A 144179-nucleotide genomic window follows, 5' to 3' on the forward strand; every position below is an offset into this window, starting at 1 on the left:
GGAGTCCACACCATGCCTTGCACCACCATGTTACTACAGGAGCCTAGAACGGACAAACCAAACATGGGCTCTAGATGGTAAGAAACCTCCTCAGCAATGACAACTGAAGGAATTCTAACTGGGACAATCTTGCCAACTTTACCTTGAACGTGAAACTTCATAACCTCTGTAAGCAAATTATTTTTCTTACAATTGAAAATTGAATTTAATGGCAATTTATTACAATTCACAAAGTTTTTGCTGCTACTGCCTAATTTGATTTGATATGACATGTGCCTTGTCACGGTCCCCAGAGGACGAATCTTAACGACTTTGGTGATCCCGACTTTTCTTTTAGCACTACGATGAGGTCAAAATTTGGGAGATCTTAGCACATTTATACCCCCTTTTCATCAAAATGAGTGCATGCATGCAGGTTTTTTTAAACAAGGGTAAACTCACTAAATATAAGCTACAGACTACTTTCCCATTGCCAGTAGAGTGGAGCTGTGTACATGGCTCTGCAGCACACAGGTATGCCTCTCTGGGTGTGTGTTTTTCTTTAGTGTTTCCATCTGAAATCACTGAAAGGCCAGAGCAGGTTAGTAAACAGTAGAAAGCAGCGTGGTCTGTGAAAACTTTGCAATGGTAACGGTTAAGGAGCTAAAATTAGCGCGTTTACCCGGGTGTTGTATTTCCATCAATGCTAATTGTAGCCATAGGCGATAAATACCTGAGTCATGCAGAGAGAGTTGACCCGAGTGTGAATGCTGATTGTACACTTTCTTATTGCATTAAAAAGGCATATGTTCGTGGGTGTTAGGTGTTTCTTTTTGAGGGGGGGCAGCATGGGAGAATTGCCTTTTAAGCATTTGACTTTAAGTGTCTCCATGTCTACAGCCTAACAACTCCACTAGTTAACAGATTATACAGTCTTTTAATACAATTTAGGCACACATTACTAGACTGAATATAGAATTGAGAAGATTTTTGATGGACTTGCTCACTGTTATAGAGTGCAGTGCAATAACAGAGCACTGTTAACCAGCATGTTTCTAAATGTCAGGCCAGTATTAACAGCCTCTGGTGATAGCAAATGAGATGCAGACCAGCAGTGCTCCCAGCCACTTACCGGACTGCCGGTCCCCCCCGGTATTTTTCCCAGAAGGCAACCGGCTGAGCTCATCTGCGACACAACACAGAGGAGGTGGGGAGGAGGGGGAGGAGGAAAAGGGGGCGCAGGCGCGTGGTATTACGCACGCCCTTGTACTGAATACAAGATTATAATGCTGGAGTGTGTTGATGGTGAGAGGAACAGTAAGAGGGGTTCAAGGCTGGCAGCGCAAATACACACCAGTAAATCACATTCACCGCGAGCCTAGGTGGGACTTTGAGAGGCAGATGAAAGCGCGTGGATAATTGAGCTTGAGTGCGCGAGCGTGTGTGTGTGTGTGTGTGTGTGTGTGTGTGTGTGTGTGTGTGTGTGCGTGTGTTTGTGTGTGTTTGCGCGAGAGAAAGAGAACAAGTGGATTAGTGAAGACAAGAACAATGGCTGGGACTTGATCCTCAAAGCCAACTACAACACCTCGTGCATGCGCAATCAACACACGCACGCGCCCACCTCAAATTGGACGCGAGGAAAATGGGGAGCGGGAGGGGAGGAGTGGGGGAGGCGGGGAGTCAGACAGAAACAGTGATGAGCGTCAAAGCAGTGCGCTGCTGGAGAACAGAGGGGAATATTTTATAACAGGATGAGACTACAGCCAGAGGTTTGGCAGAGGTGATGCAGTGGCAGCAGAGGAGCGCGAGGCACTAATGACGCATCTGTTTAAAATTAACCGGGTTTAAGAGGCAGCCAGGCCACATAAATAAACGCAAATAAATAAATAAATCTATCCTATAGCGTCATCCGCATTGAGGAGCCTCACTCCTCTCTCTCCTTGCACCACCTTTAGGCTGAGGAACCAACAGCAAGACTGTCGGAGTGAGATAAGTCAGCTTCCGGGCGCAGATGTCAAAATAAAAGCTTAATTCATGCTCCTGCATTTACATTTTCTCAAAGGAGCAGGTAAACTGTGGCGTCCACCAATCCTGAGATGGGTGTCTAGTTTGAATATAAAAATAATGTTATATGGTACAACTTCCTTATTTTCAAAAGGTTGATCAAATCGTGTTTTTTTGACATTTTTATTTATTTTTTATTTTTAGCAAATCTAAAAATAAAGAGAAATATGTGCAAATTAATGCAAATTCAGCATATGGAGAACATAACAAATTCCCTCATTCTTTCTCCGCTGATGTCCACCGGCTCTTGGCAGATGACCTTGACCTCTTTTCAGTCAATACTCAAGGAAGCATTTGTTCAAAGTTTATATAATATAATTTATTTGTAACAAATCTTACTTTGTCTTTACCTGACCCTTCAAAAGAAGACCTCCAGGTGTAGCTGTTTTGTCGTCGAAAGACTGCTGAATCTGCCTTGCAATCTTTTCTGTCTGAATTTAGAGATCAGCATTTTGATACATCTTGCTGTCTTTTACTGCCGAGACGCTGACTTCTGACATTTTTAAAAAGATTGGAGTTCTGACTTTCTACTCCTTTCTTTGATGTCTGCCTGCAAGCCAGCACCTCACATCAAAAGATGTCTTTCCTTCAGCTCTTATGAAATCATCTGATATCAATAAAACCTAAAACTGCAGACCCACATTTACCCTGTCCTTGGATATTTTAAGTTTACAGTGCTGGCTTACATGTTGTTTTCCTACATTTAGCCCGTTTTAAAAATTCACATTCACTGTCAGTAGAAATAAGTTTACAGCACCCGAGTTGTATTTGCACAAATAGACTGAATATATGTTAAAGGGAAAGATACAATCTGTAATTCAGGCTAACAGACAAATGTTTGAGACCCTTATCTATTTTATCTATCCCCTTTAGGTCTGTATGATGCTGAATTACCAACTGGGAGATGTGTCCAACTACCAGCCCTCAAAGCCCAATGTTCACTGTACAGCTATTGGTAAGTTTTCTTTATTGTAACTTTCTTTAGGAATATTGTAATTACTAAGGCAAAATATCAACTGCCCAAACGACAGCCTTCACATTAGTCTGTGAGCTAGTTTTCAACCCCAGTCTCATAGAAATATGTGGAAAGTCTTAACAATGCATTATATGGTGGTTATGAAATTTGTTAAAATTATGTTCTGGCAACACAAAGGCAATGCCAATGCAAAGTCAATGAGCATCTAGTTGTGGACGCACAAATTAAGTGTAGGCCTATAGAGTAAGAAAGTCTGCAAATCGTGGGGAAAGCAGGAATGGTCAAACATACATGACCTTTCAGCTTTCAACAAGACAACGACACAAAGCTGGGGTAGGTGGACACCAGGAACAGGAGGGAAACACAGGGACTGGTTAACAAATGAAGGTGTGGCTGGAAACACGAGATTGGAACAATCACGACTAAAACCAAACAGATGTGCAGGAAAGACTAACAGGGAAGGACAGACCAGACTGATAAAAGACAGGTGAACCAAATCAGGGAAACACAGAGACAGGAAGTAAAACCACACATGGGGATATAAACTACAAAATTAAACATGAAACCAAACACAAGTAACATGAAAACATAACAGCACCCCAAAACAAAGTCCACAATGTAACTTAATACCCATGACAATGTGATACCAAAAATCACCTCAGATATGTGGACATTACGTAACTACATAAAGTACTTTATGGAGGTACTTCACATAGCTACACAACGCACTTAAGCTTATGTCACTTACCCCCTGTACATAGTTATTTTAACATAAACCACAATCTTTTCCTAAACTTAACCAACATTTTTTTGTTCTTTAAACTAAACCAAACTGCAACCATTTCATAACACAATTGCGACCGATTGTAATGGCATGCCACCAGTACATTTTAACACATTTCGTGCCCGCCACCACATAATGTGTTGCTAAGAGGTTGTGTCCATTTCACATTGACCAAGAGAAAAATGATTCCTGAAGCACTTTATAGCAAACAGAGGGAGGAGAACAGGGATTATTTGGGACCCAGTAGCTCATTCGTGCCCCAGGTTACTCTGGAAACAAGTCAATTTCCATAAACCAACACACAGTTTTGTTTTCGCTCCCTGTCTCATTTTATTTTGAAAGCCGCTGTGCATCATTTCCTGTGTATTCCTTCCTCACCTCGTGCTCCTTGACGCAGCTGGCTGAGGCGCTGTAGGACGACCGGATAACGGGAACCGAGAAGGGGGACAGGAGCAAAACGCGTCAGTCTGACAGACATAGACGGGGTGCTATTGTATAACACGGGCCTTCGGTGTTTTTTTCACTCCAGGCTTGCAGGAGGAACGGCTGCTTTCTGCTCTTTTTTCCCGGTTTTCTTTTTCCTCGCTCACCGCGGAGGTAGAGACAGCAGCGGGGCTCGGTGTTGCATCGGCCGCTGGCGGAGGACCTGCACATGTCGGCGCGGTGAGGGAGCGTTTGTTTCCCCACCCTGAAACGGTCGGAGGACGGCAGGAGGAGGTGGAGGTTGTGTGGAGGGCTTTTAAACCGCGACGAGAACAACATTATCCACCTCTGAGAGAGAGAAAAATAATTAAATAACAGCAAGCAGGTGCGGCCGTTTGAGCGGTCGAAAGAGGATCCGTTGAAAACGAGCGAGAAGGACAACAGTGATGCGGCAGCCGAGGTGGGCCCAGATTGATGATTTTATGATATCATCATCCACCGCCAGGACCGATCACTGATTTTATTGATAAGGAGCATCATCGAGGAGAATAAACCGACCTGGGGTTGTTTGTTTTTGAGCTGGACAAACACGAGGAGGTTAATCGGTGCTTGATTACAGTGATTTATCTACACAAGGAGCTGTGTGATCAGTCATAGAAATAAATATCCAAATTTAGGCCGATGACTTAGTGTGTGTCTGACGCCAATACAGCAGTAGAGAGGCGTGTGTGCGCGAGGAGACGCGCCTGTCTGAGCATCATCTGGTAGCTGCACGGGCTACTCCTCCACGGGGATGATACACATGCGATTTTTCATCTGTGCGTGAAAAAGAGAAGAATCAGGGATGCTGCTGATGCTGCTGCCATTTCCAGTCCGGCTCTGATAGAGACAGCGAGGCGCACAGCACGGGACTGGACATCCAGAAAATATCTCTCCTCACCTCTCCTCCGCCTCTGCACCTTCTCCCCCCTTTATCTCCCCCCTCCTCCCTCTTCCTCCTCCACCCCGGAGCGTCTATTCACTCTGATCAATTGATAATCCATCTGTGATTTAGAAAGCCACCCACTCCTCCATCCTTACCTCCATCCTCCATTCACCCATACATCCTCAGTCTCCTCTTTACGCACTCCTCACACGCGCAAAGGCACGCGCGCACGCAAACACCACCGCCATCTACAGCCATCATGGAGACGACCAAGCTGCCTCCGTCCAGCCCGTCCTCGCCGACCACCAGCTTCTCGGTGCCGTCCGCGGAGAAGGTGGACGGCTTCCCGCGGAGGTCGATGCGCAGAGCCCGGCAGAGGAGGTCCCACAGCTCATCCCAGTTCCGCTACCAGAGCTCCCAGGTGGAGCTCACCCCACTGCCCCTGCTCAAAGGTGAGACATTGCTTCACTGTTGCACTCATGGGTCAACATATCATAGTGACAGGGGAAGAAGAACAAGGTCACCATAAACTCACTGTTCACACTTCATATGTGTCTTCTTCACTGTTTTAACACCTTTAGATAAAAGAGAATGCCATTTTTTTACTTTAGAGGCACCCTTTGATCAGAGCTGTAGAGAAGGTCTATTGATGTATTGTATATTTTATTGATAGGTGTCCAGGGATACATATTGTCCTCTCTGTCCTTGTCTGTCTAACTGACAGAGGTGATAGCGATGGCTTTGATTTATTGTCTGATAGGAGTCAGGCTGGTTTTGGATTCATTTAAAGGCTGATAGTTCAAATAATCTGTTTTAGGACTGCAACTATCAATTATTTCATGAATAATTAACGATTTTGACAATTAAATTACAGAAAAGAGTGACAGATTTCCATTCCGGTTTCCCAAAGTCCAGGCGGACATCTTTAGATATCTTGTTCTGTCTGGCCAACAGTCCAAGAAGAGAAATTAAGTTAACAATGATTTAAAACAGAGAACAGCTGTTTATCCTTAACATTAAGATGCTGAAATGAGTGATTATTTGGCATTTTGAGGATTTCTGTCACTAATTGATTGAGTTATTTCAGTTCTATTCTGCACCTTTAAATCTTTAGGTGATATCGTGATTTGATTATTACTGAAGCAGATAAAGATCAAGGGGAATATAGCTACAATTGTTCTGTAGGAGGGATATTAGTTTTATTAGTAAGAAATTGCATGTTTTTCCTCCAATTTTCCTCAATTTTAGCAACAATCATCAACTCTATCACAACTTTGCATTGTGATTTAGTTCATTACAAAAGTTAGTGTGTCTTTTTGGGGAAAAAATGCTATAAAATGTGGCTAAGGATGAGTTTGTCCAAATGTTCAAGTTCAAATTCATGCATGCAGAGTCACTGAGCTTAATGTGCACCACTTACACACTCATTAAAACACAATATCAGCTTGTCTCCTTGATTGGTTGACGAGGAAATGAGAGCAGCATCTCCCCGTAACGAGGCCTCTCCCCCTGAAAGACCACTGATGCTTTAATTGCCTCATTATAGACAGACCTCAAACAAAAATACACAGAATACTCAACATATTTGTACACAATGCGGCTATGTAAAGATCTTGACATCCATAATACAGGCAGTCAAAGCTGCACTATTTGCAGGTCTGTTGTTGCCATAGCTGTAATCCCAGAGCTGCTGTTACTACACAGAGACCACTTTGATCTATTTGAGCTTGTTCAATATCCTCTCCGAATGAAAGAATGAGGCTGGAAAGACATGGAACTTATTGGCTTTATTTTTCAAATATACTGTAGTATTTTTCTGTAGATGCACCTGCTCTACCCACAGACAGGTCTGGATGGGGTTTGATGTGATACAGTTTGAAAAAAAGGACATTCACAGAAAAGCAGGATGCTGTAATCGACAGCAATTTCAGTAATCAAGTTAGGGCAATTCATTAGGCAAATATGCCAAACATTTTATGATTCTAGCTCCTTAAATGTGATGTAGTCTCTGTGTAATGTGATTTTGAATGGAATATCTTAGGGTTTTTGGATGGTTGGTCGCCAAACAAGAAATCTTAAGACATCACCTTGGACTCTGGGTACTTGCGTTGAGCAATTTCCACCCTTTTCTGACTTATACACCAATCCTGGAACCCACTGGCTAATGGTCAGATGACGATAAGTCTCTAGGGACTACGGCCAATATTTTGGGGATTCGGGTACAGCAAGCAGATATTTGGGCCAAGATTTAATCTTCCATGCACCTGTTGTTCTATCAACAGATATCTGCATAAGAATGCAGATAAATATTTTTTTTAAAAAGCAAATAAAAAGCTAAATCATTGTACGATGATAGCCAATGGGTTCCAAGATTGCATTTTGGAAAAGGGGCCCCCAATAGCTACTTATATTGGCAAATTTTGCAATGATAAGGCACAATGTAATATAATGCTGCTGCCGCCATAAAAAGCCAAAGTGAGTCACCCTCTGGCTACCGCATTACGGCTGGATACCATTAGTTGGACAGTCAACTAGCTACCTGTAACTGTCACATTAAGTGAACTTGTCAGCACAATTAAACAAGCACACTTTTCTTATTACCAGAAATGAAGCAAAAAACAAAAGGAGAGGGAAAAACGACCCCAGGGGGTGTTGTGGGGCCTTGATGGGCTTCTCTGCCCAGGTACTCCTAAAGTCTAGGACTGCCACTGTTTGCTCTTCACACGGACTGTTTACCTGCCTCTCAAAGGTGGTCATTACTCGGATTACAGACTTTAAACAAAAACAAGAACGCTTTGGATACCAAATATTGTTCTTTTGCCAATAAATTCGGCAAACATATACAGATATCTGTTTATGGAGATTAATGAAACAATCAATTCTTCAATTAATTATTAATCAATGAATTAGAAAAACAAACCCTGACATATGAATGCATAATCGAGATAGATGTGCAAAAAATGACAGACATATCCTGAAAAGGTATTAATTGCTGATAAAATTACCCTAAGAAGTAGAAAGATGTTTCAATTTCATACTCAAGAGCATCACTATGTTTTTTTTGAATGAAGAAAAGACACATTCTTTCTCTTATAAAGGAAAAGTTTAATAAGGAATAAAAGCCAACCTTACTTACTAACTTGCGATGTGCCTGGAGGTTTTGCTGCGACAGCCTTACTCGGTTTTGGTATGACCAGAAGCATTTTGCCGCTAATGTTAGCAAGCTTCAGCTTGATGCTGTTGTTTAACTCGCAGTAATGAATCATTATAGCACTTCTATTCATGTGCTACTGTTATGCTGTGTTTTAACGTCTACCACACTGTCGCTTTAACCCCTAAAAGACGTTTTCTTTACAGTTTTTGTGTTTAGAGAGATGTCCAAATCAATATTTTTGTCCATTTTCTTTTCACACATTATATTAGACCTATCTCTTCATGTTCCTTCCCCTTTCTTATGTATGCTTTCTCAAGCATAGCTATCTGTTTCTCTACGCCTCTTCCTTTGTAACCTGTGTGTGCAGTACAAGGGCACACTGTAAGCCCTCATATATGCCTCTGACCCCTCTTTATAAGGTTACTCCCTCTTTCATGTAGCCTGCAATCTCTTCCCATTAACCCTCCACGAAGAGAAGACCTCTCTGCTTTTAGACAGCGTACGAGGTGTGTGCGGCTGTGTGTATGTTTTTACACCTCATTTCACCAGCTTCGACTTCCTCTCAGGCCCCGTGAGTGAGGGGCGTGCGCAGCATGATGATGGAAGGTTTTCATTGCATTTTTACAGCACCTTCAGTTCAGAGCTCTCTGTGCATATGTGCTGCAAGACTTCATAGACAGAAGTCCCAGTTATCACATGAGTGCTGCACTGCTGCGGCACTGTTTCTGGATCCCCAGGAGGAACTGATAGTAAGATCCTGCAGCACCAGCGCAGGAGAAAAGCCTGGTGTGGGGAAGTCTGTAGCGGGCAGTATGTAGGCCAAGTGTAGACAGACTTGTGGGTGTTTCGCCCTCCAGGGAATCACATTCCCATTGTTAATTTGAACTACTCCTCCTGTTAACAACGACACATCTACTCCCTTCAAGCTCTGAGCAAAGCTTCATTTCTGCTCACAGTTTTAGAATATGAAACAGGAAATACACAGAAATACATGGAATATAACAGTGAAGAGGATGAAACAAAAGCGAAAGGTGGTAAGCACCATTAAAGGTAAAATTAATCCTGAAACACTGTCAAAAAACAGCTACCAGTGACGAACGTTACCTTCTCATGGGGCGTTTTTGTTGTTTGATCCTCGGCTGCAATGCTTTGACAGCAGGTAATGCTTGAAATTACCGACAGAGATCATCAAGTTTAATATCTCATTCTCAGGGAGAGCACAAGCCTTAATGTTTGGGACATACTTCATATGTCAAAACAGAAAGAAATCCATCTTAGAAGAGTCAGACATACTGATTCCTAGTCTTGATCAGTCAGAATGCAAGGCAGTCACAGCTTGCATCTTGCAGATCTGTCATCAGCAGTGTGTGAAACGAATCACTCTACCAAAATCAAAGAACTAGTGCCTGCGAGGGCCAACGTGTCGCCTGTCTCTTAGCCATAAAAGGTTACGCTTCAGCACACCGCAAAGACCACAGCCAACAGCCGGCAGTCACATAGCATGTATGTTTTGCACCTGCATCAGAGGATATATTTCCCCAAACCAGCAGTCATTCATCGTTCAAAAGTGAAACTGGTAGACCAGTAGGACGGATTTTAGATTGCAGTTTGCCAATTAGCACATTGAAAACACAACCTGATGTTGAAAAGTGATTTATTGAACTATAACACAAATAATTACAAACCCTTTCTCCTAAAGACCTCAATGGCTAAAAAATAATCTTACCTCATATGACAAGTTTGCTTTAATCTCTCCTTTACGTGACTTAAGTCTTTCTGTTTTGCTTCCCTTAATTCCATTTGTCTTCTTGTGCTCTGAGATAAACTGCCAATCAGAGTGATTTCAATCGCCAACAGTCGCCGTTTCAACATGCTGAATCAGCTGAAAAAATGCTGCTGAGGGCTGACTGTTGCCAACAATACAGGACACATCACAAAAACGACGGCGATGGACGCTCATAGATGGCCAAACATTTACCAACAGCCACTGGCTTTTCTGGACTTGAAAACCATGCCATGGAAAATATAGGGAGTTATGTACGTGGTGTGGTATCATGTAAATATTTCAATATAGTTATCTAGCCATCGCCACATCTACAAAATACTAATTTCTCCATTATCAGTAGCCTTTTGCATGTTGTTATGTTTGCAGATCTGTCATCAATAGTGTGTGAAATATATTAGCCTTTTAAAATAACTTTTTTGGTAACAGAACAACAAGCAAAGGCACGAGGGACATTTGTTAGTACACTCATTAGTTTGAGTACATGAGGCAGGTTGATTTAAGTTTGTAAGAATAAAAACAAGTCGATTCATTGGTTAGTCTCTCTGCTAAATGCAGCTGGATCACTGATCTGACCAATAAAAGAGCAGCTCTGATGGTCAAGGCAGCCAGTTAATCCGCAGATGAAGGGTGAAGGATACAGGGTCCCTGTAATCCTTTTTACACTGTATTCATGTTTGGCCTCAGGCCTGCAGCAAACTCATGCACCGGCATTTCACCTCTCTCTGTACACTGTGTTCTTGGACCAGTGCTGGGCTTATACTGCAGTGGACACTTAATGTCTCCACCAAAGGATATACTTGTTTTAATCATGGAGCTTAACGTGAGTTTTTCTTTCAAGGTTTGTTTCACAAAAACACAGCGATCATCTGGTAAAAGTCGACCCTGCCTCATCTCTCAGTTGGCATTTGTGTTGTTTATTCTCGAGAGATTGATCACTCCCTTTGCCCGCTATTAGCACTCGCTCCATTTCAAGCGGTTTCTCTTTTTTTTTCTCCACTGTGGAAACGTTCTAAACGTCTAAATGGAGCTTTAATGTAAGTACTGCTGAAGATTTTCAGACAGGGCCCCAAATGAGATGATGATTAAGTCACACCGAGGCACCAGGGCTCGATAAACTTTGTGTTTCTCTGGGACCATGGCAAATTAAAATATTTAATTTTTTTTGCTATCACACAGTTACAGAGCCACCAGCTGAGTAATAGAAATGTTTTTGAAAGCAATGATTTTCTCTTCTATCTCTCCACACTAATTGTCACATTAAATAATAATAAAATACTTTTGAAGACGGTGTCCAGGAAAGATGGTGCTGGGAGTTAATGGTTCTGGAAACTGGCCCAGCAGAGCCGACTGGCTGTCTTTAGAAGAAGTCAGTTTTATTTTGTAAAACCAGTGTTGATGATGATGTCAGTGCTTTGATAATGGCATGAATTTGCCAAACTGATGTCAATTGATTATGCCTCATAGCTAATCATATGAGATGTTTGTTGCAGTTTTATCAGAGCTGATTATTGAGTTGGTCCTTGGCTTTCTCCCGGCTGTCCTCCTCCATGTCTTCAGTTACACTGCAGCTCTCTGTCTAACCAGACAACAGGCTGTTAGCTCAGTGCTCCTCCCCAGCTGTGATGCTCTCCCCTGGGGCTATAGGCACCAGTCAGGCTTCCCAGTCACGGATGTTGTGCTGTCGCTGGCAGGCTAACCAGACTAAGGTCACATTCCTGTCCAATATCCACTCAGCAGATAAACAGACTTATGATTAACATTTATGCCTTGTTAGCACACAGAAAAGAGTTTGAACAAGTGTCGTTCGGGGTGATTTTTAAATTAATTTAAACACACCAAGATCGAACCAAGTGTCTTGAGGATCCTGCAACCAACAAGTCATCACTTGCTTTTGACCTTGAGATATACTCAGTTTCAAATCCTTCTGTAGTTAATTTGTTGACTTTTCCACCTCCTCCTCCGCTGCCCTCTTGCTATACTGTGTGTTAAAATGCAAATCACATCTTATCTGTATAATGGAAACGCATGTTAATACACAAAATATATGCACTCCTGCAATCACAATGCGATCTGCTTTGCCAGACCACTCAGCTTGCATTTCGGTGTGACTTACTCACAGTATGTATGAGTCATCCAGGTGAAAGTATGTTCTCCACAGTGTGACTGTATCTGTGAAACAGTGCACACTTGAGGGATTGAACATGTCATCAGCAAAGTAACAACTACATAATTGCCACAGGCAGAAATATCATCATAGCATGTTAATGCCTCAACGACAAGTAGAAACATTGTTACCATAGAAACTTCATAGTAGACGCATGATCACTGTGTATAGAAATAGCATGTAAAAATCATTGCAGATAGAAACATTGTCACTGTGAGTAAAAACACATTTTCCTCAGGAATGACCTTCCTTGGCAAAAAGTAATTGGAAGCTGATGTTACTGTCATTTCACCTGTATTTGTGCTTTATGATAGCTTAGCTTAAAATGGAGCAGTATCATCTGCAATGGTTGAGGCAGTGAAGCATAGTTCAAGTGAGATATGACCGTAGGAGATGAAAAAACATTTCACAAAAAAATTCAGTTCAAGTTACATTATTACAACCTCGTCCACCATCACCTTGATTGTTGTTTTGTAAAACGTTTGACTCCACCCTCTAGTGCCATCTATTGGCTGCATCTATGCAATCATAAAGGAGGCATGGATGTTTTACGGCAGCGATGCTGGCAACATTTGAGATGGACGTATAGACTTTTGTAAATAAAGGGAGAGTAAATGAGACTTTATGCATCCATTGGTACCAATGGATGAAAAACAGCATTGCCTCTTGGAAAGGTGGTTAAATAACACTCCAAATTTAGGATACATTTTGGCGAGGAATGAAATGGAATAGCCATTTTCAAAGGGCTCCCTTGAATTCTCAGCTCAAGATATAGGATTGAAAATGGGTTTTATGGGTACCCACAAGTCTCCCCTAAACTTGAGAAGTCTTGTTGTCAGTAAATGTTTCCTTATTTTAATTTCAGTCAATTCAAATCAAAGGACAACAAGCCTATCTGAGGAACAATAAACCACCTATACGCCTAAATAATTCAGTTACAGCTTTTGGTTTTGGTGTGCCACCCCAAGATTTTCACTGGCCCCATCTGGCCACCCCTTTGAAAAACGTCTGGGCGCACCCCTGGTAGAAACATAATCACTGTACATAGAAATGTAATTAGTGATAGAAATGTGATCTGGATAGCATATTACCATGGCAAGGGATGTAAGTTAGGAAGAGGTTTGACATTTGTGGTTGCAGTAGGTCAGAAATTCTATTCTGAGCCGAGTGAAGATAAAGTCTTACAGAGGCACAAGTCAAGTCCTGTGCTTGTGACTGTGTAGAGCATGTATGTATGCAGGGTGATCATGGGACAATTTCGAGTCTATCTTGAGATCTTGAGTTAGAGTGTTGCTGCCAGCAGCTACCTCAGCAGGAGCTCAGAGAGAAAGCACACAAAACAGACTCTCTGCTCATCTCAGCCCAGCGGCACATTTTACCAGCTATGCTACTGAACAGTTTTACTGAGCTCACATTGCTTTGAATACAGTAAATGGTATAGACTTAAATGATCCCAGTATGTTAGAAAGGTCACTGTTTGCCTGAAACCTCCATAAAGTGCCTCATTTTCTGTATTTAAAATGAGGGCGTGAGCAAACGTATCTGTATTTGGAAGTCACAAGATGATCATGCTTAAACTATTCCTGTAAACTGTGTGTCACGGGAGACTCTAGTTATGTCGTCCTAGTTAAAAGAAAAACTAAATTTTGTCAGGCGCATCATCTCATCTTGAAAACAGCAGCAGATGAAACAATTTTTTTTTTTTTTTTTTTTACCACAGATGTTTCTTATAGTCATCTGCGGTGTTGGATATCTTCTCATCAAAAATTAATACCTCGTTGTTTATTATTATCTCCCAAACCAATGTGAAAGAAGGGGAGCAGCAGGGCCTAATTGCTGTTTTGAAAATGAATCAACACGCCTGGCTCCAGTGCGCTCATCTGGGTGCTGAATCCTCAAAACAGCTCAACAGAAAAATCATTAATAGGAAAGCACTCCCATCAAGTAATTGATAGAGAGAGGGTTCATGCAAACGCCCTTTGGCGTCAAAACTAGCACAAGCATTTCTAATTGCTATTTCAACCATGCAAAAGAAGTATCCATATAACAAAATAGCCACGCATGATAGTGTCTGTCTTTGACGTTTCCATCGGCCAGCAGAAGGATGTTGTGTGAGCTTAGGGAGTGTTAAATCTCCCGTACCTGCAGGAAACCCATCCTGCTGGTTGGCGTTAGCATTAAAGCATCTCTAAAAGCCATAAAACACCCTGCAGATTTAAGACGAGCACTGCAGACAGTGTAACTGAATCAGGGTTTGTTGCACACAATAACAGATGGTGAGTTGAACTAGAGTGAGATAAAAGGAAGAATTAAATGTTGTCAGTGGTGAAATAAGTATGCAGGTGCTTTACTTAAGTGAAAGTATTAATACCACTCTGTGCAAATACCCGTTTACAAGTAAAAATCCTGCACTCAAAATGTTACTTAAGTAAAAGCGATTATAATCTGGAAAATATACTTAAGTGTAGAGTAAGTAATAAGTAATAGTACCCAATGCAGTAAAATCTTTAAAAAAAAAAACAGCCCTTAATGTGTTGTTCTTAAAAATCTTACATACACAAATCTTAATGTGTAAAGTAACTTAAATGCTCACAAAATGCTGTGAGGTTCAAAGTACAATATTTCCCTCTGAAATTTAGTGGGGTAAAAGTTAAAATTGCATTAAAAGAACATACTCAAGTGACCTGCAAGTATCTCAGATTTGTACTTTAGTACAGTAACTGTACTGAGTTACATTCCCCTACTGAATGTTGAACATTTTGGGAAAAGTAGCAATGTGAAATGTCAGTCTGTTTGCTCATACCCTCTGTTAAAGAAAGAATGATCTCTGCTGCAGACCAGCAAGTTGTCAATATTTCTGCATCTTAACATTTGTCTGATGATGCCATCAGCCCACTGGATGCTGTTTAACAGGTCAGAATGTGCTTTCGCAAGCCTTCTGTTTCTATGGACTAATAGGAAATGCATTTAAAACGCTCCCACTCTGGTGTCTGTGAAAGAACAAAAATACACTGCCGCTTGTGTTTCGTAATCTACTCGAAAATGGGCCATTTTCACTGCTAACAATGAAGGGATTAGGAGCAAAACATGCCGTCAGACGTGCCCGTTATGAAATCTTAAAGACCATCTCATCAAATATCGCAGAGTGAGGAGGGAATATCATTTTAAGGATATGATGCACTAGCATTCTCAAGGTGCAAAATGCTGAAAAGAGAGCTTTAAATGTAAAATCTAGTGTTTGAAGTGACAAAAACAAGGTTGCAATGATGTCTAGCAACTTCACACATTCCTCCTTGAACTGTTATTAAACTGAATAAGACAATTTTTTCAATTTTTACAATGAATCCCATTAAGTTTTCACTTTGCTCTCCCTGCTCACACAGAGAGCAAAATGTAGCCTTAAAATATATGAGGGAATGTGGAGCTGAAAATAGTAGAAGCACTTGTATACTAACTAATGTAACTAATGATGCCTGTAGTCCTGTCACCAAGCTTTTAGATTGAAAAAATAATGTACAAAGCTACTGTGATGTCACCTTTTGGTTTGCAGACTCCCGTTTTGAAGCTGTGTTATCAATTTTGGCCATGGTTAATATTTGGGAGAGAGGTTTGTGCTATGGAGGAGTGAGGGGAGGATCTGACTGAGAACTGATGGACGTCATTGGAAAGCCTGTGCATAACTTTATCCTTAATGGAGTGTAAACAGATGAGTTACATAAACATCCACCCCCGTATGTGTCATAAATGGGGAAATTAGCTATAGACCAAAACCACTCTTTTTGTCCAAGGCTGTAAACGTGTTTTTTTCTGCTGTAAAGTCGGGCATTTTAACATGGAGTTGAATGGAGATTGACTTGCTTTTGGAGTCAGCCTTCAGTGGCCTTACAAAGAACTGCAGTTTTTGACACTTAAGTGTTAATTCCTCATGCTTCATTTTCAGCCCTTGAGGTTGCTGCTTGGTAAAACCACATTATATGCGAGAATGCAACAAAGAATTTAGTCGTACCACTTTCTTGTATGTTCAGACTTTAGTTTTAGGGGAAAAAAATAGATTTAATAGTGCTTCAGTCTGTTGTGCTACAGTAACCTGATGGTTAAAGTGGATTTTGGTAAGAAAAAAAGCACAGACTCAAGTGTATGGGATAGTGATAAAGGGAGTGTATCCATGTTCCCAGGATGCTCTGCTTCTTGGGTCCTTTGTTCTCCAGCTCAGTATCCTCTTAATGTGACACAAGACCTTTCAAAGGATTTTGTGTTCTCAGCAATGTTTTTCCCCGAGGTCAAATGTTCAGTGTGTGTTTTCTTGGGTGAATATGTTAAATCCCCCGCCTCAGCTAAAATTATACTTCTTGAAACATTTGTCCTCAAATTTTCGGTGAAGTCTGTTTTCTTGACTTCAGACATTGATACACCTCCAAAGTGACTGAACGGATCTTCACCATTGAAACTGCGTTTGAAACATCCGTGTTGCTTCATTCTTTGTATGACAGAAAAAACATAAAGTCAATAAAATGATTCAGCAACGTCATTAAATAGCAACATGTTTTCAGACATTAGCCTCCATATATTACTGGCCATATTAGACCATATAAAGTTGTAGCAGTAAAACTTTAGTGCGTGAAACAGTGAATGGTAGGCTTGGTTTTATGTCTCATGAAATAGACTTTTCATTTTCGAGAGGAAGGCGGTATTATTTCTTCTTTTTAAATTTACGCAGTCTCACTTTAAATCTAAAACCTCCACACTTCGAACAGTGTGTAACTAATGTAGTATATTGTGTGTTGCAACAGAGGACTACTGTAGACTAAGTGATATATTTGGTGCAAATAGTAGCTGCTTCTGACAAACATCTCATTGTTTTTGAGGTTTATTTCCCTGCTTAGATGTAGTTTCTGATGTTTCTTCAGTCCATGAAGACTTGACTTTACTTCTCAAAAATCACATATTGCTTACGCAACATAATCTCATCTCGCAAGATTATGATCACATATTAGTCAGCTTGAGAGGATAAGTTTCCCTTTTGTTTGTCCAGCATGTGTGTTATAATAACCAATGTACGTCAGGCTCTGTTTTAAATGCGCTGTTTACTGTAAAACAGTCACCTTCTCACACAGATTGTATGTGGGAGATTGGATGACTCTGTGTGTGTGTGTGTGTGTGTGTGTGTGTGTGTGTGTGTGTGTGTAAGGAAGGGGCCAGTTGGCTGGGCCTGGTATTGGGTTACAGAAGGCCTGAAGTAGTTTTGCCTCTATGAAGGCCCCAGAACAATTAAGGGGGGGGGGGGGGGAAAAAGGGGGGGGGGGGCGCGATGAAAGAAATGGAGTGGATGAGGAAAGAGGAAATGACTGAACATTAAGTTGACAGGTGGAGGAGGAACAGTAGGAGGAGGAGAGAAAGCGAGATAAAAAATAAAAGAAAGGCAGAGGATATTGCACGGGAGAGGATATAATGAAACAGCTAGCGATGCAATAACCACAACCACTGCTGTGTCACCGAGGAAAGAGTTGATTCTTAAAGGAATACGCTCATGCTTGAGCAAATAAGTGCTTTGATTGAGTAACCACCAGCTTCACCTTGGTGGGTGTTCGCTATTCAATATGCCGCTAAGTAAACAAAGAAAATCAAATACTGGACATGCAGAGGTGACGTGCTGTGAATCAGTGAAGGGAAAAAAAGATTTTAGATACAATAATACATTTAAAGAAATTTTTGTTTGTAAAATCACGCTCGGACATAATCAAGTACAGGGAAGTGTTAGATTTATTTTTTCTTTGCCGTAGTGTGGAAAACACTGTGCCTGATGCACAGCAACACATTATTATTCCACAAGTGAGGGTTGCAAAGCTGCTAATCAAATGTTAAGGAAGTCTCCAGCCAGGATAACTGTCTCCGTATTTGTTTATGAACTGTCTCCAATTTGTTTTTACAGTTTGCATAGCAAATACTCCTTTCGGAGGAGAATTCCAGTATCTTAAATTTCTGAAAGTCATTTCGCCTTCAAGGACAAATTGGACTTTAAGAAAGTCCAATTTGTTCAAAGACCTGTAAAACAAAAAAGTCTTGTTTTCTTGATACTCATTGAAATCTATTTACTTCTAGTGATTCAGGTAATTATAGGGACAGTAATAGGACAAAAAAATTACACACAACAGAGCACACAGATATAAACCACAGCCTGTAACACCCAGCTAGTCTCTGTTCATTATGCTGTGTGGTGGAAATGTGTATTATTAGTATCATTGGATTATTTAAAGATGGGCTTAGCACGCCACTTAATCTTTTGCCATGACTTAGCCTCCTCTCAGTGCCTTTGTTAAAGAGAGAATGGGACTTTGCTGTCTCTGCGTCCCTTAAATGCAGCACATAAAGACTTTCTGCCGGGTTTTGAAATCCCCTGCTATTATATTACAATGGCGTTTTTAGGCAAAGGTCTTCAGACACATTGGCTGTCACTTTCACTGTTAATCAGTGACGAGTTTCACATCAATCATTGATGTTTTTCAGAAGGTAGCCGTCTTAATTTGGAATAAAACTCTGGAGACTGTCATTATAATTATGTCTTGATTTATGCTCAGAGTCTCACAGATGTGCTTTGGCCGAAGTGTTTCCATTACTGATTAAAGGTATCTTCACAACCATTTGTTATCATGTGACAGACTTTCCATACATACGTCACTAAGGACAACTGATCCAACTTCAGTTTGCTGATGAAGACTGTTGAGATGCCAGAAAAGTAGTGAGTGAAGAAGCTAGTAAGTGGACCTTGAGTTTAAACAGCATTTATTTATTTATTTAGCTGCTTTGTGGCAGTAGAACACCCTTATTAGGTTGTTCAGTGGCCCCAAATTCTGATGCCCTGTTAGTCTGAAAAATGTCCCTTTGGACTGAAAGTCCATTTCAATCAGCTCATTTTCCCAAAAACTAGCGGCCATTGCTCCAACATCCCATTTCTGTCCTGCAGTTGGTTGTAGTTTCCCGGCCGCATTTGAGACACTGATCCTGGGTGTTTTTCATCCACCCAACCCATTTCCAGCGACTTTTGTGCCACCCAAAACATGTTTTTTGTGCCTAAACATAACCACACATTCACCACAGTGTTGTTGATAGATGTAACATATCTGTGGTTTACGCAAACCTACAATGAAAACATTTTTTTCTGACAATTGTCTAACTGTAAGGAGTGTGTGTTTTCTTAGAAACTAGAATTCCGAACAATGTCCTTTTGTTTTTCGGGACAACAGGCTGTCGGAAAAATGGGCTTTCTGTCCAGTAGGTCATTTTTTTGACTGACAGGACATAGGAATTTTGGTTCCATTGGAACAATTGCAGCCCCATTTTATAGCTAACACGTTAGCAAGTAGTTTCATTTCTAGTCACATTTCTATTCATCTCGCAAGTGTTAGCCCAATATCCATTCTTCTTTTAGCTCTATTTTGGTCTCATCCAACTCCTGGGGGAAATATGAGGCTCTTTAGCTGTTTAACTGCTCTGTTATGTTCACCAGTCATTTGCTAACTTTGTCTGTCTGCTGTTTGGTGCTTAGCAGGTAGAGTGCAGTTGGTTTTCAAAGCATTTTCACTAAAAACAGCTTGCTGCAGTAGGAAACAAGGTTGTGGATACACTTTTTTTTTTTTTTTTACCAGATTAGCTCTGGTTTTTGAACCAGTTGTCTTCAGTGTCCTTGGAACCTTAGTGCCATCTAGCAAAGTGGTCCATTTTCTGCCAGTTTTGTGCAGAACGATTTTATATAAGGAGCCATTGCACCATACACAGTGGAAGTAAACAGTTGTAGCAAAATTGCATATTACATTAATTGCACCTGCAAACGTTTTTGTTTTTACGGATATTTGTTCTTACCCCAAAACATGCATGGACCTGCTATTAATGAGACCACTGCACGCTCTTTTTTACTCATTCTTACTTCATTGTTGCCTCCTCTATTCTCTTTTTCCATCCTGTAGAATATGATACAGTCCACGGATGTTTCACTGTTCACACTTTGGTTAAGAAAAACCTGCTATTTTTTTGTTACAACTGAGAAAAAACTTTCTGGGCTCTGAACCAATTATTATTATTAGCATTTTTGAAATGCTCTAAATGGTTCAAAATAAGTGAGGGACCTGGAACGGAACCGGTTCCATGTTAGTAGAAAAGGGGTAAGAGAGCACTGAGACTAAACCAAAACATTAAAGCTGTGAACTGTGAAACCAGAACAAAAAGCTGAAAGACACTGAAGCTCTCCGTAGTGTTGAGGCTGCAGAGTTGTTGATAGTCTTTTGGGTTTTCACTGCGAATGGCACCCCGAGAAAGAAAAGATATCACTTTAACACACATAATACACCATAATTTTTCATTTTAGATGAGATTTATTTTTTTTGACCCATAAAGCATTCCATTGCAATAGGAAACCAGTTTATATTTTTTCTTATTTTAGTAAGTGGAATCAAAATTCCAGGTCCAAATAAAAATTTCAATGTACTAAATTGTTTCTTGGCCCAAGACCAGTGTGTCCACCAAATGCAATGAAAATCTGTTCATATTTTGGTGAGATCTCCTGCTGGCAGACAGACAGACATAAAACATAATGTCCTCAGCCGAGAACATAAACATGTCAAATCTCTGTCAGCAGGTTTGGCTTGATTACCATTAACAGACTGTAAATAAACTCTATTTACACGTTAAATGCGAACACCCAGCCGGTCTTATTACCAGTTCTCAGTACCATCACCAAGTGACGACTTCCAAGTACTTCCTCCTCTAATTCAAAGCAGCAGGATGATTTGTCCTGTTCTTTCTCCTCGGCAGGTAAATTGCTGTTTAGTCTTCAATCTGCTTGAAAACCTGAAAAGGGGCGATGGGAGGGGGGTGTAGACAATCAAACGTGATAACGGATCTCCTCATTTTCCCTTTCTAATCAGGCTGTTTATGAGCACGATAATGTGTTGTACGTTTCCTAGAAGGTTTGTGATGTCGTGGATGTGTTATAAGGAGGATTAGATTAGTTAGAGATCGACTTAAAGCGTCACTTAAACCCCTTAAGGTGATATTTATACTGCCCCGTCTTCCACACTGTATGGTGCCTAATTTGTGATCGCTGCTGATGCTCCCCTCTACTATTTATACCTGCCTTTCCCTTGCTTTCTCTTTTTATCTGCCTCTATCCCCTTATATATCTTTCTCCCCCCTCCCTCCCCATCCTGTCTTCCTCTCTGCGTCACTATCTGTGAATTGAGCATGACTCTGTGTGTGTGTGTGTGTGTGTGTGTGTGTGTGTGTGTGTGTGCTTAATGACAGAGGTGCAGAGGCGGCTTGGATGGTGGCTAAAACAGAAGCTGTCCTCCTCTTTTTCTGTCTCTCTCTCTCTGTCACAAACACACACATGCGGCCCCAAACAGAATAACTGTTATTTAAAGACTAGAGCTGTACTCGCTCATTTGAGATTTAAAAAAAAAAGCCTTGCGGAGATGGATGGGTGGTGTAGACGAAGGGAAAGATGGAGGGAGTGAAGGAGAGGGAGGAAAAGAAGGGAGGTACCCTACTGATGGAGAGATGAGAGAGAAGCAGGAGGGACGACGAAAGGGGATGATGTCATCTTTTAACCCTATACTGCTCCCCTCTTCTCCCTCCCTGTTTCCTCCCCAGATTCTTCCTCCTCTCCACTCTGTGTGTGTGTGTGTGTGTGTGTGTGTGTGTGTGTGTGTGTGTGTGTGCGTGCGTGCGTGTGTGTGTGTGTGTGTGTGTCTCTGGCAGGACTATATTTAGATTTGTGCAGCTGTGTCTGTATGTGTGTTTTGATGCTGCTGCAAGGCACTTGGCACTGCTCATTCTTATATGTTACTGCTCCTTTTACCAAACCCACCCACCTCTCTCCCTGCTCTCGCACTCACCATCTTTTCTACGTCACACTCTGTTGTTTTAGGTCGTCTTTTTTTTGTCAGCCTCTTCTTCCTCTGTGTATGTAAAGGATAAGTTTGGTAATATGCATTCATTTTCTTATTGTCAAGAGAGCCCATAAAAAGAACAAAAGCAACAATGAGTTGATGCTGCGAACATAGCCAAATCTTTTTTTTTTTTATCAACTCTGTTAGTGTCCAAAAATAAGTAAAATACACATCAATGAGCCACACCGTTGCACTGGCTGACCTGTTTCTTCATTACAGTGAACCTTGGTGCTGTATATCATTTCAATCTCACTCACTCTGTCCCGCTGCTGCAAATGATTGCTTGTGTTCCAAATGTGTACTAATCTGCCACTGAAAATAGTCCCCAACAAGTGCCCTATCTACCCCTGCTTAACCCTGTGAAACCTGGGTGAACATCCATTTTCTTGTGCTGTACTGAGATGCCATTCACAAGCTAAAACCAAATTTATTTGATTTCTTTTCGAAAACAGAAAATGTTACAGAAAAAAAATTATACATACATTTCAGCACCTGGGTGAACATGCAAATTTTACCCCCCTTACCACTGAGATGCAATGACGCACCAACACAAAATACCATCTGACTCTGTTCAAGTGGCGCTCAAACGTTGATACAAATTAGTCTGCACCAAGTTTGACAGAGAGACTGAATAAGTGACAGATATGTTAAAAGAGGTACCCGCCAAGTTTTAACTGGCCTCCAGGCTGCTTTCTACTGTTTACTCAACGGTTTTCTTTCCTATCTATGATGTTAAACGTTCATTTTGTGCTGAAAGCTTAAAGAATATGCAAAGGCCCGGGGTTATGGGTTTTTGGCTGAAAGGAGACACAGAGAGGCAGAATAATCACAACTGAGGCAGATATTGTGACAAGTGGAGAGCATTTCTCATTAGCCTCCACTAAATGTCTGGCAATTTAATGCTCCTTGTTTAATGGCCAATAATATCAAGCAGAATTATTCTGTATCTGTGCAATTTTAAGTGATCCAGTATCTTTGTAGACTAGAATGGGAAGAATAGCTATGGGACTTGTGTCAGATTTATTTATTTTTGGCCTTGTTGTCGTATGTCTCAGTTCGACTGTTGGATTTCTGTTATTGCAGCTTTCTCTTCATTTTTTTGTAATTGCTTTTTTACCACCTACAGCTTCCATTGCACCCGCAGCCATCCGTGGAGAGGGAATCTCTCATCGAGTTGCCTCTCCAGAGGTTTTGCACATAATTTTTTCCTCGTACCATGGATTTTTTTTTTTTTTTTTTTACTATTCTCAGACAGCTACAGGGCTGGCTTAGGAAACCTTGTTGAGACATTGTATCTGCACGATTTTTGGCTTTGCAAATAAACATGACTTGGCATGCAGGATGGACTTTTGCTGACAGCTAAGAACTCTTTAATGTCTTTGGCCTTCAATGAGTGAAACACCCAATGATTCACAGCATATTCCTTAAGTGAAGACATGACTGCTTTCCAATGTACTCTAATCTGATATAAATGGCTGACACTTATTTACTATAAAGTTTAGTATACTTAATTAAAGACAGACATGGAAGTATGAAGTTAGTCATTTTACAGTCATTTTTTTTTGCCTTTTGGAGGCACTGGTACAAGCTGTGACATGTCATTGACATGTGACCACCCTCTAAAGCTAAACGATGGTCATAATTCCCAGTGTATTTGCCACTATAAGTGACCTCTTTCACATCACTCAGCCATTAGGTATATTGCTCATATAAAAGTATCGATTGCTGTAGCATTAAAAAAGAAATAGGTGGGGCTGTATGTTCTCCAGATAATGACCGAAGGGGAAATGAATAATTCCCTGTGCATGTGCACTTTGGAGAGATCCTTTATCTGCACAGTCACATGAAGAAAAACAGAGGATTAAAGAAGAGTACAAAGCTTGAAGCACTTTGTATTTGCACAGATAGCTTACCCTTTATAAAAAAATAAATGCAGAGTGTAATTGCAGTCTCACTGGCTGTTTTAACATGCTTTTAAAATAGTGGTAATGTAACTTTGGCAATGGTGTGCCATGTAGACGATATCAGATTTAATCTCAAGGGACTCTTCGAGTTAATAAAAATGAAATAAAGCAAGAATTAAAATTTAACTACATGCATTTAATGTTTTGGATTTTATAGCCACAGCTAGGCTTGTTACCCATTCAAAACACCAATTTGGATTGTCAGAAGCATGAAAATAGCTCAGTCATAAATGACTCACTTGCTGTGATTAAGATGGGAGTTAATATTCTAATCATTGCACTGACATGATATAAAAAGCAGCTTTGAATGAATGGGTCTGGGGCGACCTACGTTGACCTAATAATAGCGCAGCCAAGAGGAAAACTAAATTTCACCTCGGTATTACCTGGTTTCTCTGCTGCCTCATTGTGCACTAAGTTGGTTTTCTGAAATTTTTCTGCCAAATGTAAGCATTTTCTACCTGTACCAGACAGACATGATAAAATACAGTGAAATAATACTGGTGCCGTATTTAGCCAACACAGACAACCAAAGACCAGTTTTAGCCTTTTTGCATTGCCTAAAATATGTACAGTTGCTCTGTCTGTGCCCGTCATCCTCCGACACTCTTTTTTTCTCTGTCATTTTCTCTTCCTTTGCTCTCTCCCACACTTGCTCTCACATGACCCACCAAGTCTCTTTATCTTCCCTCTCTTTTTCTCACCTCCCGTCTCACTCTCTGTCTCCCAAACACGCATACATGCATTTTCCTTTCCCTTCGTCTTTTCACCTCGCTCTGTTCTTTTTTCTTCTCAGTCCCAGCACGGCACATCTTCATACAATTACTCTCCATTAAAAATGGATTAGATTTCACCTTCACAGTGCGTCTACAGAGGGAGAACAGGAGGAAGGGAGGGGTGTGGGCAGCAAAAAGGGGGGCTATGAGAAATCCAGGGAGAGAAGCATGATAAGATTGGTAGAAAAGGACAGGTGAGAAAGGGAAGGAAAATAGAGGTGGAGAGAGAACTGAAATTATGGTAGAGCCAGTGATGAAGGGGCAGGAGGATGAAAAGACTCAAAAGAGCCAAGAGCCACAAATACAGAGGTGGTCGCATTGCAAATTCAGACTCTTATTTGTTCTCAAAGCAAAGTTTGAAGAAATAGTCCACCCTCTTAAACTTTTCACACTTGTTTTTCGCGACAAATAGTCCAAAAACTGTGCGATCTTGTCTGTCACACGTTTGTCCAGTCACTGAGAAATGGCTGCACTTCAAGAACAAATTGACCGCTCAGTACATCTCAATTAGCATAGATGGCAACACTAGATGTAGAATGGGCAAAAGGGAGGATTAAAGAAAAGTCACGGAGAAAGTTTATTCATGTCACATCACGGAGGTTGAATGGACAAAAACAAAACCATAAATAGCCCTGTTGTTGTTTACTAAGCTAATACACAAGAGCAACACACAATTCCTCACAATTCCTTGTATATAACAAGTCAAAGTTTAGAGAAATTTGATGAAATAGAAGACGATCTTGTTGTAAATTTAGCATAAATTTTAACTTTGAATATACAAAGTTACAAACTCCACAAAACTGGATTGTAATCTTGCCAGGATTTCTATATCACCTGGAACTTTCTCAATATTGACTTTCTTTATGTATTAGACTCTCACATCACCATCCGAAGTATGGAGGAAACAGTTGGTCGTAATTGATAGAATAAAAGGCCTCTTGAGTGTGTGCTTCGACACATCAAGCAAAGGGCAGTCCTTGTCTTTGGTGCAGCTTTGTGCCAAAGGGAGCAGATGGTCACGGTGTGCCCTCAAGAGGTGAGGGGTCTGGAGCTGGAAGAGCTCCAGTCAGTACCCCTAACCCCTCCTGTGTTTCCCACCTGGGGGTTAAGAAGGGTTAAATCTAATCCGCTCCTGCTGCGTGTGTATGTGTGTGTGAGTCTTGGATCATCCTCTTTCCAACTGCACAGTTAGTCTAGACTGTTTTCCAGCCATTGGTAAAGCTGTATTGTTGTTCTCGTACAGAGAGAGATTTATTTAAGACTATAAGTACACTGAGTAACCAGTAAACCCAGTACACCTGAATGATGTAATACATTCATGTAAAGTTTATGATGTTGAGTTTTTGTTGAATGTTGCAGTTGTGTGTTGTCAAGTTATCCCCGTTGCAGAGCTTTTCTCTGTCCTTATACTTTTGAATCCCACCTCTATCTTGTTTTTTTTTTAAATCAAGAAGAATTGCATCCAGCGCAACAAGTAACACATTCAAACAATTTGCATCAGGCTGACACCACTTTTCTCTGTGCTGTGTGGTGGCCAAGATGCTGCTGCTTTCCATTTTCTTTCGAAATCATAAATCGGAGCTAGAAATCACGTCACACCTGAATTGATCGTTTTCCATGTCGTCAATACCAGTCGAAGCCAATGCATTATGTTTGTATTTGTGCATACAAACATCGTAGCAATATGTCCATGCATAGAAGTTGAAATGTACAGTGTGTAAGACTTTCTTAATGAGACAAAAAAAGACGAAAGTGCTAATAAACAGGATATTAGTACAGCTGTTATTACTGTTGATGCCTGAAACAGCCATATTGGATTTTGAGGCCTTGGTTGCTGAGATTACTCTGATTTTCCCAGAGTCGGAAATCTGACTTAAGGGGGCATTCTAGTTAAAATTTTGCAACAGGAAACTCAAAAGTTCCAATATTCCTTTTCAAATGTAATACACGGGGAGTCTATAGTGGCCATGGCAACCATTTACCACTCCATAAGTCCGCCAGTGCAGCCCAACACACATTAGCCAGTCAGGTCTAGTCAGGGTCAGATGGATGGAGAAATCAAGCTATAGATCCAGTTATGCTAATGAGTTCCTTCAGGGCCAGTCATACATTTACATTACATTTAGGTTGTTTACCACACAAACTATAAAGGATTCTTAGTTTTCAACATTCAAAAGAGCTGATCTTTCGGTTATATCTTTCCAGCTCACCTTCTCTTTCTTTTCATTTATGAAAAAACAGGTCATGTGTCATAAATATACATGTACAGTCTGTATGGTCTGCAACATTCTGCTGCAGATCCCTCAAAAGTCTTTACAAAGGGAATCATTCTTCGTGTATATTGTGTATTTTTATATAATTTATCTCAATGTAAATCATAGCATTATTGTTCAGACGAAACCTCACATGCCTCTCACTTATATTGGAATCTAAACTCTGAATATTTCGCTGCTATATTTAGCTATTGAGTCATCAATCATTTGGTTATTCAGAAAAAAACCCAAGGATTCCCATTTGGCTGCTGTCAAAGCCCGAAGCTCTCCTCTTTGGTGTTTGCTTCATTTTTTAATTTCTTGCATGATGCTTTACAGGCTGAGCTGCTAAGTTTCACACCCCCTCAGGCCCATGGAATCAATTTAAAACTCACTGCATGTGTTCAGTAATCCATGGGTATCAGCTACTTTCTCTACATCTGCGAAAAAGTGTTTTTCTTTTGGAGGTACAAGGTTTTAATCTGACGGCCGGCAGCAGGTTGTTTCATTGTGACGAACAGGCCTGGAGAACGAATCTGACAGGTAATAGGACTGAGATACAACACAGCCCTCTGGAGGAAGGTGTGTGTGGACATGCGTGTGTGTGTGTGTATGGATGCAAGTCCCTGTGTGTGTGGGTGTGTACAAATGTGTTTGTAGAGTAATAGTCTGCTCGCTTTCCCTCATTACCTTTGAGAGAAGATTTGGCCTGTAGAAGACATCTGTATACTCCAACACTCTAAACACCTTTCAGGAATGCCATCGGATCTGGCTGAGCTGCATCGCCTTTTTTTGTGTCCTTTAACCTATTAATCTGAAATGTCTCTTTCTCTCTCTCTTTTTATTCCTTCCCACTTCTCAATCATCCAGACGCCCCGGTGGCAGAGTTACACGACCTGTTCTGCAAGAAGCTGCAGCAGTGCTGCGTGCTGTTTGATTTCCTGGACTGTGTGGCTGACCTGAAGGGGAAGGAGATCAAACGTGCGGCGCTCAATGAGCTGGTGGAGAGCGTGGCCACTAGCAGAGGAGTCCTCATAGAGCCTCTGTACCCGGAGGCCATAAAGATGGTAGGAGGGGAGGAGGAGAGGCGAGGTTTGGGTTGGAAGTGATGGACTAGTGCAAGGTTACTTAATTTGCCTGGCTTGGGGGCCACGTTTGCAAAATGACAGGAGGCCAGGGGCCAATCGCAGCAGCCTCATACATGTTTCTAGGATTTAGGAAATTTCTTGGATTAAAGAACATTTCTAGGATTTAAGGACATATGTAGGATTTCAAGACAGTTCAAGGCTTTGAGGACATTTTTAGGGTTTTATGATGTTTCTAGGATTTTAGGACATACGCATCTTATATTTTAGGACATTTCTAGGATTCTAGGACAATTCTAGGATTTTAGGATATATCTAGAATTTCCAGACATTTCAAGGATTTCTTGGATATTACAACATTTCTTGGATTTAAGACATTAGGGGCTTAGCTAGGACCTCTGGCACAGCTGCGGGGAATCCTCTGCACTTTTTTTTAAGTAAACAAGCTCTATTTTAATTCCTTTTTTGTGTACACTGGCACCTTATGTATACTAAAACTACAAAAATAATCCCCAGTGTGATTCACTTTTTATTTTACCTTGGGGGTACCCAGCACCCTTTCAGGGACCAGAATTGGCCCGCAGACCTGAGTTGAGTATCACTGGACTCGTGGATGCATAGATGAATGGATAGAGATGGAGGACACATGAGTAAATGCTGAGTAAAACATTTGAGCGCAGGCCGTGACAAACAGTGGTCAGTGTGGATGAACAAATAAAACGAAAGCCAGAACAAAATTCATAACACCTGGAAACTCGAAGGCATTAGATAACGAAAGAAGAATGAATGGATGGATGAAGGAGAACAGTGTGATATCCAGCAGAGGCGGTAAATAAAGATGGTGAGAAAGAGGAGAGGGATGGATGGATGGAAGAGAGAAGATTTGCAAAGGGTGCTAAACAGCAATAGGCTGCACAGATGGTGAGAAAGAGAGGGATGAACAGGAAAGATGGAGTGTGGTAGAAAATGTGTGGACACCAACATAAAGCACCAGAGGTCCCAGAGGATATAAAGAAGAGGAAAGGAAAGAGGGATTGAGGAAAGAAGGTGAAGCGAGCTGAGGATATAGCTTATGTTATGGAGGATGTGAAAACGCTGATAGGACAGAGGACGGGATGAAAGGAAAGTGTGCACTGGCTTTAATGTGTGGCCATGAGGTATAAAAAAGCTTAATATTTAAAAATAGAAGTTGTTAATAAGTGCATAGGTTCGAGCACAAGTGCAGGGCAATGAAATAAATGTAACACAGGGAGAAGAGAGTTACAATATCATGATGATGTTTCTCAAATTTAGAAATGTTGTGAAATTTTAGTCCAGTTTTTAAATAAGATTTTCCTGCTGTATCCTCCTGCAGTGAGAGGATTTACTAATGCAAACAAATGTGTGGAGAGAGGCGAGGAACGGAGAAGAAAATAATGCTGAATTGGGGCGTTGGGATTTACCACATTTGCTTTTTGCAATGTAGTTTATGCACTAAATGGAGAGGGGAAATACATTTGTTGAATAAATCATGACTTTGCAAGCAGCCAGGTTGCGTGGCTTACCAGCTCTTCTCCGACATAGTCAGGAAGCAGCAGCAAACATGGCTGACAATAGCTGAAGTTATTTTATTTGCTTGATGTAGCTGATGCACCTATTTCTCGATTTAATGTACAGGGTTCTCAAATATTTGTAACAAAGAATTTTCATAACTTTTCCATCATTTTTTACCCCCATTTTCATTACTTGGTCTTATAAAATAGGTAGGACAATCATAAAGCGCAACAGTGGGGCTTTTAATGCAGCATACTCCATGACAGGCATTGTAACAGAGATGGATTGCAAGTATGGAATATGCATGTAGCCAAAATTAAATATTTTGGTGAAGAGCCTTTATCCAGCACAGATAGTAGCTTCCTCTCTCTACCCAAGTATTATATTTGTGGTTCAAAATATTATTAAAGACACACTGTCCTGCGGATAAGTAATCTGATTGCAACCGCTAATTTCTTTTAAACACTATATTTTAAATTAGTCATACAAGAAACATTTGTCCTGTAACAAACATTTTTCTGAACATATTTTAGACCATAGCCAAAAACATGTATAACATAAACATTCTGTTACTTCCAAACCATTTCCAAGCCTGGAAAACAGTTTACAGATAAGTGGCATTAGTCTATATCACCAGCTATTCATCCCAGATCTATCCTTAAAATTATTTGGTGTAGAGACACAAATCAATGGCTTGCATCATGTTGAAATATCATATGGAGTTTATAAATGAGTCAAAGGATGTTTTTGTCAGAGTTGTTGTTCAATCAAAGACTCATTACTATTTTTTTGAATATAGCCATCATATACCTATTTTTCTTCTCAATCCTGAGATTATGTGAGATATCCATACCATGAACAGGAATGAGCTGTATGTCATTGTACTATTTCTAATCTTCCTTTCCACCTCTCTACCTCATTTCCTCTTTGCTCCACTTTTCCCTCATCTCCTCTTATCCCTTTCCTCTGTTCATATCTCTCCTCACCTCTCATCTTTTCCTCTTCTCATTATCTTCCTCACACTCCTCCTCCCGTTCCCATCACTCTTTTCCTCCTCCTCCTACTTTGTGGTTTTCCAGATCTCGGTAAATATCTTCCGGACTCTCCCGCCCAGCGAGAATCCAGAGTTTGACCCCGAGGAAGATGAGCCAACACTCGAAGCCTCCTGGCCACATCTGCAGGTACTCCACTTACATAATTAAAAGATTTATGCCTGCGGAGGTAAAGGACAGTTTCTCTTGGAAAACATTATGTTCAGCAAAACATGTTGACTTTGGTATTTTTTGGCCCCCCCAAAAAAACAGTTTGGAAATTAATGTGATGTACTTGCTTTTGTTTTTTTTAAGTGAAACAAGATGCAGTGTCAGTGAGTGCCATGAAAAATGGGCCCTTCTATATATTATGTACTATATTTGGGAGGATGGACAATGCCATGATGCTCAAGACTCCCACCAGGTGTTGCTTTGAATGCAGCGTTCAGCATTTATCAGCACATAAACATACTGTACCTGAGCCTGAGGTCCTTTAGATCAGTAAATCTGCTGTTTAAAGCAACATTTTGTGCCCAGATCTAACTGTTTTATAAGCCAGAGTCACAAGATTTAGTTCTAGCAAAGATGAACGTCACATCTCCTAAAAATACTTGAGATGTTTGCCCAGATGACATTTGGTTGTGGTTTACAGTCACTTCTGCACCTTCAGGAAGAGATGAGTCAAAAAACAAAAGCGTGAAGTCCAAACTGTTTCAGAAACAAAATCTTTGTTTCTCTTCAGTTGGTATCTTTTTGTGTAAAACATTACTGTTTTGTAAAGTTAAGCACACAGTCAGAAAATGAAGGTTTCTGATGTCACATTTTGAGATTTCTGAGGTTTTTACTCAATCTTTTTTTTTTTTTTTTAAAAGAAATCACCTTTTGCTGCCATTTGGAGCAATCGTCATCGTATGTTGCCTAGAACAGCTTTTTAAAAATAGTTTGCCGTTTTGAAAAATACACAAATTCTCTGTCTTGCTGACAGTTAGATGAGAAGATTGACACCATGTTAACAACTCAGTATGAAGCCACAGCCTGTAACCTGTTATCTTAGTTTAGCATTAAGACTGGGAACAGAGAAAAAAGCTAACTTTGCTCTGTTTTAAGATTAAAAAATGCTTACCAGCACCTCTACAGTTCACTAATTCATGTTTTATATCTTTCTTGTGCCATCCTGTAATTGACATGAAGTCTTTGTGCTAAACTAAGCTAACAGCAGCAGGCTTTAGCTCCATAGTTAGCACACAGACATGGGAGTGGTATCGATCTTCTCTTCTAACTCTCGCTTAGAAAATGAATAATTCCTAAAAATGTAATATTATTGATGCAAAATGATGTCTAATGGCTTGCTGTTTGTGTCTCTGTTAGCTGGTGTACGAGTTCTTTCTGCGTTTCCTGGAGAGCCCGGACTTCCAGCCCTCCATGGCCAAACGCTACGTCGACCAGAAGTTTGTGCTGCAGGTAACTCTCTCTCTCTCTCTCTCTCTCCTCGCACTTTGTCAAATCCGAAGCCCTAAGATGTTTCTAAAATCCTGATAAATGGCATGGTATAAATAAATGAAGCTCTTCTTTGAAACTGCAGCCATCGCCGGACCTAGTAATATCCCTGCTGGAGTGCTCTCAAATTTTGTTATCTGAGTTGGTGCACATATAAAAAACTTACTAAAGGACTCCATGGTTCTTTTTGTACAACTTTTATGTTGAAAATACTGCTTTGTTTTAGAAATGGATGGGGGGAAAAACCGTGAATGTAATATTAATGTTGCTTGGTGGGTGGTAAAATGCTGCCATTGAAACTTTTGAAACACAAGAGAAAGAAATGCATTACGCCAGAGATTATTTTGATGCTCTTTATCTTCTGGAGGAGCAGTTTTGGTTGGAGATTAGTTTTATATTTAAAGTTAAAATGACTTTAAGGTTAGGATATGGTTGTCAGAATGAGGAGGTTAGTTAATGACATAAATAAAATGTCCCCACAAGTCAACAATCGTACTGCATTTGTGTCTCTAATTATCTTGTGTGTGCGTGTGTGTAGCTCCTGGAGCTGTTTGACAGCGAGGACCCCAGGGAGAGGGAGTACCTAAAGACCATCCTGCACCGTGTCTATGGAAAACTACTGGGCCTCCGAGCCTACATCCGCAAACAGATCAACAACATCTTCCTCAGGTACACGCTGCCTTCCACCAATGCAATGCACAGGATTAAATGGTGCTATTTATGGCCTTTTAGCATCAATAAATCAAACATTAGCCAAGAGAGCAGGAAGAAAAGCTGTGTTAATGAGCGCTGTAATGCACGTTGTCTAGCTTGGTGCATCATGATTTTAAAACACAAAACAGGAACATTTTTTCAGCGTTTACAATCTGAGCTATCGGTGTGGAAAGAGAGTAAAAACCTAAAATTATTCGATTATTTTCTGCCAGTCTTGAAGTCACACAAGATGCATGGAAATTCAGGCTAAATTAGCATTTTTTCTTGCTACACATTTGGAGTTACCAGGAGAAACCAGTGGTAATATGTTTACATCCATTTGGTCATTAATTTTTTCCAGTTCTTTCACTTACACATATTGTTTTGTTTTGGTGTAAGTTGCTGAGTGATGGAAATATTGGCTGTAGAGATGTCTGCCTTCTCTCCAGTGCAGTGAAACTAGATTGCATTCTGCTTGTGGTGCTCAAAGCGCCAAAAAACAACAAAAAAAATCTCCCAAAACTCAACAGCATGGTCTCTTTCCATAAATCAAACCCAGTTACCCAAGATAATCCACAGACCTTGTTGTGAGCATTTTCATGTAGGAACTATTTTCTTTTTACTGAACTACACCTGTCAACCATATTACCGCACAGAAGGAAGTGTGCATCTACTCACAGACCAGAGACTTCTGACTGCACGAGATGTCTTAATCTGAGCTGTGATGTTAGCTAGCTCAGTGGTGCTAGGTGAGCTCCTTTCTGTGCGTTGATTCAGTTGGCGGGTGTAGTTTGGTAGACAGAAAATAGTTCCAACAAAACTGCTCACCAAAAGGTTTATTATTATTATAGTAATTAGGTCATGATTTGTGGAGAGAGACATCGCTGTTTAGTTTTTCAGATATCATTTTTTGGCACTTTGAGCACCACAAGCTGAATGCCACCTAGTTCCATTATATTTGAGGGAGGGCAGCCATCTCTATGGCCGATATTTCCAACACAATCTAGATTGATAAATACAGTAGCACTACAGGAAGGAGAATAATGTGTGTTTTTGATTTGGTGGTTAACTTTCCTTTCAACAGTTTTCCCACACAGCTGCTTGTTAATATTGTCTGCATTTTGACACGTCGTCAACATTTTTGAGAAGCGCAAAGTGCTACATGCAGTATCTTCTGGCTCAGATACAGTAGCACTCATCCACACATGCACACAAACAGGCACAGGACGTGCACAAACGTGACCATGCACATTTGCAGTCATAGCACTGTCTGGATCAGCGATGCATCTCCATCCTGCATCTATCCTGAGTGTTAAATCATCATGTGGTGACACAAATCTTGTCAAATAATTGGTTAAACGGCTCTGAGTAACAAGAGTGCTATGATGTGCACTCATGTTTCATCGTGTTCCTTCCCTGAGTGTGGCTGAACTGGTGTGTTTGCAACATAATTCAAGCACAGGAGAGCTGCAGCACGCTCTGTTTCTGTCACAGTTAACTGGTTTCAGTGTCATTGTTTGTTCTGTACACTTTGACAGGTAAAAGATGCAGCATAAATATAAATCTTCATAACTGTTAGTATAATTTCTTCCTTTATAGGAAGTTAACCAAACATGTTATACTATTTAAAAACTGTGATTCTTTAAGCTGATTTTGCTTTTTACTTAACCTTTTGATGTCTACATTGACATCATTTTTCTTGTACTGCTTTCCTTTGCCTTCACAAGTATTTAAACTTTCAAACCCTCAGCAAATTTGTTTGGAAAAAAGGCTATGAGCAACTTGGCAAGAATTGTTTGCAAACTGCAGGAAATTAATAGATTAAGGGAAAAAGATTAAGCCAGGGAATAATGTTCAAAAACTATATTAATAATTATCAGAATTTTATATTTAAATTTATTTGACATAATTATAATTTTATGCACATTTTTTCAGGTCATTTCATGGTTTATTTGTTTGTTTGTTTTTTAATTGTTTATTTATTTATTTTCTAAATTTCTGGTTATTTTCTTGTTCTTTTTTTTCTAATTTTGGGGGTAATTTAATTTCTCTTAAAGTTTCTTATTGCCTTATCTCCTTGTCTCCATGTTGGTAATTGTTATAATTTTATCTTCTTCTAAATTTCAGGTTATTTTCTTGTTCTTTTTTTCCTCTACTTTTGGGGGTAATTTCTCCTTAAGCTTCTTATTGCCTTATCTCCTTGTCTCCATGTTATTAATTGTTCTATTTTTTAATTTTTTTTTCTAAATTTCTTTCCCATTTTATAGGGAAAAAAAGCTGATTTACTCAGGTTTCAAAGGGTTAAGTAGAACAGTTACTTGACCTATAGATGCATCATTGTAACATATCACTCTGTATTGTGTCTGATCTTCAGGTTCATATATGAAACTGAGCACTTCAACGGAGTCGCGGAGCTTCTGGAAATCCTCGGCAGGTTCGTGTCTACACACCTTTGGAGAATCCTCTGCTGCACTGGAGGACAGCATATTTTGTAGTATATCATGACTGAATGAATGCATTTGGAGTTGAGTCTAACCACACACACATTTCCCTACACACACACTGTACTTGGCCAGCTGCTGCTATTCATGAGACAGCTGGTAACCCAATGAATTAAGTAACTCCGAAAAATGGCGACAAAGCACAAGCACCACTGAAACTGCTCAACACAAAAAACAATATGCATTTATTCTGGATTTATTATCATGATTCCCTCTTATCAGCTAAACACAACAGTGGGTGAAAAGCCCGACGGAGTGAGAAATGAGCTACAAGGCACGGGGGGAAATGAGCAAATGGTGGGAGGTGGCAGGGAGAAGAGACAGAAAACGAGAGGGGGGTTAAAGACACAAATGAGAAATGACTCAGGTTTGTATAGTTTGTTGCTTTGTCTCTGAGGCCAGTGAGAGAAATATGAGCGGGTAGAAATGAGGAAAGAGCAAGGATGGAGGCTAAACTGATAAACAAACACGTCTTGCTCTCCGCTTGCGTCGCAAAAATCAATGGGAACAAGAGCAGAAAGATGAGTGAAGAGAAAGAAAGGGAGGGAGAGAAAATGGAAGATGAATACACTGGTGATCTTATCTAGTTTGTTTTCACTCCCTCTGTGTGCAGAGTGACATTAAAGGGATAGTACAACATATAAAAGATTTGGTTTCTTTGTGACTAAACTGGAGTCAAGGTGTGTCTAGTTTATCTTAGACTGGAATAAGGGGAACCAGCTAGCCTAGCTCTGTCTAAAGCGTTAAATTATGACTACCCCAGAGAGATTGAAAACACATTTTAGCCACTTGAAAGAAGGCCTACCTAAATATCATAATCAGTCTAAGTGGATGCTATATTTAGAGTATTTTCCCTGTTTTATCTCGCCGTCACACAGCCTTGCCCCTTGGCACTACATTTATCATCCGTCGCTGGTCAGCTGTTCGGGTCAGAAAGTGCCGTTACTGGTTGTTACGCAATCCGACTAAACCTCTAAATGACTTGTATCCTGTTGCTACTCATAGTGTGAACGGAGCTTTAGAGTGAAGATCAAGGTTTAGCTAGCCACCGTTTGGCTAGCATGACTACAAATTAATTGACTTTCTCTGAAAAAGAAATGTCATTAAAACTTCATCTCACTTTGGTGTTAAGTAATTCAAGTTACATGATAACCTAGCTACTAAGTCTAAGAAGGTAGGTAGTGGCCTTTTTATGCTACACTTGGATAAAAGGAGAGGGTGGTTACAGTTTCTTTTTTGGATAGAAAGCAGATGAAAGTATGTAAGGTGTAGACACTACAGAGCCCTATCACTCCAAACCAACAATTAGTTTGTTAAGTTGACATACTGCTGTTTCATAAACAGACATGTTGATAGTGCTGGAAGATTGAAACAACAGAGAGCTGGAGAGACAGACAATAAACAAGATGACAGAAGATGAGAAATCCGAAAGGGAACAAACAAATCAGTATAAGAGTCAATAAATATTAATTTCTCTCAAGGGCGTTCTGGTGGCTGACTCAAGCCTGAGCCCTCTTTCTTTGTCTTCATTATTCGACACTAATATAAAAGTGCCTTCAGATGATCTTTATTGATGTTAAACATAGAAGAAAGTAAAGAGAGTAAAAAAGAGGGAAGGATTTATTTCCGGACACTGAGTTTAAATGTTGGTTAAGTGCAAAAGTTGGAGAAAAAAAAAGTCAGAAATGGACGCTGACTTTCAACTTGATTTAGAGCAAAGAAGAGAGGGAGTTAGCAGAGAGGAGGACTCCAAGGTGAGAAAACAAGAGGAAGGAATGGAGGGATGAGAGATGGAGAGAGGACGAGTGAGTTAACAGTGAGTCAGAAGTGGAGGAAGGAGGAGGGAGAAGCAGCAGAGGAGAGAGAGGTTTGTATTCATGTTGGTGGTAACAGGGGTATTTATAGCTCCTCCCACACACGGAGAGAGGGAGAGAAAGATGGGCGAGCGAGGATGCATGGTACAGAAAGAGAAAGAGAGAGGAAGACAGGAGGAAGAAAGAGAGATTAGAGGAACAGCAGGAGGGAGATATTATTGAAGAAATGAAACAAAGATGCTATGAGAGAATGACGGCAGACAGACAGGTAGACTGATGCGGAGACAAACATAAATAAAGTGCGGCTAAATACGAGTCATACTTTCCGAGTTTAGTTCCCATTCTGCCGCTGCTCGTGCTGAACTACCGCCGTGTCAGTCAGTGTGGCGGTGAACAGAGCAGACCACGCATTTGTCCAGTCACTTGGAAATGGACACAGTACAAGAATAGCCTCCACCGCACAGACGAGCACACATGTGTGACATTTTTATGTAAATACATGCAGCTTCTTGCAATTTAAACCTTTTTCGCCTCTTCTTGCATTGTTGGCTGCTGCTTTACAAATGCATTGTTTTGCACGGTTTCCTGTTGTCAAATTATTCATCTGTAGTTTGGGGTGAAGATGCTTTACAAAATGAAATCCACCACAGACTGATGACTGATGTCACTGTGAAGTTGACGGTGGTGTCCTACAACGTGCTTCAAACTCTGATTGGCTCCATTTCTCGCCTCACTTGGGGGTTGCATCATAGTTTGTTAACATATCTCGACCTCAACAAGTTGGCGGCATGGTCACTCTTTCTATAAAGCACAGTGTAAAGCTGTGACGCAGGAACAGGACAGCACCTCACATTGCCACCGTCACACCAGTCCTTTTTCAACATGAAGCGCTCGCCTCTTTCTCCGTGTCTCTCCCCAGAGTCCCCTGTTCTGTCATATCAGCATATAGACAAAGAGTCACCTGCTTGAACGGCGTTGTTTAGGATTTAGCGAAGTTCCGGTAACACGCATTTACTTACTCTCCTTTTCTCTCCACCAGCATCATAAATGGCTTCGCCCTGCCCCTGAAGGCTGAACACAAGCAGTTCCTGGTTCGGGTTCTCATCCCGCTCCACACGGCAAAGTCCCTTTCCATCTTCCACGCACAGGTCAGTGACATTTTCCTGCACACTCTAGTATTTAAAAGTCTTTGTTTGTACACTATGCCACTTCATAATTGCTAGTACCCTCTGACGTTAAAAACTTTCGAAACCCATTTGTGTTTTATGTAACACCCCAAATGCATTCGCACAGTATCAAAATGTGTTTAATGCAATTTACAGCCGCGTGGGGGAGATGGCTGTTAATATGAAAGTCTGCCGTGCTTCACAATTGCTTCTTCTTGTGTGTGGTTTCTGAAAGCCATCCTGATGCGGTTTACTAGTATGTGGTACCAGTATTTTGGACATTCATTTCACCATTTTTAAGCAAAGCCACAAACTGAATTATGTTTTTGCCCAGGTGTAAAGGCCACTGAATCTGTATTTAGATCTACAACTATCATATGGTTTTGCAGTTCTTCTCCTGACAAAGGCGTGCTTTTAGAAACCCTACTCCTCCAACTATCACAGAATCAAACTGAGGTGTAGGTTTTTTTTGGCTTCTCTGCTAAGAAGAGATTCAGGGTCCTTATTACAGAAGAATATCCTATCTGCTTGTCTTATCTTAAGTTTCAGTGATCTTCCTATCACTGAAACAATTCCCAAACTCGCGGTTGCCCTCTCCCATCTCAGACCTCCTGTTTTATCTTAACTATAGATATCCCAACTGTAACTGAAATTTTGAGACATGTCCTGTCCTCCTTGAATCTATGTTTATGATGTACATGAGACATCCTGTACCAGGATTTCGCTCTCATTTGCTTGTTATTAGCTATCTTGCTATCATTTAAAAACAAATAAGATGGGTGCTTAATTTTAGCTCCAAGGAGCTGGGGGCACTAATCATGTCTGTGGAGAATAGGAAAGTCCACCTTTTTGTGATGTTTTCTTCTCAGTCTTTTAAATCAATTTTGAATCTAATTGACTCAAATTAATTATCGAAATTTAAAGACTCATCATACAGTTTGAGCAGCCTTTTAATCATTATATTTTGGATTTCATTTCTTCATTGTAATTGACATACAGACACATTTATGTCTATGCCATCCAAATAAAGGATTTATAACTTTGGAAATTCCAAAGTTAGGAAGGTTCCAAAGCAAAATCCCTATCCTATAATATGAGAATTCTTTTTGCTAAATGCAGTTAGTTGCATGTGTGTTTTGTTATTATATGTGTGTTTTGCGTGTTAGTTCTCGTATTACAGAAACATATATCTGTAATTATGAAGATTTGAAATGCAGAAGGAGATGGCTTCTGCAATGAGATTGTACATTGACAAATCAGCCACACATGAATGCCTCTCAAATTTAAAAAAATCCTGTAATGTATAAAATGTACCACTAGGAGGCAGAGTTGGGTCACACATAATACTGCAGAGAGATGCGCTCACCTTTGAATTCCACTCAGTGTGTGTGCCTTTGGGGTTTTTTTTCCTTTTTTTTGGTGTGTGTGTTTATGTGTGAGTATGTGTGTTTGGGTTATCATAATATTTGACAACACAGATGGCAGCCGGTCTATTGTTTGTGTATGTGTGTTTATGTGTGTGTGTGTGTGTGCATTTGTTTGTGCCACACATTATTTGACTATGCAGAAGGTGCAGTTTGTATAGAGGCATGTTTGTGTGTGCATGTGTGTGTGCGCGTGTGTGTATTCTGGTCTCAGCATCACCGTGCCCTACATTTCTCCTCCCCTTCTCCCTCCCTGTGGTTCACACACATACATTATTCACACACTCAAACACACACACTCAGTTTGACAGGGTCACGGGGGACACATGCAAGTGGACAGCAGTTTTCAGTAGGTGTGGCTGTGCGGGAGTGACCCAGTTTTGTGTCTAAATATCAAAATAAAACATCACAGCTGCACCTTTTATCCATCTGAAAGGTTTTTTCAGCACTTTAAATATGTTTGCATCATTCTCTCTGTAGTGTGTGAAGGCTTTTCTCATTTCTGTTCATTTTACTGAATTGTAGTTACAGCCATTAAAGCTATGCTGTTCAACCACAACATGGCTACACATCATGGTTCCAAACATCTCATATCATACTCTCTTATTTTAACCCTTTAAAACCTGCATACTGGCTTGATGTCTTTAAAAAAACATGGACAGAAGTTATGAGCAACCCAAGAAGCAATGTTTCAAAAATAAGCAAGAAAATTAACTAAAAATTAGTTTAAGCTTTAGCTATGATAATAATAAATGAAGTTTTTCCCCTCGCTTTTTTCTTTATTCCCTAGACATTTTCCCTTCCTTTTTTAAAAATAAATTTGTGTCACTCAACAGCTGCCATTGGGACGCCCACCCAGAGACCTGAAGCCTTGATGGTGTTTACACAAAAATGGTTTTATCCTTGTTTGAAAAATTGAAAAAAAATGTGCAGAATAGAAACTAGCCATACACCAAACAATTCAAATTTGTGATGGACTTTAAACTAAGTGACACTTAGAGTACATCGGCATGATTCACAGATTGCAAATATTCACATTTATGTTGGACAGGGTGACTGAAAGTAGTTTAAAAGCATGTAAAGGCTACATTAATGTCCAGGTCATAACAAATTTACAACCAAGAAGCCAACAGTGGAGCTCTCTGGAATGATTTCATGCTCAAATATAAACCCTAATTTGACCTGTCACCTTATCAAATCAATATTGATAAAAATATCAGCCTAAAAAAACTACAGTGTCCATAATCCTTAGCCTAACAACGGCCTCCTGCACTCACAAAGCCCGTCCTGACAACAGAATCCAACATCAAATTTACCCGAGCGCTCTCTCTAAAGCCTCGCTAATACTTTAAATAGTTTGACCGATCAGCACCTTTATTTTAATCCTCCTCTTTTTCCTACTCTCCTTTTATTTCTAACTTGACATCCCTGCTTTCACCGGCCCCTTTTTCTTTTTGCCTCCGCTCCCTATTTCCCTCTGTAACCATGTTGTGGTGCAAGGAGTGAGGGACGGGAAAGTTAGGGACGGAGCGAGCCGAGAAGACAAACAAGAAAGGTGCACCGTAAAAAGGAAAGGGGATTAGACGGGAAAAAAAGATGAAAGCTGTGGAAGATGTGAAAGCCAGACAGACAGAGAGACAGCCGGTGGAGCTACAGGTCAGGAAAGAGACAAAGACAGAGACAACAAAAAACAAGAAAGTAAAAAGTGATTGTCCCACAAGAAAATAGAGAAGAACCATCAATAATCTGACAGAACACAACCTCTACTGTCTGCAACTGTACAGTTGGACACTTTTTTATATTGATGACACCTGAACTTACTTATCTGACAGTGGTAAAACAGACCGGTACAGTAATCATTTCAACAAGGCAAAGGTATAAATAGGATAGAGGCGGAAAGACAGAAAGGCAGAGACAAGAGGTCTAAACTCTATCTCACATTGCCCTTAAGGGACTTTGCGTGTGTGACATCACTCCTTCCGAAGTAAACACACGCACACACAGTCTCCGTCGCCACGGTGCCCACTCGCCACAGCAACCGGCCTGGGCGGAGGGGGCAACCGCAAAACACACACGCACACATGTGTGCACACACACTCGCTGAATAATAGGAAATGATTGCAGATCATATAAGAGGAGACAAGATGTAGAAGTAGACACACACACACACACACACACACACACACTTGTGACACACATCTCTCCTTGGAAAACTTGTCTTTCCGATCTTTAGCAGTGTGTAATCCTGAGGGATAAGTGCTGAGATCCCTCTTGTCTCCTTGACAGCTTCAGGGGATGTGTTTGTGTTTTTCGTGTGTGTGTGTGCGTGCATGCATGCGTGCATGTGTGTGTTTGTGTTCTAACCTCTTCTCCTCTGTTCTTACAGCTGGCCTACTGTGTGGTGCAGTTTATGGAGAAAGATGCTACAGTGACTGAATATGTAAGACTGCTTCTCATTTCATTTCATTATCGTACTTACACTTATACTACACTTTACAATCAATTATCAAGGCTAATTGAGTTCATATTTTTGTGGTTTTCGCCCCTGATTCTATCTTCCAAGTGCTGTGACATTGAAACTTTGCTAAAGAGGATGTCAGATGTGGAAAGAAACAATTATAAGTTTAAAGCTGCACAAATTTTTGCTTAAACAATGACTCACATGTGGCGATCTTTAGCTCACCTGCTAGCGTGTGTGCCAGTCCCAACCTGTGGCCCTGTGGCATGTCATTCCCATTCTCTCGCCCACCTTTCCTGTCCATCTACAGCTGTCCTATCAATAATGGCAAACATGGCCATGAAAATAATCTTTAAAAAAAGGCTCACATGTCTGCATGTAAGGTGAAGGTGTCTCATGTGGAGACAAACCTGCAGAGGTTCATGGTGCATTCCATTTGCTCAGAAAAGTTGGAATTTCCGAATTCCCGGTTGGACATGCAAAGTCAGAGAAACCTCACTAACCCTGACCTCATAATCCAATATGGCTGCTTTGCACATCAACAGAAGTGAAAGCTGTCATAATACACTGTTTATTAGCACTTCTGTGGACATGTTGATACAGTGTTTGTTTGCACAAAATACAGCCTAAAGGCACGTGCACATGCCGGGTTTTCAAATACATTGTTTTCAAATACATTGTTTTCAAATACATTGTTCTCAAATACATTGTTTTTAATGGACGCATGGAAGGCATTTTCAAAAGCAAGTGCAACGACGTGCAAGCGTTCCTGAGCACCTCTTTTTAGGGACGCGATGGCTACGCTGAGATAAGTTCAGCTTTGAAACACAACAGTATGCGATACATGTAATATGAAAGGACCAACCAATCACAATCAGCAGATGTCTTTTCCCTCTTCCATAAGTAATAGTCTGTGATACACATGGAGAACAACTTGATCATTTTTATGTACTCAGAGCTTCACATGTGTCTCACGGACAGTATTTTAGGACTAATACACACTTACAACAACAACAAAGCTTGGAAGATACGGTGCTGGTTATGGTCGCTTAGCAACCTCAGATGCAACCTGCCTCCGCACTCTTGAAAGTTGGCAGTGAGAGGGCATGGTATTGTTAGAATGACGAACCTGGTTTGAACTGGTAATGCAACTTGTTAAAGTTTGCTTGTTTTACCGGAAATATGATCAACGGTAAGACATGATCAACTCGGGTATGACGTCATTCCCACCTCTGACAAAACAAAGGTTGAACCGTAACCATTTACCCGAACTGTCTGTTGCAACATGCCACACAGTTAAATGATTCAACTTTGATCTACTGTATATAATTTTCCTGTGCAATGAGGGGTTATTACCGAAATTCTCGAATCTGAGCATTTACCTCAGTGAGTTTCATGTTATCATAACTGACAGAAATGACGGCCAAAACTCCGAAACAAGTGCTCAGGACAAAGTTAATGACATATTTCTTAATGCATTAGACAGAGTATGAATATGAGTTAATGAAGATGGCGCAGATGGACGTCAGCCAGCCACCCTGCTGAGCAAATGGCTCCAGTGTTTATTCATATTAATGCGCTTCATATTTTTTTGTCCTGCAGATCATCAGAGGGCTGCTCAAATACTGGCCAAAAACCTGCACGCAGAAAGAGGTGAGACAGCAGATAATAAAAATATGCTGATGTTTCTCAGCGTCTCCTGTTAGTCACTGACCAAAAACAGCTGTAACATTTTCTCATGTGATACTCTGATTTCCTTCATTTTTTTTATTGTAGTACAGTATTATGAAGTATTCCTGTTTTGGGAGTCATGCAGATGTCTTTTCTGTCCTTTATGTTTCAATTAAAAAAAATATGCGTCTGTATTCAGGTGATGTTCCTGGGGGAGATTGAGGAGATCCTGGACGTGATTGAGCCGTCTCAGTTCATCCGGGTCCAGGAGCCGCTCTTCAAACAGATCGCAGCCTGTATCTCCAGCCCTCATTTCCAGGTAAACAACACACCTGCTTGCATTCAAACCATGTTGGAGTGTTTGAAAGTAATAATCTAAAACCATATATTGAAAAACATGGAAATAGTTTTTGAAGTTATAAGCCTGATAACATCGATCTAAGCCTATAAGATTTAATATATCATTATAGAAAACAAAAACAATCCACTGAAGAAGACAATAGCAAAAAGTCAATTGCTTGGATAACGTCAAAAACTGCGGGCACAAACGACTCTGACAAAGTCACTTCTTCTGTCTTTGTGTTTGTTTCAGGTAGCGGAGCGGGCTCTTTACTTCTGGAACAACGAATACATCCTCAGTCTGATAGAGGAGAACTGTCAAGTCATCCTGCCGCTGGTTTTCGCCACCCTCTACAGAGTCTCCAAGGAGCACTGGAACCAGTCAGTGGCTCACACAAAAACGCACACATACAAGTCACAACTCATAACTCTTGATTTAAGATTAGAGTTTGCATGCTGGAAGAAGTATTCAGGTCCTTTTTTTACATAAAACTAATAATTCTAGCATGTAAAAATACTGCATTGTAGTAAAGTTTTTCTTGGGTAAACAGAAATTTTAACAGCAAATACACTTGGTTATTAAAAGTGCTTCCTTATATACTATATTATTGAATTATACTAGATTTACATGTCAGCAGCATTTTTATGTCAACATTTCATCATATTTTATGAACTGAGTTCCTATAGAATTTTTCTATTTACAAATTAAACCGTTATTAATAGCCATTGAATATATGTAGTGAATTAATAGATACACGTTTTTCTTCTGAAACGTGAGGTATAATTATAAAGTAACACAAATTAACAGTAAGAGTACCTCAAAGTTGCATTTAAAGGAGCAGTGTGTAACTTTTAGTGGCATCTGGTAGTGAGTTTGAACATTGCAACCAACTGAACAGGTATGCCCTCACCCCTCCCTCTCCAAGCGTGCAGAGAACCTACGGTGGCCTTCAGGTAAAGTCAAAATGGAAAATGCTCTCTCTAGAGCCAGAGTTTGGTTTGTCCATTCTGGGCTTCTATAGAAACATGGCCGTGAAACATGACAGGCTCTGTGGATGGGGACCCGCTCCTAATGTAGACATGAAGGGCTCATTCTAAGGTTACGAAAACACAACAGTTGTTGGTTTCAGGTGATTATACACAAATGAAAAGCTAAGAATATTTCTGCCATTTCTGCCAATAGATGCCCCTAAAACCCACACACTGGACCTTTTAGTAAAAGCACCTACTTTACATCACTGCTAACACATAAGAACAGCATTTAGCATGTACAAGCCTCCTATGATCTAACATTGTTTGCTGAAAAATTAGTATTAGAGCTAATAGTCTACCGGGGACACATGAATGACCCACATATTACTATCCAGGCAACACATATGGTTGCTAGTGGGCTAGTCTCCTCAAAACAAAAGGCTTTTTCTGACCTCTGTCTCCTGACCCATAATGCCAGGGGACTGCTAAGCGATCAGGTTCATTAATCTTCTCGCTCCGCGTCTTTAGGACCATCGTGTCTCTGATCTATAACGTGCTGAAGACCTTCATGGAGATGAACAGCAAGTTGTTTGATGACCTCACTGCCTCCTACAAAGTGGAGAAACAGAAGTGAGTATGACTCACTCTCTTTGTGTGTATGTGCGCGCGCGTGTGTATGTGCGTATGTTTGTGTCACTGGATACAACACAACAAGAGGAAGTAATAGAAGGCTCTTAAGTCATGTTTTAGACGGTATTTGTTCCATTATCCATCACATTATATTTCACAATGTGAGTTTGTATCGCTTAGGTCATCTTACAACATGGATCACATCATGATTCCACTCATTCATTACCCTGTTTAAACTCAGGATAGTGGATACTATTGGGAAATAAAATTTAAAGGAGTAGTTCAACATTTTTGCTTTCTTTCTGGGAGTGCCAATATCGATTTCTTTCGTACATTTGTGTGTTCAGTAACAGTCAAGGTGTGGTGATGTTTAGCATAAAGACAGGGGATGACAAGGGAAACAGCTAGCCTTAATTTATTCAAAGTTATGCTTACCAACAGCGCTTTCTCCTAAATTGCATTGTTTCAGAGACACTCATATATTAACCCATCAACTGCCAAACTTGATTTAACAGATGTTTTTTGCCACGACTGCATTTCATCATCTGCATTAAATGCCATAGGATGTCATTCAGCTGAGTCTGTCTACTCTTGTGCTCCTGAGAAATAACTTTCGTAATTTTAAATGTGCTTAAGTGAATTTTTTTTTTGTCAGGCGTAAGCATGAAGGGGATCATGCATTCAGTCATGTGCGTATGTGTGTCTTTCTGTCCGCAGCTAGTCTCACATCCTACTGGACCCATAAACCTAGCATTTATATGCACACTCATGGCTGTATGGCCAAGCTGCTTTGGTTGCGGGTTAGGAGTTTCAAAATTCATAATTTTTTGAAAAACCTTTTTATTGATAAATCTGTTTTATACCACCATATCTGCTGACTCCTCACTCTTCTTAATGGGCCACTAATGATGGAGCAAAAAGCATTTCCGGTTATCAGCGAGGCTAAAATCAAACATTACCTAATATATTGCAGACCAGATTTTTGCCTTTGTTGTGGCTCAAAAACTGTAACTTAAGTTTCATTTTGACCCAGATTATGTGCAGAGTAGGTATTTCATTTCTGTGAAGATCTTATCTTTAATATTCTAATTATTATATATATACTATAGATATAAACTTTAAAAAAGTCTTACAGGATAAGGGCACGGTAAAAAACCCAAACACAAGTTCTGTTTACAGAGCCTTCACCCTCTTCTAAACAGCCTCTTCCTGCATTAGAAAACTTTGCAAGTAAACAGCCAAAGAGGTAAAAGAACACTTGACAGATGTCAGGGAGAAGAAAACACTGAATTTGTCAAAAAAAATAAGCCTATTAAATATGACCGATTGATTTATAAATATAAGACAAAAAAAAATAAAAGGGAAAGATAAGAAAAAATAAGAAAAAAAAGATTTCTGATGTAATTTTCACTGGAAATCATCTTAAAATTCAAAATCGCTGGTTTTACACAAACTTACTGCAGTTATTGTGTTCATTATTTGGGTTTAATTGCACAGTTTATCAATTGATCTGTAAGTGTTGTGTGCATTAAATATCATATGAAATATAAATGAAATATGTCACTTAGGGGTCCCTTAAGGAAAAGGGTTGAGAACCACTGATGACTCTATTTTTAACCACTAATTGGATTTTTTCATTTAGTTTGCCTTATTTCTTAAATAATTAACAACATTCTCAAAGTCTTTCTTTGGTATATAAGAAAACGTATTTCAAAACTGGGCCTCTTAAAACTTTCTTACTTCTAATGTGAGATTATGATCTGACATGTCTGTTATTAGATAATTTGATCAACAGTCTGCTTATTTATGAACATTCAAACCAGCAAAGTTTGAGGGAATGTCATCATTCATGCTGCACTTTATCATTTCTGTCAAGTGAAAACTATGGTCTTGTCATTTTTTTCTATGTGTTTTGTCTAACTAATTAAGACCAAAATTGCTCATTAAGAATTGAATTACGTCCATTAATACATCCCACGATGTCATATTAATCAGAGAACACATCCTTTGCAGTTGATGGTCTATTAAAACTACAAAAAAAGGACATTCGAGGAAAAAGTGTGACGACTCCAACATATCTCCTTCAGTTTGTTAACACTTCCTGTTATCAGCTGCTCAGGTTGTTCAGTCTTTAAGATTCAAGATTCAATTCAAGATTCAAAAAGCTTTATAGTCTATCATATATTGACAGAAAATTGCCTTTGATTAGGGGCCCAAACAACATGAAAAAAAAGCATTCAAACTCACAAGACTCACATAAAATCCCACAACAATCTATAGATCAATAAAAATATGTAGCAAAGCTATTCACCAAAGATCCCCTTAGGCTTTACTTTCAGGTCCCAGAGTACTTTGGCATTTTTTAACCGCTTTCTTTTCTCTCCATCCTCCTTCATCCCTGTCTTTGTCTCTTTCTCACTTCGTGCTGCCTCTCCAGGGAGCTGAAGCGTGAGCGGGAGCGTGCAGATCTCTGGCGAGGCCTGGAGGAGCACCAGGAGCGCCGGATGCAGATGCTCACCGAGGCGGCCAGGAACCAGCGCAACCTACAGGAGCGAGGCGAGAGAGGGGACCCTCCGACCCCTTCATCCCCGCAGACGGCTCACTCCGACCAGCCCGAGCCCAAGCCCAGCGGGGCCTCCTCTGGAGCCGGGGAGAGCGCCACCTAGGTGCTGCTCCACAAAGTTTGGATAGCACGGGGGGTCAGGTGACAGGGAGAAGACACGAGGCTGATGGTGAAAGTGTTTGGGAGAGAAAAGGTACAAAACAAACCCACTGTTCTTTTTATCTTGTATCATCGAGGGTGTGGCTTTTTGTAAAAAAAAGCTCACCAACTCAGTGATCCGAGGTAAAGGCTGCACCTTTTTTTCTGACAGAGTTGTGTGAAACTGGTTCACTTTTTTTTGCTGTACACACATTATGTTGCAGATCAGAAGATGAATATCATCCAAAAGTGCAGACCGTCATTTTTAATTAGTGGCTGCTTTGTTAAACTGCAGGTCAGTATCCGCAAATGGTAGCTGGCCTGCTCCGAATCAGCCTCAAAATAAAGAGATGAAACTTCTCTTCTGGTGCAACACTAACCAAGTTTAACACTTGTCTAACTCGTCTTGATATTTTACCAACCGAGTCTGTACTGTGGCCTCGTATTTATCTTTTGGTCAGATGTTTTATGCGTGGATAGCACAATACATCAATAATCAACAGAAGCAATTTCACACAAACGTCCCAAAACTTATGCAGACACATGAACCCTCACACACACACACACACACACACACACACACAGATGCAGGTACATATTTACTGTAAATATGAGATGACAGAGCTTCAAAGAAAAAGTGTATCCAGGTCAAACAAATCTCACACACCAACACACGATTGACGCACCAAAATATTTCAAACATTTTTTTTTTGTTTTTTTCTGTTTTTTTTTGACACAAAAACACACATACACACAGCTGGTTCTGGCGCTAACTCCTCTCCCATTCTGTCGGGTTCCACCAAAGGACGAGCCTAAAGTCCCTCAAGGTTAATAACCACTGAAGATGACGATAATGATATAAAGTACAATACTGTTCCTTCTTCTTACTTGTTACTCTACTACTACTACTCTACTCTACTCTAAGTACTACTGATGATGATGATGATGATGATGACGCTGATGATGTTTTTATATATATACATATGTCTCTGGATATTTCTGTAGTGTATTATGGGAGAAACACTAGTGTAGCAGATACCATGAAGGGGAAGGCCGACTTGAATTCTGGATTCACATCACATGTTAACAGTACGAGGCCATAACGTGAGTGCTGAAATTCAGCGGAATTCCCCTTTAACAGACCTTAAAGAGGGGAGGAATAAACTGGATTGGCACCGGCTGTTTTTCTTTTATTTTGAAATTTGGGGTGTTTGTGGTGCGATAGGTGAATTTTAAAAGGGTATTTCATTAAAAATCCAAAAACATTCCACAGTAAATTTCTTTTTTTTTGTTTGTTTAAAGGTGCCCTGTGGAGTTTTTTTTGTCAAAAAAGTAATGTTTACATTCAGTGTTATGCCAGGTTCACACTGGACGCAGAAGCGCGCTGATATGTTATTTGTAGTGCAGCCTCCCCTCAGCTGCTGCCTGGCCGTTCACACCATAAGCGCATTTCTCTGTGCTGGCCAGCTCTGGAGCTCTGTCCCTCGCTCTCTGTCCCTGCTTGCTTGTGTGTCTCTGACTGTGTGTCTGTGTGTGTGAGAGTGTATGTGGCTCTCTGTGCTTGTCTCTCTCCCTCTGTTTAGACACAACTGAAAAGCATTGTGGAGGCACTGGATGCATATTTTATCATTTATCATGACCAGATCATGTGTGTCATAACTTATATATCCTTTATATCGTTCATAGTATTCAGAGTATTTAGTGCGTCTTCCTGCCACATTCACTCGCAGAAAAAATAGACCAGACGCTGGAACTGTCACTGTTGATTGTGAGCATGCTGCGAAGCTCGGGGCCGTGGCGCATCCAGTGTGAATGGTGTGGCTGCTCAACATGGGCACCGAAAGCAAGTGGCCGGCACTCCATGGAAAATCGCACGCTTCACGGCCGTTTCATGTCCAGTGTGAACATGGTGTTACTTATCAAAACGCATTGTGTGTACATGCATTTCCTTCCCCGTAAAACCCCTGTTCAGTCAATTTTTTAAATTATTACCTCTCGCATTGTTTACATTCATGTTTACTTGCTTGCAATCTTCTTCTTCCCTGACTTTGTTGGCTTCAGTTTGTTTGCACATTACCACCACCAACTGTTGATCACTGGAATAGAGTTAATCTGGAATCATGATGTCAGTGTAACCATGTGCATGCATAAAATGCGAAAACTTCTGCGCAGTGCAAACATAATGGGGAACATTGCTCTATAGCGACACAGGGCTCCTTTAATTTTGAAAAAGCGGCACAGCGCAATGATTTTTTTTTTTTTTTGGTTAAGTTTTACAAATGTACTCATTTTTCCTTGGTTACATTTTAAAAAGTTTAAAACCACCAATTTTCTAACCAAAAATGTATCCAAGCAGTTCAATAAAGCCCACCCGAACCCAGAGGTTCCTGGAGGACAAAGAAAGCGCACCACAATTGCTTCAGAACAAAAGAAAAACACAGTCATCCAGTTGGATTTCTGAGCCCGGAGTGTCTGTTCCTTTAGGCTCAGCAGACCTGACGCTGCTAGATGGCGACCATGACGATGACAACTTTTTTCGGTGTGAACCAAGAAAAATCTGTTTATTCTTGTCTGATCATTACGATAGTGTGATGGGATAAAGAGTGGGGGGCGGGCGGGGGGGATAAAACAGAAAAAAATTATTTTAGCAATATTTTCATTCTTTCAGGATAATCTGTGTGTTTTTTAGGGGGTCAAACAGGAAGTGGGTGTCACACTCAGATGTTTACCCCCCCCACTCTTGTTTTTACTCCTGTTGCGTCCTTGATATTCACATTGTCTTAAAGGTACTTTCTGTGTAAATTTATTTGATGAGAAATGATTTTGCTTTGTAATTATGTTGTTTGGTTTTTTTTCTTGGTTTTTGTATGATCTTGTTCATTTTGTGGAAAACTGATACTGATGCTATTTATTTTCTATTTGATCAGGAAATGTAACCTTATTTGAAGATGGTCAGGGTGTGTGTGTGCGTGTGCATGTGTGCGTGTGTGTTGGTGTGTATCCAGTGAGTGAATCAGTGAGCAGGAGATGTGCGTAGACAGAGCGATAGAGAACGAGAGAAGGCAGTTCTCTCTTGGTTTCTTTTTCTCTCTCTCTCCTTCTCTCCTTCCTGAGGGACAGGGTTTGAATCCGAATGTATCGTAAAACAAATCGATTGATTGTTTTTTTTTACGCTTAAGACGCAAAAGCTACCTGTTGGCTGCTTCGTAACCAAACATTCAGAAACCCTTCAGACCAGCAGTTTTTCAAAACACTCACTTCCAATCATGCCTGAGTCAACAAGGTTTTGAAATCCGCTCGACTTGCAGCTCTAGCATCGGCATTTCAAGTTTTATTTAGCTGTTGATGACTAATTTAGCATTTCAAACAGTCATGAATCTGCAAACTGCCCAGTTTTCCAGGATTTTTCAGAAGTTCGCTTTGAGTTTTGCTGACTTGTGATGCTTTCAGGGTGCGGCCACGCCTAATCTTCCATTGCTTCTTATTGAAAAATAGATTTTTGGCTTTCAAATGATGACACTGCAGCCCTGCGCTTTATTTCATTTGCAGGTGTTGCATCCAACATCCAGATCAAAACTTCCAATTCAATGTCAGTCAAACAAAACATGGTCAAAGTTGTGTGTGAAAGTTGGTTGTTAAGCTTGGAAATAGTTGTTTGACATAAAAAATGTCAAACGTCCTTCAGCTTGCCACATGTCATCAGGAGGTGGAGTTGCTCGGTTGTCCTGGAGATGTCTCAGTAGTTGTTATGTAATCTCTTCAAATAGAGATCTGCATATGAATGCACAGAATCTGTTGGCAACAGGACAAGATCTCCCTAAACCGTTTTGATTATGGGGTTTTCAGAGGTCTCCAGGTGTAAAAGTATCCAGTATTTCCCAAGAAAACAGCAAATCTTATAAATAAATAAATTATCAAGTGTGCATTCCAATATAGTGTTCATCTAAAACAAATACAAATCACTGAAAGACCAAGAGGAAAATCTTTGAAAAAAAAAAAGAAAAAAAAAAGGCAATTCTTTTTTGTGTGTAAAAATGTTTTTTATTTTGTTTTCTTGTCTTTTATTTAACTTTAACCATCTGATTTATCTCAGGACACCTTAAAGGGCCCAAACCTCAAAGTTGGGAACCACTGACATACACCCATCTTCTGTAAGTACTACAATGCTGTATATTTTTCTTCCTTCCTTTTCTTCCAAGAAGACACTTTTTTTTGGGTGTTTCCTTCTGTTTTTGTACACGATGGGTGTGTGGACTTAAAGCAAACAGATGTATATGGGCTGTGCTCTTTGACAGCCACAGAAATGCACTGATAGGTTAGGTGAAAAAGCTTCATAACAGGAAACACCTCAAAACTTTCACCTGCAAACACCACCTGGCTGGCACTCTGGGCACAAAAAAACATTAGACAATTTCTGGTTGGATTTCAGACGTTGTGATTCAGGCAAAAACACTCAAAGAAACACAACTGAAAAGAGACAAAACTTGACCTCGCTGTCATAAAACTGCTTACTTTCTGATTTTTGTTTTGGCTAGCTTACACACAAACCCTCTTGATTGTTATTGTCAGTCGGTCAGCTGACTCGGGGGGGAGGGGGACGGACCCCCAGCTCCCACTGTTCTAGATTTCTCACTTGTATTGATCAGCAGTAATATTCCTCTTTCTAGAATTCTGTCGTACATTCTAGAACTGCTCCAGAACAGGAAGTGAGAGAAGAGAGAGTGTTCGTAGAGAGATCGGGTATCGCCTCACAGACAGACATCGAACGCTGGTTTCATTCTCGGTCACATTTCCTCTCTATGGCCATTTTCATGTGGCCAAATGTAAACACATGCTTTAAATTAGAGGGGTGGTGTGATTGGATTCAATGAAAGCAGCCGGTAAAGATTAAAAAATAAAAAATAAAAGAGGAGGAGAAAGACAGAGGAAAGAAAAGACTAGAGTTAGAAACGATAGAATGGCAATAAGTCAGAGCAACAGTAACAGAATGAGAATATAATGTTACCGAAACCTACAACTGCATTACGTAGCAATTTCACTGAATTTCTAGATTTGCACTGTCTGCCCAATGGTCTGTGTTTGTTGTGTTGAAGAAAAACCTTAGAGAAGATGATTAAGACGATGCAGAAGAGAAAGAAGATGTATATTTTGGGGACCAACACAGCGGTGGGGGGGTTTGAATGTAGAGAGGCTTACTACTGTACGTAACATTACAGGGGGGTGTAGAATGGAGAAAAAAAACTATGTGCTAAAAATGAAACTTCACTTTGAGAAAACACTCTGGGAGTCTGCGCTGTTTTGTGTGTCACCTATTTTGTCTCTTCAGTAATACTAATATATTGAAATTCAAAAATATTTATTCCACTTTCTTTTTTTGATATTTGGATCAACAGCCGCACGTTACTTACAGCTAAACCGATTTACAGTCTCGTGTAATGTGACAGGGGTGGCTTGTGTTACAAACTGACATTGTTCGAATTTTCAACTCTTCTCGCCTTTTTTAGCGTATTGTTTTGATTTGTGGATCTACAAGCTCCATTTCTTTTGAGTTAGTCGAGATTAAAGCAGTGCTACAAGGAGAATACATGTTTGAATAACATTCATCTGGCAACAAAACCCAACTTCATATGAATACTATTGTTGCTTTGTGTCTCCCGCATCAAATTATATCAGCCCATTAAATGGCTGTTATCAGGTGTCTTTGCAAACATAGATTTGAGGTAGTATGACCCTATTCTACCTCCTATATTTACCTTTAATGTTAGGCTCAACCTTTAGAAGATGTATGACGGGAGCAAAGGTGGAAGTCAGGTGACATAGTATAAAGAGTGACAAAGTCTGCGTAAGAATGCAGTCAGGTGATGGGTCAAACAAACATGAGACTTTCAGCTAGGAGGCCACTGTTTGTGTCATGCATGAAACTGAAAGTCAGCATTAATTTATGCTAATTGATGTACATAAGTTAACTTACTTAACGTGTGCTAACATGTTAACATTTGTACGTAGCTTAAGTCATTATTTTAACCCAAACCACAATCTTTCCCTTAACCTAACCAAGTATTTTTGTTGCCTAAACCAAATGAAACTGCAACTCTTTCATAATGTTGGATATTCACCTTCTGGCCTACTGGTAGGTGCAGTTTTCCTCACTTTAAGCATTATATTGGTAGTGATAACATATTATATAGGCCATTTAATGGGCTGATAACATCCAAAGAACGTGTTTGTGTCCGCTGAATGTGTAAATAACCACAGTTTACGAATACATTAGCTGTAGTGTCATAATATGGCACTGTGTTTTTGACAGAAAATTGAATTACAAGAAGGTTTTAGGTTTTTCATTTTTGCTAACCATTTTTTAATGCAAGCTACACCGTATTGATGTATTTTTCTCAACAGTTTCATGTAACCATAAATTTCCACTTATTACCATATGCTGTAAAGAATCAACTGTGTACTTTCAATGCCTAATTCACAACTAAAGATCAAATGTGCATTTAAAAACATACACCCAAATATCGAAAGACGCATGGTTTACAGAATGATTAGCTGTGAAGAAAAAGTGTTGAAACATGCAAAAACACTGGTAAGGTTTGGAATTTTAACAGCAGAGGAGACAATTACTCTAAGTTCACATGATCTGGTTTAATCCCGTAACTTTGACTTTGAAAGAGCTTTTTAAAGCAGTGTATCTAATTACATGGTGTCAAAGGTTTTAAATTACCCAGAAAGACCCTAAAAATTCTGTGCCTTTTGTATTCCTATGACCGATCCTTTGTCACAGGAAGTGTCAAGTTGAGCACTGACAATCCTCGCATCACTGAGAGCAGACCAGCGTTGGATAAAGAACTGCACACACACTCACTCAGAGAGATACAGGCTGAGGTTAAGAAAACATAGACAAGCATCAGTATTTTCCAGGGAGTCTCCATTATTTCTGGCTTGGGGTCTCTAATGGTATTTCATTGTAATTGCTATGATGTCAGAGTGTCCGTCCGCCCTAATGGCCTTCTAAAAACAACAACAAGGACAGATTGGTTCCATTCACTGGTTTGTTGTCCGGGCAGAGAGACACCAGAGTCCAGCAGCTCACATCTTTGCAAGATCTTCAGCTAAAAAAGGTGAGAAGCAATTTTTTTTAAACATCAATTATGTAAGTCAGGGCAGATATGTAGCATTTAGTTTATTAATAATTAATTTTACAGAGACTCTAAAGTGCTTTAAGGACAAAAAATGTGCATAATTATGTTAGCAGGCTATGTTACACCCCAGTGTAGCGTTATAGCCTATGTGCAGTTATTGTACTCAGTGACGACAGTGTGGTGTTAGTGGTCTCAGTGCCTATAAAAGTATTCACATCATTCCGTTCATGCAGAAAGTATTTTTATTTCAGTGTCACATTTCTTAATATAAGTGAAGCATTCTGCAGTCTGGCCGGGTTGAGATGAGTCCAGTTGTTTAAATACAGCTTAAGTGGTTTTCTTGAAGATAAATTAAGCAGATGTCTCCAGTAACATTAAAGGAATGCCTTTGAATTTTGATTTAAACAAGTAAAGGAAAACTTTAAGTTTTAAGTGCAATAAAGTGAAATATGTCAACTTATTTTACATTTGTCACTTAAAATGTTTTATGTTTATTTTTAGTTTGCAAGTTTAGCTTGAGTTTCTAATTGCTCATTGAAATATAGATTTTTTACAGTGTATACAGTAGGTCACTGGTACTATTGGCTGCAATAGCCATAATAAACACTGGAGGGGGTCGTGAGTCGCGCTTTATGTCAGCGTACTGCTCTGAAAGTCTACCAGCTTCTGTGGATCATTTTCCCTTTGAGATGTAAAATATTGGCAATAAAACCTTAATGAATTCATTATCTATATTATATAAGAGGCCAAATAGATTTTTTTTTAGTCTGTAAACATGATTTAAAAAAGTGGCATCTTTATTTTGAGATGAACTGTATTCCACCCAGGTACAGAGAGAGGAATAATGGTTAAAAATACTTAAATAACCCCTTAATCAAATATTTTTACTCTTTTCTCTCTCTCTAGCCATCATTCCCAGCATGCATCTCCATCCTGTATCCCTTCCTGTCCTCCTCGTCCTGCTGGCTGGAGCAGCAGTGGTGTGTGTTGCAGTGACAAACACACTTCACGGTTTCCGAGGCTGTGCTGTGCGCGAGTTTTCCTTTGTAGCCCAGAAGCCGGGCTGCAAGGGACTGCGCATCACCACTGAGGCCTGCTGGGGGCGTTGTCACACCTGGGAGGTAACACACACACACACACACACACACACACACACACACACAGAGTAAAGTGACTGAATAGCTGTCATTTAGCCAACATAGAAGTCATACTCATTCCTGTTGCTATTTCTGAAAGCTTCCACAATACTGGATTTGTGAAACATCAAATGAATGATTAATGACCCAGGACTCAACCCAAACCATAAGAAGGCCGATGACCAATTCTCGGCTCTGACCAATACATCATTGTCGTAAGAAGTGCTCAACTCCCTCCAAGCACTGAACTTTTACTGAAGTCATTTCAGTTTGCAGGGATTCAAATTTCACCTCGGAGTTAATTGAAAAACCAAGTTTTGGGGCAGTCGGTCAAATTCAAAGTCTTTAGAGGAGAAAGAGCTCTGAATCAGCAGCAACAGAGCTGACGCAGTCACATGGCAGAAAGTCAATATTAGATTAGGTTAAAAAGATCTTAAGTCAAAGTCCACTTAGTAGCTTTTCCTAGGACTTTCAACAGCATCTCATGGTCCTTCTCAGCAGATAGAGGTTGCTTATTTGAGAAAAAAATAGTCTAAACTCAAGGTCCACTCGCTAACTTTCTCTAGTAAGTGGAGATTTCAGCTACATCCACATACTTCCATCCACAGAGGACAATGAGATATAGCTGAAAGCTCGGGGAAGAGCTAAGAATTGAACCTTGAGTTCATACTTTTTTTGGTCAAACCAAATATCTATTTATGGAGGGAAAGTAACCTAAGTGTGTTTTTTAACCTTGTAGAAACCTGTCCCGGATCCTCCCTACATCCACCGACACCACCGGGTGTGTACGTACAGTCGTACCCGCCACATGACTGCCCGCCTGCCGGGCTGCCAGCCCAACGTCTCGCCCCTTTACCACTACCCCATGGCTCTGCAGTGCCACTGTGCCGTGTGCTCCACGCTGGACACGGAGTGTGAGACCTTCTGATGGGCAGGACGCTGCTTTTAGCACACACTGTAATCAACAGTTGTACTGATATGAATGACTCTGATTAAAATTCTAACGTCGAGACATTTGAGTGAGTGTGATACTTGATATTTAGCAATCTAAAAATGAGTCTCTGTGGACTGAAAACCATCTGTGTATATATATATGTGTGTGTGTGTGTGTATCTATATATGTAAGGCAGGAGACATAAGAGAGCAAGCATTACATTTTAAAATAAGAGTTCTGTAATACCGTATGTTCTTAAATTTAATACTGTCAAAGAATCACCGAACTCTTATTTTGAAATATAATAAACTAGTGGGAGTTTAGCATTACATACAGTCTCTGTTCCAGCTGTTGTACTGTATCTGTATACAGGTCAAAGCTGTGGGTTTATTTTGTCTATAATTCACAGTAATTAGATAAAATGCAATTGAGTGTTAGGTTATGAACTGCTAATTAAAATCTCAATTGAGATTAAAATGAAAAGCTCTTTTAACTTTGCCCTGTATTTATCTCTCTCAATATATGTATGTATATATTTGCTTAAAATATATTTTACAGTTAATTATTTAAGTTTATATGTGCTCACATATTCCTACAAGAATATAAATCTGCATAAATAAAGGAAATTACATTTTCAGCACACACTAGTATACTCAGGTTGACACTTATTTACTGCTTACATCCAAAACAGTTAAAGGAGTAAACTAAGTGTTTCACATACTGCTCCATCAGATTTGGTCTGTGTATAAGTATTTAAATCTGTTTTCTACTATCTAGTTATCTAGGTGACATACAGACTGTGCAGAGAGACTGTGGTGATGAAGCGGTCAGGGGCCCACAGTCACATTGTTGGGACTCACCTTTCTTATGGGGACAAAATTCACAAAAGTCCCCTCAACTTATATCATTAAATTTAAAGCTCAAGATTTGATTTAGGTTAAGATAAAGTCAGCTATAATAGGTAAGGGTTTGGCAAGTAGTGGTCATAGTTAAGATTAGGGTATGTAACAAGTGATTACAACAAGTTTATGCATGTGTACAATAGGTTATAAAGTGAGAAAAAATCAAATCTCTGCAGACAGACACCGTTTTACGTTGCAGAATAGAAATTTATTGAAATACAATTTCATCACAAACTATACAGTGCATTCTTTCTCTTTTCATTTCATTGACATTGCAAACATTCTTTGGTTTCATATTATTTACAAAATGTCCTTTAGTTCAAATTCATAAATATAAATAATTTTTGTACATTCTTTGGTCTCTTGTCTGTGTTTAGTGGTTATTGCAAAGAATGAAACTTCTTGTTTGTTGACCTTTATGTTGATTCCAAAGATTGACTGTTTAAAAAAGAAGTCAATGAAGGGATGACCTGTTCTCATTTCTTGAAGATGAGGTAAAATCAGTCTTTTTTGGTTAGTGAGTTTGATTGATTGTAATCCTGAAGTCAGAATGGTTTTTACAGCCTTTAACACAAATGTGCATCAATCAAGTGTAGAAAAATCTTGCTTACATTATGTTTTACACAAGTGCGCGCGCACACACACACACACATACACACACACACACACACACACACAAACACACTTGCACAAATCTTTAGAAACATCAAAAATTGTGACCTTCCCATTTTAAACTCAATCTTTAAGTACCTCCCCTTTCCAAAGTTATCAGCCCATTAAATGGCCCTTATGAGTTGTTATCACAACCATTTAATGCTTCAGATGGGACAAATTACACCTACCAGCAGGCCAGAAGGTAAATAGCCAACATTTCGGAACAGTTGTAGTTTAGGTAGACTTAAGAAAAGTTTTGGTTAAAATAAGTACCCTTGTTACATATGTAAGTTAACTTACGATAGCCCCTTTACATGATGTAAGTTATGTACGTTATGCAAGTTAACTTGTGTATGATAATTCAAGTCAAAATAGGTCAATGTTGACTTGGTTTCACACAGGACACAAACGGGGATCTCCTTGGTGAAAGTCCTTTGTTTGTTTGACCTAATCGGATCTTTTCCCTACATGGAATTATTTGCTCTTTATACGAGATCATATGATTTCTGTCTTTGCCTCCATCATAATAATACTGCCACTATAGATCACCACCTAACAGTAAACGTCAATATAGGTTGTAGAGTAGGGCCATACTAGCTCAGATCTGTGCTCCTGATGACAACTGATAACAACCATTTAATGGGTTGAAAACATCACTCTGCCGGAATGGATTTCACTTGATTTTAGGAGTAAATTTAAGAGACAGGGTCTTGATAGATCTGCAAAGTCATTTCCATCTTTTGATTCTTTTCCATCTACTTTACATTCATTCTTTGAGAACACAAATGAGGGAAGCTCTTGTTTTGACAGTAACTTGACGGAAAGCCGATTCCTTGTCAATAGAATAAGTTAGAGTGAATTTTCTTCAACATTCAAAAAAGGTTGACGTACATGAAAAGAAGGGACAGTTACTGGTGCATCACTAAAACTTTTGCATTTCAAGCGTTTACCAGAGCTCGTACCGCTTAGCCGACTAAACTTGGTTTTGATCCTGGTGTACATTTGTTATGCAGCATATTTTCTTGATGTGTTAGTAGCGGGACTTGCGGCACATGTCGCAGCGACACACCTTCGCCGTCAGGATCTCGATCTCGTCATGGTGACGACCACGAGGGCAGTCCAGGCGAACTTTGACCTGAGGTGAGAAAAGCCATAGGACATGAACAATTGGCAAAAATGATCAAAAAAATCACTTAACCCCTCTTTTCATATCCCCTCACCTTAGCTTCCTTGCTGATGGTGCAGCACCTTGAAGCAGACGTGATGTTGTGGGTGAAGTTGGAGGCCACCAGCACAGAGTATCTGGATGGGAAGGCGCTGGACTCGCAGTAGCCCACGCAGGCGTACACCAGGTGGGTGCCCTTACAGGTGCCACGGCGGTCACTGCGGATGGTCACGTTGAAGGCTGGAGGGGAGAGAGAAGATGGAGGGATAAGCGAGGGTTAAGGGAATCAAGTACTGATGCTGTTGTTAAATGTATTGTGTCCATGGGTGGATTAATACATACAGTAATTATTACATTCTACTTATTAATTATTATTTCATCATTGATAGCATTCAAACTATTATTTAATTGATATATCTTCACGCGTACCTTTAAGTTGCTATTTTATGTCCCCTTAGACTCAAGTGAGCGTAAGAGTAACTTTAGTTCCTACTTGCCGTTGTTTCCGGGGGACAGGTGTGAGTGTAACAAATTTGCATGTGCTGTAGAGAAAACAGAGAAGCTGGATGTCTGCTGTCTTGCTGTACTTTAGTTTTAATTAAAGTATATATTAAATGAGAAAATGTAGCCTGCTTTTCGCCCACAGGTCAAAGGAACTGGAGAACGCTACAGAACAAGAAAGTAAGGATACGGTAGTTTTGCATATATTTGCATTTGTCATTGGTTTTGTTGTTATTTTGTGTCTCATTTTGCAGTTCTTTTGCATTTCTTTTTGGTGTTTTTGTGTTTCTTTGTGATCATTTTGATTATGTTCCTGTGCAGTACAATTGATTGACTAACATTTTGCCAGGGGGGTCTCTGGTCACTTTGAGTCCCTGGGCCTGTGCCTCATTTGTGACATTAGCTCTTTCTACACAGAGGGCACGCCATACTGGCACTATGAAGGCCCTTCTTTATGCTGTCTTTGCATTTTTGCGCAGAGCCAAACAACAGGGACATCATGTCACTCCAGTGTGTGATTTTAGACAGCATGCCGGCAGTGCAGATTTAAAAGAGGTGTGACAGGCGTGACTTTTAACACAACAGCGTCTTCCTCTAGTATGACTTAAAACATGCATTGGCAGCGCTTTAAAATCAATAAAAAAGGTTGTTATATGGCTGCTGATCTGGTCCTCTTCTCAAAGGCTAAGAAGCTCACAAATCTCATTAAACCCTGTTACTTCCTGAAAACTGCACAATAATGGAAACCGTTTTAAGGAGAAACTGAGTGTATTTTTGTGTTACTTACGGTGCAGGTGACACCCCGGGGTGAGGCCATCATGGCTCCAGCCAATAGGAGAGAAGAGCAGCAGCAGTGACATCACTGGTAGGACCAGCAGGCAGAAATGTGAGGTCATGCACAGCGACATCTGGATGGCAGCCTGGAGAGTCCAAACAGAACACCAAAGCATGTAAGAGCTTTTTTTCTGACCTTCTCTCAAATCTTTATAAAAATGAGCACTTTTCTGATTGTTCTGCTCACATTTCATGTTTAATCTGTGATGAGGTCATGAGTATACTTGGCTATAAAGTGTCACAAATCAAAAAAAGTTTGGAAACCAGTGATCCAGGCTACATAAATCATCTTAATTAAGTCTCTGAGCCAAAGAGAGTAAAGAAGCACTCAACCTGAGGTGATCTCCTCCTGCTGAACTTTACACTTGAATCAAAGCGTTGCCCAGAGCTCCCTCCGTTATCTACCGAGGTGATTTCCCATCCTGCCTGTGTGTCACTCAGCTGAGTAACAGCTAATGTGCATAAAAACAATGCCGCCTTCATCTTTTCAGTGTGCCTCATTAAACAGCTACCTGCTGACACACGTACGCACACGGCTCACACCGACTCATGCTAACGTACACGTAGCAGCACATCAGAAACTATACATGAACTGAAATCTTTAAAATAGAGAAAAGGTGAAGGATCGCATGTGTTTTTCCACGATAACACACACGATTATATTATATGTGTGCACATGCATGATCTTGAGTGTCCGATGCATGCACGTGCTCATGTCCCCCCGCACACACACTCAAACACGTGTGTAAACAATAAAGTCATGTTTTCCCGGGAATTTGGTGATCCTGACCCTTGCCCTCTAAACTGGCAGCTCTTTCCAGCTCCGACTTGGGAATCGCCTCGGTGGGGATGGTGGAGCGACCCTGGGGATGCCATTAACGCTGCTGGTACGGACAAATTAACAGGTCAGGACTGTGTGGTGTGTGTGAGTGTGTGTGAGGCCATTAACCCTGTGTCAGCCGGCGGGGCAGGGGGAAGTGCTCGGCTTTTTCCTCTTATGTGGGGTTTCCACGCCCGAAGGTTTGGTTTGGTTGTAATACGCTATCCTGCGCTCTGGGAAGTGATAGTGGGAGGGCTTTATTATCAGTTTCCAAGACCACCAATACAGCTTAAAAAATATATACCCCAGAAAAGACCATTTATGTGCTTTTAAAAATAATCCATTACCACAAAAAACTAAATCATTTTAGCATATTACATCTTTCAGCTTATTGATTCTCATATTGTGTAAGCGCGCTGCCTCTTCTTTTTTTTCCTTTTCTTCTTTTTTTCCCAGTCTTTTAATGGCGTGGCTTTTGCGCTTGCTTCTTGAGAAAATTTGAATGAAATAAAAAAGTAAAAATATGAATAAAAAAAGGAATGACGCATCGCTCATCCTCAGATCTGCTCAGAAAAACACTAAACTTTTTTCTTTAAAACTACCGTAAGAGCTGAAAAAAAAATTGAAAAATTTTAATTGCTTTCCTGGAAAAGCAGTCAAAAGTATACAGAAAATTGGCAAGAAAGAGTTGGAAATATTGCAAGTTCTCCCCTCTTTTATTAAGTTTAATTTACATTGTCTGAACAATTTAGTTTAGACCAGATGCTGATCTAGAGGTTGTGGCAGACAGTTTTATTTTATATAAAAAAAATGGCTTGTTTTATAGATGCAGTTTGGACTTTTGGATACAAATACTAAATACTAGTGCAATCTGTTTTTTTGCATTGCCAAAAACTTGAAACCTCTACTTTTTATTCTTAATACTGAACAATGCCAATTTATGTTTTACTTCTTTTTAAAATTTTTTTTTGTACATTAGTCTGTCTGTGTTGAGGTAAAAGGTTTTCAGAAAAATACAGTCTAAAAATATACACACCAAAGAATTTTCATTTTGTCTCATCTGTCATTAATTTTCCCATATATAATGAATTTTTAAAAAAAAGAATAATCTTTGGTTCATCATCTGGATAACAATAATGCTTAGGTTTACAAATACGCATATTGTCATGAAAGTAAAAGTCAGCTGAATGGTGAGGAATTTCAATATAAAACTCTCTGAACATGGCAAAACATTTGCATCTTTCAAGCAGGCAAGTGTTCTTAACACGGGCGATTTGCACATTTGTTAAATATGGTTATATTATTATTAATATAAATATAAAGGCAAAAGGTCTGCAGAATAAAAAAGTACGTTTTTAAAAGGAGATAAGAGGGTTAAAGGTGTATTTCGCTCTGATTTACGACCTTTGACTTACAGTATAGATTTCTCCTCATATTTAAGAGATTCTATAATCCATAAGAAAGGCACACACTCGGGACCACAAACCTAAATGTGACAGAACATTCAAAGGTCTATTTCACCGTCATGTAGACTGATGCATTAAACTGAAAAAGGAGCTCAGACTTACCTGAAGACGTAGAGCCGAGAGAGGAGTGCAGAGCAGGTGTGTCCACTGACAGGTGTGTGTGAGTGTGTCTGTTCTGAGCCTCATGCAGGGATATAAGTAACACAGGTAAGAGCGAAGGCACTTATAGCTCTGGACACACCCACAATTAGAGAGCTGAGTGTGTGAACCTTTCTTTCTGTCTTTTTTTCCCCCGCAAGTCCCTCTTTCTTAACTCTATCTACCTGTACAAAAAAAGTGAAATTATCTAAATAGAAAAAATTAAATTCACCCCGAACTTTCTTTCTGTAACGTCTTTCTCCCTGAGTGTGTTAGCGTCTCTGTGTCCCTCCGCCCTCCCCCTCCTCGCTCTCTGTTTTTCGAACCTTTAGGGGGACCGCTGCTGTGACACAGAGGAAAACTAGATAGGTTTTCCATCAACGCACCGCCACAATAGTAAGAACACACACAGCTTCACCACACGCGTGTGCATAGAGACGCGCACACAAACGCACACTTGTCACATGTGTGCAAAATCACACAAAAAAATAATAGTCTAGGCCTCAGCTGCCAGTTGATACAGTGAACTAACACATAAACTGAATGGGAGACCTCACACACAAATACACACACACACACACACACACATTAAGTCGGCCTGGGTTTTCCATTTGTGGCTGCAGGAGGAAGGGCAGGGTCAGGTCAGAAGATATTGTTGGTTTGGGTCAGCTCTGTGTGTGTGTGTGTGTGTATGTGTGCGTGTGTGTGTGTGTGTGTGTGTGTGTGTGTGTGTGTGTGTGTGTGTGTGTGGCACATGATGGGTATATTGTGGTGAACGCCTGCCTGGCTCTGCTTCTCGTCTTTTTTGTCTTGAATGAAGGAAGTCATCTTAGCAACCACCCCGTCCAAACTCCAGCGGCTAAAGACATTCCTTTAATAAATTATTTGTTGGACATTCGCAGCCATTTCAGGACACTTTGGTGACATGTCACAAAGGTCACAAACTGCCAGATCAGACCACAGACGACTTTTAAAAGTGTTGCCAAAGACCCAAAGTGGATGTCCTTTGTTCTTGTTGTGGCGAGTGTCCACAAGAAAGTGGGTTAAGGGTGAAGGAACCATTGTTTTACTTACTGGAAGAGCAACAATCAGAAACTTTACTTTTTGGTTTTTCAATGAGTATTTCCATGTCTCTCGAGAGAATTCGGGAATCATTGTGGTTTTGTAAAGCCCACTGACACACTATAGCCCACTGATATTGGGCTATAAAAATGAATGACTTGTCTTTAAAATAACTATCGTTGTCTTAGAGCTTGTGAAGCTGCCAGGAGAATCAATTCAAGGGGTCAAGGATCTCATTTTATGATCAAATCAGTCAGAAAACAGTCAAGGGAGGCTAACCAGTGCATCACTTTTACTTTTAACTTCTTATACTTACGCTGGATACCATGCAATAATCTTCATTGTTTCACTGTATGTTTTTCAGCTGCAGCAGCAGCTCCAAATGTGTTTTATATCCTCAATGCAAACTGCAGATGCTCATTATGACCTCTGATCAACTGCAATGACAAAAAGCCCAACCTTTCAAACCATTCCCAGAAGAACAGCACTGTAATAAGTAATTCTTTCAGGAAACATGATGATGCCTTTAAGCTTATTTATATACTGCAAAAAACAAAAAACAGAAAATTTATAAATAAATAAATAATAATAATATCAGTCAACATTTCAGTAAAAAAAATCTCATTTCTTCCTCATTTTTACAGGATTTTCCTTAAAAAAGTTTAGATTCATACAGAAGTAATCCCTCCCAGTCATCGCTAAAGACACACTAGAAATGTATCATTTATTTTCACTTCTCAGACAGTACAGCAGAACTATACTACCTTGTGGTTAATTACAGCTTCAGGATAGATGCTGAATGAAGCTTCCAGTGCTGCGCACGCACGCACACACACACACACACACACACACACACACACATACACACACACATTCCCACTCTCACACACTCGCACACCTTCTAAGGAAAACACAATTATCATCTTATGGCCCCTCTATCCCAAACATTCCCAATCTAGTTATGTCAATGGAAAACGGAATGTGTGACATCATCACCTAAACCCCCCCACCTACACACACACAAACACACAAAACTATTAGTGTGTTGACTGTAAGTTGCAGTGTGTGTTTCTTCTGATTCCATGCCAACCAGAGAGAGAGAGAGAGAGAGACTATAAATGTGAATGGCCCGCAGCACCTCATCAGGAGAGAATTAGATGTGAATGAACTTTGTTAAACTGGAGACTCTCTCGCAGTTGAAACGCGCACACACACACACACACACACACACACACACACACACACACACACACACACACACACACACACACATTTCTCCAGTGTGCTCAGCGGGGTGACTGATGTTTGTATCGCTCAGTGGCCCCGTCGTTCTCGGCTGCCGTGGAAACCGTGGCGTCTTGAATAACTATAATATCATTAATGTGTCCGCTTCCACTTCTGCCCTGTTATTTTAATCTGTGTGTGTGTGTGTGTGTGTGTGTGTGTGTGTGTGTGTGTGTGTGTGTGTGTGTAAATGAAAGTATATGATGTATGTATGAACTTTATGTGTGTGTATGATTATGTCTGACAGGATATTGTGTGTGTGTGTGTTTGTGTGTGGTCAAAGGGTGTGAGTAGATGTGAGCGTAGGATTATGTGTGTGTTATTTTGGGCTCTATGACAATATAACGAGAGGATTAGACAAACTTTTCCTGTTTCTAAGATGATGTTTTAGCCCAGTTGACCCGTTTACCTTCATATATAAACACACACATGCAAGCATGTACATGGGGATGCATGCATGCAGGCACACATTCAAGCACTGTCCCTCTCACGAAGTTCATTAATAGACAGATTTTTTTAAAATGATTTTGTATTGTTTTTACTTTTGCGACAGGTCACAAACCATCAGCTCGATGCAAATGTTTGCGTGCGTGCATGTAAGTCTCAAGTCATCTAAGGATATTTCAGTTTGTAAGACATAACACACACACACACACACACACACACACACACACACACACACACAGAACACTTAAGTAATTTCGATTGACAGAAGGAAAGTTTCCGCAAGGTGATTCTGAAGCTCATGGTGGGCACTTAATAGGACACACACACACACACACACACACACACACGCACACACACTCAAGCACTCAAACGTGAGTGGAAATTTTAAAAAAGAGCCGGCATTGTCTACCACATCTACCAGAACAAAAGCCTTGGAATGTGTTACTGTGACTTTGTTCGACAGTCTGCACACTGAGGAAAGATGTAACTATTTGGATTTAACTGCACTTATTCACATTTTACACACCGAATCCAAAAACTGCATTAAATCTCAAGAAAAACTTTAATTTAAAGAAAGAAATCGAATGCAAATGGGGTCACAGATCGTGACAGAAAAGTTCATGTAGCAGAGTTTTTCGATTGGGAAACTGAGACAAGAAAGACACATTACTGTTTGGTTGGATTTGGAGGGGGATAAAAGCTCATGAAAGTACAAAAAATTAAAAATAAAACGATATGTATAAAGTCACAAGATGCAGGTACTGATTCTGTGGTAAAAAGAAAGGAACCACACACTCAGAAAAAAAAAATCACTTATTGCAGGTGATACTGTGACAACAATAATAATAATAGACTCTTTTCATAAGGGAGCATTATAAAACGACACGGAATCACAAAAACAACCAATGACAAAGAAGCAACATCATTTATTTGCTTATGGTTTCAATAAAGAACTTCGACAAAAACGGATACAAAATAATAATGCCTCGGTGGGAAATGTTTATATTTTAATGTAATGGAACATTTTATATAAGTGAACAACAGGATTAATCTAATCAAACAGAAAAAATCACCAGTGACACTAATATAAAAGAGGTTAGAGGTAGAGATAGAGGTTGAAGGGAAAAGAAAATAATCAGGTGAACAAAATACTTTTTTCTGAAAACCAACAAACACTTTTTTGTTTGCACTGCAGAACTTTAACCAAACAAACTCTGGTAAGTTTCCTCTACTGGAACCAGTAACACCACCTGTCTCCTCCTGTCTCTCCCACAGCACTCAGGCATCTCTGAGGAACAAGGAGAAGGGGAAGACATGGCTGCAAAGAAAGAGAGAAAAAGAAAATTAAACTGCACGTGTTTAATGCAACTGTGGACTCATCTCATAATGCTGCTACTGCACATCATTATTACCATAAAAAGACTACGTATATCAGATTGTTTGGCGTGCTCTGTCAGCGTGGAGATACTTTTGTCAGCCGTATATGTGCCTAAGGACATCTGGCGTCTCAGCTTGTCCCAACAGAAAGAGGAATATTGTAATTTCTGAGCTTATAATAACTGGATTTCCCCAATCTGTTTTAATCTTTGTCAACTTTATTCTTTCAGATGTACAGCACACCAATTAGCTCCCGGCTCTCCTGTGGGTGCAGAAGTCAATCACATCGACGAGTTAGACAGTGACATCACCATCATCTCCGCAGGTATGAATCCTCCTCTTACTCTGTGCCGAGGTAATGATCTGATGTTGGGTTCATTTGTCATACAAACCTGGCCAGCCGAGTCAGAATCCCAGGCCTCACAGGTGTCCCAGGGACAGAATCTGCATCTTCCTCCTCATCACCCTCCTCCTCCTCTCCCATGTCCTGTATTATCCCAGAATGCACTTCACCTGAAGTCCCACTTTCAGTGAGTGTGTTGACCCCTGATTCCTGCTCAGGTTTGTCAAACACCTTGGAGCCGTCCTACGGGAGAGGATTAGTAGAAATAACATAATAGTAAAAATAGAGCACAATATGTGTCTTTTTTAAAAATAATTTTACAGTATTGCAAATCTAATTGTATTAACCATTGGCTAACCCCTCAGAATATTAGCACGTCCAGCTAACTTAGTAATTTAGCCTCACTTTAAACAGTTTGAATATGATTTGCTGGCTCCATTATGTGGAGTCAAAGGGTACATTTGAAAAAAAAAATTGTTGTTTTGCAACCAATGAAGCCACATTTTTTTAAAATACTATATATAAATATTAGGCAAAAATATTATTATTAGGGTAAAAAAATAAACTATTTGTTTTAACTTAAAAAAAGTTATTTTTAAATTGAAAATCCGGACAGGCTGCCTTCAATTTTTAAGCTGACCGAACTTGAGAAGACAAGTTGGATGATTACAAAATAACCTCAACTTGTCTTCTCAAATTCAGTCAACTTTAAATTTTAAGGCAGCCCAGACACATTCTTTTTGAAGTTAAAACAAATAGTTTCTTCTCACAGTGTACTAAAGAAATGCCGCTCCTTTATTCCAGTGTCTTCATCACGGATCATAAACTGGTGTGGACTGGCTGTCTTCTTACATAAAACCAGTTAGCTTTGGTGTTGATTTTCTTGGCATTATTACACAGCATTAAGCTGTTCATTCATTGCACGTTTCTTGAGATTCCAGAGATTTCAATTGACTTATAGAGGTAGAGTTAAATTAGTGAACTATTTTGTAAAAGTTGTCATTTCAGCCAGTTAAGTTGATGCTCACTGACTGCAAGCCTGTTTTAGTCTGGAGGCTAGCTTGAATTTGAGTCATAAATCTGCCAGTAACTGAGTTTTCATCCAAAAATTTTGCAAATCTAAATGGAATTTTATGAAAATTTGAAAAAAAAGAGGATATTTATGCACTTCTCCATGCAGATATTGGGAGTTGGTTCATTAAGGTCACACTAAGTCAGATGCCACTGCAAAAGAGGGTGCAATGAGATGACATATTTACAGTAAAAGAGTATTACTCAAACCTCAAATGAAACAATGATTGTATAATAATAGAGACCACACTGGTCATTTAAAGAAGAGTTTTGAAAAATAAATATTAAAGCTATGTGCTAAGACTTATGATAACAGGCTTGTGTGCTATTATAAGAGTGTTAAAAGCCACCCAGAGACAACAAAGAGAGCGAGCGTAAAAAAAAAAACTTAAACATTTAGAGATTTGTAAAATTTTTGGCTCAGGTTTCTTTATGCGCATATTTGAAAAGGTTCATAAAAACTGCATAGAATAGAAAGCTTGACAGGCGTAGCAACAGTAACTTGCCTACGAGGTGGTGGCACTAAGCAAACTGTCGATTGGATTTTTCCATTTCAAATGAAATAAATGTACTTTGGATAACCTAATATTTTTTCATGGTCTTTTGACAAAACCTCTCTTGAATTTGTTTTTGCCATCAGAACATAATGATAACCTTCATTGTTCAAACTTAAGCCCACTCAAGCTTGAGGACTTGTAGGCACTTCTTTATCCCCCCAAAAATGGGCTGACATAATGAGTTTAAATCATTTTTTCCACTTGAAACAAATGTGAAGGGGAAAAGACTGGACACGTGTAAAAAAAAAAAAAAAAAAAAAAAAAGATGAAATGAAAAGCCGTGAATGAGAAGGGAGCGGGGGTGAAGGGTAATTTTGGGACTTTGTTGCTAATCAATCTGAATCACATTTACAGAAACACACACACTCTCACATACACACAATTACACAGAGAAGCGTACACTCTGTGTCCTGATGTAATGCTATTATTAACCTAATCACACTTGTTATCCTACCTGTCTGCGCTAACGTTAGCCTCGGGCTACAACACAGACAAAATGCTACAAGTGTGTGTGTTTACATATGTGGTAGAGAGGAAACGAACAGATATAATGAGACTGAAATTGAAAGACGAATTGTTGCAATCAATTAATTCTGAAGTGTGGGCTCAAATTACAGACTCATCCACTTGACATTTAAGAGACTGACATCAGCTAACCAGTTAAATGTGATGAATGAAAAACTGATCTGATTGAATTAATGAAAAGAATCACCTCGTCAGCATGTCCTGGATCTTCTTGGAGCCCGCTGAAAGATGGACACAAACAAGTTTATTCTTACAATAACAGAACAGATTTTTTTTTTTTTTTTTTGCATGTTATTCCCCACATTTCGATTTTATTCTCATTTTTTTTTTTTTTAATAATCATACTTTATTTTATTTTCAGAATTGTAACTCAACAATGCAACCATACATCATCCGACATTGGTCTGAGCTAGGAGAGAAGACTTAAATAAAGTAGAAAGAGAACGAGAGAAAAGATAAAAAACAATGAAATAAACAATAGTAATAATAAAAACTTATATAGAGTAATATTAATAAAAAAAAATAATAATAATAAAAAGAAAAAGAGATCAACAACTTATCAGCAAAAATGAAAATACGTGTGTCCCTGTACCTGTTAATGAGTATTTCTTATTTCTGAAACAGATAGTGTTTTAATGCAATTTAACCCTCTGAAAACTGAGCAAATTGGTTTGATTTCTTCAAAAACATGGGGGGAAGGCGACGAGCATTTTAAAAAGACATGACACAAATATTAGCAAAAAACTGTTTAAAAAATGCCTGAAAATAAGCACACAAAAAACTAACAAGATAACTACCTAGAAAAAGTGCTAAAAAACAAACAAAAAAGAATTATATTTATAACTGGGTGTCTAGTTTATGTGGCAATCATTAACCCTTTGAAACCTAAATCAGTTTTCTTATCAGATGCCTTTCGCAAACTATTTTGCCACTTTTAGAACTAAGCAATTTTTTTTTAAATTTCTTGCAGTTTGTTGGACATTTCTCAGCAAGTTACTCATTGCCTTTTTTTCCCTGAAGGTTTCAAAAGAAATAAAAAAAAAATTGCTTAGTTCTAAAAGTCGGCAAAATAGTTTGCGAAAGGCATCTGATAAGAAAACTGATTTAGGTTTCAAAGGGTTAATGATTGCCACATAAACTAGACACCCCTTTATACAAGTCAAATATATGAGGAACTTCCCTTTTTACTTTTAAATAAGGGCTAATCTAAATGTAGTCAATCTCAATTTCTGACATTTAGGGGATAGTTGAGTGTTTGTAAGTGTGGTTCTATGAGGTAGGCTACCTATCCATAGTCAGTGTATTACATACTGTAGATGTCAGTCAGCCCAGCCCCAGTTTGGAGAAGCACACTTGAGTACAACCAAAAAATCTAAGCAATGTACTGCTGTGGATAGTGCACAGTAGCAAAACATATTTTTGCATCCTAAAAAAGTCAATAATAGTTTTATTATTAGTATTTACACAGCAGAAACTGCTTAGCTTCTGTGACAGTTTTCCTGCCTGCTTCTCCAAACTGGGGCCTGCTGACCGCCATCTACTGTATGTAATACACTGACTATGGAAAAGTACCTCATGCAACCCTACTTCAAATAATAGGAACTATCCCTTTAAAGTTTGTCTCTGAATTCATCTGGCATTTAATTTATAACAGAACGTTAAAAAATAAACACAATTTGTTTGTCAGAACAAGAGTCTAAAAATATTATATAACAGAAAAAGGTCCAAATGAAGGAAAAAATGCCATTCATTGACAACCACTGCTTATCTGTTAACGTCTGTTTTTTATTTAAACTGATGGATGTCATGCCTTATGGTGCATGGCCTCCAAAGGCCTTAAGTTACATGTTGGTAAATTAAAAAGCCAAATTTTGCAGCCAACACCAACAATTTTCAAGTGTCAACGTTCACTGACAAACGTATTCTTTCCTGTTCCCTTTTTTTCCAGGAGGTTTAACATAAAAACAAACCATCTGTCTCTCCGGGGCATCACGTAGACACACTCGTACACACACCGATGACACAAGTGAAGCAGTATGTAGAAATTATTCGTGTGCCATTCTTAGTTTTTGAACTTGTACGTGTGTGTGTTCATGCGCTGCACCTTTGTAGGGACATGTAAGTGTAATGGTCAATGTGGTGAATATAATTCATTGGGAATTGCTTAATGAAACTTGATTTCCTGTGAACTGGTAGTGATGCTTGAGGCCGTGCTGTTTGCAGGATGTTTACACAGTTTGTGCATCTAAGTGTGTTTCTCAGGTTTAAAACTATGAGATAATTCTGTTTATATAAGTTCAACACCAATTGTGTGTGTGAGTGCATTTTCGCCCCACTGATCTGACTGTCAGTGTGATTGAGGTGGCGCCCCTTCGCCTCTTGTCTGTTTCATAACTGCAAGAATCACTGGAGCGTGTGTGTGTGTGTGTGTGTGTGCATGCGTGCACGTCAAACAGGGCTGTTGTCAGAGTGGATGTCTTAGCGTTTTTATGAATAAGAACATTTGTTTTCATCTCGCACACTGAATGTGTGTGTGGATGTGTGTAATGGTAGAGTGAACAAGCTTCCTTTTACTGCTCCCATCATCCGACACATTATCCACATCATCACACTCACAACAATACACACTTGACTACTTTTCTAAATATAAATGACAGCGCACTGTAATGCATCATGAAGGCAATAGTGCTTGCTGTATTTCTGCTGTCACAAATGTAGGTTGCTTAAATGGCATACGTGTTCATCCCAAACCCTCATACACAGAATTATAAACAAAAAACGGACAATTACTACAATAAGTATTAGCTTATGGTCAAATATTCACCACACATAGCCATACACACACACTCTTAAACTACATATTTACAAAGTTTATTCACACGGGAGCCCATGTGATCATTTTTGGTCAGTACGTACGTTTATTCGCAAAGATTTTCTCGACATTTAGTCGCTGTTCCTTGGAAGGTTAAATGTGACAAATACAGAGTAAATTAAGCCGTAGCCTAAAGGGTAAGCTCAGTGTTCTGCACTTAGATCCTATTTTCCCATGTTTTTGTGTCTAAGAAATGAAGAAAAGCGTTTTATGTCCGTCCAGCACTGAGTGAGAAGAAACAGGTCACAATGTCAACCACTCTGGGCATTTGTGCAACTTAAAAGTGCTTGTTTTTGCCACTGAAAGGCTCAGATTTTTACTCTGCTATCAGTGTATGATGACACTATAGAACCAGGTCCAGATAGACCTGTTTGTCTGAGAGTAAGATCCTTAAAAAAACAATACAAACTCCATTTGAAAAACATGTATTTGCGTGATATTAGTGTGTATAGCGACAGCATATTTTGTCATGTAACTGAGTGAATTAAAGGTTTATTTCAACTAAACCAGAGATGATGACTATTGGAACAGTAAAAAAAAAGATGGCTTTTATGAGTTTTATTTTTTTTCTGTCAACTTTGAATGAAGTTTGTTTTAAAATAAAATTTTAAAAAAATAATACGATAAAATAACTGTTTATTTAAATGGAGTCTGAGGGTTTGGCTATGCATTGCATTTTTGGAGCCATGGATCTTACTCTTTAACAAATGGTCTTTCTCTGTAGGGATATTTTCTATAACTTGTCAGACATGTAAAATAGCAATGTGAACATGTCAGTAGCAAAAACAAGCACTTTTAGTGAATGTATATTGACATTGCAGCCTGTATTGCTGCAGCCCTCAAACTCAGTACCAGACTGTATTCAAAAACTGTTGTTTCCATTAGTCTCTTCGACACAAAACATGGGAAAATAGAGTCTATATTGAATAATAGAGAATGTACCCTTTCAGGTTTCAGATAACCTCTGCAGTAGTATAAAGGACACTCACCCAACCACAGAAACCTTTCTTTCAGCCTCCATGTCCTTTAACAAGTCCTTTAGTATGGCCTCCTCTAGTGGTGAATCTGTTCGACGGCACTTTTTTGGGGGCTCAGAAACAGAGGGGAACTGCTGTGCAACCTCTTTCTCCTAGAAAACACACAGTAGTGTACTAATTATACATGGCATGATACTATATCATGTGTACAAAACTGTAGGTGTACAATATGAACTCACCTTTGAACCACAAGCAAATCGGTGTGAAAAAATATACTTATAATGATCATAATTACATATTTGAATTGATGTTAAAGTATAAAATTATGTTACCAAGTTATTAGATTTTTTAAGCAATTTTTGGAAGTTCATTTCTTTTTCCTCAAACTGCCTTTTTTTTTTTAACTAATTTTCAGATAATTTTCTTGTATTTTATTTTAATTTTATTTATTTATTTATTTTGCTAATTTCTTGTTAATTTTTGCATCATTTCATCTTACTTTGCTCATACCATCTTCCCATGTTTTTTTTTTTTTTTTAAATCAAGCCAATTTGCTAAGGTTTTAAGGGGTTAAACAATACAAAATAATAACATAGCAATGAATTGCATCTTTGTGAAGTTGGTAAAGTTCACTTGTTATTGACACTGTCACAGAGCTGTTGATTCAGCTCTATGGTAATAATTTGCAAAAACAGGTATATGTAATGAATTGCTTTCACTCTGCTGAGATTTATGTTATTGTGTCTACACCTAGAATATTCAAGTGCAGGAAAAAAAGTACTGGCAACTGTTTTTTTTCTTCCAGAGACAATAACCTATCAGACAAGACAGATTGATGGCAAAACCAGAGCACTCAAGCCTTCTTCTCACTGTGTTTTATGTAAGTAACAGAACAACAACTCACCGGGCTCAGCTTGTCCGCTTGTTTTTCTGAAAAAGATAAATACATGTGACATCAGCATGACTGAATAGTACCCTCTGTTTGTGTACTGTACTGAGATTCACAATAATATCTGTCTTTTATCACATAGCCAGTGCTGCTAACAGGACTATTCATGCTTGTTTACTCTTTTACACAGAAAAACACACTAGATGAGCTTATCCTATTGTATGACCACTCGACCTAATATGCCGTCAAGGATTAGGTGTACCTGATAACTCTGTGGCTCTGTCTGTTCTCAGAGAACACAGTTTTAAATCTATTAACTTAAAGGGCGGGTCCGTCTGTTCTTTCCTTGGGTTTTTTTAATTGGAAACAGTCACTCAGATGTTAGCAAACAGTAGTGACAAAGATGAGAGCACTCATAATACTAATAATAACAGAAAGGACAACCTAAAAAAAATCAATATTAGTTTAAGTGTTTGCCATATTTAGATTTTTCACCACTTTTCCATGTTGTCAAACAGCCCCCTTTCTGACGGGGAACTGAAGCTGTTACATTGCTCTCTTAAAAGCAACCAGACTTGTTTTAAAACAATAATTTTACCTTATAGAACATGGGAGTTGCTGGTCTACCATTGCCCCAATTGGTTAGTTTTTTTGTATTATATTTTGTGATTTTCTGATCCGAACTAAGGTGGCGTCCAAAGCAGTGTAGTACTTTGCCTCCATACTAGTTAGGTGGTTAGAGGAATATATATACATATATATACAGAGGGGGAATTTTGATGCTAAAACATGTGTACTTTGACCAAAGTTTGAATGTTTGCATTTGAATACACTACTGGGAATAAGATTATTTTAAAAAAAGAATAAAAAATAATAATAATAAACAATAAACCTGTCCTTTAATGACTGCAGGCTGTGTTCATTAACGGATGTGCATATCTTTGTACTGACATGTAATGCAAGTACAGGGTGTATTTTGTGGCTGTGAGTTTTTGTGTTCATCCTCACCAGTCTGCACATTTTTCTCCAGGTAGAGGATCAGATTAAACGGGTAAGCTTTCAACCTCCTCCCACCATGTTTGCGCATCGCCTTAGACCGCTTCTTATCTGGTAGTTACATTTAACAAAATACAGTGTTCTTGTATTGAATAAGCATCATAATGATGTGCACTCTGTGATCTATATTTAGCAGGACAGCAATTTTAAGATCACCCCCTCTCCCCCCCTCTCTTATCCCTTCTCAACACTATATTAACCTTTTGAAACCTGGAGCGACATCACTTTTCTTTTGCTGCTTTCAGACGCTTTTCACAAGTTTTTATACCACTGAACCTTAAGCAAAGTGTTGTGATTTCTTTCAACAACATGGGGAAAAATGCAATGAGTAAGTTGGCAAGAAGTGTTCCACAAATTGTGAGAAATGAGTAGATTTAGAAAATTATTTTTAAATAGTTAGGGAAAAGTGTTGTGGGGAAAAAAGAAAAAAAAAAAGCTGGGAAAAAAAAATATTTGTAGTGTTACAGAATTATTATAAACTTTTAAGCACTTTTTCCACTTCATTTTTGTTTTTACCTTCTTATTCATTGTTTTGTTTGTTTGTTGTTTTTATTTTTTACCTGACTAATTTTAAGGGCTTTTTTTTGGTACTTTTTACAAGTTTCTTACTATTTTATTTTATTTTTTTTAAATTAAGCCACTTTTCTCAGGTTTCAAATGGTTAATTGTGACTTTCTTACTTTTGGATCTTATCCCTTGTTACTGCAACCAAAATCTCACACAGGATATAAAAGTACTGTTGGTGAAAACTGCAGTAACTTGATGCCCATTGGATAGTCTGATAGGTAGGAAACTAATAGTGGAAATGCTGATGGCTGAATAAACAGAAGTAAAGGATACAGGGGTACACATTAAAGTGGGCACTAGAGAATGGTTGGAGATTGTCCAGGTTGCCGAGAACCGTTCTGATAATTTCCTGAAAACAGAGAACAAGAGTAAGAGAGGGAATTTAGGAAAGAAAAAAACAATGCCAATAAATAATGAGAGGTAAGAATGAATCACTAAGCCTATCCATAATTACCTCCATTTCTTGATTGAGGCAGTTTTCTTCCATAACTCCCTCTCCTCTGGTAAAATATATATATTACACATGATTATATGTTCACAACACATTTGTAACAGTTCAAGTTTTGGTAACTTTTTCAAATAATGGTAAAGCCAATAACAGAGATCATCATGGAGTGCCTTTTAAAAAAAGCGTTTGACTGTTGAGCACAGATTTCAAACGGTATGAAAATATAGCTGAAATGCTGTCGAGCCTTGGGTGTCCAAAATATTAGGCACAGTAAAAATAAAAAGAGTCTTCTTCAGCTTTAAAGCACTCCAGGATCAGATCTTCTATTGTGATGTTATTCCTAAACAAAAGCAGACAGATTCTGTGGTGGCCTGTTTTCAAACTAAGACAAACTTAGGTCACACACACCAGAACATGTGACAGTGGCCATTATAGGCTGTAGTGTTAGGAGAATAAAGTGAAAAATGCAGAAAAAAAAAGATCTGCGTTTTCTTCTCTTGCCTGAAGCTCAGTCATCTTCCCAACTGTTTTTTCAAAAGAGCATTTTGCAGTGCCTTGCAGAAATTAATCTTCAAGAGAAAAAGTGAAGGGAAGCATGGAAGGAGCCGGTATTGATCAATGGTCTTTCTCTTTCTTGTTTGGCTTATGGATTCTGAGCTTGTGCTGTTTTGCTGTGCTTTTAAAAAATAGAATTACTGAAGTCAGTAGTTGCTGTAATCCAGCGCCTACTTCAAGTTTCCCTTTTCTCAAGCTATTTTAGGTTTTGTAGGATTTGCACTTGTCTCAGGCTTGGCCACAGGTAAAATGAAATAATTTCATTTCTGGTTATAAAACTAACTTCCAGTGATGCATTGAAGTATGCTCATCCCAAGTTGTTGAAACATGCAAGATGTGCAACTATAGCTATAAAATGTAATTACTAGTTTAGTAGTTCCGCTAAATCCCATCTCAAGATTGGTTTTGGCTCGGTACTCTATTTATTCTGTTGCAGTCTTCTTTTTTTTTAGCTCCCCTTCAGGCTATGCCTTGAGTTAAACAGCTAGACTGTGCTGTCCTGGGATTTGTCAGTGGTCTTGTAGTTCTCTCATCAAAAGGGAGAACACTGAGGGAAGGAAGAAAAGATCTGATGTATAAAGATGAGGCCGTGAAGATGTAAAGAATAACGTCTGTCTTGCCTGAAGCTGCTTCCTCCTCTGAACTTGAACTTGTAGATCAAACTTTCAGCTTTGAAATATCGAGTTTGAGGGAAAGTGAGGGAGAAGGCCTGCAGCATGGCTGACCTATTATGGTTTGGGTAACATCAGAAAATATGAATTTATGGATTAATGGACAGGGGCAAAAATGCAAAATACAGAATACAGAAAATAACATCACTGAAAACGTTTTTGTGCTTACTAAAATTGATTTAGCTAGCTAGCTAGGACTCATTTCAAATATCTATAGTGCTGTAACTATCTTTACACAGGTAAAAACATCAAAACTGTTAAAAATTTTAATTCTGTCTCTCGTTTGAAATTACCGTAATGTCTAAAGCAAATGCCGAGCACAAACCTGGCAAGTCGTACAGCAAGATAACGTCACTCTCCTCCAGGACGTCAACAGTTAAATGCGGAAACGTCAATCAAACGCCAACTCGTCTCCGGATTCGCTGGACAGCCCGAATTTCCGCCTTTCGGTCGCTTGGCCTTCTTTTATTGGCTACATCTTCTTCCAATCAGCAGCGTCAGAAAAAGTGTCACTATGGTGACGGTGAAAACCGCCCCAACTGTCACATGACTGTCAGCTGACCATGTGTAGCCGGAAAGTGAAGTTGTAAACATTTCTTGACTGAGAGAAATTAGTAGGTTACGTTTGCCTTTTGTACGCGACATTTCACTTTATTAACACTTTCTTTTAATTACGTGAAGAGGCGACACGACTTTGCCTATTTATGTACCCCTCCCTTAAAAGAATTGAGCCAAAAGGTGAGTTGAAAATATCACTTTAATAGCATCAATGGTGGCGTTTAATAGCATTCCTACCAGTTCGCTGCACTTTAATGTAACAACTGTGACGTTTTTACGTCTAAATGAATACTGAAACTTCATATGTGGTATTCCAATGCTCCAACAGTAGAGTATATTGCCGTATCACTGTTTCTTCTCATATGTTGTAATTCACTTAACCCTTTGAAAACTGGATCAGCATCAGTTTTCTTGTGCTGCGTTTAGACGCTTTTCACAAGCATTTAAACCTTTGAAACCTGATCAAAGTGGTTTAATATCTTTAAAATATCTGGAGGGAAAAAAAGGCAATCAGCAGCTTGGCAAGTGATGCCAGCAAACTGCAAGAAATTATAAAAAAAGTGACAAAAAAATGACTCGAAAATAAATTTAGTATATATATATAATATAATATATATATATATATATATATATATATATAATATATATATGTGTGTGTGTGTGTATATAATATATATATATATATAATTAGAAAATTTCATAAGAGGGAAAATCTCAAGAAAACTCTTTATAGTTATTAAAAGTATATTATTATTATTATTATTATTGTTATTTACTATGACCACGAATAATAACCTATCAAAATTACTTTTTCTTTTTTTTATCTTCAGAACATTTTTTTGTGTCTTAATAATTTCTTGCTTATTCTGGGTAATTTTTCTGTTAAGTTGCTCATTGCCCTCTTTCCCCCATGTTTTCTCACTCAACTCCCCTCTCTTTTACAGTATTAGAACAAATAGTTCAACCAAGCTTCAAAGAAGATAAGTGCCTTCAGATCAGATGTCCTCCTCCTCCACTACCCCATCTGTCCTCCTAAATAATGGAGTTTCAGATGCCCATCCTGGGTTTGGGGACCTACAGCTGGTGGGTTCTGGAAATATCTACCAGGCTGTGGACGCAGCACTGGCTGCAGGTTATCGGTCCTATTGACAGTGCAGCCGTTTACCGGAATGAAGCTGACCTGGGCCGTGCCCTGAAGGAGCTCCTGCCCAAACATGGCTTAAAACCCGAGAGGATGTATTCATCACCAGGTGATATATATGTTGTTCCCACATGGTTTAATGCATTTATTGTAAGTCATTTTGGATTAAAAGCGTCAGATAAATAAATGTTAGCTGATGTCATGTAATGTAACACAGCATTTTAGCATCTAAATGTCCTTTATGGTATAATCATACATAAAACAGAGGCTTTGTGTCCCAGCAATTTTATAAACCTGCATCTTGAGTGCAACCGGAATATTTGTTATGTGATGTCAAACTAGGTATTGTCTTTGTAATTTACTTAAAATGTTTTCTTTAGTTGATTGTTGTAGCTGAGTCAAATGAAAAGTACATGCCTATACTGGCTTTGCCATCTACATCCCATAGTTTTATGGACCTTATGGAGCCAACCTACTAAGCTAAGTACTAATACTGTGCTCCGTCAAAGTCAGAGGTCATTATTCCCAGTTGAAACTTCCAACCTCTGACTTCCAAGTGTTCCAGGTGCACAACACCAAATTAAAAAAAACCCCAAACAAAACAAGACAGTGATGAACCGTATTTCTGTAGCCATTCTACTTTTATTTTTTGACATTTTTAATTTTTTCACTGCTTTACAGATTAACTTTTGTGCAGAGAAGATCAAGTTCAGAGATTGATATATTTTGACATCAATTTACATGAAAAAACAGGTTTAATCATATGATAGTAGATGTATTTTGAAAAATTAAATACATGAAAATATCCTTTACATTGCCTTTTAGTTGATTTCTTGCCATTTTCTCTTACCAATGTGCGCCTCCATGGCTTCCATGGATGCTGCCATTGTTTTATGTGACGTCAGCCCCGCCGAAGTCAGGGGAACATGGATTTCACTGAGTTCAGAAGTAGGACCTCCTACTTTGAGTGGCGATCCATTGTACTTTTTCTAGTAGGAGGTCAGAATATCTCAACTTCCAAGAACGCAGCATAGGCTCAGTCATGTTTAACTCTCAGAGGCCCACATTTCTTAATACCGCTCCCTCTCTTCTCCCTGCAGTAAGCTGGGCCCGAAGGATCAGGGAGAGAGAGCCATGGGAAGGAGTCCCTCCACAGCCTGTCTCAGCTGGACTTGGGTTACATTGACCTCTACCTGATCCACTGGCCTGGCACACAAGGTCTGATAGTAGCTGACCAACGCAACCCAGGTAAAGAAGTCAGATTAAGTCGGTGTTTTCCTTCATGTACCAAAATATAACTGAAAACATAACAGTATAACCTTGATGTGAAATACAAATGCAAAGCATTTCCACTCTGCTTTAGCCATGTGGATCAAGTGTTTAATAAATAAAAGCTCCACTAATAAAGAGATAACATTCAAGCTGTCTTCTTCTTCTTCTTCTTCTCCTCCTCCATAATGGAGTTGTAGTTGAGTGACACTGATGATGAGGTGCTAATAAATATTTGATCCCAGGCAACCGAGCTCAGAGTTGGGCCGCACTGGAGGAGCTGCATGCCCAGGGAAGCTGAAGGCCATAGGAGTGTCCAACTACACACCAGCACACATGAGAGAACTGATGCAGAGCTGCAAAATCACTCCTGCGGTGAACCAGGTATACTGCAACAGAGTGAAGGAGGATGAATAATATTCATAATGTACATAAATGTAAGATAAAAAGAGCAAAAACAACTGAATGCACTCAGTTTTTGTCTTCAGGTCGAGTTTCACCCAAAGCTGTGCCAGAAAGAGCTGAGGAGAGTGTGTGAGGAGCATGGAGTGTGTCTCCAAGCGTATTCTTCCTTAGGACAAGGAGACCTGGTCACTGATCCTGTGGTCATAGAGGGTGGCAAAGAAATATGAACATACACCTGCACAGGTAAACACTCACACACACACACACACAAAGCATCTTACCATCTTTTCTGGGCCAGCCTCATCCACTCAGTTTTCAATAAATGCTTAAACACTTGAAAAACGTTTTAGGTCTTTTTTGTCCCTCCAGGTCCTGTTGCGCTGGGCTGTGCAGCAGGGCGTCCCAGTGCTGCCTAAGTCGTCAAATCCAGACAGAATAAAGGACAATGCCAGGCTTTTTGACTTCACACTGAGTGGACACAGACATGGACAGACTGTCAGCTTTGGACTGTGGACACAAGTATTGCTGGGATCCATCAGAAGTGGCCTAATAGAACACACATAGTCTTGAATGATGCCTTTTTCTTTAGCTGTTACTGGCGGTGATGCTGTAGTAAGCAACAAATATCAAAAAAAGTGGAAATTTTAGTTTTGTCACTGGACTATTGTATTGATTTAAAGTAAATGTACATCTATGCATTTAGTTATATGAGAGTAAAAGTATCATTTTGAGATGACATTGGCCAATAGGTTGAACCTATTTATTGTGACCCACATGCCATTAATGCCAAGAGCCTTTCCAGGCAGTAACTACAGGTGTTTTGCCTAAAATGAGTTAATGTGCCATCACTTTAAGAGTATTTCCATATTCTTGTTGCCTTTTATTCTTGAATGATACTTGCCAAAATAATGTTTTTGCTTTTGTGTTCTAGTTTTCTATGTGGATTGCCACAAATTTGAAATGATAAAATTATAAAATGTTCAAATGTTTCATTTGTACTGGAGAAATTTGAAGAATTGGCTCCCTTTAAAAATACTCTTAATACATCTTGATGTGAGGGGGGAAGAAAGGAGGCCCACAGTGACATCACTTATCTATGGTTTAGGTAACAGCTAGCTACTTAGGACAAATTTCAGATATAGCAGGCTATAATGCTAAGAGCCTCATATGTGTAAAACAAGCATGTCAATTTCTTTTTATTTATTCTTTTTTTAAAAAACAATTCTTTATTCAGAAACAAATTCTGCCATTACATTAAGTTGATACAGCTGGTAAAAAATCACAGACTGAGCACAGAGCTCTTATCGGGAAAATGAAATAAAATAATAATAATTAATAATAATAAAATAAAATAAAAATAATGATAATAAAAAACAACTCTTCTTTTAATTGATTTTTTTTTATTTTACTGGTAAATGCAAGAGAACTGGGGGGATAGTGCCTCTTTTTTTATATTATTTGTGCATTATTTTCTTTTTAATACGTTTTTATTTATTTATTTTTTTTCAATTTTTTGTTTTATTTCCTTCGCCCTCCACATCTTTCCTCTCCTCTCCTGATTGGTCATGGCAAATTCCCGCCTTCCTCTTTCTTGGTCCTTCCTCTGATTGGCTAGCTGGATCGTCTTCCAATCAGCAGCGGCATACAGCTGTCACGTGACTCATTTTGCCGCTTGCAGCGGAAGGAGTAGGCCAGTTGTAAACATTTCCTCCCTTGCTTTAAGTTTTAAACTTTTAAGTAAAGCAACATTAACTTTTCACTGCCACGTATCAGCCGTTAAAGCACCTCTTCTTCTAAAGAATTCAGCTGCCAGAAACCCAAAAGGTGAGATGAAAATATTCATTATCTTTCGTGGTGGCATTTAATGGCGTTTTCACCCACTTTGCTACATTGTGAGAACTTTGACCTCTAAATCGTAATAAATACTGGCGACATCACAGAAGCCACACTCCCATGTATGAACAATGCGTCATTGTTGCAAGTTTTTGCTCTTACATATCGTGACGTTAATATGGAAAGTTATTCGAGCAAATAACGTCTTAAATATTTCGAGTGCGCACAGTAGCTACATTGACGTTTTAACGTTGCAAGTTGTAACATTTTTTCCCCCTTTCCACAGCTTTATTTAACAGAAACATGTACAAAATATGTCTCAAAAAACACAGGCATGCGTGAGCACAGAAAATAGACATTCTACACATTTCATAATAAGTGATATAATAAAATAATAATATTAATACATAAAGCAATAAAAATCTTGAAATGAATAAAATAAATGAACACGGACTGAAACAAAAGCAAGCGAACGAACGAAAATAATTCATATTGAAAATCACATCAGGGGGTTTCGCCTAATTAATTTTTTGTAATAGCCTAAAAAATCTATTGCTTTTTATGTTGTTTTTAAATCTTTAAGGGTAAAATAATGAGTGATGTTTACAGTGATTAAAAACATGGGAACTTACATAAGACCAACAACTGATTGTTTTTTAAGCTCAAAGCTACATTGTGACGTCCTGTTGTTCTGAAAGTGTGTAAAAATGCATTGTTAGGACTCACTGTCACACACACCGCCACATTGTACTCAGTGGAAAACCTGTAAAAATCAGCGTGACCTGTTTTCACTTGCAGTGCAGATTAATACAAACATATTTCTTATATTAACTACTTAAAAAAAAATCTCATATTTATTACTTACTTTCCTCTCCCACTCCTCTGGAACAGTGCTGGTTAACAAGATAGTGCCTTCGGATCAGATGTCTTCCTCTTCCACTACCCCGTCTGTCCTCCTAAAATACTGGGGTTCAGATGCCAATCTTGGGTTTGGGGACCTACAAATTGTGGATTCTGAAGATGTCTTCCAGGCTGTGGACGCAGCGCTTGTTGCTGTTATCGGTCCTTTGACAGTGCAGCCGTCTACGGGAATGAAGCTGACCTGGGCCAAGCCCTGAAGAAGCTCCTGCCCAAACATGGCTTAACCCGAGAGGATGTATTCATCACCAGGTGATATAGTGCATATAGGCCTTCCAAAAGAGCACAGCATCTCATTAAATAAGTGACTGTTGGTGTGTAATGGCTCATAAAAGTCTTTTTTCCTAGCAATTTTATGAACATGTTATCTTGAATACAGCTGAAATATAAACACATTGCTTGAAAATGTATGCTTTTACTGGCATTGGTGTCCATCATTTCTCACTGAAGGTTAGTAAAATTAGAATCAAGCACAGTGTACAATTTTAACCATCTCTCCATCTTTCTCCCTGCAGTAAGCTGGGCTCCATGGATCAGGAGAGAGAGCCATGGAAGGAGTCCTCCACAGCCTGTCTCAGCTGGACTTGGGTTACATTGACCTCTACCTGATCCACTGGCCTGGCACACGGGGTCTGGAGGTGGATGACCAACGCAACCCAGGTAAAGAGTTCAGATTTAAGTACCAAAATGTCACTGGAATCATAACTGTGTATGCATGTATGTATATTTATGTCCTTGCTTTGGTCAGGTGTATCAAATGTTTTATACATGAATACTCTACTAAGCTTCAAGCTATCATTTCACCTTCCTCTTCTACAATGTACTTGAGTTACACTGATGATGAAGTCTTGATTAATATTTCATTCCAGGCAACCGAGCTCAGAGTTGGGCCACACTGGAAGAGCTGCATGCCCAGGGGAAGCTGAAGGCCATAGGAGTGTCCAACTACACACCAGCACACATGAGAGAACTGATGCAGAGCTGCAAAATCACTCCTGCGGTGAACCAGGTATACTGCAACAGAGAGAAGGAGGATGAATAGCAAAAAAAAGTTTAATTTTACCTATTTTTTGGAAGGGCCGATGCGGGGGAGTTTCATGTGTTCTTGTGTACATAAATGTAAGATAAAAAGAGCAAAAACAACTGAATGCACTCAGTTTTTTGTCTTCAGGTCGAGTTTCACCCAAAGCTGTGCCAGAAAGAGCTGAGGAGAGTGTGTGAGGAGTACGGATGTGTGTTTCCAAGCGTATTCTTCCTTAGGGAAGGGAGACCTGGTCACTGATCCTGTGGTTATGGAGGTGGCAAAGAACTGTGAACGTACACCTGCACAGGTAAACACTCACACACACACACAAACCGTCTTACCATCTTTTTTGGCCAGCCTCATCCACTCAGTGTTCAATAAATGTTTTATTAGCGCAAACACTTGAAAAACGTTTAGGTCTTTTTGTCCCTCCAGGTCCTGTTGCGCTGGGCTGTGCAGCAGGGCGTCCCAGTGCTGCCCAAGTCGTCAAATCCAGGACAGAATAAAGGACAATGCCAGGCTTTTTGACTTCACACTGAGTGACACAGACATGGACAGACTGTCATCTTTGGACTGTGGGCGCAAGTACTGCCGGGACGCATCAGACATTGTTTGACAGACCACAAGTGGAGCACACATAGTCTTCCATGATGCCTCTGATGCTGCTGTCCTTTCGCTCATTTCAACAACTACTTTAGATGCACCGGCGAATATATTGAGGATTTAGGTAAATGCACTGTATGTTCTTAGATATCTGAGAGAGTTTAAAGTAACATTTTGGACAACACTGGACAGTAGTTTTGTCCTATGTATTGTGACCCATATGCCCTTAAAATACAAAGACCCTATTTTGGGCAGTACCTATAGGTGTGCTGCCTACAGACCTTTTTTTTTTTTAACATGCCATCAATTTAAGACTATTTCAGTATACTTTGTCGTACATACGGTTCTTTAATGATTTAATGATACTCTTACAATGTCAGAGCTGTTTTCAAGCTTTTCTATTTGAATTGTCTATGAATTACGACAAATTTGCAATGATAAAAACTCTGAAATGTTCAGAGTGTCATTTGTATTGGAATTACACCAGACTCTATATGAAGCCACTCTTCAAAATATTTTTTTTTGGGACAGTATTTCCCTTAAGTCTCAAAACTGTGGGGAAGATACAGCTTGTTGTAAATAAAGCTACAGCTGTGAAGAATCATGTTTCAGTGAAAGGTAAGGAGAAGGCCTGCTGTGCAGTGGCATGGATTACCTAAAACGGTTTGGAGAACAAATTCAGAAAAAAGATATTAATTTATTAGTCGAAAGATTGATTGTTCAGGGGGCAGCCAAGGTACAGAATATCAACATCACTAAAAAATGTTTAATTTGTGTTTAGCTAGCTAGCTAGACGAATTTCAGACAACATTTTAGTGCCTCGTATGAGTAAAGACAGTATTTACACATCTAAAATTATTGTTTTTCTCTGTCTTCCTCTTTCTGTCTCCTCCTTATTGGACAGGGCGAATCCAAGTCTTTCCGGTTTGGCCATTTGGCCAATCAGCAGCGACACGCAGCTCTCACGTGACTGTCATCGTTCCGCGTGCAGCGCCAGGTGTAAGCTAATTGTAAACACTTCCCCATGTTCAACGATTTTATTAAAGTTTAAAATAAGGTGACGTTTCCTATCGTTTACACACGCCGTTTACTCATGCACCTCTGTGTCAAAAGAATTCAGCTGAAAGGGCTCAAATGGTGAGCTAAAATGTCAGTAATGGTGGAAGTTAAAGGCGTTTTCAGTTCGCTAAATTGAAAACAACTGTGTTGCGTGTTTGCTTATCGATACTGCGCGTTAATGCGACAATGTTTGCATGTATTCTGGCGTTTTTTATGGAACGTCGTTTGAGCAAATATCGTTAAGATTTTGTGTACAGTAGCTTGCACTGAAGTCGTAACTTTTCACTTCAAAAACAATTTGACGCTACATCGTTACGTCCCAGTGCTCGGAATGTGTATCATACAAAGGGCCTCGTGCAGACACAGTCAATTTCGCCCAAAAAAATAAAACAAGTCAACACCAGATGCAGCAGGAAATGTCTCAAGATCCCACCTCATCATAAGTAACTTAGTCGAGGGAATGCTCCTTAATCACAATGTGCAAATACTGTGACACACCCCCCAAAAAAAACTGGAGAGGTGTCATTTAAAATAAACGTGTCAGTACTGGTGTCAAAGGGAAATAAAAAAACTCCAGCAATGGCAAAACATCTGTGAATGCTGTAAATGTGTGTCAGCATCAGTGATAAAGTACTCACATCCTTTAGGTAAATAAAAGTACTACAAGTAATTTAAGTACCCATTGGAAAAATGTAATTAAGTACATTTATTCTAATTACTGTCCATAAGAACAAATTTGAGATTCTTGTACTTTAACTATTTTCTTTTCATGCCCCTTTTATACTTTTACTCCACCACATTTATGAGGGCAATATTGTACTTTTTACTTTACTACATTCATCTGATCAACTTCAGTTATGAGTTGCTTTGCAAAATTATATTTTTGTAGACCAAAAAGACAAGAGTTTTTAAAATCTGATGTTTAGTTATAAATGAAAATAAACAAAGTGTTTATACGAATACAGCCGAAATAATCAATTTATTAATCAATTAGTCAATTTCGAAGAAAATTAAGTGGCGTCTATTTTGTTTTTTCTAATTAAAAAAATAACAATTTTGAAATATGTTTGGTGTGTGTGTTTTTTTCTGCATTGGGTACTTTTACTGTTGTTACTTACAGGAAATTTTCCTGATTATACTTACTACTGACAATATTTGCAAGACAGAATATTTTTTTACAGTGTGGTATTAGAAGTTTTACTTTAGTAAAGGAACTGCTTACTTCTTCCACCACTGCTAAAACTCACTGTAAAAATACGCTCTTACAAGTAAAAGTCCTGCTTTGAAAATGTTTGCAAAGGTAAAAGTGTGTAAGTGCAATCAGTAAAATGTATTTAAGTATTAAAAGTAAAAAGTTTTAATGAAGAAAAAACCTCATAAAAAAGCTGGAGCCATGAAGTGTTTTAGCATGAAAAATGACTTAAACATTCTATTAGTTTTCTATTGATCGAATTGTTTTAGCTTTGCTTGTATATTTTCATGTTTTTGTTGTGTTTGCAAAAATCTTACTTTGTTAACTAACTCAATATACTTAGATAAAAAATGTAGTGGAATGTCCCTCTGAACGTGTAACTGAGTGGAACTAGAAAGTGGCAGTACATTAAAATACTCAAGTAAAGTAAAAGTACCTCAAAGTGCTCTGAAGTACAGTATTTGAGCATATTAACATAGTTACATTCCACCTGTGGTCAGCAGAGGAACGCGCAGGAATTAAAATCAGAGGAATTGGAATCAATGCACCAAATACTGCAGTATTTAATTACCTTGTGTATTTGTTAATCCAGTGATTATAATTACTCTGAAATATCTTAATTTGATGATATGATATCCACGCATTTCTTTGGGTTATGTGCTCTTGACCATTTGTAAAATTTTCTCTCACCTAAGAGAAGGGCAAAAATAGGAAAACACTAGTGAATCCCAGAAATCAGTGAGTCCTAACAAAAAAAATGCTGCGTACAGACAAAAACAAGAATGTTCTTGTTTTTCTTCCATTTATTCCTAACTCATCTCTCTCCCCTCTCTCTTACAGTGTTGGGTAGAACAACCAGGCTACAAAGAAAATAAGTGCCTTTAGATCAGATGTCTCCTCCTCCATTACCCCTTCTGTCCTCCTAAATATGGGGCTTTGGAGATCTATGACTCGGGGTCTTCTGGAGATGTCTGCCGTGGAGATAGCACTGGTTGCTTTGACAGTGCAGCTGTTTATCCCTGAAGGAGCTCCTGCCCAGACATGGCTTAACCAGAGAGGATATATTCATCACGAGGAGGTAGCCGAGGGCCGTAGGAGTGTCCAACTACACACCAGCACACATGAGAGAACTGATGCAGAGCTGCAAAATCACTCCTGCAGTGAACCAGGTATACTCCATGAGAGTGACGGAGGATGGATATCATATATATATAATAGTACAGTAATACAAGAAAAGCTTTGTGCACTCATTTTTGAAGGAGCAAATGTAGACTGTTTTTTTTCCCACCCAAAGCTGTGCTGGACAGAGCTGAGGAGTGTGTGTGAGGAGAATGGAGTGTGTTTCCAAGCGTACTCCAGCCGGTCACTGACCCTGTGAATGCACACCTGTACAGGTAAATACACACAACGCATCTTAACAGTCTTTCTGAACCAGCCTCACCCCCTCAGTTTTCAACACTTTGTTTTGCACAAACACTTGGAAAACTAAATTTAGAAAATTGAATTCTTTAGTACTCCCAGGTCCTGTTGCACTAAGCTGACGCCTTTTTCTTTTGCTGTGACTGGCAGTGATGCAGCGATGGGAAACAAACACCAGAATATGTGGGAAATGGAGTTTTTGAACTTGCGCAATAAATGTGGGCTAATGTATTGAAGATTTGGTTAAATGTATGATCTTAGATATATGAGAGTTCAAGTAGCATTTCAGTTAACTTTGACCTATAAATTGTTCTATTTATTATAACACATAAGCCATTTATATCAAGGTGTTTGGCCTACTGACCAAAAAAATGTTTGCTGCTGCTAACACATCTGTCAATGCGCTGTGTCCTAGATCCATATTTAAACTAATATTATGGCTCTTGTTCTAGATTTTCCAACTGAATTGGATTACCACAAATTTGCAATGAAAATGTATGGAATTTTTAGTATCCTCTGTCCTGGAGAATTTTAATGTATAATGCAAGAAACAGACTTTAAAAATCACTCTTAAAATTATTTATTCAAGACAGCATATACCAGAAGTTTCACAGCTGTAGAGAAAATTTACAAAAGTCATTAAAAAGTGAAAAGGAATCTAAAAAAAAAAGTAAAACAAAAAAAAAAAGAAAAAAGAAAAAGAAAAAGACAGAAATATTAGAATTAAAATTTCTCCACACACATCTTCAGATTCAAGTAATACCAAGGATGGTTGCAAAACTCCAGGTGCCCAGGCTGGTTTTCCACCTGGGTGCGTTCACTGCCACAGCTGTTAAAAAGTCAAAACCATAAAAAGACCTCTTATATAATGGCTTTTCCAGCATTAGCAATTGCAATGTTTTTCTTGCATTTGTGATAGTGAACGCACCGCCACGTTATTGTGCTTGTTTTAGCGTAATATTTGACAGCGAGCTGTGAAGTTTAAGGCGGTTATTGGGTGAACGGACAAAGGCTGGTTATGCGGTGTTACATCACAGGTTACAGCATGTTCAAGGCAGTTCATAATGATACACTCTTTTAAAATTCCATACTCATATCTGGCCCCAATCTCTCAGCACTATGTATATGTTCTCTGCCAGCTGATTCAACTGTGCTACTTGTGTCAAAGTACAGGTACAGACCTACTGGGAGTGACTTGTTACAAAGTAAAACACTACTTATTATGGCAGTACAATTACTTAACCACTCATACTTGATTTCCCTGTTGTAGTGTGAGAGATTTCCAACATAATAAAATAGTGGAGTCACTTTTTTCAGGAGTAAGTAGTTCAAATGTTACAGCACAGTTTAACTGTATTGCTGTAATATATTCGGGAGCTTTATATCAGATACGTATTCAATTCAAAGGGTCAGCAAAATGTTTCAGAGAATTCATCTTACACAGTCAGGGTGAAGCATATGTTACCAAACATATGGTAGAATTGGATGAATCTTAGCAAAAGGTGTTGCCATTCAGATTGTCTCCTCTCTGATTAAAAATGATCCTTAACCAAGTTTAGGAAAAGCTATAAAATAAAAGTTTTAAAGACGATAAAGATGCATCCAATTAGCCTGCACACCCGAGCACTTCACAACTCAACCCTACAAGTCGAGAGGAAGAGTAAGACACAAGAAGAACAAACCCAGAACCATTTTCAATAATATCACATATCAGTAAAACAAGTCACAAATAGCCAAATTATATTCACCAAGCTGTGTAAAAATGCTGATCTTTGTAATAATTATTATGAATAAATAATAACTCCTGTAAATGCCATATGTGCCAAATAGTTGTTAAAGCCTGAATATAATACATAAAAAGCAAATCTAGCATCAGATCAGCGCTCCTTCACCTAATGCCTGATAGATTAAGATCCCATTTTATTCACACCTCTGTGCAGATTAAAGTGAACAGCCCACATTTAAACAGATTTGGGCTGGCAGTCTGAACGAAGCCTCATAGTCTTACAAACCCAACAGAACTTGAAACTGATTTTCCAAATCAAACTCCACAAGTCGTTTGGAAAAGTCGAGTTTGAATTCCTTCAACTGGTGTTTAAATGTGACTAGACTCACTAAATTCATCTTTGAAATGAATTGGGTGGTAAACAAATGGGTCAAGAGGTATGGAAGCAAATAACAGATATAGGCATTTTAATTTTAACAGCCACTGACATCTTAATGAAATAGAAACACCACTTAATTCTTAACATCTAAATATTTCCCTTGAAAACCATGTACCTAAACGTTTTGGTTCCTGGAAATACAGGTAAGATCTTTTTTTAATTGCAAGTTCAAAGTGTGAATTAGATTATTTTTGTTGTTGTTTTTCCATTGATTTAGATCCTAAAATTAAAGTTTCCGAATAATAAAAAAAACCCCTCAAAATTCAGATGCAACATTCAAATCAATGTTCTATTTTAAAATTTTCAACCTGAAATTTTAGGTCTGAATTTGAGCATTTTGACCAACCTTAATTTTCTTTTTAAATACTGACACTCACATTTTTGGACTTGAATTTGTGAACATAAAACACACAAAAATATTCAAATTCAGAATTTGAAATTACAAATCAAGACATTTAATATTTAATTCAATGAGGTTAATGGTTTTCAAAGTGAAATATTTCAATGCTATATTAAGTAGTCAGTGGCTGTTAAAATTCAAATGTCTCTTACTTGCTTCCATAAAAAAGGCTAGTGTGTTGGCTCCTTTAACAGCAGTTAATTCATCCCCACCCACATCTTTAAATATGCACATAACATTTATCACAACAGCCATGGATTGTACACTGCCTATTGCTAGGTTGGCCAAACTTATTAAATAGCAGGGTAACCTTGTAAAATAAAATTCTGGCTAAACCACGTCCTTTATAACCCCTACCCCTGCAATTTGATAAAATATTAACAAAATATTTACACGTAAATGTTCCAAAGTCTTTTTTGCTCATCCACGGCTTTAAAAAGATAGATTCATATTGGTTTGTGCTTTTATATGTATGTTTAATGTCCTCAGATATAATCTAACCCTGAAGTTTTACAAAAGATAATATTTCTGCATCATCAGAGATTGTCCTTGTACAAGATTGTTCTTTCTTTGTTGATAAATTTGAGATATAAAGCAGTTAATGATAGTCACGTACAGTTGTTTTAAATGGTACTGGCTTGCAGGTAGTAGAACGGGAAGTTGGATAAATGACCGAGTTGAATACTTTAAAAAATCCTTCCCTCTTACGCTCTTTCCTCTGTTGCCTGCAGATTATTTTGGCACACAATTACAGTGGTCTCCAGAAGCATGAGTTTAAGTACAAACGTTTGAGCATTAGTAACACGTCGACATTGGTGATTTCCTCTAGAGAATTAGGAAGGAAATTCTAATAGCATTCAAGGTGGCCTCAAACAGTGTTTTGATTTCAGTGATCTCTCCATCTACAGTATACTGCATAGTGTTGATGGGAGAGACAACTTCGAGTTGAGTGGTCACCATTTCAATCTACTTATACGCGTATCTTTGTGTCTTAAAGAGATCGTTTCTCGTCTCCCGGCTCATCGTTTTGTCCATTCTATGGGGTTCATATAGCCAACAGTTCATCCTCATGCCTGACTGACTTTTACCATATCACAGTGCCCAGCAATACCGTCAACATCACGACCAACACAGTACAAAATATTCATTTAAATGTAGTTAGCAATGACTTATAAAAAGGACACGACGAGGGCGGGACACTTCGCCGTTCATGTTTTTGTGTTTGGATCTCTTTCTTTTCATTCAAACCAACCTTTCTTCTGTCTTCTCTCAGAGCTGGTCTTTTTGTTCTCTTGGCGACCCCATTGCTTTCCTCCCATTTCTATCGATTCAAGCTCCTCTCTCAGTATCTATTCAGTGCGATGAGTGTGGTTTTCATGGTGGTTGTTCTCTCCCTCCGTCTCCTGGTGACTGAAGAGGTAGCTCCACCAACTTTTAGAGTGGTGCATCTGTTTGGCCGACCCAGCGCTCCTCACCTTCTTCATTTCCTGCACGAAATAGACACAGTGTGGAGTTAGCAATAATTGTATCAGTTATATGAGAAAAAGGCACATTTTGTTCCTGATTCTGCTATTGAATTGACGGTCCTGTGTGTAGGATTTAGTGGCATCTAGAGGTGAGGTTGCAGAACTAAAAACATGAATGGCCCTATCTAGAGTTAGTGTTTCGTTTATCTGCTCTGAGCTACTGTAGAACAACTCCTCACAAGAGGACCTGCTCATGTGAAGATAGAAAAAGCGCATTTTTTGAATCAGTAATTCTTATTTCAGGTGATTATAAATGAATGAAAACATAGTTACAAATATTACATACAATTTCTGCTAATAGATGCCCCTAAATTGTACACAGTCCACCTTTCAGTCATTTTAGCACTGATCCTGGCAATAACCTGATCCTCTTCCTTTACCACACACACACACACACACACACACACACACACACACACACACACACACACACACACACACTTTCAGTTCTCTCTCATCACCAGGTCCCTTCTTTGAATGAAAACAATCAACAACAACATAAACACAGGATGAATATTTTTCCAAATTTCTACAAAAAAAAAGCCATGTCCATGTCCTAAAAATACAGAATACAGAGTTTTTGGCTCCAAGCTACAGACCAGACCAAAATCCTGTAATGGGGAAAAAAAAAAAACATGCTGTCACCCCAAGAGATAACAGTAAAATGCCAAAAGGAGCTGTGTAGTGGGTTAACCCAGGCTTTCACACTGACATTCGAGGCATATAAGATACATGAATATTCACTGTCAGTGTGGTAAATGGCTAAATGATGCTTGTGATAGTTGCAAAGCATGTCAACTTGCATTGACATCTGTATGATTTTTGGCTTTCCATTCCCTCAAAAAGGACGCAACCTTGATGTTTTGCACAGTACCAGTATGTATTAACACCATCTTTTAGTCATACTAACCACACCATTCTTTCCTCTTTTCCCCATCTTTCTTTTTCTAAACGCCTTTAAACCCTCCTTCCATCTCACTCACCCCTTTATCTAGCAGGCTGTCAAACTCGTCACTCATCCTTCGGAGCTGGCGGCCGTATTTCTTGGCTGCCCACAAAGCAGGCGGAGCGGACTTGGACCGCCCCCTGAATGGAGCGCCGTCGGTGGGCGTACCGGCCTCGTCTTCCCCCCTAGCCTGGAGCTCCTCGTCTCTGGAGGCAGTTGAAGCGTGGGACTCTGAGTTCAGTCTGATTCGACCGGTCACTACGGGAGACAAGGTAAGAGAGTTTTGTAATGCCTCACATTAGCAGGATGAGCCACATAAGACACAGTGAAAGGAAACATTAAGGAAATAAAATAGGAAAATTAATCTCTAATTATCGCTGAAAGAACTCGAACTATGCAGATAAAACCCACAACATCTTTTTCTACTGCTTGGACTAGAGATAGAGCTGTTATGCAAAATATGCGTGCATACATTTTAATGTTCCAAAGTACATCACAGATTTGATTTCTGCAGAATGAGGCCAAAGAGATGAAGCCAAGAAATTGCAGGACAACATAGGGGCATATACAGAAAATAATATTGGAGAGAGTGATAAAGGAATGTGCATAAATATCAAATGCTTTTTTTTGTTTTATTTTGAAGAATACAACTTGCATCTCGGCAGCTGCTGCAGAAATTTATAGTGGAGCAGAAAATATGACAAGATATTGCTCTCTTTTTCTACAAAACTGCAAATATTATTAATAACAAGCAAATGAGGAATTGTGGGCTTAAGTTTGAACTATTCATCACCACCCCGGTGATGAATATTGTGCCATGTGCTGCATGTGAAGTTGGAATACTTGGGGATCTTTAATAACAAAGTGATGCTGTTGAGCATGGAACTAAAATCCTGTAAACTTGGGCGGAATACAACAGTCTCAACAAGCCCATCTTCTTGGGTGGTGACAGATGGGGCAAGGTTGGCTTAACGTGAACTCCCAGTAACAGACAGAAGAGTAAATTTGGTAATAAAGCGGGACACACTTTGAGTCCCATCTGGAGCAGGTTGTGGTTAAGGATTCTCAAACACACTTTGGCATGCTTAGATAAAGTATAGTGGCATCTTCTTGGGACCTGTTTCCAAATTTTCTGCTCGGTGTTATACCACCTTCAAACGCTCTCTGATTTCACTGAATTCTTTGAGGTTTCCTACCTGCCATTCTGAGCTCAGGTAGGGTGAGGGAGTGACGTTGGGGGAGCTGTTGCTCCGGCGCGGTGGATGGTTGGTTATTTTCTCCTTCCTCTACCTCCTCCGATGGCTCTGACTCGCTGTCGGAAATTGTGAAGTGTGCAGCCATCGTGACATCTAGTGGAGTAAGATTCAGGAAAAATTAGAGCCGACCAACCAAGTACTGTAGATTGCAGACAAGGTCACGTCCATAAGTAGATGGACGTGCTGTATACACATAATGTTACAGGGTTGCAGCAGTATACTGGTTTCAAGGTTTAATGTGGTATGAAAATTGATCATACTGTGTACATATGCTTATTTATGATACTGGAAAAACAAAAAAGCAAGCGGACCCGCATAAGCACCTCTCCTTTCCTCTCCTCTTGTCCTTGACTGCCTGTCAGACATTACAAACCTAATTTCATTGAAAAATTATTTCACGTTTGAATTATAATGAATAAATGTCTTCTGTTTTCATTCACTGATAATGATAATAGTAATTGTGTAATATTGTTTACCGTGAAACCATAATATTTTCTGATTACATAAAACTCATTCCATTGCAACCCTATGATGTTAATAAGCTTCAATGTTATTGAGACCACGGATGGCTAATATTAGTGTTGACCTACACTTGATCTGTTTGAGAGACTAGACACAGACATGTCGTCCATACAAATGAATTAACCAAAACAATAGTTCCTCTTAGCTATAAAGAACACCAAGGTGCTAAAAAGTGTCTATACGGCTACTTTGATACCGTTTTACTATCAAACATCACTTTAGCTAATTAACCAAGAATCATAAAATGGCATCATCCATTGTATCGCTGATGCTGCTCCTACCTAACACACCCAGCAGGCTATCTTTTTCTCTTTGCTGTCCCTGATATTAGCCAGTCCAAAGGTATTCACGGTGCAACAACCGGTGAGATAACCGACTTGTTTTGACAACACGGACCCATGTTAGATATCATTAACGACTTGTTGTTACACTGTTGTTAAAAGAAGACAACACACCTTCCTCTCCGGTCAACACACTGACTCGCTTGTTTTGTTGTTGTTGACTGAAGAGGACAAAAGAAACTTCCTACAGGGCGGAAGCTGCCGAGGGGTTAAATAAGCTAAAGAAGTATGTAATAAAACACAGTATAAATAGGTTTTTCTTACCCGAAATTTTTATAGCGTGAGCCCGAAAAGTGCGAGTGTGTCCTTACTTGGCCTCATGCGGCCGCAGCTGTTGTTTTTGTTATCGGTGTCTTGGTCTTTTTTACTGTACAATACAGTTTAGCTGCTCGCTCACCCAATCGCCGCGCGTCAATGCACCGCCGCTGCGCGCTGACGTCACTGTTGCGAGCTAGGACTGGGCTGGGGCTTTGTTTGTTTCACCGGCTTACCTTAATGCTCAGTGTAGAGGCGCAGCAAAATTTAAATATACACATAAGTATTGCTATATATATTTTCATTCATGTGTTTCCAGTTCTGTAAGTGGCAGGATTCAGATATCAAAGTGAAATTAGTAATACCACAGTTTAATAACACTGAACCACAAGTTTAAATCCTTTTGAAGATGTAGCCCATTATGCAGCAGAATGGCCCCTTTAAGAGGTATATAAGGATATTATACATTGTATAATTGGAATATTTACTGATTGATTAATGTGTAAGTAGCGTTTTAATGTTGCTCGGCCTAATTGGGGTGGAGCCAGTGACAACTGCCTATTATATGGGTTGAATGGTTTAATATAAATAAGAATGCATTTTTTAAAACTTATTCACATGTTTTGAATTTAAAATCTTAATCTGCAAAACTACTAATAGGCTTGCCTTAGTGGTCCAATAAATGTACAGTTCTGTGCAAAGTCTTAGGCCATCCTAAATGTTATTTTAGCAAGGTTTTTATGATCATACGTATTTATTTTTCAGCAGTGTCTTAACATACAAATACAACCAGAACATATAGGAAATATGTATACAGTATTAAAAACACAAATATTTAGGGATAAAACAACTCCAGCAGGCTAAAGCTGCAAATATTTAGTGTGACATCCCTTTCCACTTAGCATATCTTGAACTCTCATGGGCAGACAATATGAGATTTACAATATTATTCTTCTGCTATACCAGAAGAATATTTAAGGAAACTTCACAACTTAATGCATTGCACAGGTTCACTGTATTTTTTTGTTTTTATCTTAATAAAGAGACTGAGAAATATGTATATACTCTGCAATTTTGCTTAAACAACATATTCATGGTGGCCTAACATTTTTGCACAGTACTGTATTTGAATAAAAATATATTATATTTGCCTCATAAATTTAGTGGAGTAGAAGCTAAAAGTAGCATAACATGAAAATCCTCAAGTACTGTACAGATAATGTATGTCTAAATTGTACTTTTACTGTTTTGATACATTTGCTCAAAAGTTGAGGTTCTTTATTTATAAGTGAACAAAAAAGAAAAATCGACATACATACAGACATTACTGGAAATGCCTGTTTGGCCTTGGGTCATTGTTCATCCATCCAATGCACTTTTCCTTTCTCTCGCTTAGAAAGGAATTTGCAGACAGCATTAAAAAAAGTGAGGCTGAAGCTGAATCAAAAGGAGAAAGACGGGGATAGGAGAGCTCATGTTACACAAGAGCTATGTGAGATTTGCTTTTGTCAGATGTTGAAGCTGATAAGGAGAGGGTTGGGCAAGAGCCAATGTACATGCAAGTGTAAACAAATGACTGAACTTGACAAAATAATCATTATGAGAAGCAATTTTAATTGATTTGTATTTGTGGTAAGAGAAGTTTAACATTCATCAAACTGATAACAAGAAGGGCTTTAACATTGCTAAACAATGTCTTGAGTTCTTTTCCCCTCTTTTTTCTCTTTTTTCCCCCTGTCTGATACAAGAAGAGGACAGAACATGATCAGTCAGCTGTCATACCGTGTATGAGCAGCAGGTGGCGAGGCAGGCCTGCAAACTATTCTTGTTTGGCTTTTGCTGAGTTGTGTTCCTCATTGGTCACACTGCATCATCTCCTGTCACAGGTTGTGTGGTTTCCTGCGGAAAAAGGGAAAAATCCCAAATGTTTAGTTTAATGTTTAAACATGTCTGACTGATGTCATAACATATTTTGCAACACGTGGATGAGGTTTCATGATCTCAGGATTGAAGTAGCTCGTGAAATTGCATTATGAAATCTACGTCATTGGGAAAAACACTGTGTTTTTCATTTCCTAAAAAGCTGGTAATTCAGAAATAATGCTTTGTCCTCTGTCTGTTATTGTTTGTCCAATGTCATGTCAATAGAGCAACACTGCATATAGGGTGTGTGTGGCACAGTGCATCCTCCACTGATCCGTCTCTCTTCTTGCACATCAATGCAGGAGAGTCAACCGTGTAATTATCTCCCATTTATATCTGCCTCTATTCCTCCTCTCCTCCTCGACATCATTCTCCTCTCTCCCCTCTCTGCCATTAAGAGCCTCTTGTGAGGTACGAATCAAAATTAGTCTATTTTGCAAAGTCAGTAAGTGACACTTGAATGGGAGGAGCAGAACTATTTTTGCGGAAACTGAGACGGGATTAGAGGCGATGCCATGCAGCTTCTTCTAATTCAGTGTATCCAAATAGAACTAATGTGAGTTTCTAAGCTTAGACAAACAGGGTCCGCTCAGTCAGCTCTTGGTGGAAAGGATGGGAGCAGCTCTTGAAGATGACTGTAGAGACTTGCCTCTTTTGAACTCTATTTTTGGAGGGATTATAGAAATAATACATGAGAGTTCTCGTTTTGGTTGGATTCGGTTGCCATTTGAGAACCATATTACCCATTTTAATCTGTATGTGTGTGAGTAAAGCCACGTGCGCTGCTTTTGGAGTATGTTAGAGCCATAAAACTACCGTCCATAAGAGTATGTGAGTGAGAGAAACTGATCTCTTACATTTTCATGTTCATCATTTTCCACACACATACACAGGCACAGAGAATATAAGTGTGTGTTTGTGTTAAAGTCTGCTGGATTTCTGTGTAATCTGAAAGCCATACAATTAGCATCCATTTATATCTTCCTGTACCAACCTCGCCCTGCCTTCCTGCCCCTCATCTGGCGGTTATTTTGGGAAACGGAGGCGTATGCGCTCCCACACTGTCTCTAAATCACCACTCAGTGTGTGTGTGTGTGTGAGTGTGCCTGTGTTTGTGTGTGTGTGGCTGCTTGAGAGCAACAGCAACAGCGTTTCCAAGTGGTTCCCAAAATGTTCCTTTCAATTTAATGCCAGGACACTGCCTGTCTGTGTTACTGCCGCCGCCACCGCTGCTTCACTCACTGTCCTTTCAAACATTTTCCCCTTCTCTGCAGTGCGCGGTTCGGTCTGTGCAGGAGCTGAGATGCAGAGTAGGTTTTGAATTATTTGAAGTAGGAGGGCTTAGGGAGAATTGGATTTCCCAATTCCAAAAAGATGAGACACACACCCGAAATACAGACAGCGTGTACCAGACACAGAGAGAGGAAGAGACAGACAAAGTAACTCAAAAAGCAACAGATGAAGGATCAAAAGTAAAGGCAGACCGAGAGATGAAAGAAGTGCCTGAGAGTGCAGGGAGAGATTTAAGCTAATAGAGGAGCACAAAAAAGGTGGCAGTAAATGTAAGAGTTTGAGAAGACTGCCATTGAACAGAGAAAGATCTGAGAGACAGAAATCAGGGGAAAGAGACAGCAATGTGGAAAGAGCAAACTTATCCTACATCAGAGTGTGTCCACTCATTCAACCTCAGCCCTTTTGTCATTTCTCGCAGTACATGCTCATTATCCACGGGCCGCTCCCTTGCTGTATAACTAAGTCACTCTGTGATCACAAGACCGACATATGGCAGCTTTCTAATTTAATCCACCCCACCCTTTATGCAGCCTGCCGCTCATATAACCCAGCTCTCTTTACGCTAAAGTTTTGGACTAAAAATGGGTTCCTGAGTTTTTCCCCCGGTGGATAAAAACACAAAAAAATGGACAGCTTAACAAGACATTTGATCTGAGGCTGGTGTTGAAATCTTTCTCTTCTTAAGACAAGTGAGATGTCTGTCATAGGGTTGAGGAAACTTTCCTTTCCCCAGTGCTGATGGAGTTATATTTCAAGAGGCTCTTGTCTCTTAAATATGCCGAAACGGTAGCAGAATAGTTTGACACTTAGTCTTTAAACTCAGCTAGGCTAAGCTAGCTGTCTTCTGTCTGTATCTTTATATTTAGCAGACAGACATGAAAGTCGTATCAATTTTCTCATTTATCTCTTGAAAATAAGATGAGTCAGCAAATTTCCCAAAACTATTCCTTTACAGAAATAGACTAATATAACAGTAGAAAATAGACAAAATAATTATTTTTGCAACAACCAACTGTATATTTAAAACAGTCTATCTTCCAAGTCCTGGCTTGGCGAAAGGTTCAAAACCAGGTTTAAAGAGTGTAATTAAGCCTTGATCTAAGTGGACACACACTTACTCCATGCCTGTTCTATATCTTGTCAAGCCTCACACACTCTCACCTAGCCCCTTTTTCTGCCCTGTAATATCATCAATTATGGTTGGCTGTTTTCATGTGGTTGGGGTGGTATGTGTGCTCAGTGAACTAATGCACATCGGCTGTGTGTTCATGCTGGTCTGAAACATATGTACTCCATATGTTAACTTTCGGGGGGCACCCTGGTACTCGCCTGTCATTATGTTGTCCAATGACAGTTAATGAATAGTTGTATTTTTTGACTGGCTCAGGGTGTGGATCGTACTTTGGATCTGATGTCCTGTTTTTCAAACCCTTAACCTTCAAATCCGATGCATCCTGATGTGCACAAGTTCAGGATTTTAATTCGTCACAGTTTGCTGCAACTAAGTCATACATCATTAAGAAAGCACTGGCTATGATCACAATGTATTCATTATCACAATGCAGCTTTAATTGTCTGCAGTTAATGTAGCTTTTGTTGGCTAATCAGTTTATGTATACCACTGTTAAGCTCTGCCTGCAGCCAAACATGTTGTCACGCTTCACTTAATTATCATGGTAGAGCCACCATACAGAACGGTGCAAAACTGTGCGGCATTTCCAATGCTCTCGGCCAATCAGATCATAACTTACTGTCATGCAGAAATCGTTTCTTACTGTCTAATCACATAGAAAAAATGAGGTTCGAGTTTTATTATAAAAGACAATATACATGTGATCTGCCATTTGCTGAACAACATGGACAAAAGGAGTTTGAGCAAAATTTCAAGGGAATGAAATTTTGTTGTATAAATAACCAGTTATACATCAGTTACTCAGCCCATGTCAAAGATCCAAAACCAGAGAAAAATTCTTGATTAATTTAAGTCATAGGGGGACCATGTTTCCCAACAGAAAAACTATATCAAAACATTTATTTACAAACTTTCACACAGTATAATCCAAGTCTCATTTATACAGTTGTATGCTTAGGACTTCCCAAAAGCCATTTCCAACATAAAACTGAACTGAAACTTTTATTTTTCTCTTTGGAGCCAGACTCCATAGACAAAAACAGTGATTTGTAACTTTAATATTTGTAAAGTTAAGATTTCTATTAGAAATTACACATTTTTATATTAGAATATTTTTAGATTTGTAAACTAAATTAAATATTTCCTTCAAAATTGTAACATTCACAATGGGCTACTAACAATATCTGGGTGTAAAAGAAAAAAGAAATCTGAAAATATAACATTGCTTTGATTTTTTTTTACATTTCACACTCAACCTTTAGAAGTGCAGAAATGCTCCAGTGCTGGGATGAACACAAAAGAGCCAGTCAAGTTCTTTCTCTTTACTTTGTCACCTCCCTGCTCTGTGACTGGGGTTAAAGAAGCTGGAAAGATCATGAAATAATGCATTCACAGAAGCTTTGAAACCTTAAATTAGTAATGTTGTTGAAGACATTGCGGATGACACTCTTATATATTATCCTGTTTGAACTCTGTAGGGGATTTTTTTAGCAAATGTAATAGACTGCAAACTTTCTAAGTTTAGTTATGCAGTTCAGGCTGACAATTGCGAACAAGAAATAATGTACATCTACTCAAGTAACTTTAGACATGATAGCACTGGAGGCCAGAATTTTATGAAGTAGGAATACCAAAAATAGAACAAGGAGAGAAGCAGCAGCAGACATTAGGATAAGGATTCGTGGATAAGGATAGATTTTTTTCACTGCTAGGAGAGCGTTGTGAATTGTACTGTTGAAATTTGTCTTTGAAAATCTTTGATTTGACCAAATGTTTTAGCGACACTTCTCCGTTTGATGCCCCTGTTTTCTTTTCCATCCTTCACAAGAAGAGTAGACAATCCATCCCCATTAAAGATTTTATTTGTTTTGTTTTGACAGTGATGAGAGGCAGGGAATTGGATGGAGCGGTGCAACATGATACAAAACAAGCCGCATTTTCAGCCCAGATGAGAATACATGCTATCTGCATTAGTCTTCCTCATTGCCTTAATCCTCCCTCCATCTTTCTCATTTCACAGACTCTCAGCTTTTCCCCTCTTTTATTCATTATGTCTCGTCTTCCATTTCTCTGCCTTTGCCCTTTTTTGTCTATCAGTACCTCTCTCTATTTTATCTTCTGTGCTCCGTCCTGTCTCTCTCTCTCTCTCCCTCTCTTTCTTTCTCTGTCGTATAGATTCTGCCTCCCTTTCTCTCTCTCCCCCATCTCCCCCCTTGTGTATCTGGGTTGCTGACTGAACTAGTTCATGTCGAGCTTGCTCGCTGATGGCGTCATTGCCCCTGTTTAATTGATGTGTTTTGATAGAAACAAGCTGTTTGTTGGACTCAGTCAGGTGGTAACAAAATCTTAAGAGCCTGACCAGAAACAAGAACACGCAAAAAAATCAAGGGGTAACTAAAACTTTTTTTTTTTTGGGGGGGGGGGGGCACTTTGATTTCATATTTATTGGTTGGACTTAAAAGCCTCACATCACACACGACACGAAATGACACTTAATTCACACAGTTAATTCATAATTACACCTCACAGTCACTCTGTGTGTTCAACTTTTGCTTTAACTTAATAGCACTTTTCTTTGCAAAGTTAGAAAAGTGCTGTAAAACACTGTTGGGGGGGGGCACAATTACATTAACAAACCATGGAAGGCTAATGAGAACTTACACTGACTGCTGGCTCCAGTAAGTCCCAGTCAGCAGAACAGAAATGGGATAAGTAACTGTTACATTAGCATAACAATACAAATCTGCATAAAAATAATAAAATAACGACTGTGATAGATGGCCATCATTATAGGCAAAGGAATTGGAATACATTTGCCAATAACGCAAAGTATTTTTCATCCCACTCGTGCGCCGTAAAGCCCGTTATATTATTCAACTGTATCCTTGCGGGTCTGGTCCCTGCAGCAGGCTGTTGGACTGTTGACTTCCATCAGCTCAACATGTCTGCGTAGAGGGATGCATCTCAGTTTTACTAAATAATAAAACATAAACCTCCAATTTGCAGTATAAGAAGTGCACACAAAAAATGTAGGATCTGTGTGTAGTATAAGTGTAAATGTGTGCTTGTGTGTGTGAATCATAGGGGAAGGTCAGTATTGCTTTGGGGGAGAAGAAACAGAGGAGACAGAAGTGATGAATTGCACTTTGGCACCGTTTTCCTCGCAACACCCCAGGTTATATTGTATTGTGTGAATGTGTACGTGAGACACAGAAGATATTTTGCACCCCCAAACAAGAAGAAGCGCTAACTAGAAATCAATAAAAAATAATAAAAAAAATTTAATGATTTTATTTAATTGATTGAATGTGTTAAATAAAATGACAATAATAGTAATAGTGATTTTTTATTTATTTATATTGTGCCCTCGATGGCGTTAATTTTCTGTTACCTTAATACTGTACATATACACTCCACTCCACCATATTCATCAGTGGGGATGTTTCTGTCTGTGGATAAGTGTGTATGCATGGCTGTCACAGCCTAAATACAAATTGTATGAATGTTAGCTCAAAAACTAACGCTGGGTGTGCAGACCTGCATAATGGAATCTACTCATATATAAATGATGCGTTTGAACTGAGAATTTTTTGGGCGTAGATGCCAAAATGTATGCGCATTTTTCTCACAGTCATAATAGTCAGCTGTGAAGAAAACTCCCCTCTGACTTGTTTCACTTACAGCAACTTCTGCTTTATGATTTCTTTTTTTTTTTGGTCAAATTACGCAATCGCAACAAGGGGCAGAAGAAGCACAGACATGATTAGATAAGAAATATTAAGAAATATTCTCATCACGGCTGTGCTGAGGATGTTACAATGACTAATGATTAAAACATTTCTAGTTTTTCTGTTGCCTTTTGGTTTCAGATGACGTCTCAGTGCCACATTTGGTAACTCAGGCATCACGTGACCTTTAGAGAGTACTCACATGTTCACGGGTTACACTGAGATCAGCCAAGATACCTTTTCGCAAATTTTGTGAGCATCATGTGATTGGTTTCAGCCTCCTAATTGATCAGCAGCTCCATTTCTATGATGATCAATAACCTAGAGGGCTGAAGGAGGAGGTCTACATCTCATCTAAATTTTGTGATTTGAGTGTGTGCATGGTGGAGCATCTGGGCATGCCAGTTTGAATGCATGCTTCTGCTTGTGTGTTTCAGTGGAAGAGTGTGTGTTTGAGCACGTAACACTCGGCTGCAGAGCCACGTAAGCACTCGGCAATCGACTTTGTCGTGATTGACGACGTGCCTAACGCCAGGACGCTGCGGCGACAGATGCTTCGATGCACTTGCATGGCCATTAGCACTGTAATAACCTCCAGTGGACAGAGAACAATCAAACAGCGGGTGTGGGAGCATGTGTGTTTGTGCGATTCTGAATCCATGTGTGTGGTTTCATGTGTGCGGACATGACTGTGTCTGGCTGTACAAGCAGGAGAGAATGTATCATCTTGCATATTTTAGCTGTAGTGTGAGAGAGGAACGGTGTAGTGTGGCTGCGCCTCTCATCTTTTCCCTTTCAAATTATCAAGGCTCATTTGCTGGCAGTCCTCATCATCATCATTTAGTTGTGTTTCACAGCTCCCCTATGGACCGTACTCAGCATGACTTACAATTGCTTCGGTGGCCCGACACAATGAGTCTGTGGCGGCTCATGAATAATCAGGAGCCAACAAAGCTTCATAAGATTAGAGATAAAGCAGAATGGCTTGATTAGTGGGCTATGGTGTAATCATGTCCAATATTTGAGCTGTCTTTATAGGTGCATGAGAGGATTCTGAAATGGGATTTGGGGGCTTTGACCTCTATTAGCCTTTATTTACCGAAGGTAGCTTCTCTAACAACACAAGCTCCCCTCTAGCAGCTACAAACTCATATCAACCTGTGCAAGTATATGCTTTGATTTTTGTCTCGACTCCTTATGATACTCAAAGGAAAGTGCTAGAATATGCTGTTACAAGAAGTGAAAATGACATGATAGTTGTATAAAAGTAGAAGTCCATTTTTTAGTTTCACTTATTGCGAAACTTGTGTATGCACTGACATGGGAAAACCTGCCAACAAGGTCAGAAGGTTACTGTTCACCTTGACCTTAAAGGAACTGAACCACATTTTGGGAAGTTTGCTCATTTGTTCTCTTCTCGCCAAGCCAAATGGAAAAATTTATATGAGTCTCACGTCTGTCTGTTATATAAAAGGCTAAAGCCAGCAGCAGGTTAATATAGTGCCTGGCCAAGAAATATTAAGGCGCATAACCCCTTTAAAACCACAGCTTTTCATCTTTACACTTCGGCTTTTGTACAACTTAAACAATTGAGATGTAGCATGTTAATTAGTGAGATTTGAAAGCAGCAGCCCACGTAAAGGAAAGGCAAACCAGGCGAATGTTTGGCCCCCAAACAATGTTTTTGGAAAAGGAGCCCCAGATTGCCACTAATATACACCCTTTTTTACAATATCTGCTCAGGTTCTTTAACTAGTTCCATTCAGGATTCATGAAACCTTGGTGCTATCTAGCAAACCAGCCCATGTTTCCACCAGTTTTAAGCAGAACCATTGTCAAGAGTGTAGGATCTCCACTGTTTGGAGGTGCTTGTTAGTGAATTGCAGAATTGAATTGAATTGAAGTGAATTGAATTGAATTGAATTGAATTGAATTGAAGTGAATTGAAGTGAAGTGAATTGAATTGCGTATGTACAGAGCCAGGCTAGCTTTGCCCCTGCTCCCAGTCCTCAGGCTAAACTAAGCTAAGCTGCTGGAAGTAGCCTCATATTTAGCGTACAGGCACAAGAGTGGTGCCAATCTCCTCATTTTACTCAAAAAGCAAAAGCAGATAAACTGTTTCCCAAAATGTCAGACAATTTCTCTAAGCTCATTTTCTTTGCACTACAGCAGTGACTTTGTGCTTGTACATTTGGTTGTCGCTGTAATGTTCTAAGTATTTCTCCTTACAATAAACACATGCTGAGTAGGACAACATGCAGAATTTATAGATACAACACTGCAGCAAGTGTGTTACATTGGTGATTACTGTGAGGTAAATTCATCATCATCCAACCATTGTTCATTCAGGGAAAACTGACTGAGCATGAAGCTCTTTTATAGCAATGCTCTGATTTTACATTCAGTGGGCTAAATATAACATTATAGAAACTGCAATAATACGATAAAGTCCACAAAAACAAATCACTAGCAGAAATATCTATCAGTGACAAATAGCAATAAAAACAGTAAGAAGATGAAAAAGTTAAATAACAGAAAATCTGTAAATCAACCAAAGCAGGGGCACTGCGCAGTAACCATATCATTTAGCATATTGTTAAAATGACCTTGTGAAACATACATTTCTAATTTTAATATTTTTTTTCTAACTTGTTTCATTTATTTGGTGCAAAAAAATGTAAAAGCTAATTTACTCAGTACTGATCAGAGCAGTAAATGCAGCCTAGCTTTTATTGACTACAAAGGGGACGGATGTAGGGAACAACAACAGGGGCCAGTGTGAAGAAGAGCTTGTCTAGTTTTAAACTGGCTTTTGTGCTTTGCCAACTATTTGTCTGCCAAAGTGTGTGGAGTACATGACAGAGAGCGGCGCACCCAGGGAGTCGGTTCAAAGGCAGCTAGAAAACTCCGTCTCTTAAGTAGCGTTTGTACAGGTGTCACAGCCTGCCACCGCAGTACCAAACGAAACCTTCATTTCCTACTTTTATTTTTCTAACCTTTACATTTCCTGCTTGGGCTGAGCTAATTTAATTATTAATTTGGATTTGAGTGTGTATGTCTGTATGGACATTTGGAGGGCCACTGTCATCTTGGCACCAACTAATAGGCATCACCTCAAAATTAGTCTGACCGTGGCAAATTAAAATATGGAATTTCTGAAATTATATCTTTATTGAACAGGTGGATATTCTCATTATTCGTCCAGAAAAAGGTGCTGGTCAAGAAGACAGGAAAACCTATGCACGTAAATTGGATTATGTTGAACCTGAGGTTGAGAGCAACAGACTCATTTACCAATTGGCTATTGTATTCATGTTATGTGCTCCACCATTACGTTCAATGAGATAAAACGTTGTTTTTACTTGTTACTGAAATGCAAAGCTGAGCTCTGAGCACTGGCGGCAAGAGAGCTTAAAGGGCAAAAGCAGTGTTACATTGTTCACGTTGAATGCATCTCTAATTAGAGCTAGTTTGCTGGTGTGGAGTAACAGAGTGGGTATGTTGTAGAAATGTTAAATTCAATATAGTCTCTAGATAGTTAGCCTGTGTGTTGGTGTATATGTATGTTTTTTTTTTCTTTTTGCCAGTACCAAACTACTTTTTTCATACTATTAAACCATATGATCACATGAAACATAAACTTGAATCATCCAATGACATGACGAACGGAACGACACCCAGTGTGCCACAGTTTTCACGACTCTCATGCTAAAGGACCAACTTAATATTTAATGGAAAAACCGCAATTATCCTTCAGGCAGAAAACACTTCACACTGCTGCTTTCAAAGACGCCTATGCGCTGTCGTATACCATGTTTTCAGCTATATTACAGCCGTAAGACAGAAGGCTCCGCTTATCCTCTCATTGCCATAGAAACCGGGTAGAAATGTAGCTTTCAAGATATCATTGTGGTTCGTTGGCAGTGTTGTAGTGAGGCAGGCAGGCACACTTGAAGGCGATGGGGGAGGGTTAATAGGCATTGGATGTGTAATGCTTTGATGCTGTGCTGTTGGTACGCAGTGGAGTTCAAGTAATCCGAATGGAAGATATTGGGAGCTGGATTCTGGTACAGTGACTGAAAAGTTGATTCTTAAGTTGTTTTCTTTTGCTTTATATAAGAATGCAGCATTTTTAGAAACAGGCAAGAGGGTTTGAAGCCCTCATGTCTGCATTGTGAGTGTTAGACGTTTTAGTGATGTATCACCTTTACTTTCCAATCAATTACCCTACAGCGGTAGGCAAATTGGCCTCTCCAGATGAATGATATGAGTTGTCTAAGAGGTTATGTTTAGGGCAGTTAATCAATGACTTGTTGCATTAAAGCTCCCATATTTTAAATAGTCAGATTTATAAAGCAGGTGTATTTACTATAGAAATACTGTAAAAGTATCAAAAACGACAGGTTTTTTATCAGATTTTACTAAATAAAAGCACAAAACATATATAAATATTTTGAAATGTAGAAACATAAACTTAATACTTATTAACACTCAATTTGTTATTTGAACTATGTACATTATTTAGACTTGCTCATTTTCATGAGCAGTGTGCAAAGAGGTTGTGGAAGGCTATGATTCATCTGACATCGCCATATGTTTTTGTGTGGCAGGTAACAGAGCACAGTGAAGTCATTATGAGTATGCATAATGATATCAAGAAAGATGGAGGCCTTAGCTTTCTGCTCAAAATGAATGAATGCGCCAGCTAATTTGAGATGGATATATATGATCTCTGGACATTATGGGAAATTCTTAGGGAAATTCCAGAGAAAGTCTCGCGAAATGCTACATCTGCATTGCATGCAAGGTAATGACATGATGACAGGGGAGACAGAAACCTTACCTTTCTGTTGCAAAAACAATGAAATGCTTTAGCTATTTTTGGTTCTTAATTTAGATCCATTTCAACAGGATCAAAGACCTCCTACTGTTGTCCCCGGGATGTTTTTAAAGGGTTAAATGAGCTGTCAGAAAGTTCTTGAAGTTATGATGTTACAGCTATACAGACGGTTTCAAACTTATGTGAATTATAGCAGCTGATAGAAGGTAAAAATGGACCCAAGCTGCTGATTAGAGATAAAATTCCCGCTAAAAGGCTTACAAACATAGACAGTGCTGTTAATGTCATTTCAGAGAGGGCAAGCGCAGATGTGGAAGACCCGGGAACACTGACCAATCAGAGCAGCCATGGCTTTTTCATGAGGCTTTTTTTTTTTTTTTTTTTTACTTTTAAGCATGCAAACATGTTCTAGTAGAATACAAGTACGAACCTGAAAATGAGCATAATATCAGACCTTTAACTGTTTAAATTAAAGCCTGACAACCATGATACACTATTTTGCAATTGTTTAAACTTGTAAGACTTGCCTGTTTTAGTCAATTTTGTTGTTTTTGTTTCTATGCCAAGAACAGCAGCTCAAGTCATTATTATTAAAGCCTGTATTTAATTGTGGGAACAAATTACTTGAACTTTTCTCCCACGACCAGTAGATAAATCTTCTGCAGCGACCTTTCTCAGAGTGAAGGCTTTGTTCTGAGCATTTTGTACCATTTTGCTCAACAGACATGCAGGGAGAAATCTCAGAATACAAAATCAGTTGTTGGTCCATGCCCTCCATAACAGCACATACTGTATAAGCATTTGCTGATCTGATGCCACTATTGTTAAAGGGACAGTTCACCCCCAAATCAAAAATGTATATTTTTCCTTTTACCTGTAGTGCTATTTATCAATCTAAATTGATTTGGTATGAGTTGCTGAGTGTTGGAGATATCGGCCGTAGAGATGTCTGCCATCTCTTCAGTAGAATTGAACTAGATGACACTCAGCTTGTGGTGCTCAAAGCGTCAAAAAATTACATTTGAAAAACTCAACAGTAATGGCTCTTTCCAGAAATCATGACCTGGTTCCTTGAGATAATCCACAGACCTTGTTTTGAGCAGATTCCAACCGTATCATTGCATAGAAGGAAGTGAGCATCTATTCATAGACAAGAGGCTTGTGCCTGTAACAGCATGAGGTGTAAACATTAATGGTGTTCTCCTCAGATGAGCTGTTAACGTTAGCTAGCTCGGTTGTGCTAGTTAGAAAATAGCTCCTACTACGGCTGCCTCCTGAAAGTTGGAGATTCGACTAAGATTGCCTCAAGTTGAGCAGTTGTTTTTTTGTTTTCTTTTGTGCTAGTCAGTGTGCATCAGGGGAGGTTATAGTCCCCAGCCCTTACTGCAGAGTGAGTGCTCTTAACTGTCATGCTGCTCTTTGTTAGATGCTACAGTGGACACGATGCAGCGGCACAGAGGTAGGGAGGCACTGCACTGTAAGGCTCTGAGATAACATTATCTTCTTTCTTTTGCTTAGAAGTAGTGAATTCAGAGCTCACAGCAACTTAGCATGATACAATTTTTGGCTTTTGTTTGATATCTGTTACACACTTTTTTTGGCACTTTGAGCACTGCAAGCCAAGAGCCATCTAGTTTTATTATATTGGAGAAAAGGCAGACACCTCTAGGGCCAATATCTCCAGCATTCAGCAACTCACACCAAAACAATCTAGATTGATAAATAGCAGTGTAGGTAAGAGCAAAAATATGCATTTTTGATTTTGGGGTCACCTGTCCCTTTAAGCTTTTCTTAGGTTTGAACACAAAAACAACTAAGTTAAGATTTGGGAAACATGTTTTTGGGTTGAAATCACTACATTGCTAATGTTAGAGGACCATTGTTACTATGGTTACAACAGTAATGACTTGATTAAGATAAAGGAACGGCAGCAGCCGACGTTTACTGTTGGTAGGAAACAGGAATTAAGCCACAGCTTCCCATGTTAATGTTCAACGTTTTGTTGACCCATCCATCCACATCGACTTCCCCCCTCTGTGGACGAGTGTTGTGTGTGTAGTCACAGCATGATGTAGCTGATTCCTCTGTGCCACAGAGCTCTGACATTGTCCAAAAACTATTAAAAACACATTAGGGAGCCAAGCTGTTGTACTGGGTGACATGTCCCGTCATGAGCAAGGGCACTGTAGTTTATCACAAGTTGATCCCACATATATCCTGCTACTGTCATACTGCGTTTAGGCCATTACAGAGGCTATGAAAGAGTTGAGGGGGAAAAAAAAGAAACTTTTCATGAGATTTTTTTCACAATAACGAAAATACCCAATGTTGTACCTTTGCCAATGTAATTATTCTGGTGAAGAATATTTCCCCATTTTCAAACACAGGCCTCCATGTTATTCATTAATAAAACACTTAAATATTACATGCACATCCATTCACAGAATCCCCTGTTCTGTTAGACTTTACTGTCAGCAAGGAGCTGCAATACAAATCTGTGTGTGGGCGCAGCGGATGTGTTGGCATCTGTATGTCTGTACACGTGCTCGTGTATTGTTCTTTCATGCATATTTAGTGCTGTTATGTGCGCATGTGTGTGCAAATGTGCTTATTTGTCCAGCTATGAGTTTGCAGTTATGCATTTAGCTGGAATGCATTTGGACATTGATGGTTGTGTGTGTGTGTTCTCTGAGCACAAGACTTTGTCTGGAATTGTTCAGTGTGTGTGTGTGTAAGTGAGTGTATGTGTGTGTTTAGATGTTCCCTTGGGGTGTGAATTAGCTTGCGGTGTAAAGGCCATGCTTCACGCTGAGACAGAACTCTGATCAACTGTGTCGAAAAGACGGATAATGTAAAACTACTCCTCTCCTCTCTCTCATTATTTACATCGACTCCAGAACTCCCTCCTCTCCCTCCTCTCCCGCTCCTTTTCCCATCCCCACAGCACTCACCCCTCCCGCCCTCTCCCGCTTCATCTTCCTCCTTTTCTCATTTCTCCTCTCTGGCCTTCATCCTCTCTATTGCTCCTCTGCTCTTTTTTTCCTCCATGTCCACTTTTCTAATGTTCTCACTGCCCTTCTCTCCCTCATCCATCTCTCACCCCACTATCTCATCTCAGCGCAGGCTATTCTTCTTTGCCTCTTCCTCTGTGGAAAGGTGAGGCAGAGCAGCACTTATACAGTCCGCAAATACATTTCCATACAAACAACATACTTTTTGATCTGCGGTGAAGCTCTTTCACAATTAAAGAAATGTAAACGGCGTATGTTGCTATGAATATTTTTAATTTTGATTCTGCTGTATTAGTCTTTGACCTGTTTTGTGGTGAAGGTTTTGGGGAGCAACTTGTTGCCAACCTTTTCACAAGAGCATAACTTTTTCCTAAACTTGTATGGAAATATTAACCAGAAGACAAAAAAATTAACCACAGACCTTATTCGATAATTGATTCATCATTTTATTCGTTTATTAGATGGCTGCACAGTACAGAAGTGACAGGAATTGAGGGGAGAGAACGATGAGGACTGACATGGTCATTGGCTGGAAGCGAACAAGGATTTTTTTGTTTCCAGCCCAATCTCCAGAAGAAAAGGAGGTGGAGGGGATGGTGGATGGTGTGTTGCCTAGGCGAGACGCCTGCCAAGCTGCAGACCACTGCAGACCATTGTTTGAGACCAACAAAAAACAAAACCTGTTTTACCTCTGCTTTTTTAGTCAACAAACATGGGTGTTTTGTAGCCAAGACTGTCTACCAAGACATTGCTGCGTTTCCTCCCAGGATGGTGGTACAAAAAGTAGCTGTCTTTTTACTACAACATCTTTGCGTTTCCTACTGGGATAGTGGCAGTTTTTTTTTTACTGATACAGTGCTGCATTTTCTGCAAGGATACTGGCACCAAAAATGAGCTGTTACTGTGTTTACTGGTGGCACAAAAAGTCGTTGAGTTGAGAAATTGCTACAGTTCCTGACGGGACAGTGGCACAAGAAGTGGTTGTTTTTAAGGAGACATTAATGCTTTTCTTGCCCTCAAAAGCCGGCTATTTTAAGCCAAAACATGATCTTTTTCCAATCATAACAGGTGTTTTTGTTTTTTGTGCCTAAATATGAATACATGCTAAACACGGTGATTGTTAAAATGGGAATTTGAACGTATCTGCTATGAAATACAAATGTATCGTATCCGTGGTTTGCAGAAACGTACAATGCCAAAAAAAATTTCTGGGCGAAAGGGTTGCTAGGTCCAACATGTTGCCAACTTTTTCACAACAGCATTTGAAATGTATGAGACGATAAGTCAAATGACAGACATTTAATCTGCAAAATCTGATACCTTTATTAGATAACAGGAAAGGAAATGAGGGGAGAAAAAGTTGTTTTGGGCGTTGCAAACAGGAAACAATTAATTGCTTCATTGGGAAAATAATTGATATGTAAACAATTGTTCTTGCAGCCTGAAGTTTTACAATTTGACTTGTGCGCCTGTTCTTGTCTCTCTGCTCTACTCCCAATGATCTTTTCAGTGCAGGGGTGATGCTGCTGGGAGTGCACGCTCCTTTGGTTCACATTTACCCCTCCGCCGCCAACACACACTCACACACAGGCACAAACACACACAGTAATAGCCGCTGTCTAGCTCTCTGCCTTATCCCTGCACTCCTGCTCACATCAGCTCAGTCTCCATCTCTCTTTTTTCTTTCTCACATCCACGTCTCCCCCTCTCTCTCTGTGCCTTGTTGCTCTGCACTAGAAAGCGAGAGAAAGAGGGGGGAGCTGCACCTAGCCAGAGAAAGAGAGAGGGAAAGAGAGAGAGAGAGAGAGAGACTTGGGAGGGCGCAAGAGCGCGCGAGCGAGCCAGCGGGTGAAGTGCGCGTGCTCTGTCACTGCCGCCGCCGCTTCAGAGGAGAGGAGCCGTTTATTCAGCTGCTGAATGAGGGACGGAACGGAGGCAAGGATGAACAGATAGAGGGATGAGTGAATGAATGAATGAACGGATCCCGAGCTGGGCTTCTTCCAGAGTACCGAACCGGTGAGAAGACACAAACAACGTGTGTATCATTATTGTTATATATATATATATCAATTAGTCATGCATGTATTGTTTATATTCTGTTGTTGCCATATGTGAGCCGCGTGTGAAGGGTGTATGTGGAGCGCGAGGACTTTGACAGTCCCGTTAATTGCGGCGGGTGGTGGAATTCGCACAGGTCGCTGCATGCGTGCGTAAATAAGGAGCACGGAACCTGTCGGGGTGAGATCAGGGGAACCGGAGAGGAGAGAAAGTGATCATAGCTCAGCGAAGTGATCGGGGAGGAATCTACCGGACAGTGACCGGGGGTCTTTCTCTCAGGTGAGACTCCGCAGAGCCCTGCTCTGTCCGTGGGGCGCCTTCAGCTTCGCTCCAATTAAGCATTTCCACAGCGCGCGGTCTCCTCGCGATCCTCGCTGGAAGACGGTGAGTGACATCTCCTCTAAACTGCTGAGGGAGTGTAACCCGGCAGAGCGGGGTGTTGGACCGACGTGATGCTGGTGGCCGGGATGAGAGAGGATGAGATCAGGGTCAGGGTTGGTGAACGCATTCCGGTGTGGAGGCACTGCGCACCGGGTCAGGGTGCACGAGAGAGGAACGGAAAGGCAGTGAAATAGAATATGCACGTGAGGATGTGATGTTAATAAAGGCTAGGGGGAATTAATGATGATGAAATTTCATACAGATTAGAGACCTGTATTTATGGAGGTGATTATGCTAAAATTCTCGTGACAGATATCTTTAGGGATGATGATGGTGGTGTTGCGAGTTTTGATGATGATGATGATGGCACAGATGGTGGTGATGGTTACACGGGTTTATATATATTTTATGTAATGTATTATTGCATTTTCGTTTTTATCTATTATGTTCAGTATTTACATGCACACTGTCTTATCATCAGCTTGTCAGTCATCTGTAAAGCATGGTGCTATACACTGATGATGATTGATTGATATTGGTGGTATGCTGTTGATGATGAGGAAAAGCAGACTGATGATGGTACAAGTGATAATGATGTGGTGGTGGTGATGATGATGATAGCTGCGGCTGACAGCAGAATGGTGAAGATGGAAATGGATGATGATGAAATCAGGATGATGATTGTGCTGCTATACATTTTTTTAATTAAGTTTAGCTAATAGCAACATTGTGATCATGGGTAGATCATGAGATAATGGGGCTCCATGGGCACAGATCTGCAAAAGGCACAGACACCTACAACATCAGTCACATCCTTTGCAGTTGTTATGCATTTTTTGTGGTTTTAAGTCTTTTTTGGTTGTTAAAATGGTCATAACTGCATTTTTTTTGTCTCTTTGTGATCTTTTTGCATCTCTCCATGGTCCTCATGTGTCCACTTGTGGTCTTTTTGAGTCTTTGTGGTCTTCTTGTGTTTCTGTGGTCACTATGTGTCTCTTTTTGGTTTTTTATACACCTCTTTGTGGTCATTTTAAATCTCTTTGTAGTGTTTTTGTTTCTCTTTGTGGTAATTTTGAATCTATTTGTGGTCCTTTAGCATCTCCTTGTGGTCTCTTAATGTCTTTGTGGTCATTTTGAACCTCTTTGTGGTCTTTTTTGTGTCTCTTTGTGGTCTTTTTGCATCTCTTTGTGGCCTTTTTTGTGATCTTTTTGTGTCTCTTTGTGGTCATCATGAGTCTCGTCTTGGTCAGGACATGTTAATTTGAGTGACATTTTGGTAAAGGCTGAAGTGGGGACACTTGGACCCCTGGGACCGTGCCCGATAGGCGCGTTAATAATCCATCCGTGATCATGATGATTTTGAGAATGATGATATTGATGATGGTTGTATGGTGTAAGTTTTGACGATGATTGTGGTCACAGTTTTATAATAGCTGAGCTAATGGCAGCATGATGATGGAAATCAGGACCTTTTCATCAAAGATGAATAATTAACATAAAGGCATGTCGCCCTCTCAATAATTCAAACAGCCAAGCTGTCTAAGGAGTAATGTAGGCTATAGATGAGTTTGCATATCTCAAACCATTTTTCAGCTTCCATCAGCAACAAGAAGTCTTTGTGTTAAGCAGCTTTGATGCCGTCTCGCTGGCTGCTACAATCCAGTGGGCATTTACTGACAGCAAGAGCTAATGTGGGCCATATCTGCAGGGTGGTGATATATGAGGCAACATTTTGGACAATTCGGAGATGTGCAAAGCTGTTTTCAGCGACTAGCAAAGAGTCAAAAATGTATTCCTGGCAGCAAGATATCATGATTTAATGATTAAGGAAAAATAAAAGGTCACTTTCTTGAGACGAGTTTTTGGTTTATAGGCCATGACACAGAAACAGCTTCTTGAGACGAAACTTTGTTGATGATTCAGAGGAAATTTCCAGTAGCATCAGAGTTTGAATTTATGAAAAAAAAAAGACTGCCCACTCATTTTCTGTATATGTTTGTGCTACCAGCTAACACGGACACAGCAGCAGTATGTTTTGGGCTTTCCTGCCATCTGTGTTGATTTAGTTCCATCCATCCAGTTATTCATCCAGGATGAGCTGTGTCTGTAAATGACTGCAAGTCCAGAGAAACCAGGTGTTTGGAAGAAAAACCACATGCATTTATTCATTATTTTGTCGGAGGCCTAATCCTAGAAATGTCAATATTGACATTGATTTGGTCAGGCTGTCACATTTATAGTTTGCAACTGTGTGCTTTGTGTATGCACATAATGCATGCTGCCTTCCTACCTGCTAAGTCTCTCTGTTTTTATTTGTGCTGGTGCCAAAAATATCCGAGACTTACTCTCTGTCTGCTGCTTCCTTTCCTATGACTGTATCCTCAACCAATCCATTAATGACTTAAGCAACACACTCCCTTTCCCGCTGGAGAAGGTGGTAACCCACATCTTGGCCGCTATTCTTGTCCATGTTAATCTGGTTATGTGTATCGCTGGCACTGGTCTCTGGTTACTTGTGTTGTTAACGATTACTGACCCCTGGGATCCCGCTACTGTCAGCATAGCGTGTCTGACCAATGGCTGGGAGGGACAGGAAAGTCCCTGTGGTCATAATCCTCTTCACTCCTGTGTGTGTTTGTGTGTGTGTTACATGCTGGTAGTGCTGTCAGTGGGGGGTTGTTGGCCCCAGAGATAGATGACTTGTGTTGTAAATGGTGTCAGGAGGAAGATGATGATGACAATGAAGACAATGACTAGGAAGTAGAAAAAGAAGAAATAAAGAAGGGGAAGAACGAATCATGTAGCCAGCAGTGGCTTCTGTAGTGGTTACAAGAGGAGAAATGACACTTGACAATAATTTATATGATTGCGTCAGGTTTTTAATTAAATGAGACATAGCATCCAAATCTTTCAACACTTACCAATTACTTTTGTATGGTCCCATTGTGCCCTTCAGGCCTAAAACCTCTCCTGGGTGATGACCCTATTGATTCCAAATGTCATAATTTTCAGGTATTTGCCAATGCCAGTATGGAGTCCCAACATGTTCAATAGGTCATTAAATAAATTAAAAAGACATTTGAAATAATAATCTGAATAATCTGTGTAAAATAAATGAATGAGCAAAAAAAAATAATTAAATAATAATAAAAGAAATCTAAATCTCAACCTCAAAATGTTATTTTAAAGGTGTCCCGCAGTCATGGAATCTTGTTTTCTAGGCCTGTAAAAGTTATGGATTCAGTAAAAATCACTGAAAGTTTTAAGATTTCAGATTTTTGTTGTGTAAAATGACATTGATTGTTGCTATGTTCTGTAGTAGTCTGAAAACCACACTGACACAATTTCTTTAAAAAAGCTATTGTTTAATAAAGAGCTATGCACTGACTATGCCCATAGCTTGAGGTTGGCTCCTTGAAGGTGAATATGAACATAACCAACCATTAGAGACTGGACTGTTTGATTTTCATCCAAAAATTTACATTTGGAATAAAGATCAATATACAATTCTGTTCTGTGAACAGCCCTTGAAATTAATTTTGGGTCCTTTAAAAGTGGAGGACAAGATTTGAAATTTTGCCCATGAAATTATGTGGGAACCCTGACTGTCTTTTTGCTCTTCACAGAGTTATGTGTCTGTTTAAACTTCCTTACAATCAAAACACTGTTCAGATAACTTTTAATTAACCAGCTAACTGCTGCTGCTAACACTGGCAGGTTTAGTGTTGTTGTGCTAGCCAACAGGAGCTGTCCAGCAAGCATTGGTTGGACTGTGACATCGTGTCCTCGGCCAGAAATGGTGCTGGGTAGACACCAAAAACTGCAGTGGGGTTATGAGGCAGATAGCCAGATGGTAATGTTGTTTCCACACCTGATAATGGTCCATTCAAACCCTCTCTTACAAACCAGGAAAAATCAAGATATATTTGCCGTGAGAAAAGGATGTCTTTGTTTTTTCTTTTAAAAAATTTTCACAATGCTTTTGTTTGGTTTGTGAACAGAGTACCATCCTGTGACGTCCACACCAAGTCCAAAGACTTGCATTGTATTTTTTTAATACAAAAATTTTCGTATATCTACATGTCAATTATATTCTCTAATCGTTGTAAGCCTGTGGTGTTTGTAAGTACCAGAAGTCTTTTTCCAGGTTGTCGGTGATTGCACATTGGAGAAGTAGCCTTCAGGGCTTTCAGACGGAAAGTCAAGTGACAAAGTCTAATTAGATAGACTGGTGTGGCAGCTGAATGGATAAAGCGCAGGGCTTTTATCCAGGAGACCAGGGTTTTTAATCCCATGTTTATTATTTGGCTTTTAATGTCATATTTCGGCGTATGCTACTTGAACACTCTGATACAGTGATCGGATGACAGTCAGGTAATGTTGCAGATGTCAGCAAAACTTTCATTGTAACCATTTTTGAACTGTTGGACGTCTAGGTTTGACTTTCAAACGGCGGTCATTCAGCATCGTTATGTTAGTAATATCCAAGCCTAGCCAGTTCGCTTGGTAGTTAGCATGTGCAGCCCTGTTTAGCTAAACTAAAGGAGATGCTAGTTACTGTGTGTGCGTTTATTTACAACAGTGGTTGTTTCAAATTAATTTTGACGTTGTTGCCCTAGGTAACAGGAGCTAATAGCTAAATTAGATTGCAGTTGTTGAAAAACCTTGATAAGAGAGGCATGGGACATGTGTGGGACAAGTATGATTGTAATTAATAATTGTTATTGTTACAGGGGAAAAATGCAACTCTGAAATGAAAACAGACTTTAAAAAAAGGGCATTTTAGATCTTCAATTAACTCCAATAAAACTTTAACTCGAACTAATGATGAGTTTAGTTTAGTTGACTTTCAGTGATTTATGCATAATTTCATGAAATTGTATTTTTTTTAGTGTTATTTGTATTTTAATTGTTATATATTCATTTAATACTAAACAGTTTAAGGCTCTATGTGGTGCAGTGCAATACAGCCTGTTTTTGCATGCATTTCCCCCCAGAGGGATCATTAAACTTTCAGTTCTCCTCTTAAGCTTTCCAACTCACTTGCCAACTATATTTTAATTTAGTTTTTGTTAGTAAAAGTGGCCTGAATCTAAATTTTAAAAAAACTCCACTCCATCTCCTTCATCTGTTTAGACTGCCACTTTAATCAGGATGATTTCAGGAGGCGTTTTAATCTTTCTGCGACCTCACGGTGAGTGCCCCCTCGAGACATTAAAAAGCACTGCGTCCTGCCTACAGGTTGATTAATTTAGTCCCTATAACAATAGAATGTGAGGACAGTGATAGATCATAGTGCTCATCTCTTCTCTGGCTGTGGCATAAAGTCGCTGGCCTATCCTGTTTTGTTTTATGTGGTCTTTGACATTCATGGAAAGTGCCCAAAATGCTGCCGGCTCTGCCCAAATGCCAAATCACATTTTGGCACCTCAACACTTTCTGGACTGGACTCTACTGTGAATGAAGGCCAAAGGGTTGTGCTTATAATATCAAACTAGTATATTAAACCCAAAACTTTACAGTCAGTGCAGGGATTTCTCAAATTCAGCTGTAAAATTTGAAAATATAACATGACCCAAAGCCTGATACAGCAAGAAATTGTTAGGGAACATTATAAAGAAAAAGTTAAAAATGTGTTTTACAAAATGCGACTTAGCACATCAATCAAATATCGATATTCTGCTTAAAACAATCAATAATCACTTCCACCGAGGACTAGAACACTATAAGTTTCAGATTTATTCTGAATGTAAAATCCTCTGAGTTTAAGAATCCAGTAAAGATGAGTTTTGCTGACCTAAAAATACCCTGATTCCTCTCATGGGGCCAAATAAGTTGACCGGGCAGCTCACATCATTCATCCCACTCAGTTTCCAATCACTCCCAAAGCATCAATTCAGGGATTCATTTGACACTTTTATTGCCAAATGGTATGATTTCCAAGCTGGGCACCAGTTTCTGATGTACCAACAGTGATCTCACTTGCACCGCAGACTGATTTGGCCCTCACACTTGTGTACCTCATCGAGTCCTTCAGAGGTGAAACGGCACATGATGAAATGAGTCATTACTAGCTTGTGGCACTGAATGCAGTCTGCTCCATTTTTGCTTAGTCTTCATTGGCCAAAATGGAGAGGACAGTCAGGATTTACAGTTTTACTCTCTTCTTAATGTAACGCTCACACCAGGATAAATGTTGGCATTGTGCATTTCTGCAGACCATGAAAATGTAGCACAATCACCACTGAAAATGCAGCAGTGTATCCCTAAAAAACAACTTTTTAATGGTTCAATTACTGCTGAAAGTGCAGCAATGTCCCACTAAAATATCACTCGCTTTTTATGGCACAATAACTACTGGAAATGCAGCAATATCTTACTAAAGATACTTGCTTTTTTTTAGTGGCACAGTCACTGCATGAACTGCCGTAATTTGTCACTAAAAAACATAAAATTTTTCATGGCACATTCGCAGCTGGAAATGCAACGCCTTGCTAAAAAACTAAAAATGCAGCAGTATCTCACAAAAAAAACCCACTTATTATGGCACAATTGTTGCTGGAAACGCAGCAGTGTCTCACTAAATAATGCTCACTTCTGTGTGGCACAGTTGTAACTGTAAACACAGCAATGTCTTGCCAAGAAATCACTTGCTTTTAGTAGCACAATGACCACTGGAAATGCAGCAATATTTTGCTGAAAAGTGCTTTTTAGTGGCACAAATGCTGCTGGAACCACAGGAATGTCTTGCTAGAAAACAATTGCTTTTTATGGCATCATCGGTGCTGAAAATGGAGCAATGTTTTACTAAAACTCAAAAAAATGTTATTTATTTATTTATTTATTTAGTTTGGTCTCCAACAGCTTTGTCACCTAGCTGTCACCCCCCCACCTCCTATTGCCAAAGTCAGCTCAGATATATGTATTCAGAGCTACGTTACTTTAGGAATTTTTATATTTTATGCATAAAATGTAAAGGTGTGACAAATGTTGTCTATGGTTTTTGCAGAAATGTGCAATGCCAACATTTTATTCTGGCGATTGGGCTGCTGTTATATTGTTTGAACTCACTCCATTTATCACCTGCAAGTGAAAGCTCATACAGCAAGCCTTTTGCACAATCTGTTTAAACATATTCAACAGAGGTCAAAGTTGTTTTCTGTATAAAGCACTGCCATGAAGGTTGTTTGTTGCTAACACCCTCTTGGACTGTGAAGATCATAAAGCTCCAGGTCACATATATATATGTTTAAGAATTGGAGTTGATGATAAATGTGGTTGTGGAGAGAGGAGGGCTAAAGGGGAAATCCATTTTAATATCTTTATTACAATGGCAGTATACCTTGCATTCCCAAGTCAGTGTTGTAATGTCATGCAGTATATTTCTTATCCTCTCTGGCAAGTGGCAGATGTAGATAACATTGTTTCCAGATGCATCAGTTTCGAGCAATGCTCATCAATCAAACAGGAAGCAATCTGTCACAGTCAGAGATAGCTGGTCCTCCATGTACATTCACCTCAATAAATCAGGATGCAATGCAGCAGCAAGGCCTGTATAGGTTTAAAGGGATTTCTCAAGCAGAAAACACGAACTGAGATACATGATGTCGACTGATGAAAAAGAAGCACCGAAAAGAAAAGTACAACACTTAATCACAATGCGATGTGAAGCAAACTGCTAGTGTCCCATAGAAAAAGTTAAGGAGAAAACTACAACTACTGTGTCTTTGATGTTTGATTTAAAAAAAAAAAAAAAACTTTTCACAATTCGAATACACAAAATTAGAAAGAAAATAGCAGCATACAGTGCATGGAGAGGCAGAAAATTGAATGGGCTTTTTTGAAGCTTCCACCCACAAAAAAAGAATAGAGAATAAAGAATACAATTTCACAATGTCATAAAAAACATAAAAGTTAGATAGAAATGACATGAAATGGAGTTCTTAATTTAGCTTGTGTACCACTTTATGTCATCAAACTGGCTCAGTAATGTCAATTATTCAGCTATTTATCTTACATTTGCTAACATTAGCTACCAAAAAGTAACGGTCCCGCCAGACAAAGTGAGGCAGCAAAATCCCTCAGTCAAATTATATTGAGCAGTGGTGCGTTTAAATTTTTATTTGGAAGAATTCAAAAGCTGCATGTACCTGATATAAAGAATATACTCATCTCAATGCTGATGCTGTATTTGTATCAAAATATTTAAGAATCAGTCAAATCAAATTTCCCAATTTTCCCCAAACAGCTTTCACACTGATAAATCCATTTGAACTTAAGCTTTAATGGAAAAGTTAGAGTTTAGCTGTATCGTGTTAATCTCCAGTTATGCGTGACTGGCTGAGGATTTTTTCTGCAGAGTAAGACATAAAGGACAATTTGTCAGGACAACTTGACCGGGTTATCCCATTCATCTTTAAAGAGTAGGTACAATCCCAAATGACTGCTGCTGCTGCACTTAGCTCTGTGTCTTTGAGTCCTTAGGTCTACACGTCGTTACAGTCCACACACACAAAGGCAGAAATCCTCCAAAATGTTAAAAGTTAACACAGAAAAACTGACAGACGTCCATTCACAAAGAGACACAAAGACACATGATGGTGCCATCACCACTGTCGCCCCGACCAGCTGATGTTTAAAGATGAGAGGGTCATTGATATGCAGAGAGGCTCACTCTGCTGCTGCTAAGAATAGAAAGCTCCGAGGTGGAGGGGAGCCATTTGTTTTATGAATAACCTCAGTCTACACACACCTTAACTGATGATAGTGAGTGTGAGGGATAGTAGCTGTCTGTCTGTCTGTCTGTGTGATCTGTATGCAATGATTCACAGGGCAGACTGTCCCGCAGAAGATGTTTTTGTTGTCGTCAATGTTGTTGCCTTAAATTACATTTCAGGAATGGCTTGACGTTTGGCGGCATGAGGCTACGTTAAGTGGAGAAAAGTGACTAAGGTGCTGATGATTTCTGAAAGATAGAGGAAGAGAAAGTGGAAAAAAACCCACCGCCTTTGTCCTTTTCTCAGTCGCTCTCGGAGGCCAGATTTGGCACAAGCTGCTCTTTTGAATTCATGAATGGGATGCATGATGTGAAACGGACAATCAGACTTATCCAATCAACTGGGAAAATGGGCACCGTTGACGAATATATTGACCTTTAAAATGTTTTTTTAAATGGACAGGCTTTCATGTGAAATGAACAGTTTGCGGAGAGCATTGTGTGCTCTTTTTTTAAAGGAGGATTTAGAAGCTTTAGAGTCAAATTGAGGAGAGTGTGAGCCTCTTTGGAGTGGCTACTGGTTGTCGAACAGATGAAGCACTTGTTTCGAAAGCACAGATTTTTTTCTTCTCTGAGTTTGTGACTCCCTCTACCTCTTAACCTCCCTTTGCTGCCCTGTCATTTTTCCTCCTCTTTCCCTCTCCACCATGTTTGTACAGCTTTCACTCTTTAATTTTCCTCCGTCTCTCCTGTCTCCATGTCTGTCTCACTCTGTCCTCCCTCTAGTTTAACTCCTATATCTGTCTCTCTTTTTCTGTGTGTATTGGCAGTAAGATAATCATTTTCAGGGCAGTTTATCATACACAAAAATAACTGTTGAATACTCCTTTCCAGGATTTTAACCATGTGTTGTAGGCTATGTTTAGTGGGTCTGCATTGTACATTTACCACATGTCCTGCAACACCAAACATACAGGGCAATATGCAAAGTAAAACTTAAAAGATTGTTTAACTTCCTGCTAAAACATGAAACCATCCTTTTGAAACTGGAGCGTTCAAAATTCCAGACTCGAATTACATGACTTGGACTCGAGTCAGACTCGAGTCACAACTATGCTGACTTTAGGCTCAACTTGCAACTCGACTTGGACTTTGCCTCGTGACTTCAATTGGACATGAGTCTTTCAATTTGAAATCACTTGATACCGTCCAGCAAATCCAAAGATTAAAAAGTATGTTATTTAAAAACTAAGTATTAGAAACTATTTCTTTAAACTTTAAAAAACTATTGTCTGGGCTGCCTAAAATTTTTAGATTAACTGAATTTAAGAAGACAAGTTGAATCATTACAAAATTACCTCAACATATCTTTTCAAATTTACCCAACGATTTCTTTTTACAGTATACTGAAACAAAGACATTGATCAGATCTTCATTACTGCTTATTATAGTCAAATGTTGAAATACAGCGTTGCTTTAACAGGATCAACTTTTCAGATGCAGCACTTTCCTCCAGTTAGTTTTAAAGCTAAAACAACAGCCCACAAAATGTCTTTAGCATCAGGCCTCCATCCACAAATTAGAGCTCAGAGTAGATATAAATGGCTGGAGCATCAAGTGTGCGAGATGGCCTTAACGTTACAACTATACATTCATCAACAATGCCCCTGTGCCCCAAAACACCAAAACAAGCCCAAATGGCACCATAATGTGTATTTCCTTCTGCTCCACTGCACGCAGTAATAACCTCAGGTCAGCAATAAAAGATGGTCATACACTCCCATACAAGCACTCGCACATACTGGTAAGAGAAGCTGCTGAAAAAAGGATGATTCTGTTCTGTGGCCACTTAGGAGCAGCAGAACAATCTGCAAACATTAAATAAACTTGATATAGTTCATCTGTTAGCAAACATTTTACACGTAGAGGAGTTCGGGGAACAGTGTTGGCATTCATTTGGAGTAGTGTTTTTGGCCACCACTTTAGCTGTGTTCACCAGCAAGTTGCTAACTTCCTGTCCGCTGTTTGATGCTGATCAAGTTATGCATACAGTGAGTTAAAGTCAGTTTTGTCCACTGAAACAGCTGCAAGTAAGAAACATTTTATTGTGGTTTTGTTACCAGGGGTAGGACCAAGTCATTGTTTTGCAAGTCACAAAGAAGTTTTTGTATTCACGCCGCAAGTCAAGACTGACAAGTTTCAAGTCTCAAGTCAAGTATCAAACTTTGGATTTCGTAAACACAATCATGAATGCTTTTACAATACTGTACCGATTTGTACTTGTGCGACTGAACGTAATCATCAAAAAGAAGAGTTGACAGTGCACTTAAATAGTGTTTAGCACTATTAAGCATTTGATTTGACTTGAGTCGACATCTCTGTTTATTACTATGAGCTACTTCTTTCATATGACACATCATATGAAATATTTACTTTTGCAGCTTTATAATTAAACTTTATATATACTGAGAAATCCCAGTTTTCCTGGTAGAAAAAAATCAAGTGGTGGACTGTGATTTTTTATGACATTAGAACAAAAATATACTTTTTGCATTTCTTTGTCTCCCCCTGCTTTACTGTCACTTTCATTTTTTTCCACCTCTTTCCTCCTTGCTTTGTTGTTCCTGTCCTATATAGTCACTCCCACATCTTTTTTTTTCTGATTACCTGCACTGTTGTCTGTCCTCGTCGGGTTCACTCCTGTCAGTCTTTTTCTATCAGTCTCTCTCTCTCTCTCTCTCTCTCTCTCTCTCTCCGTCTGTCCTCACACATCTCCATATCCTTCTCCGTCTGGCCTTCTCTCTCTAGCCTACCTCACCCCATTACTCTTAACGGCCTCTTCACCTGGTGCACTCCTCTGTCTGTCTCTCCACTCCTGGGTTGTTTACTACTTTTGTCCCCTTTCCTTCACCCCTCTCTGTCTCCTCTCCATCACTCCCCTCATGCCGGTCTCTTCCTCTCCGGCTTAACATCCTAGCAGTCATTACAGGTTTTCCCCTGTGCTGCCCAATAACGCTCTATCTTAAATTATATTTACTAATTTACTTATCTGTTTTGTTCTAGTCTTTTCCGTCCTGGCTGTTTCTATCCTTCTCATGCCCAGTAATCTGTCCCAACAGCGTAAACCCAAACCTATCTTATATAATCTGATAAGAGTCCACACACATACAAGCTGTCCAGCCACATTGCATGCATGACTGCGGGGTGTTTCTGCATGCGATGTGTGTATGACGGTGTGTTCACGAGTGCGTTCATGTGTGGTTGTGAAATCTTGCAAGTGTCGGAGCCTCAGCGGAGCGGGTGGTTGAGTATTTTTGCATATGTGCGTGGAGGAAGGATTGTCGTGTCCGGTGGTTTTCTGATTGGTTTGAAGAAGGGATCAGAAGTGATAGAGCGATAAACGGGAAAACAATAAAAAATACAGTGACGCAGGAGGGGACGACAGGCAATCCTAAATAACCATAATCCACTCTGCTGTCATGCTATTGCAGTCTCTGTGCTTCTCTATTTTTCCCTTTTACACACACATCCCCAGCTTTTTAAAACACACACACACTGCTGCTGTGCAAATACACAATTGCTCTTTAGACTTCTATAGTTCAAGTTTGTGTTTGTGGAAGTTCTGTGTACTCACCAAACCCCTCAGACCTCACTGTGACCTATTTTTTAAAAGAAAATAAAGCTAATATTTTCTTTTAATACCTGAAAAAAATGCCCTGTTCTTTTGGACATGGAGCACTTGTCCTGTGTCTCTGTGCTGCTGCTCCTGTTAAATAAGAAAGGGCAGTGTTTTGTTTTTTTCATCATACGGTAAAGCTTTGCGCTAATGAAAGACTCACTTCCTTTTAACTTCATTAGTTTTACCACAGCTCTGTTGCTCCTATTTCCTGAACACAAACAAATCAAACGCACTTGTGTTATCCATCTGCTCTGTTATCAAACTGTACTGCTTCTTGGCAGTGCTCACAGGCCCACACACACACACACATACACACACACAACTTTGCGCAGTTTGACACGCCTCCTTTTGGCATTCATTCGCAGAGGCAGAGATTTCTCATCACCACAGGGGTATTTACTTTTGAAATTAAAGAAATGGAGGGGAAATAGACAAGGCGAGTGCCAAGTCCTTATGAATTATGGCTGGAGGAGATGATTTCAACTGAATCTAACGTCCTCACACATCCTCTCCATTTCAGTACAACAGTAGTATTTTGTCCAAATGCCCCCTTCTTTCTACGCTGTGTTCCTAAAATGTTGGCGACATACTGATTCATAAACAAGTCAACTTGACTAAATCCTGTGTTCGTGAAGCTTTATTCATAAAGTGATAGCTGGTCCCCTCAAATCTGGATTTCCTCTACGGTTTTGTACTTACAACTGCAAGTCAGTCTGAATAAACGCCTCAGCGACTGCAAGCAGCCGTGACGTGAAAATGGAGAGAAGCTTTGGGTGGAGGTGTAAAGGCGACCAGGGTGAGTGTAGTGCAAACACTCAAAGACTGACGTTCCCTCAGGATGGCTGGTGTTCACTGTGAGTGTGTGTTTGAGGGCTGGAAAGTGCTTCTATGTATAGGTTTATGTGATGGAACGTCACATGTATATACAAATGGTGTGACGACTTTTAGTTATGAACCCCATGTGAGGGCATGCGTGACCATGACCCAGCAGCAGAGAAATAACACTTAAATGAACAGCTTGCACGGATTTGTGCATGCTTGTTTGTGTGTATGTGTGTACTTGTAGTGCATAGTGAGGACAAAAAAAAACATATTTTAGCCACAGAATGAGGATATTTGGCCAGTCCTTAACTGTTCAAATTCGTGTTTGAGGGTTTAGAATTATTTTTAAGGTTCAGGTTTCATTTCAGTTTGGGTAAAGGTTGGGGGTTAGGGTCAGGCAATGCACAGACTTCTCTTTCTGAATACAAATACTACCGATTAGTCGTCAAATACTAACGCTATGTCAGTGGACGTGATACTGACACACCTTTCGCAGCATTATCAAACACATTGGCGTAAGGTAATATATACAACGTAAGGAGCTGGAAAGTCCCTATAGGGCAGGAGGGGGGTGGATGGGTCCAACAAACCCCAGACTTTCACCCTGGAACATGCTGTTTGCTTCCCATGTGAATGTTTAGCAAAACCATGATGTTTTTTTCTAAACCTAACCACTTGCTTTTGTTGAATAAGGAAATAAAAGTAAGTACAAGGGGTTTCAACCAAGTTTTTAGTTCATTTTGAAAAATACTTTTTTTAAAATACGTTCGATTAGCAGAAACTCTACACTTGCTGTGAAAAAGGAAGTGTATTTTGAAAAGATACTATGCTTGTAACAAGCGTAAATGGACACGCTGTTACGCAACATAAACAACAGAGGCAGGAGGATACCTAGCGCATCATATTTAGATGTGAAAGTATGCTGACAAAATGGCGATATTGTGAAGTTTGGATAAGAACGCCTTGGAATACATTATGTCAGTGAGGGTCCTCACAGTGATTGAAATATAAGAATGTTTGTATGTGTGTCACAAAGACCAAGCAGCAAAAATAAATCCATATGTGTAAAGGAACTATAGAACAGCCTCCATGGAAACAGGGGGCCTTGCTGTGATTTTAAACGCTTCATTCTCAATGTTCATTTTCATTTATTTATGCATGATAACATATGTATGTGTGTGTGTGTGTGTGTGTGTGTGTGTGTGTGTGTGTGAGTGTGTGCGTGAGTTTTAGCTTGCTAGCTCCCTCCGGCTCTCTGCTATCCTCTCTGAGTGTGACATTAGCAAGGGACGGAAGTCTGAGCACCATACTGCCAGTACCTCTCAACATCATACACACATACACACACACACACACACACACACACACACACACACACACACAGACAAAAAACAAACAAACGGAGGCTGGCAGATACTGGATATGAACATCTGCAATATGACTCGTGCTCAGGGAGAGCGGAGTGCATGCATGTGTGTGTGTGTTTGTGAGCGTCAACAAAACATATCCATGACTTTGTATCCATAGAAAGCCGGGGGAAGATTATGCTGATTGTGTGTTGCGTAATATTATGTGTGTAATATGCATTATGAGATTGCATACGTTACATTATGGAGATTATCTAAAGCCACAGTTCGAGACCTGTCAAACTGCCAGCGTCAGTTAGGCAGAAGCTTACACTATCACAGCATGCAGTCCCCAGCTGCAGGGGGGGCTATTATGCAGTTTCTATTTTGTTTGTAGCTCATTAGGAATCAAACACCTGGACACTATGTTGCATTAGATATATTGCTGTCGGCATGCGTGGGGAGTACACACAACATCACATGACAGTTCGTGATTAAATAAATAGAGATTTTATTTAGAAGAGTGATCACATACCTTCTGCTAGTCTACATGACATTGCATAACAATAAACCATCATGCCATCGTGTCGTAGTATAATTTGTGATATAGATTATACAATAGCAACTGATCCTGGATATATGAAGATATAGCTTATGATGCCTGGGGCCAGGTGGTGACACCAAAGCTTAGTCAGATTATAAGGGATTTTGTGTTATAAGTGTGGAGGTGAGCTAAAAGAACAGACTTTTCATTAAAACATTGCCCCACCTAACCAGCTTTTGCCTTTGAACTGTCATTGATGTGACATTCTGCCTTAAACTTCAAAAGACGCTTGAAAAACATCTAAAATTGTAATGAAATTGTAAATCTGCACTCACTTGCTATCTTTTTGTTACGCCAAGCTAATGCAGATTAGTACGATTAATACATTTTAAGGATAGTGGTAATGTTCAGTTTCTGTTGAAGCTGAACTTTATAATTTTGTAATATGCAGGGGTATACTCCGAGAAATTGTCTTATTCAAGTAACCACGTCGTGCCTCGTTTTGCTTTCTAAAGCATTTATTTAAAAGCTATTAAATATATAGAAATCTTACCAGCCTCTTAAAGTATTGAAATGAGTAGCATCCACTACGCTCTGCTACTTGCAGTAAGCTTGCTTGATTATTGCACTTTTGGGGTTGTAGCCACATGTATGAATGCACTCATTGTAAGTCACTTAGAATAAAAGTGTCTGCTAAATGTTCTTATATTATGAATACCCCACACGCGCTCAGTTCATGGAAATTCGTTGGATTAAAGTCCCTGAAACTTGGTTTCAGAGTGTCTTTTTAACATAACTGAAGGCGTGGTGTATATGGTGTATAGCATTTAATGTCATCTAGTGGTGAGGTTGCAGATTATAACCAATGAAAACTTTTCCCTTGTCAGAGAACTACCCCCTATCTATCTGGCCCTGTCTAGATCCAGTGCTCTCATTCTAAAGTAACAAAAACACAACAATTATTGACTGTTAAAAACTAATGAAAACATAGTTATGCTCGCTATATACCATTTAGCCTATATTGTACAAACTGGTCCTTTAAATATTCACACAAATAAGCGGAAAACAAACTCACTGTTTAGAAAAGTACATTTTTATTTTTTTATGTAAGGTACAATGGTGTTTTCCCAACAGAGCCCATCCTAAACGGGTGAAAATGGAACAAATACAGAAATTCCTTGTGTGAAATAACCAAAACAAATCAAATCAATAATTTTATGTTCATGTAGGACTCCAATGATACAAAATGCCAAATAATTTCACTGCTGAGAGGTGTTTCTAATTCATTGTCCATCCAGTTTATATCAGTGTTTTAAAGATCTCTCTATATGATCGAGTCTATCTACTTCAACATCAAATTTAATCTTATTGTTACTTTGGTTAATAACGTTTTAAAGCCTGTTTGTACTGCTCAGGGATGACCACTAATACTCAGAGAGATCTTTTCCATCGTCTGGGTACATTCAGTTATGTTTCCCCTCTGATCCCTGATCATGTCTTTATAAAGGCAGAGCCGTTATTAACCTCCGCCCCCAGGGCCATGTTCATTACGTTCATTCTCTAATGTAGGCCTAATCTAGAGGTGGAATGAAACATTCATACACACTTCGCCATTCATCTGTCTGCTGATAATCCACCAAACCTCTCTGGCCTTTACAGCCTAAAGGATCCACTGACACTTTTCTCATTTCCTCCTTTGTATTGTATTGCCATTATTATTTGCTCGTATTGTCTGCTCAGTTCCTTTCCTCTCCTTTTTCTCCTTTACTCTCCTTCTTCTCTCTTAATATTCTCCTTTCCCTCTTCATTTCTCTGTTCCTCTCCTCTGCCATTACCACCATGACAATCTGTTGCTTGCTTGGATCTCAATCGCGGCTTCAAACATGCTTTTACACGGATCAAAGTAGATATTAAGCACGAATTCACACACATACGCGGACACACACACACACCGGCATCACATGCATGCATCTCCACACCCTCACAATGAGCCTGCTGCCAATTATTGCCTTCAAAGACTGAGTAAATACTGTGCAGCGTGTTGTCTCATTCACTTCAATCTCACATGTGCACCCACGCACTCGAGATGACACACATACGAGTAAGCACAACTAATGCATATACATAAAATATGTATGAATGTGAAAGTAGGGACATTAGAACAAGCTCGTGTGTGGTTTTCTGTGTGCGAGGGAACATAAAAGTGCGTGCGCAGTTGAGTGTGTGATTGCCTGTGTAATGAATGCTTGTTATTCTCAGATCTGCTGGTTAAGAAGGATGTCGGGCGAGGGTCGAACACTTCAAAAGCTCTTTCATGCCTGCCTCAGTGAGGTCACTTCGACCTCTGGATGTGCAGATCGATTGACCAGCCTTAATTTGACTCATTTGGGGAAAGCAAGAACTCCCTAATCGAACACAGGAATGCACACGCACACATGTATGTTTCAAGGATGTGAGAAATTGCAATGGTTATGCTTTTTGCCAATGGGAATGCTGATCCAGTAATCAGTAACAGCTATATTTATCTTTTTCTTTGACTTCACTCGGTTTTTATAATTTAATACTTACTACTGGGTTTAAATTATGATGTTTTGAACTTCGCCATTTTCCTTAGCAGAGAATGAAGTCGGGCTACCTGTTTGTGTTGTACTCAGAGCATCTCTGTATTTTGTGGTGAGTAGCTGGTCTGGTGTGCATGTTAGTGCATCTTTGTGCTCCTCTGGCTTACTTAGTGCTCCATAGTGCTAACGGGAACTACAGAGTCTGTCCAAAGTGCAGAATCCTGGGTTTGCACCTATACTCCAGTCTTAGATTTAGGTAACATAAGCACTTTGGTTAAGGTTATGGAAAGACTGAGATTTCTATCAAATACTAAAAAAGTTAATTATCAAAAAATAATTCTGTAGTCTCTACAAGTGGAAAGTGTATCACAATATTGCCTACTTTGCAGTAAACAAATTAAATAAATCGTCAATGAACATTTTGCTCATAAATTATGTATCAACACTTTTGTGACTTTTGCCTGATCCATTAATTTGTGACATTTACTCTTTATTACAAAAGAAAACATAATCCTTTTGGCATTATGTTTCCCTCAAAAATGTATTTGCGATTTCAAATTAGTGGCGTATTTTTGAGTAGAAATGGCTAAAAGTGATCACTTTGGCAGCTGTACGTTTCTTTTCAGAGATACATTATTTGGGAATTCAGTTGCTCACAGTGGCTGCTTTCAAAAAACTGATTGTTGGTGTGTTCAAGGACACGCTTTTCAGGTGTTTAGTGCAAAAAAGCAGCATCCTCTTGAATCTTCAGAGTTGAATAGCTCTTGAATCTAACACAACAGAATAAATAAAAAGGTTAGCCAGAGTTTACCCATCTCATCTTTATTGTTTGTGTTGTAAATAATGGAAAACAATGGATGCCTGTGAGATAAAAATTAAATCCAAAAAATGTCATCATGACACAGAAAATCCCCAACATGGACACTTCGGATCTGTACCCAGTCTTTTCATGAGGGAGGCTGATGCTTAGCGTGTTTCTCTGTTACACACGAGAGCCGATGAGTACAACTACAGTCCTCCAGAGCATTAGATTCCTTGCTCGAAGGCACCACAACTCAATTCACATTTTACCAAACCAGTCATTAGAGGTGAACTGGCAACCTTCCAGTGACAAACCCACACAAACTCCTCTAGCCCTGCCGCCACCTCTGTCCCCTGGTGAACCCCTCTGAGCGCTCTGAGGTGTGTTGCCTGGAGCTGTTGGTCAGAAGCTGCAGTTTAATTCATATTTTAGGGAGGAGAAACGACAGGCAGGCAGAAAGTTGATTTCGCACAGATTTACTCTGAAATCATCTGGGTACATGGGTGTGTGTTTTTATTGACCCCTTACACCCTCCCAGTCAAACGGCGTCCCAGTTAGATGCGAGAAAACATTATCGATCCAAAGATAGAAAAGCAGCCGGGGGGGATGGATTAAACTCATTGCACAGAGGATTTCTCATCTCTCTTGTCTCTCTCCACACGCACACAATCACCCACTCCTCTCATAGCAGTAATGATAATGTTAAAGACTTTTGTATCTCATTAATCACCATGGCAACAGTATTGGACCTACTTTACACTCTCCCTTTCACTCTCATTGTTTAACTCTCTCGCTCACTCACTCTCTCTTTGTCTCTTTTTCTTTTATCGGTATAATATATACACTTGATTCTGTAGAAAGACCTAAAACAAAATAAAACTGCATGCTAAACATGATACAGTGTAGAGCATTAAACATTTAATGTTGGAAAATATAAGGCTGCCTTAAATAAGAGATCTTCAGAGAAGGATTTTGCATGGGGCTTAAGCTGTTAATGTCTTAGAGGCAAAAATTAACCCAATTGTCTCCAGCAAATGCCTGAAACTGTTTGTCGTTGTTTTCCAGAATGTGAGAGGCTTGAACCTCTGTCTCTTTTCAGAAAATTGGACCATAATTGATCCATAAGCTCTTTCATGTTTGGTGCAGGCTACATTAAAGAAAAATGCAAAGGACTGTAGACTTCAAATGGCCATGAGTACTTTATATTATTTTATGATAATGTGGTGATATAAATTTCTCAGTAGTGGTGTGTACAGTTCCTTGTTACATTACTCAAAGATGATTAAATTACTTTAATAATTACTGCATATAAATTGAATTAGTTACTAGGAAAAGTAACATTTAGGTCACTATTAATGTTTTCCTTCATTTTTCTTATTAATACACATATAACTATTATTTTAGTGTTGTTGTGAAACAATGTGGAACAAGACAAATTTGATATATGATTGTACCCATTATCGCTATGATGAAAAGTAAGTAGGCTAGTGGAACACTAAAAAACAATATACTTACAGTGGGCTTATTTGTTGTAACCTTGACAGGCTTTTAAATCAATCAACACAGTCAGTTTGAAATACTGTTTGTGGAATAAAATGAAAAAACAACTGCTTCTCAGACAACTGACATTAATTATCATGTTGGGTCTAATGAAATGAAAGTAATAACATTTATTTACAAAAACAAAAACATACTACCTTAATAGTAATTCAGATCATGAACATAGATTACAAATCACCTCTATCTGCCTAATTTGTCCTTGATCTTGAGGAGGGAAAATAATGACTTTATTTCCAGAAAAGCAAGCTTAAAATGTCTGAACTGTTAGCCATTGTGTGCAGTGACAGTCTAATGCTGATTGATTGAATGATTCATGCCATTTATTGCTCCGCTGTAAGGTCAGGACTAATGATGGGCTGGTGGATTGCCAGGTCCTGCAGCATTCAAAGTAACGTGAAGTTTCTAATAACTTACAGAAATATTGCTTGCAATAGCCCACCTTCCACCTTAGCTTCCCCTAGCTTCTTCTTTCTCAAACACAGAAACACACACACGATGAGGGGAAGTGCTGATCACCTGAGCCATGCATTACTAAGGGTGACGTTAGATCATAACCTGGAAAAAATACAGCAACCATACCACATTTGTCCGCTGTGATAAAGGCGAAAGTAGCAAGTAACTAGCCTATTTGAATTTCAATAATGATAACTGTATCATTTATTTAAATAAGTAATTAGCTAAGGTGAAGTTCCTGCTAAAAGTAGTGCGATTACAGTAACATGTTACTTGGTAATGCATTTACTCTGTAACACATTACGGTGTTAGCGTTACACCCAACACTGCTGCTGCTCAGTTACAGATGATACATTCTGTTACGGTTCTGTTTGTTTTTTTCATGAAATATCGTATTTTGTTAAGAAGGAAAGTAATTTGATTTTTCTAATGATACCATAAAAAATCTATCTCTCTCCCTCACACACACACGCACACACGCACACACACACACACACACACACACACACACACACACACACACACATACACACATACATATTGGGAGATTATGCTTCCATTCTCTTCCCTTATACAGCCATCTATATTCAGTACTGTATTGGATATTATCGGATGCGACATACTGCTGATGCACACTCACTGTTGCTTTGATTTTGCTGCTGCGGGATGTGCTACTGGATTCTGAGTGATTGTATGGCTGTGTGTGTTGTGTGTGGAAAAAAAAGAGCTATAGTGGGTGAGCCAGAGTGTCTGCTGGAAGCTGTGGCAGGTGTGCGACCCCCTGAGGGCAGAGCTACATGGTTAACAGAGTGGTGGTACATCTGTATGTGTGCTGCAGGGGCATCCACATTACTGGGTAATATGGATTGCTTGTGGAGGTTATATGAATGCAGAGCTTAAGTGTGTGTGTGTGTGTGTGTGTGTGTGTGTGTGTGTTTCTCTACTGTAAGGCAGGTGAGAACATTTCAAGATGTCTTTAAGCGAGAGCAGATGGGACCTCAAATGTTATTGGAGCGTATGCTACATGATTCATTTATGGTGTGTGTGTTCCTGCGACTCGTTGTGTATGTATGTGCGGTTGTCACCCTGGGGGGGTTATATAAACACAATTTTCGTACCAGCCAAAGCACAACACAGCGAGGGATGCGAAAGGTGCACAGCTCTGCATCATTATTTAAGGAGTTACTCGGTTCTTTAGTATTCACAGATAGAAAGTGAGCCAGGGCAGAGCTGGCTGCTTTGCATCCAAACCCATTAATCTGACCTCAAAGTTGCACTTAGCATGATTTTACACCAAACGGCTACCTTAAGTAAGACAGTAGATTAGGCTAATGTAATTTTAGTGGCAGATATAAACACTTCTTGGCTAATAGGCGGCTATAAGCTTCATGACTGAAGTGTAAACTCTTGGTAGAAGATTTAATGAATGCTCCAGTCATAGAATAACATCTGTGAGTCAATTCAGAAACTCATTAGAGTTTGACCATTAACCTCACTCCTCCTTTTTTTTCTTTAAACAGCTTGGTTTCTTTGTGTTATTTTTTATTCAAAACGGCAGGAAAACATCACTGTTAACAATAAAAACAGTTTACAGCACTCCACTCAACTCTGCACTTTAAATACTTGTTTTTTTTATTACTTTGTGACATAATCAATGGCTCACTTGCATTTTCTTTCCTCAGTTGCTAATATGTAAAGCATTTCTTAGCTGCTCTCGCTGTAAAAATGCACTAAATAGTTTCATCTTGGACCAGAAAGCAAAGCAACTTTTGAATATGTGAGGACAAAATATCTGGGACAACATTGCTTTAAACCAAACTAGCCCTCGACATTGAACTGATCAGAGTTTGGTTATCAAAGGTCAAAAGTCAAGGTCACTGTGAATTTGTGTCTGTTCCATTCTCACAAATACAATATCTCAAGACGGGCTTAAGGAAATTTCCTTCAACTTGGCACCAACATTTACTTAGACTTAAAGAAAAACTGATTCGAATTTGGGTGTCAGATGCCACTGTGACCTTACAGAACAAGTTTTTGGCCATATCTCAAGGATTTATATGCTAATTTTGACAGCATTTCACACAAATGATGAAGTGATAAAATTTTTCACGTCACTATATCCAAAAGGTCAACTTTAGTGACATCATAATGTTTGCTGGTCATTGCTCAGTGTAATAACTTGGGAACAGAAGGGGAGACCTTTGGTTGGATAATGACTTGTTGACACTAATCTCGGGAGTCTACCTTGAAACTGTGCTGATTGTGAAGCATCCATGTTTAAGAATATATAGCTTTTTTTGAGCAACATATGTAATTGAGGCATTGTCTCCTGTCATGCCAACATTTGACACTGGACATGGATGTAAACTGTAACTGCAACTTGACTGGTTCATTGAGACATACAACTGTGAGGTGGTTATTCTAGTTTTGCCAAGAAACCTCTAGTTCAGTCCGTCCTGCCACCCCAGGAGTCAAGAGAGTGATTTGTGCTTTAAATAGTTGCAGTTGCCAAGTGTTGTTGGCCAGTCTAAGCTATTTTTCCCTGCTGGCAGTTGTCTTTCTGTCTTTTGTCTTGTTTTTTTTTTTGTAGAAGTTGAGTCGACATAAAGGTTGTGGTGTTTATTCTTCACTTAGACCCAATTTCACATGACAGGACCCATGTTGGAGCCCAGCCGCACCAATATAGCTTGTAATTTTGTCATTTTTCGGTGGCTTTCTTTCAATGGGTTCATTCTCAGTTCACTCTTCTCCCAGTGCTGCGGGGATTCAATATTGATTCTTGGATGCTGTCTATCAGCAAGTCTTGAGTTCATGTTCCCTGGTTGAAAAATGGTTGAGATACTCTCCTGCTGCACCAGACTGAAAGCCATTAAATCAAAGTACTCCTGAAGGTGCTGGGTGGGGGGCATATTGCTCTCAGCAGGGTTGGGGATTTGGGACTTGGACAAAATCCATAACAACTCCAGAGTGGTTGTTGTTGTGGTGGAATATCAATCATGTTTTTCAACTGCTCTGGCTTGCAAGCTTGAATAAGCTTTTGGACGTGACCTTTGGAAAGGAAATACAACCCAATGCACTGACACTTGGGCTCATCGTTTTCTTAGATAGTTTTCTCGTAAAACGTTGCATTAAACACCTGTTGATTCGTTTGAAATTTCTGGGCCCATTTTCTTGTCGTTGTAGCTTCTTCTTCTCCTCTAAAAGACTGCACAGACATGTTGTGTTAGGAGTGAGTGAAAGCTGCGACGTGAAGCTTTTGTCTCGGCTGCTGACTGTGACAGTGCTGGCCTATTTGGTGCCCAAGGCAACATCACCAGCACCCAGTCTACTTAAATTACCTCAAACAGAGCAACACATGCAATAATCACTACTAGTAAGTAGGGATGGGAATTAAGAACCAGTTCCAGTTAAGAACTTGTTCCAATTTGTCTGATTCATTGGAATCATACGCCTCCAATCATGTCAAGTCCTTTTATTATGCCAGCATGCTTTTATGACAGTTGCTCATTGTAAAACAATGATTCTAAACAGCGTCTACACCGCTGAAAATTTGCAATCAAAAAGAGTCATGGCAGCAAGGAAAAAAGTCCAAAGTGTGGCTTCATTTTATGAAGACATGTAAGTACATTGCTGCTTGTAATGTCTGTAAAATGATTATTTCAAGGAAGAATGGAAACATAAATTCTAGACTGAAATATATTTCTATGCAACATGGTCTTAAATTCCAGGAACTCCATGTATTTGACACTCAACACATGAGTGCCACTGCTTCCCAACTGGGCAGCATGTCTGTTACAAAGGGTATATATCCTGTTTTATAAAAACATAGTGCCACGCACGCTGGCTGGCTAAGCAGATTTTTTTCCTTGATGAATAAAACCCTAATTAAAATGAGTACTGTACAAATACTATCTAATTTTAATCATTTGAGATGATGGCAGACAGACAGCTATAGCTGTCAGGCTACAGCCCACTTGACTCACCCATCAGTTAGCCTTTTATGCAGAAAATTGATCAGGGATCAACATGAAAATCAATTAAGAATCAGACAGATATGCAGAATGGATAATGGCACTGATATTAAAAAAAAAGACTCCTACTTGTAAAGGAGTGACACCCTGTATATTCTTCAGAAAAACAATTAAAAGCAAATACATGCAAACACATGTAGGGTTAGTTCCACTTTAAGCAACCAGAAGTGATTCAGCAGAAAACACACGTCTGTGTGATTAGAAATGGAGCGGGCTGGTGTCAGGCAGCAATGCCTCCTGGTCTTGTTGAAGCAAAGACATCAACACTAGATGACTTGCAGTCAGACCTGTCAACTGCCGACCAGCCCGGCTGCTGATATTGAGTGTTCCTGCGGGCACAAGAGGCCAAATGGGAGGAGGTGGTGCTGAATAGTACCAGTTTTCATCTGCACTGCTGGCAACATTTTAATTTATTTTTTTGGATCTTGGATCTGTGTTTCAAGGAAAGTTTTGGCATTTTTAAAATACACATATTCACTTTCTTGTCAAGACTTTGATATGGAGATCAATACCACTCTCATGTCTGTACACCAATGCTACATTCACATGCTCCTCAGAGGGCCCCATTTCCATGGAAGTCATTGTTCTGACTTCTGTGTGTTCATGAACTTCATGTCGTAATGTAGAATTAACAGAGAAGAAATCGTGTTATTGCTAAGAGCATTTTCAACAAGGAGCTGATGACCTTTTCAGGCTTTACATTTCAAAGTGATTTTGCCCCAAACTTCTAACTACACTAGTACATCCCTTCACACTGCTAAATTATTGCTTTACCTGACTGCTAATAAGTAACTTTTCTAACTAATCTAGGTCACTCTACATGGAAACTAACTAGTGCTACAAATTACAGGAGAGCAAAAAACTGACCATAAACTGAACATCTCCCAACTCTTAGATCAAAATTTTTGCTGGCTTTTAAAGTTGTTTTGTTTAACTTGAGGGGGAGTTCACATGAATTTTCCCAAACAAGAACTTTTTTCCCTCTTCAGATTATTCTAACACTGCATAATTGCAAGGTAAGTTTGTAGATAGATGAAGGAGCCGATTAGCCTAGCTTAGCATGAAGACTTGTAGCAGCGGATGGCAGCAGGCCTGACAACATCTTTAAAGATAACTACTTTGCATGTTGTATTATTTGTTTAATCCATACCAAAACCAAATTTTTAACATCCAGTTTGGTTTTAAAAGGCGTGAAGTATAACTGTTTCTTGTCGGCCAGTGGTTTTTGGCTAGCTGTTTCCACTGTTTCCAATGCTAAGCTTAATGCTTTCTGGCTCCAGCTAAAATACTTTTCCTTAAACTACTCTTGTAGAAGTAGAGATGGTAAACTTGAGAGAGAACAGGTGCACAGCTGCAATAATGTCAAAATAACTCCACAAGGACCTAAGAGCATTCAAGAATGTTTTTTGTTGCCCACTTAACTATTTTCCACATGTAGCAAGTGTAGAGTTTTCAGATAGTCCATGTCAAACTCGTTGTGAGATGTCCTCCTCCGGAGAGTAAACAGAAAAAGTCAGACAGGTCAGACTCCCAGTTGTGAACAGTGTCAGAAGACAGGTATGAGTCATCCCCTCAGTCGACTTACACACCGCTGAAAACATTTGATGCCCAGTCATTCTGCTTGTGTATGTGAGTGTGTGTTTGTGAGCACGCAAAGGTTATTGACTCTCTGCGTTTGTGTGTCTATTGGCATTGCAGACAGCCAAATAGGCAGCCAGCTGCAACAGTGAGTCACTCAGTTACCCTCGACTCAATGCAACGTCATTTAGAAAAGACTGCAACACTCTCAGAGGTGCAAGTGTGTGTTTGTGCACTTGTCTTGTACATGTGGGCTTGTGTTTCACACTTGAGCCATGTGTTTTTGTGTTTTTTCTTGGTCTTTTTTTTTTTGCATCTCTGTGTTTGAAATGTGTAAGCAACGTGTCTCTGTGTTGTCAAACAGCACATTGCGTCTGAAGGCTGTGCATGAATGTGTGTGCGCGCTGGTGTGTGACTGTATTTGAAAGTGAGCTCCATGTTTCTGTTTGACCTTTGGAGTTCCCTCGGTCCGCCGAACACTGCTGCCTTACTATAGATCCACACGCGCCGTTCATTTATGTGTGTGTACTGTGTAGAAACTGAGATGGGGGGAGACAAAATGAGAAAGGAAGAAATGACATTAATGTTTAATTTCAGAGTAGTCTGGAGGAATTTGGGCAATTTTATATTGTTAATGCATAATTTATATCAATGTCATGAACTGAATTAATGAAAAGAGTCAAAGGGACAAAGATACAGAGAGAGTAATGTAAAAACAGAAAGACAAGCAGAGATAGAGATGTCTCTCCAGCTGGCCAGCTCATTGCCGCAGGTCAAAGATCATTTAAACACTCAGAGGTTTAATAAAGTAACCCTTTAACTGTTTTCTAATAGCCATTGCATGTGTGTGGTGGTTTTATTACATGCAGAATCTCGTCTTGTGCACATGGATCATGGCTCTGATCATTATCTGAATCCGTGCATTGGTTCACCACAGGATCAATAATGAATACATGAGCAGGTAATTAAAATGCATTCCCTAAGGGGACAAGAGGTGAGCTGGATCCAAACGAAGTCCTTCTGACATGATTAGGGCTGAATAATTGAAAATGTCTTTTCATTAGCTGCTAGCCACCTGGAATATGGATGAGGATGTGTTTTTTTTTTTAAATCTTTTTTTGATTAATTGGTTCTCCCTTTGGTTCTTTGTTTTTTCATTCTTTGGTTTGTGCGCAGGTTCGCTCTTTGGTTCTTTGGTTTGTTGTTAAATTATTTTTTTGTTTTTTTTTTCTTTTCCTGTATTATTTGGATCATTATTTAGTTTTTTGGTTTCTCTTTTGGTTCTTAAGCTCTTTCTTTGGTCCTTTGGTTCGTTCTTTGGCTCTTTGGTCTTTCAATGGTTCTTACTTTGGTTCCCTGGCTTTTTGGCTCATTGGTTCTTTGGCTCTTTAGCTCATTATTTGGTTCTTCGATTTCTCCTTATTTTTGAGGTTCATTATTTTGTCCTTGCTTTAAAATTTGGTCTGTACATTGCCTCTTAAGCTCTTTGATCCTTCTTTGATTCATTCCTTGGTTCTTTGGCTTTTTGGCTCATTGATTCTTTGGTTCCTCCTTTTGTTCTTTGCGTCCCTCTTTTGATTTTCACGGTCTTTTGTACTCGCTTGGATTTTTGTTTATTCTTTGGCATTTTAGTCCTTTGGTGCTTTAGCCTTTGCTTCATTCATTGGTTTTTTGATCTTTGCTTCATTCCTTGGTTCTTTGGCTTTTTGACTTGTTGGTTCTTTTTTTTGTATTCAGTCTTTGGTTCTTTGGTTTCTCCTTTGATACTTCTTTATTTTGTTCTTGTTTGGATT

General features: G+C 39.4%; 6 protein-coding genes and 2 pseudogenes across 9 annotated transcripts in view; 5 read left to right on the forward strand and 3 right to left on the reverse strand.

The window, feature by feature from the left end:
* Positions 1 to 4226: 4226 nt before the first annotated feature.
* Positions 4227 to 55859, forward strand: ppp2r5b (protein phosphatase 2, regulatory subunit B', beta). 3 transcript variants are annotated; one of them, XM_042512062.1, is made up of 15 exons: positions 4227 to 5603; positions 28059 to 28255; positions 30886 to 30987; positions 32206 to 32298; positions 32873 to 33003; positions 35402 to 35461; positions 38382 to 38490; positions 42319 to 42372; positions 43993 to 44043; positions 44261 to 44380; positions 44654 to 44781; positions 45901 to 46002; positions 48440 to 48758; positions 52797 to 52854; positions 55690 to 55859. In XM_042512062.1, the coding sequence occupies exons 1-13, from the start codon at positions 5411 to 5413 to the stop codon at positions 48666 to 48668; spliced, it is 1569 nt and encodes a 522-aa protein (XP_042367996.1). In that variant the 5' UTR covers positions 4227 to 5410; the 3' UTR covers positions 48669 to 48758; positions 52797 to 52854; positions 55690 to 55859. The 3 variants fall into 3 exon arrangements, with proteins under 3 accessions (XP_042367996.1, XP_042367997.1, XP_042367995.1); XM_042512063.1 differs by lacking the exon at positions 55690 to 55859 and adding an exon at positions 55488 to 55669; XM_042512061.1 differs by lacking the exon at positions 55690 to 55859 and having other exon boundaries at positions 52797 to 54350.
* Positions 55860 to 56537: 678 nt separating this feature from the next.
* Positions 56538 to 57981, forward strand: LOC121961941 (glycoprotein hormone beta-5-like). The gene is made up of 2 exons (XM_042512064.1): positions 56538 to 56966; positions 57721 to 57981. The coding sequence occupies exons 1-2, from the start codon at positions 56766 to 56768 to the stop codon at positions 57907 to 57909; spliced, it is 390 nt and encodes a 129-aa protein (XP_042367998.1). The 5' UTR covers positions 56538 to 56765; the 3' UTR covers positions 57910 to 57981.
* A 2520-nt stretch (positions 57982 to 60501) lies between these two features.
* On the reverse strand, positions 60502 to 64443 carry gpha2 (glycoprotein hormone subunit alpha 2). The gene is made up of 4 exons (XM_042511978.1): positions 64360 to 64443; positions 61925 to 62057; positions 60692 to 60876; positions 60502 to 60606 (listed from the first exon to the last, which is right to left on the reverse strand). Exons 1-4 carry the CDS (start codon positions 64441 to 64443, stop codon positions 60502 to 60504), a joined length of 507 nt encoding a protein of 168 aa, XP_042367912.1.
* Positions 64444 to 68192: 3749 nt separating this feature from the next.
* Positions 68193 to 79190, reverse strand: LOC121961802 (membrane-anchored junction protein). The gene is made up of 9 exons (XM_042511835.1): positions 79046 to 79190; positions 77877 to 77922; positions 77696 to 77771; positions 76808 to 76906; positions 75815 to 75840; positions 74923 to 75062; positions 71249 to 71282; positions 68958 to 69151; positions 68193 to 68506 (listed from the first exon to the last, which is right to left on the reverse strand). Exons 1-9 carry the CDS (start codon positions 79141 to 79143, stop codon positions 68467 to 68469), a joined length of 753 nt encoding a protein of 250 aa, XP_042367769.1. The 5' UTR covers positions 79144 to 79190; the 3' UTR covers positions 68193 to 68466.
* A 467-nt stretch (positions 79191 to 79657) lies between these two features.
* On the forward strand, positions 79658 to 83138 carry LOC121962250 (annotated as a pseudogene).
* Positions 83139 to 85225: 2087 nt separating this feature from the next.
* Positions 85226 to 86945, forward strand: LOC121962249 (annotated as a pseudogene).
* A 4136-nt stretch (positions 86946 to 91081) lies between these two features.
* On the reverse strand, positions 91082 to 98088 carry badb (BCL2 associated agonist of cell death b). Its single transcript, XM_042512583.1, has 4 exons — positions 97938 to 98088; positions 96751 to 96903; positions 95592 to 95812; positions 91082 to 94569 (listed from the first exon to the last, which is right to left on the reverse strand). Exons 2-4 carry the CDS (start codon positions 96893 to 96895, stop codon positions 94432 to 94434), a joined length of 504 nt encoding a protein of 167 aa, XP_042368517.1. The 5' UTR covers positions 96896 to 96903; positions 97938 to 98088; the 3' UTR covers positions 91082 to 94431.
* A 17711-nt stretch (positions 98089 to 115799) lies between these two features.
* Positions 115800 to 144179, forward strand: part of LOC121961875 (sodium/calcium exchanger 1-like) — a 120175-nt gene continuing 91795 nt past the window's right edge. The window contains exon 1 of one of the 2 annotated variants that reach the window (XM_042511953.1): positions 115800 to 115890. The gene's annotated coding sequence lies outside the window, so the exon portion shown is untranslated. The remainder of the gene's footprint in view (positions 115891 to 144179) is intronic. The other variant, XM_042511952.1, reaches the window with a different exon arrangement.

Source organism: Plectropomus leopardus, chromosome 23 (assembly GCF_008729295.1).
Source record: "Plectropomus leopardus isolate mb chromosome 23, YSFRI_Pleo_2.0, whole genome shotgun sequence".
Classification (NCBI taxonomy): domain Eukaryota; kingdom Metazoa; phylum Chordata; class Actinopteri; order Perciformes; family Serranidae; genus Plectropomus; species Plectropomus leopardus.

What these genes read in the sequence shown, in the direction of transcription:
- ppp2r5b (XM_042512062.1), top strand. Translation starts at nt 5,411, where the DNA reads ATGGAGACGACCAAGCTGCCTCCGTCCAGCCCGTCCTCGCCGACCACC. An exon ending in ACCAGAAGTTTGTGCTGCAG is followed by an intron (nt 32,299 to 32,872) that starts GTAACTCTCTCT and finishes GCGTGTGTGTAG; the next exon opens with CTCCTGGAGCTGTTTGACAG. An exon ending in TTTCCATCTTCCACGCACAG is followed by an intron (nt 38,491 to 42,318) that starts GTCAGTGACATT and finishes CTGTTCTTACAG; the next exon opens with CTGGCCTACTGTGTGGTGCA.
- LOC121961941 (XM_042512064.1), top strand. Translation starts at nt 56,766, where the DNA reads ATGCATCTCCATCCTGTATCCCTTCCTGTCCTCCTCGTCCTGCTGGCT. An exon ending in GGCGTTGTCACACCTGGGAG is followed by an intron (nt 56,967 to 57,720) that starts GTAACACACACA and finishes TTAACCTTGTAG; the next exon opens with AAACCTGTCCCGGATCCTCC.
- gpha2 (XM_042511978.1), bottom strand. Translation starts at nt 64,443, where the DNA reads ATGAGGCTCAGAACAGACACACTCACACACACCTGTCAGTGGACACAC. An exon ending in TCTCGGCTCTACGTCTTCAG is followed by an intron (nt 62,058 to 64,359) that starts GTAAGTCTGAGC and finishes TGGACTCTCCAG; the next exon opens with GCTGCCATCCAGATGTCGCT. An exon ending in CCCGGGGTGTCACCTGCACC is followed by an intron (nt 60,877 to 61,924) that starts GTAAGTAACACA and finishes TCTCCCCTCCAG; the next exon opens with CCTTCAACGTGACCATCCGC.
- LOC121961802 (XM_042511835.1), bottom strand. Translation starts at nt 79,143, where the DNA reads ATGCTGCAGGCCTTCTCCCTCACTTTCCCTCAAACTCGATATTTCAAA. An exon ending in GCCTCAATCAAGAAATGGAG is followed by an intron (nt 77,772 to 77,876) that starts GTAATTATGGAT and finishes CTCTGTTTTCAG; the next exon opens with GAAATTATCAGAACGGTTCT. An exon ending in ATTCTGACTCGGCTGGCCAG is followed by an intron (nt 68,507 to 68,957) that starts GTTTGTATGACA and finishes CTTTCTTTGCAG; the next exon opens with CCATGTCTTCCCCTTCTCCT.
- badb (XM_042512583.1), bottom strand. Translation starts at nt 96,895, where the DNA reads ATGGCTGCACACTTCACAATTTCCGACAGCGAGTCAGAGCCATCGGAG. An exon ending in ACCTGAGCTCAGAATGGCAG is followed by an intron (nt 95,813 to 96,750) that starts GTAGGAAACCTC and finishes TGTCTCCCGTAG; the next exon opens with TGACCGGTCGAATCAGACTG. An exon ending in ACAGCCTGCTAGATAAAGGG is followed by an intron (nt 94,570 to 95,591) that starts GTGAGTGAGATG and finishes TATTTCGTGCAG; the next exon opens with GAAATGAAGAAGGTGAGGAG.